The sequence below is a fragment of the Pipra filicauda genome, unplaced genomic scaffold, assembly GCF_003945595.2.
Source record: "Pipra filicauda isolate LSUMZ 115617 unplaced genomic scaffold, ASM394559v2 scaffold514_size685291_pilon, whole genome shotgun sequence".
Classification (NCBI taxonomy): domain Eukaryota; kingdom Metazoa; phylum Chordata; class Aves; order Passeriformes; family Pipridae; genus Pipra; species Pipra filicauda.
In genome coordinates, this window is record NW_024104659.1 from 444,562 (window position 1) to 574,561 (window position 130,000).

The following is a 130,000-nucleotide window of genomic DNA, read 5'->3' on the forward strand; positions in this document are numbered from 1 at the left end:
TAATTACAATTTTGTGAATCTTAAGGTGTTTGGACCTGAATTCCCTCATTTACGTGCTTGCTGCAATTGACTGTTACTTTTTGATTTTTAGTTCATGTAATACAGACATTTCCAAGGCAGATGTGCCAAAACACAATTTCCCACAGTCTGAAAATAACAAGAGAAAAAAAAAGCCATATGAAAACTCTGGGTTTTTAAATTTTTCTTTTAAAAGCTTTAGTACTCTTGCAGATGAAGGAGTTGCTACAGTCACTACATACATAACAACAAAGCTTTTTTTGGTTCTTGAGGTTGCCCAATTACATTCAAATGATAATCCTTTGGAAATGAGAAATTGGAAGTTCACATGCATTCAAAGGCTAAAAAATTGTTTGAAGATGTGACCTTCACTGAGTATGGTCCATCCCTTTGCCCTTTTGCATATCAAGCAAATGGCAACTACTCCATGAGCTATGGAGCAGATCTGTAATTATCTCCCTTAAGTGTTGGGCTGAAAGGACTTTGTCTGCTGATCCCTCTCTCAACTGGCAAAATAGAAAGGCCCTCTGAATTTCCCAGCACTTCTTCCTGTGGCAAAAAACATGAGGAGAGCCAGACTTTTATCCTGGTGGTCCTTCTTGTAATGGAATGGGAGTCCTAGAATCAGAGACAGGAACAGATTCTCAGCATCTCTCTGCAGACAGATGGGAATACCACCAGCAAAACATACGTCTCTTTTTTTGTATCAGCAAGCTCATGTACAAGCAACATGTACAAAGGGATAAAGGACTGTGCCATGGCTCTCAGGCCCCCAGCCAGTCAATGACTCATGCTTTAAGGAGGGCTAAATTTTTTTTAAACCTTTCCCACTAAATTCTAAGGCAATAAGTCTAATTACACTTTATGCTTTAGCGCACTTAGAAGAACAGCATGATTTGGAAATGGCTCTTTGCAGAAAATAGCTTTGTAGAACACATTTGAAAGTGACTGCTTTCCTGAATGCAAATGTCTGAATTGCTCTAATTATCTCACTGGGGAAAAAGAAGCTTTTTTTAAACTGGCAGTATCTGAAGAAAGTATGAAAGGACAGGACAGCTTCTCCCAGTATTCCTTTTTATTATGCTTTCTGTTCTAGTTATAAATACAAATAACCAGTGAGAATGCCAGTACTTTCATTCTGTTATTTAGTAATTAGATGTCTTTTTTTAAAAAAAGTCTCTTTAAAAAAAAAAATCAGAATTTTAATTTTCAGCTTGTAAATCCCAATTTTGCTACATTGTCACACTGAGGTTTGGAGCCCCTAAACACCATCAGAAGGAGTTCGGAGAAGCAGGAGGAATGTCTCCTTTTACCTACCTATTACCAATCTCAATTTGTCTTTAGCCTGACAGGTAAATAACATCCCTGCAGTAAGTACAGCATCTGTTTGGATGAAAAAACAGTAATAGAGCATGTATTTTTAGTTTCTTTTAATGTGATTTCACAGCAGGAAGTTGGAAAAAGAAGCATCATGCCTGCATCTGAACTCCTTTAGAATATGATTTAGAGATTAAACAGCTTCTACCTTTACTGCTTACAGGTGGGAGCATGATCAGGACTGAATCTAGAGACCTCTGCTTGATTTTCTGGAGCAGCTACAGAGCGGGGTGGGGATCCACTGCAACTTTTATTTAAAACTCTGAAGCAAACATTCAGTTGCTGCTGGTCAGCCCCCACCCATCTCACTGAGCTTTCTGTTGACAATATCAGGCAGAGAAAGATGGCCTTCATGTTTTTGCTAACTGCAAGAGAAGACATGGCCTGTATGTATTAAGAACATGGTCTGAATACTTATCATATGGGTACCTGCATAACAGAAAGAGATACCTATTCTTCTCCTGATTTGCATTGGTGAGGAAGCCCTGGTCTCTCAGTCAGTTCCTGAGATGGCTGCAGTGGGAAGCTCAGGTACAGATGGATCTGAACAGCCCTAAAGGAGCTGTCAATCCTGCCCCTGCATCCATACCTTCCAGCTGTCTCTCTTCCTACTATCACGCTATTTGCTGTCACCTGTGCACTTGAACACCCATTTAAACTGCCAGTCATCAAGATTTTCACAGCTGGAGACCAGGTCTCATCAGGTCCCCAGGTTAATCCTCTCTGATACTGCTGTCTTATTGTTTTACAGCCTGTAGGACAGAAGGCAGAATAGTAAGAGGTTTGCCCTGCAGTTCAGTGTAGCTCTGCTTGCATGGTACATGTACTGGAATTTGTTACAAGGGTTTCTCAGCATGTAAGACATCTTCCCATAGAGCAATTGATTGGATAAAGGAAAGCCATGTCTACATCCCTGTATATAGACTCAAATAAATTATTTTTGTACTATACTTGCCTTTCTTCTCCCATCCACTGGTTTGCTCTGGATTGGACGAGGAGGATGAGCTAATTTGCACACAGTAGGAATAAGGTGAAGACCAGATCTCTGGGTGACCCTGTGCAGGTAAACTCACAGCATGGTGTTTCTGGGGCATGGGGAAATCCTGATGAGTCTGGGAAGAGCTGTGGCAGGAGCAGTGCATGGGCAAGGCAGCCACAGCTCCAGGCCTCCATGTCCAACAGCAGTGGGGGTGAGCATTTGTTCCCAATGGGCATCTGCACAGCCCTGCACTGACAAGCACTGGAGTCATAGTCAGGTCCAGAGCAAAGCCAGGGTTAGATCCCACCTGGAGACAATCCTAGCAGCATGGCTGTCAGTTTGGATCTCCATATCTGGCGTGATACCTGCTTTCAAAAAACACTGAGTATGTGCCTTTAAGCATACATTTTATTCAAATAAACCAACTCCCACTCATATGAGCCAATTTATGTCTCATTTTTGACAATAAGCTAAGTTGTTCTCAATTCAGTTACTGGAGTTGTCCCAGGATTTTCCCTCACAGTCATCTGAAGGTTTGGTGAATAATTATAGCACATGGGACACATTTTCAAAAGTCTCAGTCCCTTCTACAGGTGGGGAATATGCCTCATGGCGATCGGTATCTCCCCGGGACCACAGAGCAGATGGATTCCCACCCCCTGTGTCCTTGCTATTGACCTGAATATTAAGTGCAGGTGTAAGGTAGTGTCAGCAGAGGGGCTGCAGGGACATCGTCATGAGATCACCCTCATTCCCTCCTGTGCTGCTCAGGGCAGGCGTAGAGGAGTTGGGAGTGAAGGATCCTATCCTACATTACCTATTCATCTGTAATGCTTCTTTTTATCATCTAAAAGTTAGTGGTGTATTAGACCAGAAAAGTAAGAAGGTACCAGCAAGCCATTTCCTGTGTGGTTACCACAAAATTTGGATTTTCTCTCACTTCTCATCTATCCTGTGAGGGAGGTAAAACTTCCTTCTTTCCTGCACATCAGCTTTTTCTGTTCCCATTACATGATCATTAAATATTGCTGATTAAGATGTATAAAATGCCCATGTGAATATAGATACATGTTTCTTCATCTCACATTAATAATGTTAATGAGTTTACAACTCAAATTTCATCTTTAATATTAAGAAATACCACTACTAGATTCAATTGCCAATTAGCAAGTCTCTCATTTGTCTTCTTATGCTTCAGTATAATTAACTCACTTTTAGTAATATTAAGAGATCCATCTCTTCAAAACAGAGTACAGGCCAGTGGTGTGGTCTGTCAGTATAATAATTTCACAATAAATCAGTGATCAAAATTAGTGATAATCATTAAAAAATATCTTCTGTTTTTCACAAAGCAGAGATTTGGGGCTCAGAAGTGACGCCATAAAAACACCTGAAGGAGTAGTTATCCATGGTTCAGTGAAAAACATCAATATGTTTGTACAAGTGGAGAATGCATTGTCCCTGGTATAAATCACTACATGAGTATGTATTTTTCAATATATCTGCTACTGTCAGTTCCTAAAACATGTCTGAAAACTGAAAACACTTTTTTGTTTCTTCAATAGCACTGTGGAAGAGGTAACTTATTTCTGGAATGGTTTAATGTAGTTGTGACATAACCTTTGGGTCCTCAGCATCTCTAGGGATGTATACTCTCCAAGTATAACATAAAAACTGTCTTCCAGTATGTGATTCAAAAATGAATAAGCTACAAGATCAAGTGATGTTGAAAAGTGGAATTTTTTTAACTTCACATTATATTATGAAAAAAACCTGGAAACAAGAAAACTCTGCTATAACACCTTCCACAAGGGACTTGAGTTTCAAGTTAACACTGACATTTCTTACATTACAGGCTAGAAAAGGAAATGCAAACATATATTAAAGCATACAGGAGAAGAGCATTTTTTCTAACGTGGACTTTTCGAGTGCTTTCTTTTCCATTTCTGCCTAGTGAACTGTAAATTGTTTAACCAAAGAACTTTTTTTTAGGATAGCAAGGGAGACAGTATATTAAATTCACCCACAGACTGCTGTGACTCCATCAACTTCTATTCAGAATAAATAATGAAAAAATACCTAGTTACTTGGTAGGAAGTTTTTTATTTTTCTACACTGGTACCCTTAACAGTTAAGTTTTAATCCCAGTATGCAAATGATACACGTGACAACACTATCAAGAAACCTGCACTGGTGGTGTGGATAGGTGCACCCAAAGTAGAATCATTGTTTTTAGCTTGAGTACAAGTAATACATTGTGACAGAAATCATTGTGGCAGATGAGACTTTACTGCAGTATTTTAAGAGATTATTGCCCTGACTCTGTATCTGACTTTAGCTCGCTTTTTCTACTCGATACCTGTTAGCTGAACAGAATATGCTACATTACAGATATCTAGTATCAGCTTAGGCTGCTCGTGAAGGCCTGCACTAAAGCCTCTGAGCTATAACTGATCATGTCTTCATTACTCTCATTTCCTGCATTAGGTAAGTGAGAAATTGTGTAGATATGCCTCCTCATATTTTCATTTACTCCATAGATCGCCCCTGCATATTGACTTCAGGACTAAAACTCTAATAACTGAACACTGCAGAAAGAGAAGGGCACCATAGATTTATTCACTGTTTTTACATGAAGTAAATTTCTGAAGCACTGGTGAAATACTTAAAAGAAGTATTTTAAACCTTCTCCTCAAACTTCTCTTTTGAATCAGTTAGCAGTTCACTGGAGGAAAAAAATGTCCGTAGCAACACTCCACACATTTTATGATGCAGCACAAATCATGAAGATATGTAAAAGGATTTTGTACATATGTATCGTGTTTAACTAATAACTAAAATGTTCAGTGTTGGCTCACTGTACCCCCTAAAATAAGATTATGATTCTCTATTGCCCTTCTGTCAACTGCAACCACTTTGAGATGACAGATGTGGATGGCCATTGAGCAGGAGTCACCTCCTGGGGAGGAAATAGCCTCCTTTGTTGGGAGAGTGCTAGAACAGCCAGGGCACTTAGAGACACCTCTCACTGTGATGGCTTCTGCTACCTCTGGTGATATCAGTGTGAGTAGTTTGTGGCTGGATAGATGGCATGCTGCTCATAAGCAGTGCAGGGGGAGGTTTGAAACTAAGTGTACAGATTCATATCTGTTTTCAAATCAACAAATAGAATGATAGTTAAGAGAACAGTCATTTTTGCAATAATTAAAATAATTTTACTATTTCATGAACTCACACTGGTTTGCTCACTTGAATTTATCTTGGTGTCTGTAATATCTATTTTTAAATTATACATAGGCTGCCATTTTGCTGTACCAGTGTTTCTTTGGCTGATAACAACTAAGGGAAAAACATTAAAAGCCAATAAAGGGACTATTTTAAAGACCTTGTTCTCACAATGATTGTTCTATTAACAGAAGACTTAAATTAACACTTCTAAGCACAAAATAGAATTAATTCAGTTCACAAATAACTTCACAAACAGATGAACTCCAAATATAGCTACAGAACTGCTGAATATTTCAGAAATAATGACATAAAAACACTTGTCATAAACATTTGTGGCATACAGATCAGTGGAACACCATCAATACAGAGCTGTACACATGAGCTTATGTAAAAACAGCGCTGCTGGAAGTATAGCAGCTACAAAAGTATAACTGTAATGAACTATCCTTTTCCAAGAGGAATGGAGAAGACACTCACAACACATTTCCAAAAGTGAATGGATTTCTTACTAACATTGGGACAATTCCTGTCCTATAATAGTCTGTGACACAGAGCTCCTTTGTATCTTTTTTTTGAGGGACTTATCCTCTTAAAAAGTCAATTTTCTCTAGAACACTCCAAAAATATTGCCTGGGTTTGATGTATCAGCTTTCTCCCTTTCATTTCAGAGATTTGCTGAAGCAAATGCAAGTTTGGGAGAGAAATGTGGGAAAAGAAAATTAACTGGAATTCAGGAGAGAAATGGGGGGGAGGAGGAGGGAGGATTACCTTTCGTTTGTTTTTCCACATTAACAACTTGTGTAAATTCTGAAAGTGTCTTCAGTTTGAGTCTTCTGATGGCAATGTATCAGGTTGAAAAAGAGAGAAAGACCTCTTTTTCCCTATTGGTAGTTATACCCATCCAACAAAATGATTAGGGAGAAGATTATAACAACAGTAACACCTATAAAATGGGCAGAATGTCTTTATATCTGCAGTTTCCCTTATGGGAAGATAATTTTTTTTATAAATTAAAAAGTCTTGTCATTAGTTACATGGACATTCACTGCTCTGATGTTGAAGCAGTTCTGTGCTGGTGCATGTACCACCAATGTTTCTTGCTTGCGGCTTAAGCCCTGTGCATTTATGTCCATACATTTGCGATAAACCTTTGAATACCCTTCCTTTTGAATAATAAAGTGAAAAGTCCTCCTTGTAACCTTCTCTCACGCTGTCTCCTTCATGTGCAGCACTTCCTTACTTGCCTCTGTGTTGAGGTCCCTGTTCTTGAGCATAGTTCAAGACCCTCTTATTACATTATTAAGTCTGGTCACAGGGATCTTCTCTTTATTATCAGGTGGATACTGTCTTCTCCTAGTAGACCCTCACCTTCACCAAGTGAAGTGCCATGATCAGATAAACCAAAGCTTTCTAAAGATATCAGTTAGTTTACCCCTAAAACGAGTACAGGCTGGGCATAACAAAATGAATGTGAAAGTTAAATAAATTTCAGTAAAACACAACAGTGTCACTGTAGTTCTTCTACTAGTGTGACTGTCTTATGAAATCCATGTAAATTGAACACTCATGAAAGGTCATGAAATTATAAACTCTCAGACTGTACCTTTGTATTTGTTCCCAGAATGGACAAAACATGTTGTCAGGAATTAATGCACATTTCCATTCTTCCACTACAGACTTAGAGAAGCCATTCAAGGCAAGAAAGTGAAGTAACATCCCACTTACACATATATTGGGCCTTTTGGCCATGTACTAGACTGTGAAGTGTGGTCACTCAAAAACAGAACTCTAGCAATATTTTCTCGTTTTTGATCTTAACTGAGGTTAATATAGCAGCTGGGAGGTGAAAAAATCTGAATCTCATTTTTCATTTGAACAATCAGATTTCAAAGCCTATTTTCTTCTTCCTGTAGTGACTGGGATTGTGTCAGATGGAAAATGTAAGAAAAAAGAATGAAACACTTTGCTTGGCTAAAAAGCTCTTTCTCAATGTCACAGTAGTGTCACACTAGTCTAAAACCTAGTGTTAGAAATGCTTTCACCTTGCTGATGGCAGAGTTTTTTAATTCTAATCAAAAACAAACATGGTCTAACAAAATAAACATGGTCCAGACATATCTTAGTGACCTAAATTAAAACCACAGTCATTCATGAATTTATTAGTCTGCTAAATTATCACATTTAAAAGAAAGAACAATCTATATTAAAATTAGCAACAACTTTAAATTAAAATTTATAAATCAGAAGTCAAACATTTGCTTGGCTCCATTTCTTTGTGTTTTAATGCTTTAAAACATTTGCTAAGCCAGAAATAGGATTTAAATATTTCATTATCCAAATTGTTAGGATACGAGCTTGGGAGAACAAATGGGATAACATAAGTATGATTATGGCTTATCACATAACACAGCATCAAAAGATCAAAACAGAACATTTCAGTGTAGTACGGTATGCACTCATCTGCAACATCCACTGTGAAGCCTTCAGATTAAGTTTGTCTGTATTGGAATCTGAAAACAAACAAGGTATTGCACTTCCAGTCATGTGTTCAACTTCCCTCCTGAGCACATCATTTAGGGACCACATTCTCTGCTGTGGTTTGTTAGTTGGGAACACTTTTACCTTCCCCCAAAATAAACAACTAATTTTCTGGTGAATCGGTCTAGCTAGCACACTGCTGCATACAGACTCCACTGACCTCTGTGAAGGTAGCTTTTCAGATACAGAAATTAAAATACTCATCCCAAACAACAAAAGGAGAGAAGAAAAGCCCATTTTACTACAGCTGCTTCTTTGTAATTCATCTTCAAGTAATGGGAAGACACTGGTGTCTTCTAGTCATACCCATTATAAACTCTGATGCAAATCTGTAACAGGAAAAGATGATGAGGAACATACAGGTGAGACTTCATCAATGCTGGAGCTGGAGAAGCCTGACCAGCAGCCATTACCCCTCATACTCAATTAATGAAATTTCTCTGTCTATGAGATTTCTTAATGTGTGTAATAATGGGGTGTTGGAAGATATGCCTATGCCACAGCTCCTGTTAGAAGACACTATGCTCCTGGGAAAATGGGAAGCTTTGGGGATATAAATAACCTGACTGGAGTAGCTAAAGGAGTTTGAAACTTCTGTAAAGCAGTAAGAAAGAACTTTAAAATAAACAAGGTGATTGTGGCAGAGGTGAAGGCACAGTGACCACCCTAGTGGATGTGCAACAGTTTTCCAAATATAAGGCTGGTATTAAGTGCATCTTTACAGTGACAGGTATATTGTGCAGGCCACTGCATAATAGCCAGGGACAACCATTTAGAACCATTTTTACCAAGGGCACACCACCTCAGAAGCTACAGACTGACTGGGAAAACCTGTTTTAAGCTGGTCTTCAAAAAAGCTTTTAAAACCGTATAACCTTTAACACTTTGTTACCATTAGTGAAGTAAAAGCCTCCGTCATAAAGCACTTTAACTGAACACTCTAACCAAGATGTGGAGATATTTAATAGCATGCAGCACTTTTTGCTACAATAATATGTATTAGCTTTTCTAAGCACCCATAGGTCCACTGTCTGCCAGCCTGCTGCCTGTGCATTGACATAGTAAGTGTTGAAATAAAGACTGACCAGAACAAACACACCTTATTTTGTTTTAGGAGGTCGATTGTAAGGTATCATCTGCAGCCCTGGAAGTCTCTGATATTTTAATAAATCCTGCTAACATGGTAGAAGCAAATTGTTACGGGCATCCAGCCTTCTCAGTGAACTATACTGTCCAGGCTACCAGTGGTGTACCTGGTTTTCCAATCATTCCTGTTGTGTATGCCACATGAGTAGGTGGTATGCTCTATAGCCTGCCAAATATTCTGTATATGAAGGACGTATATTCCATACACCATGTGGAATTCCATATACTTCAGCTGTAGAAAGGCCAGACAACTTTTGAAAAGGCTTTGGAAATTGTTAAGTAAGAAGTTGAAAGTCTCACTCATGACACTGCTGGAAATATGTTTGGATGAATTTCCAGGGCCGTGGTGGGCAAGTTGGAAACAGCAGAAAATCAAGGAGGGTTTGTGGCTTATTTACATTTAAAAAAAGAAACTTTAAAAGAAAGACTTGTCATGCCTCCTGGCACTGCCCTTTAAATAGATGAGGACAGAAGGCAATTTGGCTGTGAAGAAGAAAAAGAACAACCCAGGCTAAATGGTGCAAAAGAAATTGAAAGCCCTCCCCTCAAAAAAAAGTCTGTTCTATCACTAGAAAAGGAGATATATAGCTTAAAAGGGATGACTTACATTTAAGGTTGCTCAGAATAGTAACATAGCAAATCAAAGCCAGTTTTGTTAGAAGCATTGAGAAGAGTGTGAAGGTACCTCCACTTTCCACCATGGCAGTCTGCACCTCTGGGCTTTTCAATAGCCAGGAATAGGGAAGATTAGGGACATCTGAAAGGATGTAAAAATTAGGCTGATGTACAGCAAAGACAGCATTTTTTTGATCTGCTCCCTGGCAACAGGGATCTGCAAACCATATAACCTATGGCCTGCTGTATGTGAAGAGAGTGTGTGTGGCACACAGAGTGTGTTTGGGACACACTTCACACGTGACCAACACTAAATACCTCATTGACCAGGCGGACATGAAAGGATTCAACATAAAGGGCAGTCAGCCATGTCAGCAAACAGGAAAATTTGTTTCTGGGACAGCTGCTCAAGCTTCTTGTTTTTGTGGTGATAGATAACAAGGCTTTTAGCATTAATTATGCTTAGAACCTTTTCAATGTTAAAAACTAAGATATAAATTTTGTGGTTCTATATGTGGATGATGAACAAACCCCAGTGAAATCACTTGAGGTTTGTTTTAGGTATGGCTGGGATGTGAGAGAATACCTGCAACTCATAGGGAGGATTGACAGCCATAAGAAAGACCACATATGCTGTCAGCCAACAGCGAAGCATTCACCCCTATTCAGCCCTACCCTGGCTATCACCTGTTTGCCTTCAACCTGTCTCCACATCAGCAATGTGCTGATGACTATTCCTTGAATAAAAGAGAAAAAAATGAGAGCAGGAATATATTTTGCAGGGGCTTTGAACACCACTGTTAATATGACGGTGTACAGCAATATTTGGCAATGTGATAGACACAAACCAGAGAAGATATGTGCCTTTTGACTACATGTGAAGACGGACACCAAAGAGCTCTCTTTATTATTTTTTTCAGCAAATCCCTATACCAGAGAATCGTTTCTAGGCACGCACCCAATTCACCGATGATATAGCCCTGAGACCACTAACAGATCAACTGCTCCAGAAGGTACAGGCCACTCGTTAGACAGTGGAACATCATGCTTCTAAGTCTGCCCTGATAGAAAGGCAGGAAGTTGGTCTGGGACCTTTCTATTTAGTGCTGAATGCCAGTAGCTTTTTTCAATATGTAAATAACTAGCTGAACTGACAGAAAAAAATGAGTTCTTATCCTAAAAGCCTCTGTATTTCAATAAGCAACCACTGTCTCTTGTTCATCCATGGTAAAATACCAAGAAGAGTCTGGCAGTCTGGCCCCATTTTCTTTACACTCTCCTAAAAGGTGTTCGTGTACACTAATAAGCACTCCTATACCTAACCCTTTCCTGGCTGAGCAATCCCAACTCTCTCAGTCTCTCTTCATACAGACAACCACTAAGATCTTCAGCGAAGTCCTCCACAAATTTTATTTTAAAAATGTTTGCGGAGCAGTCAGGCAGAGCAAAAAGAAAGCAGTTGGCATTCTCCAAGACTTTTTACAAAGTAATTTTTTCCACAGCTGTTGTGCCTTGTCAGAACAGCAGAAAAAGGGCTATTAGTTCCTAATAGTGACTGAGTGACAAGTGATCCAAAACTATCGGGAAGGTTGTCAAAATTTTTAGTGAGTACCTTCTTGTCACAGAGCATCTCTGCAGCTTCTGAAGGGGCCTTATTCCTATCACATATGTATTGTTCCCGACAACACAGCACTGTGCTATCATGATCTTTGGGGGTGCATCACTGTCTGTATTTATGCCATAGTCCAAGATGGGGTTTCTCAGTGATTCAAAATTGATGTTTTCTGTTTGTTTCATTTAGAGTGATGCCTTTAACTTTCATACACACTGCAGGTAGCCATAAGAGTTGACTGCTTACGCTGCAATCTCTACAGTAAAGTGCTTGTCTAGCAGCAGCTCACTTGTCAGGTCACCTAATCAGTCACCAAGCTGGGGGTGTTATGGTCCCCTAAACAATTCATGAAATTCTCAGTCTGTGTTGTGACAAAGTCAGTAGCATTGGAGGGCACCTAAGAGGTCATAAAACTCTAGGTATATGTATGCAGGGGAAAAAACAAACTATAAAAATATTAGTGCTGTGCTCTAGGGTCACATGTCTTTTGACATGTTTCCATGCACATCCTTATTGATAAAACCACAAGCAAACGCACCATAAGTCAGAAAAAATAGGTAGCTAAACAACTCATCTCGTTCTTCCCCACTAGTAGTGATAGCATTTGCTTTCACCAGCCCAAAATATTCTGTCAAGGTGTCAGAGCTCTTAGAAATAACTTTGGTATGTCCTAGACAGTATGGTTTTGTTGATGAAATGACGATGATGATTAGTAAAATCTTAGTAATATATCTTAGATGGAGGGTCTACTCCATCATACAGAGAAAAGGCACATGTCCCTCTGCCCAGAAGTGCAGCCCTGGAGATCAGCAGCAAAAGCAATTCAGCTCATGTCAAACATCTTCTCCTTGTAGCTGTGTGCCAAGAATTTGTCAGGGACTAACTAGTGAAGGCACTTAAAGTCCCTAATTACTCCAAGTAGCCTCTCCTAGGGCCTCCACTCATCCATAGTCCAGGGACTCCATTTAAGCTCAGTTATGGGCCTGCAGCCCCTTCCTGAGCTATGCATTAGGTGTGCCTGTCCCTAGCCCTGTTTCTGAAGTGTTGTTTGGTTTTCCTGGCTTGATCATGTTAACCTTGCCTATGCCTGTGTTGGTCCCAGCACAGGCTTGTGCCTGCTCAGGTCAACTGCTCTGTGGATCACTGCTTTCTTGACGGAAAACAGCCTTCTGATTAGGTCTGCTACAGTTACCCCAAACTGCATACAGAGCATGAAAGAAATATAAAAACCATTAAGTCCAATTACTAACGAAAACCCAGCTCTGTTTCTTGCGGTATCTACATATAATGGTTGTTGTTTGGAGGTGGAGTTGTTTGGAGACAGCAAGCAAAAAGTGCAGAAGAGTGTACCAGTAACTTTAGCTGCTCTGCAGTGAAAGAGTTCATGGAGTAAATGCAGTTTATGGCTGTTGGAACACTGTGCTAGCAGGGAATTTCCATTAAAATCAAACCGAGATGAAATTTCATGCTGGCCTGCAGCAGTGAGATGGCCGATGTCCTATGAAAAACAACATTAGAGGCAAGTACAGAAGCTGTCATAGTTTTCATTAAATGCATTTGGGATAGTAAGTTAGGAAAAGACTGGAAATATGTGAACCTATTAACTAATAAAATATAATTCATGTTGGATGCAAAAAGAGTCAATATGGTGCTCAAGGACTGTGTGAGACTAAGTGTATTTTTTATACATGGTTTTTGGTAGCAATATACACACAAGTCACTTGAAATGAGAAAAGCCACAGTAACCTCACTGAATGCCTTTCTCCTCAAATTTTATTTTTAAATGTCCCTATATACTTTAGCCTGTTAGCACTACAGTCTTAGGCATGAGTAACACAAACAGGAACACGCAGATGCAGAGGCCAGTGTCACTTTCCATACAGCAGTCTACTCACACTTTTTCACCATCTATCTCATAGTATGGGACATGATCCTCACCATCATCTCACTCCTGTAGCCTCTCTCAAAAGTTTCACTTCTTGCAGCAAACAAGTCAGTTCTTGCAGGCAAAAAAATTTCTCTTTCATTGCGACGTACTGTTCTGAGAACTGCTTTTTCTTGTCAGACAACCATCACTGGGCTGTATCTGATCCCGATTATCCTCACCAAACCTGACCATGACCTGCAGATTGGCTTCCTGTCTTCACCTGGACCTGACTCATTTGACTTGTCCCTTGGGGACCTGATTTACCTTATGACGTGGACTTGCAGTTCAACCTGGCTACCATCTCCAGGGTTGCCCTGTTCATATTGCTTAGATAGTGCAGGGCTGTGATCTGGACAGTGAGGCACCAGCCCTTCTGACTCTGTTATCTTGCTCAGCTCATCCTCCATGAGAAAGAAGTCAGTTATCGCTGTTCCCTGACACACATAATATTATTCATGTTGAGGATTTTATAATTTTGATTTTTAAAAAAAGGATTGAAGGAGGAATGACACTAACAGGCCTAGGATTGCAGTGCTTGGCTGTTTAGTTTCATGAATTAAAAATATATAAAGATTCTAGGAAATGTGTGCTGGGGCTGGGGACTTACATGCACATGAGTTAGTGCACCTTATTCTTGTGCCCATCTTATCCTTACAGGCACATGGCAGTTAGAACTAGCAGTAATAATAACAATCTTAAACACGTTTGTACAATGAATGACAAACCTCACAAAGATTTCTTGACCCAAAATCCTTCCTGACATCCTAACGCTAATGACCACTGTGTAAAAGGAGGAAATGGGCCCTGGGATATTAGACATTGGCATCTGACAATGAGGACAGCCTACTACCATTTTTCCTGTTATACAAGGTGATGACGAACATTAACACATAGCAGATAATCCAACAGTAGAATATCACTTTCTGTGACTTTACAATTCACGGACCACTCCCACCATGTAAAACTTCTGTAGCATTCAGACAGTTCTGGAGCTGTCGGATGTGTCGTTGCTGTGAAACTACCAGCAAAACTGATATTAGTGTCCTTGTTACTTGGATTACATAGTACTGCTTCTTGTCAATAACCTTAGACTTGAAGATAGACTATATACAGCACCCTGAATGCTTTTACAACAGTAGAAGTCAAAGACAAAGTGTATTTTAAAAAAACCCTCTTTGATTATGCAGATTTGTAACCATTTTGAAAAATGTCCCTGTATTCAAATTTCTTAGATTTACTGGGGGGCTTTATAAAAAATCATGCAGGCTGACAACCTCAGGACAGAGCCAATCACAAACTCCATGCTCAAAGAATTGATGCAAGCAGCCAAAGATTGATGTATTCCTTGTCTCCCATCCACTTCACAAGCAGTGAAACACTACCTGACCAGATCTGTATTCTTCTGTTCCCTCACTCTAAATTTATGAATTGGTAATTCCCACTGACACATATATTCCATACCAATGACAAGTTGCACTCTCTTCCTCTTCCCTCTTACATTTTGTCTGAGCAACGAAGTTGGAGTGTGTCTGATGGGTCCTTAAGTAACTACTGGAGTGTGACGGGATCATAAGAAAAATTAGATTAAAAAGAAAAATATGGTGGGATGAGGGGATCCATTAACCACTACCCATTAACCATTCCCTCAGAACCCAAGTGAGGTTCTTTTTCTCTGAGTTGGCTTTTTGGGTTCTTTTTGAAGCTGAGTGCAACTTTCTTCAGTTATATCAGGAATCTTCCCTGATCTCCCTGAGCCTTCAATCTATGGAACATGTTCGCGCAAAGACATTGACCAACTGTCTTGGCATCCTCAGACAGAGCCCATAGGGTCCCTTGGACTAATGGCAGTTGACTTCTCACATGTAATCCCTGACTCAATCCTCACCTACTACTCATAGTTCCTCTCCTCCTTGAACTCTTTCACTAAGCACAAGGGCCTGACAGACATTGATGGTGAAGACTGAGGCTTTGAGTACCTCAGCCTATGTCTACTTCATTAAAACCACTGATGATCTAAGCAATCGGACCATGTTTTATTAATAAAGTAGGAGTAGAAGTCCTTGGTGCCCTTGATGTCCCTCACCAGTTTCAACTGCAGCAGAGCTTTGACTTTTCTAAACCATCCCTGCATTCCTGGGCAATATTTCGAAAACCGTCCTTTGTACACTGCAGATGCTTCTTCTAATGGTTGTCAAATAGAGAGGAAGAATGACTTTCTTCAGGCTACCAACCCCTCTCCAGCAAAGAGATCACAGCCCGATGGTCTTTACCATGACAGCGCACCACTGATCAATGTTGAACTGAGGTCACCACTTTTCAAAGCTGCTGCCCAGCCTGTGGAGCCCCAGACTCCCTTGCTGCATGGGGTGATGTAGTCCCTGTGGTATGGACTGGCCTGTGCAGTTGATGAGGGTCCTGTTGACCCATTCCCTCAGCATCAGGGCAGCCCTCCCTGCAGCGTAGCACCTGGCTCCACCCAGTAGCTTCCTGTGAGTTCCACCTGTCTCCTCACCACAGGATAACCCAGGTCAGAAGAGAAGACGAAGGTTCATGCAGTTGAACCTCCTGCTCAGAGTGGGACAACTATAAGATCAGGCTGCAGTGCTGGGGGTTTAGTCTGATCTCCAACATGATCACACAAACCTGCAAGGATGGAAGCAGCAGAGCCTTTCTGGGCTACCTGTTCCACTGAATTTCTGTCCTCATGGTGAAAAAAATTTTCCTTCTATCCAGTCCTATCCCCTTAGGGGGTATTGTTTTTAATGAAGCTTTCCTGTATTCAGTTCAAGCGTAAGCGTTACTGTGATTGAAACAATATTATAACTGAACTAATAAGAACCAGTATGTGATATTTTTATTAGATTTTTAATTAGAGTAACAGATAAAGGTGAGCTCAGTTTTGCCTCTAACAATACCCTGAATGGAACAACAGCTGGGAAGGAGCCAAGCAACGTGTACTGAGAGGGGGTCACCATGAGAAGGATACTTCTCTGCTTCATCTAAGAGGAGTGAGTCAGATCTGATAAGGGTGTTGAACCTCCCTATTTTGCTCTACTCTGCATGAGGAACTGAGAAGTGTCCATCTTACGCTTCTGATGCAAACCTCACACAGCATGCGATGGTCATACACAGGCACCTTGGAGTCCGGAGAGAGCTGGCTGAAAAGTAGAGCAAGGGTGCTGGAGGGCAGCAAGGATTTGAAGGACAGACATGAGGAAAGAGCAGGCAAAAGCAGCTGAGGATGTTTCCCAAGGCTGCCTTGGGACTGCACCAAAATTTCAAGCTAGCTCCCCTCTGGGTGAGAGAAGTGAGAGAGGGAGGGTACTTGCCATGGTAGTTCCTCCACTGGATGGAAGTACATCTATAGATCAGTCACAAAAGTTGCTTCCAGGAGTGCAGAGGTGAACATTTGTTGTATGGTCAAGATACAAAACACCAGTTTTGGGGTTTTAGCAGTATCCTATATGCTCTAGCAGGGAAGGAGCTGGCTGAAGTTCCTGGGCATGGGCAGCCATGTCAGTCTGATTAGGAAGAAAAGCATCTCAGCATCTTTACAGATGCTGCATTATCATCTCTCAGGAGGCAGTGCTCCAGTCTGTGAAGTAGCTGGCTCCTGCTCATCCATAATCTCCAGCAGCTCTTGCTATGACTGCTGTGGTTGCCATGAGAGGCTGTCATTTGACAAGATGGTAGGTCTCCACCACCTCCAAAAGTATATGCCAAGTTTCTGCATAGGTTGTCCAATGTGACCAAGTATCTGATGTTAGAAAGGCTTCATGTTCCACCCCAAAAGCAAGTGTAGGAAAGCCATTAACGCTCACTGGAGCTCTCTTCTGCCCTGTAGCCCAATGACTGAGTATGCAACAGCAGTGGATCTCTCCAGTTCGTCTTCCTTAAGACTTTAATCATCCGGGATACTGCATCTGAAAGATGTTTCTAATGAGGGGAACTGCTTAAAATGCAGACCTGGGATACCTAAGAGACATATACTAAAGGCAGATCCACCTCATTACGCAATCCAAACATCTTCAGCTCCCTGTCATGCCATTCCAGGGCAGCAGGTGTGGTCCCAGGCCCAATAATGTGTTAGATGTTCAGTTTGCCAAAGGGACAGGGGGCAAATCACTGATAAACTCTATCTCAAACTTCATATCTCCCCTTCACATATACTTGGGAAGATGCACCTGATGCTACACACACCTTCACTCCCCCACACACACACTCTTCCCACACAGGGTCCCCAAAATAGGGGTCTTCTTCAGGATCCCACATAGCTCTATGTTCTTCCTCTTGTCAAAGGCTTTAAAAACCAACAGCCCCTAAGAAGAGTTTTCACAACATGACACAAAGGGTATTTTTTTTCATGACATGTTGATCTATGTTGGAGCACAAGATCTAATGAGAAAGAGATGGATGACTGAACCAGAGAAATTTTTGCCAAGATGGTATGATGTCATTAATCCTGGGAATTAGACACATTCCTGGCACAAACCATGTCTGGGTACATTTTTAGTCACAGTTTAATTCACTAGTATAGTCATAGGCTAAGTGTATATCCTCCCAAAATTGTATTTAAATTTCCAGCAGGAATCAGTAGAAGGACTTATTCTATTCGTTTATTGACAATTTAGAGAAGGAAATGCATATTGAAATTTCTGAGTCTTTGAATAGTACTAAACTCTTCAGAAGCCAGAAACTGATCTAAGTTGCTTGTGATTGTCCCAATATGGCTACATGATCAGCAGTCATATCTCGAAGGGGGACCTTTACATCCAAAAGCCCTGCACTCACTGCTGTTCATCCCAAGCTCACAGTCCTGTCTTGTGCCACTGTAGGGGCTGGCCCACTGGCACCAAGATGGAGTCCATGTCAACAGGGGCAACCACAGACTGATGCTGTTCATGGAACTCCACATCTCCTAGAAAGGCATGGAATTGTCCATGAGCCCCTTTCCTTTCCCCATTTCCTGGTCAAAATGGCATGGATATTCACTTATTTTGTTTTATGAAGTTGCTTTGGAGTTCTTTGCAATTTAAAGAGCCTTTGAATACCAAAATGTATCACTTTCAAACTTGGAAATTACACTGTGCACTACCATTTCCAAGTCAGTGATGAAGATGATGGGTAAATCTTGGATCTCGGTCTAGTAACAACACCTGGGATGTTGCTGCTGATCCTGGAAAATGACCACCAACCCTACTTTCATCTTTCTTAATCTTTAAAGGAGGTTTCAAACCATAAGAGGACCTTTTCATCAAACTTGTAGCAACTTCAACTCTGTCAGTAGGAGTATCTCGTACTCCATTTATCCCCTACAGAGACATAAAGAGACAATCTTGAAAGCAAACTAGGAGTTTCAGGTGAGATTCACCAGTACTGGGTTTTAGGTTAGATTCACAGAGACATTAAGGATAGAGTTTTGTATCCCTTCTTTATCCACCAGAGCCAGAGCAGTCGCTATTAATGACAGAGAACCCTGTTCTAAGCGTTTGCTTTGCCAAAAAGCCAACTAAGGTGGCATGTAACAGAACATCCTGTGGTGGCCAGTGCAGCCCTGCTCTGCCTCTGTCAAGAGGGGAGTTAGAAGGTCTCTGAGATCTCATTGATGCAGTACGTGTATGGAGCAGTGCCCAGTTCCATTCCAAGGTACAATTAAATGTTGCCTCCACTGAGGACCAGAGGACATAGTTCCAAGATACATATGAACTGCCATATGACTACTCTTTTCATGTGTAACCACATTCGAGTTGGCACAGAGGAACATCTTTTAGAGAAAATGCTCAAAACACTGCATCCCAGAGCATCATGTACCGTCCTCCTCTTGACATCACACCATGAGCCTGTGATGCAGGAGCTCATCCTGGAAAACAAGAGGGCTCTATGAAAGTCCATCTCCAAAACAGGAGAAAAAAAATTTGTACTTTGGTTAGCCTGAAGTAGTGCCAGGGAGCAGCATGAGTGGGGCTGCTCAGAGAGAGGGAACAAGCCAGGAGCTGTGGGCAACCATAGCCAAGGCAGTGTCCTCACCAATGGGGTACAGTCCCACAGGGCTAGAGCACAGTCTCACAGGACCTGCACACAGTGTACAGGGCAGTGTGTTGGTGATGGGCTTTACCACCAGCCTCGGGCAAAGCAAAGCCAGGTTTGAGGGTCCACTTAGGACTGGCAGGAGACAGGGCCAGAGACAGGAGCGGAAATAATATTACCTGCTTGTATGCCCAAGGTGGTCTGTCCCAAGGAGGAGCTGGAGACCATTATGCCCATGACATAGTTCAGGCAAGGACTGAGGATCCAAGTGGCCTGGGTCCCCTGCTCAAAGGGGGGAGTGGAGTCCCCAGGTGAGGTTGGTGGGGGGCATTAAAACTTAACTGATGCTCTCAGGTCTTGAATATCCAAGATATCAGATCTTCCTGTAGTAAGGAAAGCACCATTTCCTCTTCAGGTTTAGGTAACATTTTCAGGCAAAACTATTCTAGACACATTTTGGCTATGTTTAGGTCTCTTAAACATGCATATTTTAGCAAGTGAGCTATTTAAAATCATCTTCAAAACTACTCAGTTCTGCCCTAAATACAGACAGAAGCTTTTGATGATGCTAGAGGTACCACAAAATTAGCCTGTTTAAATTCAATGAATTTTGACCACAGCTCTTCAAAAGCTGAGAGCTGTCAGTGAGTGACTCTCCTTCCCTCATACTTCAAGCTTTCTTTTTAGAAGAGGTTTTATGTACTTGTTTGTGGAATCTTTTCAGTGAGGATCCAGACAGGAAGTTGGAAGTGATTTTTTTGCAGCTCAGTCCCAAATAATTGAAAAATGAAGTATTAATTTTCCATTCTCTAGAACTGTACAGACAGCAACTGGATCATGAAAAAACAAGTGTTGCTTCTGACTTAAATTTCCAGGTACACATATCACCCACAAGGAAGCTTGAGGCTAAGTGCAGTAAGGCTAAGTTATTTGTTTTACTTCAGGGACATACAAACAAACCCACTGTGATTTATTACTACTGACAAATTAAATGGAATAGATAGGGAATATCCATTCAAGAGGTACTAACAAGTGCAGGAGCAATACACCAATGTGAGAATAATAAAAATGGTCTATCAAGATAGACTGCATGATATAAAGGCAATTTGTTATTCAGTACAGTTTGAAAAATTCAAATATTTTCTTTCCTTTTTTTTCACAGATACTTGGCAGAGTAACGTATACAAAAATCATCAACGAAATTAGTCTTTGTCCTAATTATTATAATTTACATTTTTATTGGATTCTGTTCTGTTGAGTTAGCAATCTTAGTCAAATTGCAATCTTAGCCAAAAAAAAAAAAATATTTTTTCGAAACAGTAATGTTGAACTGCATTGAATGATTTCTGTCCTAGTTCATCATTGCTAATATACTGTGAATACTTCCTTCAAGTATTTCATGTCTGTTTACATTTTTCATCTCTATTATCCTCATTTCTTTCCTCTATAGATATATGCCTTGAAATCATGTCACAAGCCCTGGATGATGCTTGCAAAAAATATTTTTATAGCTCATCTTTCCTGCCTGTCTATATCCAAAAATCATCACAACATGTGATGAAATATACTTTGAAATAAACTTCAACTATTTGCCCAGTAAATTTGGTGATTTTTATCCTTTTAAACATCTCTTTTTCCTTTTCCAGCACACTATAGCTGACATGTTGATCAAATAGAAGTGGTGACAGCAGCAAAGGCACATGGGAATCTGGAGCTATGAAGTTAATTCTTGCCCCAAAGGCTGAAGTCAAGCCAGCTACGCACAGATCCTTTAGATCGTATCAGAGGCCATAAGTGGCAAGGTTATATGTAATGCTATGTAAACTTTCACTACAGAAACTGGATATGTTTTGCCATGCTGGTGCAAGGAGCCTCCTGGGTTTGGACATGTCACTGATATGTTGGGTTTGATCCCTTTTACTTCTTCCACTTATATTACCTCTGCCCTCTAATATTAGACTTCACCATCCCAAATTCTCCAATCTGTGATGCTTAAGTCTTAGACCTGCTGCACTCTTTTTACGCATGATGAGAGAAGATTTCCAGGTAGTATCACTCAGACATCCAGACTAAGAGTGAGTAACTGCAGGGTAAAGCTTGAAAACCTAGACATTCATGCAGAATCCAGGCACCTAATTACAAAACACGTAATAAATTTTTCATCTCTTTTAAGCTTTTCAGTACCCGATGATGATTTTTTTTTCCATATGAAGCTCTGAATTCTATTAAGGAGACCAGAGACTTTAGATTCAAAATCCTAGATCTCCGAATTCACTACTGTTTGGCTGGATTTAGAGGAACATAACAGCTCCTTTATTTCCCCCAGTTAAAGGAGAAGAGAGTTCTCTCCCCTTTTTGGGTGGGGCAATTATCACTCTCCCTGGCCACCTCCCCAGTCACTGTTTACCATACTAGTGAATCCACTTTTAATGACTACCCATTGTAACCCAGGGCAGATAAAATCCTGATCCAAGCACCGGAGCTGCACAGCATGTGTGAAACTGCACCACGTAACGTGGAAGCCTGCACCATACAAATTCTAGCAAGGGTTAAGACCTATCACAAGAGAGGCTCAACCTATATCCTGTGTTCATCAAAACAGGAGCAGGGCTCAAGACAATTTCACGATTCTTTTTATGTTGAAGGTGGGGGCAATGAGAGCATACGTGCATTTGTGTGCACCTTGTACTCAAATAATTGAATCTTTTTGTTGTTATAAATTATCAGTCTTTGCATCACAGAGCATTTTAGTTGCACCAGTGTGCAACTGCTGTCACTTTAAACTCCTTGTATTGTAATGAAATGTTCAAAAAGGGGTACCAGCTATACTGTGGTGACAAGTATCCACTCAAACTACTGCTTGTAGGTGTATCTGTCAGAGAGATATTCCAGGCTTTTAGACTAGTTATGCTCAAATCAGGAAAAGAAAAAAGGTGTCCAGTCTGCTCTAACAGAACAACATTGCCTTCTTACAAACAGCACGGCTCCATTTCCAGCCTAGAAAACCAAGTCGATGACTGCGACCCACCCTCAGCAGAGTGGACTGGGTGACTATCGGCACAGCACACTACAGCAAACACTGTAAATCCCCACTGTGCTGGTTGGGGATTTACTAGAACAAAATATCCTGTTCCCTCATTACTCCCTGCTTGTAGAACATTATCTCCACTAGCATCTGGTTGTAACTGGAGTCCCAAACAGCAAGGAACTCACCGCAGACACTGTCATTAGCGAGGCAGGGGAACAGCTCAGGGCTTCCTGAAGGCTCTGGGTAAACAGGCTCCTGATGAGTGAGAGAGGGTTTCTAGTCAGCAAGCAGATTGAGTGGGTCAAGCCTTACTTAAATTTAAGCTAAACCAAAGTTCAAGACTTTTATTTGTTGAAATATGAGTTTTGACTTTAAACGTGCTGCTAAACTTTAGGGCAGCAAACAGTTAAGAGAGCTACGTAGAGCAAAGGGACTTATCTAGGTCCACTGGACCTTGAAAAAGTTACTCAAGGTTTTCTGTTCTGCCACAGGAGTTTATCTAGTGGATCCCATATATCTTAGATAACCCTCTGGAGGTAAGAAACAGCAGATGCAGCTAGAGTGTAGAAAGTCAAGGTGGCTTAGCAGCCCTGCTGTGGTAGGTGGCCAAGGCAGACATGGTCAGAGACAAATTCAGAGTTACCTAATGATAGGTCTATTCAGACTGCTGTTGACAGACCTCTGGACTAGCTGAGGGACTTGTCAGGGCTACTTCATTCAATGTTAAGTGGCCAATGGAGACATGCACTGTATTCTGGATCCACAGCAAGCAGAGAGGAGGTCCTGAGTGTGCATGAAGCAAGGCACAAATGCCACAATGATTGCCTAGGTATTCGCCATTCACTCACTGACAGATTCCCCAGATGCATTATCCTCTCTCTGTGAAGATGCATTGCCCTCTTGTTGAAGTTCCTTTGGTTTTGCCAGGGGTGTTAGTCATGATGGGAATGTAGATGATGGAATTCATTGCCCTGGTTCGCAGTTTTTCTCACTATTTATTTTTAGGGAGACCACTTCCTCAATAATTGAACTCAGCTTTTCTTGCTACTTGTACCAACTGGAAGGACCAGTAGAATTTTACCACTTGTTAGCTCATTAGAGTTCCTTTGCAGCTTTCCTTCTTTTTTTTTTTTCCCTGCTAAGGAGAAGGATATGATCACTGTAGTTGTTTCTTGAGGGTGAAGTCTTTCACAGGAAATGACTGCAATGTTAAAAATTTATCACATTTTATTCTGGCAACATGACTTCTTTTGAGTGCAAGAAATCTGTATTTCAGCAATAGGACACTTAAACACACTAAAATGACTCATTACTGAGTTTTGTCTGTTGGAAAAGATATCTTTCAGTATGTATAATTAGTAAATCCCTGTCCATGTCATGACAAGAGACCCCTGCAGTCATGGAAGTGGGTAGTGTGTCTGGCATGTACACTGAAGAGTGACTGAAGTAAGTGGGTAGTTCTTTTTTATGTTGCTCCCAGTCATTTTTCCTCACTGAAGAGTAAAGCCAAAAGCTTATTGTGGTCCTTAATAAGAAGTGGAACATTTTGTTTTAAAATTGAATGGCATAATTTCTCATTTCCCCACTATTTTAAATGTTTATTACTACACAGTTTTTTTATCTCCGTCTGAATTTAAAAGTACAATCTCTCAGCTGTCCATTAAAATCTTACTTTGCTGCCAGCTTATTATAGATAATTTCTTCCATTTATGTCACCTTCATAACTAATAGCATACATTTGGATTCCCTCAGGGAATTTAGGGGGAGTGTAAGAGTAGACACTGTAAAACATTGTCCCCAAAATGAATTGGAGCTTTTTCATCAGACCTAAGGAATAATTTGCCTCTTGTGGATAAATAATAAAGAAAGATTGGCAAAGTCAACCTCTGAGCATTTTCTGTTTGTGACCCGAGCAGCTGGACCACACCAGCTTGACAAAATCATGATTTAATAAAATCGTACCAGCTGTAGCAAATTATTTGAGAAAACCACAAAACAGCAAATTGAATGGTAAATGGAAACATACTCTAAATTCATACTCCTCAGTTGTGATTTCTCCTGAACTGTGAGGTAGGTGCAACAAGTTTATGTTTGTTTTACACTCATATGAAACTTCAAGCTTAGTCTGGGATCCTGTTCCAATTCAGTAGAGATATTTTTACCAGCTTTTTAGTCATTTGACAGACAATACATATTAATGATGTCATAATTTTCTTTCTTATTTTCCTAAATATAACTGCAAATTTTCTATATATATTGAATTTTAGGAGGGAAAAAAAAGTTATTTCTATTTTGCTTCTTGATGGATAGCCTCCATGATGGCAAATATGATTTGTCTCTATTTTAAGATGTCTTTAGTTACTAAAGCTACCCCTTCCTTGCGCTTCCTAAGGTCAGCAATTTAAGTCTTCATTTTGTAACCATCATTTGTCAAACTGGTAATTTCTAAAGAGACAAACAGTCAGGAATAGCTTATCCTAGAAACAGATTGCCAAAACCACTGATGCATGCACAAACAACTGCTGAAACCTCTCTGCTGTTTTTGTCCATCTCTGGGACCCTCTTTTCCTTTTTGCATTCTGCTGTTTGTTACTCACAGACAAACTGTCACCGAGAGGTTCTGTTTGGTACCAGCAGTTGGTTATGCAGGACACATGGGAAGAAAATGTTTCTGCTTCAAACAGAATTGTTTAGGTTGGAAAAGATCTCTGACATCCAACAATTAAAACAGCATTGCCAAGTTCACCACTAAACCATATCCCCATGTCCCACATCTACATATCTTTCAAATACCTCCAGGGATAGTGATTCCACCATTTCCCTGGGCATCCTGTTCCAGTGCATGAGCACCCTTTCAGCAAAGAAAAAGTCCACCCCATGGTGTGCTCTGCCCAGGCAGGGCAGAGAATGGTAGGAATGGTCCTTTCCAACACTCTTTCAGCAGGCTTGTCTCCACCCACACCTCCTCTCTCCCTGCTATATGCAGCATGTACCCTTGCCATCATGCTGTGGAAGCAAACTTGAAGATAGCAGGATTGCTACCCAAAGGAAGTAAATAAGGGTCCTTGTAGCTGTTTGTCTGAAGCTCTCCCAAGGCTCAGAGGAAATAGAGGAAGGAGGCAGATTTGCAATGTTGAATCACCAGCAGCTTTGCACAAGGTGCTGGCCGTATGCACAAAATTGACCAAATGTACAGCACTATTTCAGATAGACATATGCACATATGGAGGTGGCAGAGGTAAATCAGAAATCTGGTGCTGTTTACCTTACCCCTTCTGCTCCCCGCTCCCCACTCCCCACACAGCTCTAGAAAATTCCCAGTTGCTCTCCAGTAATCACCCAGTCTGTGAGTGGGTCACTGTGGGGTCAACAGTAACATCAAGCAGGGGACAGAGGAAGGTGATGAACTTACCTTGGCATGAGATGAACACTGCTCACTTCCTCACATATAGAAACAGGCTGTGAAAACACAGCAGAGAACTGCCACACCACCCACTCTCTCCTGCCATCCACTTGCTACAGGTGATCACTGGGGCACCGCTCCTCTCCCCCAGTCAGAGACCTCTTGCACCAGCTTTTTGTATGCCATCCTGCTTAGAGTTCTCCTCCAAGTAGTACTGTTCTGACATGGCCTGTAAAAGAGCAAAACAAATTTGGAAATAAATAGTTTTGCCTAAGTGCGCCAGGAGAGAGGTCATCCTGGGGCAATGTCTTCCAGTGCAAGAATAGAGAAGTCACAGTCTGACAAAAGGCAGCAGATTGGCTTAGGAATCTCCTGTCAACTATAAAGAAGTCACACTCCGAGAATTGCAAAGGAGTCTGCTATCAGAGACAGCAAGCAGAGGATCAACAAGACTTGCACATAAATCTCTAAATATATTCGTTGCAAAAAAACCCAGCCTTCCTTTTGTTGCTTTTGAACTGGTTTCCTGCTAGATTTAGCAGTTTAGGCCTCTTGATTTTGTATTGTAGAGCACTGAACAGATTTGTAGACACTATTATATCCCCACTACATGTATATAGATATATGGATATATGGATATATGGATATATGGATATATGGATATATGGATATATGGATATGTATATATATAATTTCATGTTAGACAAATAGAATTGAACAATGGAACAATGGCATAATTTTTTTCCTAAAAATTCTCATTTGATCTGTTATTTAGGCCATTACTGGGTGCTGAGCCAATGTCTTCATGTAATCATTTAGCATAACTCCACCATCTTGCCCCTGAGTTATATAGATCAGCTCTGAACCTGTCAGTTTACAATTGAAGCTGTGTATATATCTTCCCCCAAAGTCCATTGCTTTACCACTTACATCTGTCTAATTTCATCTGGGTAGGTGTATTACAATACTGAGTGATTTGGAAATGTCCTTCGACTCTTCATAGCCTGCTCCAAACCTTACTGCCATTAATAACTTCAATTATCTGCAATTTTCTTATCCCATTGTACATCTCCTTTCCTGGTGAGCAGCACAAGTGCTCGTAGGTACATTGGTGATCTCTCTTTAGCCAGAACTAACCATTCACTCTATATTACTTACCTTTCTAACCAGTTATGCACTGATGAATGGATCTTCTGTCCTATGCCATAGCTACTTAGTTTCCTCAAAAGGTTTGGCAAGGGACTTTGTCCAAAGATATCTGTTCTCTACCTGTTTGTACACTGGAAGCTCTGATGGACCAGGTGCCCCAGGACATGAGTCAGGCAGCTGACAAGGCTACCCTCATGTAGCGAAAAGACTATTTGAACACAAGCAACAGACACAGCATTTAAGAAAAACCACAAGCAGCAACAGCTGATGCAACAAACACAGCAATGAACTGCCAGTTGTTGCAAGGTGAGACAAAAAAATGTTGAGCACAACAGCTCTTGCAGACCAGTGTAAAAATAGTGTGCAAAATCTGTAGTGCACACACAGAGGCATGGGTCTCTCAGTGCCACACTTGTATGAACAAGGGCAGTCATTCACAGGGGGAGCACTGGGGACAGATCCAAATAATTTTGACACAAGTCTGCCTCTGACAAAGGGTCACTGCAATGTGATATGACTATAACTATGTTTATAAGTCAGTATGTATGCATACAGTATATAAAATTATAATAGTATACAGATAAACCTCATATGCATTTTAAGAATTTCTTTTAATATTCTAGTATTGAATAATATTAAATTGTTACTTATTAATTGAATCAGCACTTACTGATTAATAAGTAATAACTATTATGTTATTAAATATTTACATATTTCTTTTAATTTATTAATTTTTAATTAATTTTTTTTTATTCTTTGTCAGGAACTTCCATACCCTTTCATATCTAACTTTCACTCCTTACATGCACTGTCAAGAATTCAAGTATCATATGAATTTTACAGGTGCCAATGCAGAAAAGAAATCTGCAACCAGACAGTTGCTTTTCAGATATGACCCTGGAGGTTAATTTCTGTTCCTTCCCTTCAAAATCCCTGTGCTTTGAAGGTCATGGATTTTGGAATTCAGGGTAGCCACAGGTATTACTGAGTCAGAAAAGAGAAATCAGGGGGGAGGTTACCCAGATCCTCACATATTTTATAATAAAATCAAATTTGTTGAAAAAAAACAATGACTTGAAAGAAACTGATTTCACAGTGCAGTTCAAGTCACATGTTTTTTCCCTACATAAGAACTGAGGCAAATTTTCCTCTAATTAGCATTTTGCAAACTATGTTTCAGATCTGCTATCCTACAGTATAGCAATACATAATGGCATAAGTAATTGCATAAGACTGACAAACACTGCACAGAAACTTTTCAAGTAAGATTTAAAATAGAACTCAGACTACGTGAAGAGGGAAATATCATAGTTATAAAGAATCTCCTCAGATGCAGAATCTCCTCTATTGCAACATATCATGGCAAGAGATATCTTTTGCTAGCAAAATGCTTCATGTAAGACTTTTCATTTCTCTTTCACTCTCTTTTATGAAAGACAGAGGATGATTTTGGAAGAACTTTGTTGTCAGTACCAACACTATGAAGAAACAGTAGGTAAAGCTTTGTTTTGAACATGATCAGTGCACACCACAGTACACTAAGTCAGGCACAGCTATTCAGTTTTACAACCAGTGTCATGTTAGCTTTTCTTTCCATAAACAGTGCTGAGACACTTTACCTAAGTATGTCTACATAAATTGCTGGTGTCATCATGGTTAGGCTTCGTGAACAAAGATTTGGGGAGGGCTCTACTCACATTTGTTACAGGCGAACTGGTGGCTAAAAGGGCTGATACGAGATAGACAAGTCTGGTTGCAAAAGGCACAGCAGAAGGACTCCTTAGGTGGAATATTCTGCAAGACACGATTCTTTCTGCATTATTGCTGGTGTAATACAGTACTGAAAAAAACTCAAAACAACCAAGAATAAAATGATAAAATCTGTCAGCAGAGATATTCCCAATAGATGGGAAAATGCTCTTAATAATGGATCCAGGATTGGTGACCTATATTCAACAAAGACAATTCTTAAAAGGCATATGGAGAAGTCCTGCCTGACAGAGGGGCCTGTTTTAAGAGAAACTGGAAAAGTATTTGCTGTTTGGTTCCAAGCAATCCTCCTCTAACATGCAAAAATTATTCTAGCATGTATACCTGTCCACATTATAGCAGATATTTGAGTTACCATCAGGGAAGAAAATGAACTATTATGCATGAGAAAAAAATTACTCTTAATGAGCCATGAATAAATACCCATTTGAAATGAGAGGAAGATATCTAGCCTATTGATGCAATCATGTTCTGAAAAGGGATTCTGAGAAGAGTGGGATCAGAAGCCTCAAACAGTTTAAAAATGAGTCTCATTAAGTTCATGCTTGTAATACATCTGGACTGATTTGGTCACCCACGGGCTGCTCACAAGTTCCATTGAACAGGGTCAATCACAGTTTGGGTAGGATCATGAGCATATTGCATGGCTGTTTCCCTATCTGTAAATAACTGTGAAGTTGAAAATGAAATAATTTAAACCCACGAGAACGGACTTTGTGATGCGGGAAATGAAAGAGCCATGCTAAAGAAAACTCTCAGAAAATTGAGTCTTCCATTTGCATTTTAAAACCTATCTAACTACCTTTATATTTAAAGTTTTATTCTATTTATAGGCATCTGCATCTAAATTCATATCAAAACTGCATCTTAAACAACTGCCAGTGATAATTTTCTATTCCTACCCAGCCTCATCCTTGCTCTTAAGTGACAGATTTCTATTCAGGTCCACAGCAGGCAGTATCAGACCTTCCCAGCAGAGTCTCCTGAAGGCTATGTCTTTAATAAAAATTAATTGACTGACAAGATATTGAAACACTCAAAGCCTATTGGAGAATACACGTGGGAATAGTTCTTCCCTATACAAAATGAAGAGTAAATATACAGTGGCTAAAAAGTACAGATAATCTGTAAATGCAAACACTAGATAGCTCATCTGCATTCATCTTAACCTGGTGTATAACAAGGGCAAAAAGACACAAGAGCGATAACACAGGCAATTTGAACATTGACAGTAAGAGCACTATGAGACCTTGACCTCAAAAGTAGCAATGCAAGAAGCTTCTCTTGATATATAGAAGTGAAATGTTCTTCAGCTCATAGTGAAGAATAGGCTGAATGAAAATCACTTCAGGGTGTTTATACAGTCCAAGTACAGAAAGTACTGCTATAACTCAAAAACTATATAATTTGCATCTTAAAAAGCTCATGGTATATATTAGGCATTTCCTGGAGCCTGATGTCATGGCCATTAAACCACACAGGCTAGTTCATTTTGATAGAAATAGTGCAGCATCCAAAATCTGATGACGTTAGAAGCCAAGTTACGATACTTAGGAACTCATTTCTTATGCATAATTCACATGAGAGGAACAACAGAACTGAAAACACTGAAATCTGAAATCACAACTTATTAACTGATACAAAGCTAGAAAATCTGGAATCAAATTATTAATAGTTTGACTGTGTAACTCTGTAATATAGTTTTGCCACAGCTAGTACCTAACTACAAGCTTTGCAATGAGTTTAAAAGGCACCAGACCTGAAGCATCTCAGACCTGTTCTGTCTCGGCTTTTCCTGACCTGCCTGCAAGTTTGCTTTACTTGGTTGTTCTAAATTAGTTTACTTGGTTACCACGTGTCCATGGTTAATTTGTTTTACTTGCATTTTTCTTTGTATTGTACAACCACAGCTTTATATAGCTAGCAGTAGTAGTAAGTTATTCTATGTAGAATGAGGTAATTCTGCCTCTAACATAATGATAAAGTATAGAGAAATATAGGCCTGGTAAGATAGTAGAACAATAATACATTTATTAACAATTATACATAAGAGACACAAGATGTAGTAAATGTTGATGTAACACTGAACTGTAGATGAAGAAAGAGCAAAGGTGTAAAAGTGTATTAGAAAACATACAGAAATTACCCCAAATAAATCATAGAAGGAAGAAGACAAAATTATCAACATGAACATCATATTCCTCCTGGCAAAGGACACCAGGTCCTGACAAATCAGCATCCAGCACCATCCCCAGGATGAAACCACAAACAGTAGGATCCACAGGAGCAGGGAATGTGTGAGCATAATGTCAGGAAACAGAGTAATTAGTGATCCGGATGAAGGAGCGGAGTGCTCCTTTAGCAAGTTTGCAGATGACCCAAAGCTGGGAGAAGTGGCTGATACGCCAGAGGGTCATGATGTCATCCAAAGGGACATTGACAGGTTGGAAAAAACAGGCTGACAGGAACCTCTCACGAAGTACAAGAAGAGGAGATGTAGGACACATTCAAACGTAACTCAAGCCCTTCTCTGTCTCTAGGTCACTACAGCTGAATAAAAACTACCTGTGTTTCCACAGAGCCGATGCTGAACACCAGAGATGTGTAGTCACTCTTGGTACACTCAAGGTCTCTCCAGCAGTGCTATTGATGCCCACAGGCAAAAGTGGCAGGGGAACTAGCTTGGGTCATTCTGCAACATCCTGAATCCAAGCCCACAGTAAGCAACAAACCTCCCTGGACAGTGATTCAGGTCGCAAACGCAGGTCTTCTGCTTCCTGCAGGAGGCAGTCTCCCACTATCACCATGGATTGCTTCCCCTTGGTGCTGTCACGTAGATCAGACTTGGCCAGTTCTCATACCTGGTGTCCAGCCCCTAGCCTGCTACCAGGACACTGAACCTTTTCTATAGGTGCAGATCTGTAGCTGGAGAAGGAATTGCCCTCCTGCTGCCTGAATTCACAGGTCTGCAGCCTTCAGAGTCATGGAAGCCTCCATTTGCTACCCTGGTGATCATGGAGTCTTGCTGTTCCTGTGTGCAGCCAAGAGTCCAGGCTCTTGTTTCTGCAGTGACTGGGTCCTGCCTGGATCCAGCCAATCTGTTTTTCATCTTCACATCCCTAATGATGTGCTATGCGCCACCATCCTCCTGAAGCTCCTTAAACTGATGACATCTCCTGTAGGTATGGACACCATCTCCCTCTGCCCCAGCCTTAACGAGCAGCACCAGGCACTCCCTGCAGCTCCAGACCTGGAGAGTGGCAGCCTCCTCTGGAGTTGCATCTGAGCAGAGTTCCCTGAGGTTCCTGGAGTAGTCGCTCCAGCCCAGTAGTTGCTCCAGAAGTGACCTGTGTCATCAGGTTGCTGTCACATATGCTGCCTCTTTCTGAGATTAGTGAAAACTATGCCCTTGCAGAGAAAATACATGTCTACTATGCTTTAAATTCTAGGGTAAAGGTATGAATAGTAAAAATTTATCACACACAGTAAACTAAAAACTAACGGGCTAATTGGGAAAAAGAAAAATAAAACCTCCTTGCTGATATTACTTGAAATAATTACAATAGTCTTTTCCCCCTCTCCTTTCCTATTAGTCTTTAAAGCAAATCCTGAATGGTACTGATAATATTTAATTAGCTTCTAGTTTTCAATTACTGTTCCTTTCAGAAAGTGTATTTTTCAACTATTCAATACCTTCTCAAAATATTCTGGCTATTTAAATATATTATGAGCAGTTAAAGCTGGTCTTTCAGCATATTCTCTCACTTAAGTCAAAATTAAAACATTAATTTTCCATTTGTAACAAGAAAACTTTTTGTCTAGCCTTGAAAATATGATGGGCTGATTCTCTACCCCACCTCTTTTTCCCTGAAACTCTTTTGATGCCCTCATAGTGTCCAAACTAATAATCTTTCTTGTCTGGCTCTTTTTTCCTCAGTCTTATCTAATGTTGCAGTCCAGGTTGTTATCAATAGTAGAGAGATAGTTGTTTTCTGAGTCTGTTTAAGCCTTTGACTTCACATCATGGCTCAAGGGAAAATAATTCCATCGATTAATGGTGCAAAAGAAGCATTTCATTCATATCACAAATGTAACAATCTGTCTTCAGAAACAGACTTGAGTTTTAAAAAAAGTCCCATCAACTGCTTTGCATCCAGAATAACCACATCAGGATATCAAACAGGATATACAGCAGTCAGCACACCTTGGAATGCTCAAGAGAGGTGTAGTAGGTTCATATAAAAAAAAGGATAATCTCAAAGAGAAAGCCAAAGTCAGCTTCCGAGGCTTTTACTACATTTAAATGAAGCAAATTGGCAAGAAATATGGGGGGTATTCCTAATTACCTAAGCTGATTCCTTCCTTTCATGATTTGCAAAACACTTGCAGGAGTGGTAGTAGAAGAAAAAAGGCTCTGTAAAACAGTAAATACTCCTTCTAAGATATGGAACTACGTTAAGAGGATTAAACTTTAAAATAAAAGCTATTTTATAAATAGTAGGAGTAAGAAGTTAAAGACAAATTATATGAATAAATATTAAAAGTGTTAAATATGTGGGAACAGAGATTATGTCCATTGAAATTCCTTGCAAGAGAAACAAATATCAGAGCATAAACAGCTTTCTTCAGTTCATCCTGCATAGTCCTGTTTTAACAGGAAGGTTTTCCTCACTTTCCTTGATCTGAAAAGGGTGTAGGACATGGTGAAGGAAAGGCTTCCCCCCCAGATATTATCAGCTTGCTGTGACGAATTAAAACAAAATTTGTACCTATTTTTATCATAACCAAAATGAAGCTTTTTTCATTAAGGGAAAAATAAATAAATCCCTGTATATTCCATGCAGCTGTCTCACAAGGTCAACCAAATTGTACAGAAAAATAGGATCATAGAACAGCTCTAGAAGGTCATATGCAGTACAGTCTTCTGCTCAACACAGGATCAGCAAAACACTAAGGTTCTGTCCAACCTGGTCCTGAGAACTTCTAACGAAGGAGCCTACATGACCTCTCTGGGCACCCTGGTCCACTGTTTGACTGTTGTCATGGTTAAAAAGTTTCTCCTTACATTGTGTCAGAACCTCTCATGTTCCAATTTATACATGTTGGCTCCAGTCATCCCACCAGGCACCACCATGGAAAGCTTGGCTCCAGCTTTTTGGTAACCCCCTTGTGGGTCCTGGGAGTCCATCAGATCCACCTGAATCCTTCTCTCCTCTATGCTGAGTCTGTCCACATTCCTCAGGTGCTCCTTGCAGAGCAAATGCTGCAAAAGCCCTGAGGGGAGCTCACATTCTACAGCTTCCCTAAAAATCCACAGGTAGGTGAAGGGGAAGCACAAATACATGAGTGTCCTGACACCAAACTGCAGTCCTAACTCAGAGGGTGTGCACTCTCCGTATGACCATGGTCAGCAGAAGAGCTACAACTTCAGGTTAGTTACAGGCCTCTGCCCAGTGGAGATATCACAGGAGACACATGAGGCACTGGGATTGAGGGTAGGAGACAGAAACAATACAACCAGCACAGACCGAAATGCATTTGTTCTGCTGCTCATAAAACAATCTGCTTCTATCGTGTTTTGTTTTCTTCAGATACAAAATACAATCAGACCCATTATGTAGGATTTGTATTTGCCATCACTTTTTGAGCACGTTGCTTCTGCACAGACATTATGTCTAATCATTTTTCACCTCTTTGTAGTTAAAAAAATGAAACATGAAGCAAACAGACATCAGGTCGAACAATTTTATTCTGCATTGTTCAACTCAATCCAAATAATCAGTACATGACTTTTTCAGAATTATAATTGTTTTCCATACTTTGAGAACAAAAGTAACTTCTGCAAACTGAAAAGAATTTATTAAAAAATGAAAATAGATTTTATTGTTTCCACTGAATGAATACACAGTAGTTATTCCTGGCAAATTACAATCCTGCATATGGATATTTTACTTTCTGAGGCTGCCTGAGGTGAGCTATACTTTTTAAGACTATCATATCAAATAGAGAACAACTTAATTAGCAGCAGGATTTACATTCTACAGAATGTACTTGCAGCAACAAAGGAGACAAATGTAATCAAAATGTTCTCTGCTTCCAAATCCTGATATCTGTCACACAAGACAAACTGCAGTTCAGTGGGATGCAAGACCAACGAATAGATCTAGAAGACCATATTTATAGGTGGGTTTCCTAAGAAAATGAAGCTTATGCAATTCCATTTTCTAGCTGTCCCATCTACATATCTTCTATTAGAAGATTTGATTCACTTGGTCAACTTCAATCAGGCTCAAAAGGGATGAAAATCAGGAAGGCTTACTCTAATCCACAAGAATTTGAGCAGCTTGATAGAGGACACCAAATCACAGCAGCTTACTTGAGAAGGGAAAGTTGGAGAATTCAGCTTATACACACACTTCATTTATCAACCACCTGAAGATGCTGACATTTGAATCTTATCACCCTTTCAGATTTTTATAAGGACTTATTAATTATTTCAGTATTTTACACTTCTCAAGACGTTTTACAAACATTATATCCTGCACCACATTCAAACTCCTGAGAGCCCTTTCTTAGATGCTCTAAATCAGTTAAATCGGTGGTATTCCTACATGCACCAACAGAGGAAGTATCCTGCCAAAAAATAAATACTGGGTTGCAGCTAAGGAAAAAAGAATTACCCTGATGCATTATATAGTCTGCCTGATCTAATTCTTCTTTCTATACAGGGGCATACTAAATGTTTTTATAATGAAATAATAAGTCATCTAGATTTCACTTTCCAAAGTCCATGTATAAACGGAGTACTTACGGAATAAAAATGGAGGCATTCCCTGCATATGAAATCACTGGATTTCCATAAAGGAAAGTGGTTTAGTGGAAGACATTGTTAAGTACAGGAATTAAGAGTATTCCTGCATACCTCTAGTAAACACTGTGTAATATTAATTAAATACATAGAAAGAGGGGATATATTTAGTTTTAAAATAAAAAAAAACCAAAACACTCTTTAAAGACATGACCAAGGGATTCCCACACACTTTACCGAAGCTCTCAGGGTGCCCTAGCCTGCACCCAACCAGAATTGACAATAATCAAAACCAGAGGGCAAGCCCAATAGACAACATACAGAAATTTGGTACAATTAAAATAATCAGTGGAAAATTGAAATGATAAGGTACATACTCATACAAAAGAGGCTTCCAAACACTAGAGAGAGCTTGTTTTCATATATATAAGTGCATTAGCCTTACTAATGTTCACCATAGACTGCTGGTCTGAAACCCACACATGGTTGGGAACAGAGCTGTACTAGAAGAAGCATCCACCACCCAACAGAGCAGTGTCAGTGACTGGCTGAGACAAACCAGGGAAGTGGTGGATGGCAGAACAGACAACTGTAACTGGAGCCTGTATTACCACATGGCATTATGTTGTAGGTGGGCAAGAGAGGCACAATGGACAAAAAACAAAAAACATTTAACCCCATAAACAGCTGCCAATTTTCTCTCATTTTGTTGTACCACTTTTTCCTCACTTGACACCGAATCCACTGATCTCTCCCTCCACTTTCCCTCTCCAGCACCTCTGTGCAATTAGTTTATTCTTCATTTTCTCCTCGCTCTAAAGCCCTTTACAGTTCTGCACTCTCCTATACAGTTGGAGAAGGCAGTGGCACCAGACTCTTTCAATGCAATTTTCTTTAATTTAATCTTATTAGGCTTTTTCCCAGATCCTTTTCATTGTAGAAACTACTTTTCCCTTCTGCGCCTTTCCTTTTCCACACAAACCATTCTCAGGTTATCTGGAAACAGCTTACCTCAACTCAAAGCCAGACAAAATTCTGGAAACCACTGCCTGTCTCTGAAGGGGGATGAAAAATCATGCCTCCATCTGCACCACACAGCTCCTTTTCCAATCCAACTCCTTTGCAGCTCTAGTTGTTGCATCCAGAGGTGTTATCTCACATTTAATAGCCCTGAATGGGTTTCTTTTCTTGGGATTTGTCCAACTTCTCTTCAAACTCAAGATTTCACATACAAAATCTTTCAGGAAGAAATTCTGTGGCTAAACCAGGAGTTACAAAAATCATTCCCTTTGCTCCCTTTCAACCTCCACCTATGTATTTATTTGATGATGTTCAACTGCTGTCAGAAGCGACTGTCAACTAGTCCCTTGCCTGGTAGTTTAGACCTTTGTCAAATCCATCTTCACTTACCTTTTTTCAAAGGTGAACAAGTCCTGATCTGTGTACTCTATGCAGTCTTATGTAGAAATTATACAGTTTACATAGAAACTAAAGAGGGTATTATTCTTGGCCTCTCCGAATCCAGCCATACTTTGAATAGATGGCTCAGATTTTTAAATTAAACTGAATGGAAGCGTGCATGTACTGACTGAGAACTATATAGAAGTAACTTATATGGAAAAAAAAAAAGACATCTGCACTGCTGAAAGCTTTTTTAAAATGCAATTCAAAGTAAGAAATACAGTAACCAAACCAGAAATTTAAAATATTTTATAAACTTTCAGCATACAAAGGTTAAGCAAAATACAAAATGTTTGATACACCGTACTGACAAACCACAAATTTTTTGAAGGTCTACTTATTATATTATTAAACAGCCTATGAAGTAGCTTGGGAGAGAAAAAGGCTCCATGAAAGATCAAGTCCTTCTGCTATAGTAGACCAAATGCTTACTTCTGTCACTTTCTGACAGTGAAAGCCAAGCTCTGCAAAACCCCCCCATTTCCTACAGCATTAATATAGACACGAGCCAATGAAAGTCTTAGATGCTTATAACGAATGTTAGTCTAAGTGGAGACAATGCCCCACTACAACGTACAAGATGACAAACAGATAGATCTTTATCTCTAGTAACTTCCAGGGAGAAGTGGCAAGGAATCTTTTGGGGTGGGGAACCCCAACCATAAAACCAACACTCAAAACTCGATTGAAATAACTCTAATCCTAATCTGCAAGAAAGGATAACCTTGTGAACAAATACAGTAGTATTTAGAAGTTCTTTAATTAAACATAAGAGCCTAATCTAAATACTAAGTCTACTGATTCGGCTTGTTTCACTTGCAATTCCAATTCTTCTTTCAAAGTACAAGTTTCACTCTTAAATTGCTGGTAACACAGACTCCCTGCATACAGCCTGAACTGCACAGAAGAACTGAATTAAGTTCTGTCTTGCACATATTTTTGTTCTGTGTTAGAAGTCTTATTCATGTTTATTCTTTCTCAAGCACCTTTAGTGAACGCAAACTCATTTGCCATGGTGATTGCTGATATCATGTTACTGAATAAAGATTTGGCTCAACCAGCTCTAACCTTTAGAAATTAGTATTAATGTTAAATTGATCACTAAAGTTGGATAACACAAGGGACTGTGTTATCTGAACACAAGTACCTGTTTGCACAAACCAAAGAGTCCCCAATCTGGATGATGCCTGAAGCTATTTTCAAGAGTGTCTTTTACATCCATGCTGAATATATTCTATTTTCAGCTGACATCTTAAACTTGAAGGGAGTGCAGGGGAAAAAAAAAGACAAAAAAAATGAACAGCCATTTCAGGCTAGCTAGAGAAAACCTGCCAGTGTCCCAGTTCCATTCCCAAGAGCACTTAGGAATAAAAAAAATCTCTTCTGCATGCTAAAACAATTAGGAGCTCATGCACCTGAGCTAGATGTGCGTAGTTAAGGGACTGAGAGATACCTAAGAAGGAAACAACAATTTAACATCTGGAAGGATTAAACATTTTGCTATTGGTATAGCTGCACAGTGCAAATCAAATGTGGGGCTTCCCAGGTAAAATTTTGACAGAAAAACAACTAGCTTGGTCAGTGATCCATTACTTATTACAAATAAAGTGTCTGAGTCTTAGCCGTATGAAACAAAATTAAATTACCTCTAAAGCTACCCTGTGCCTCAGGGAAGGTTTTTCAATCAAGGCAGCACCACCTCCAAACTAGAGGCAGACAAGCTGTTGATTTTGCACGGGGACATAAGAATGATGCAAGAGCGCACCCTTCCTGCAGTCAGAGCAAATTGAATTGAGCAAACTGCATATTTCTTATTAACAGCAGAAAAATCTTGTAAAAAAAATCCTATACTTGAGTCAATTTAAAGTCTTATTGCTAGATGAACAACATTCAGTTCCAAGACTCCACGGGGATCTGCACTTAAAATAATAATAAAAAAAAACCCCAAACCTCTGCAAAATGCACAGGAAAAAGAGCTTTTTTTCTCCATATTCAATGCTTACCTAGAAAGACACAAGGACAAGCTAATTGTGAAGATTGTGAAGTAGCTACCGACAGCAATCTACTTAAACAATGCTGGAAAATTAATTCATGTTCCCACAATTCTTTTCATAAAACATCTTTAGAAAGATCCTGCTGAGTCTCTTTCTACCTCCTGCGTCAAAAGGGTCTCTGAAATTTAAATGCATAATGAATAGTGCATTTTGCCTTGGTAATTACAGTCCTCACAATCAGATGCCTTCCTGCCCCTCCTCCCCCATGGTCCTCTCCCCTCTCAGGAGTTCAACAGAACCAGAAAGCACAGGTTTTTAGTTCCTAAAGAACATAAAGGGCTAAAGGCAAAAGGAGGAGGAAGCTGTGGGATGAATGAACAAGTGGATCATTTTGAGAAGTGTTTAAAAGCATTTTCTGTCTTTGAAGTTTGGTTGCCATGACTGTTTATACCCTCAGATACTCCAGGCAGATCTTTGAAAGACTTGGAAATGCCTGGACAGATCCTATCAGATAACTATCTTAGCACTGTCCTGCAAGATGCTGCCATACACACAGGTGTCTCAGCAGTTCCATAACGTTTGATGAAGATACACGTGGACAACCCACCTGGCTGTTCTGAGCACATCAGAGGTGGAGACAACTCTGAGCAAACCTTCATGTGTGGCTGATGCTGTGGTGGAACATGCTCTGATCACTGAGGTGCATCTCATGATTATTGCGTGATTATGAAGCTCTTAACATGAATTCGTGGGCCCCAACAGGTTGAATGACAACTGCATAGTCAGGGCTGGTCCCAAAACCCTGCCTGCTGTAGGCACAGCACTGGGATTAAGCCTTAGTGCCATGAGCATGTCTTACATGTCAAGAAAACTTTAAAAGTTCTGCTGGTCTGGAAGTCTCTGATCTGAGAAAATAAACCAATAAATTAATTTCCTAATCCAAAATGTACTTTAAAGTAGGCTGCCTCAGACACTTGAAAAGACTGGAAATAGGAAACTAGCAATGATAAAGATTCAAAAAGGTCAGACCTATCATTAAGTCCTGAACTTTGACTCTTTCCAGGAGATGGGTAAGAACCACCAAAAATTCTGTTCTATAAAGCTATAAGACCATGCTATAATCTAAGGGCACATTCATGACAGGGATTTTTTGTAAATATCCGATTTAGATCTGCAGGGAGTGTACAGAGGGAAAAAACTCTCAACTATATCCTGCATAAATCTGAGAACATTGGTATTAAGAATACTGTAGAGCAAGTAATGGGTAAAATCAGCCTAATAGAGTTATTTCTCCCCTTTGGAACAGTATAGACTATATTAGGACTATATATTCCAAGCTAAAGCAGATACACTAAAATAGTGCAGAAGAAAATTCTTTCAGGTTACTAAGACCAGACTGTACAAGTAGATGGAAGAGGGACTTGGGGAACAGAGATATTTATTTTGTTTAGACACAAAAGTCCTGTGGTAGATCTCTTCTTCCCTTCTCGTTGATGAAGAATTAGCCATTTTTCAAGCCATTGCAGACAGCCAGGAGCCATGCAAGGAGAATTTAAATAGCTTTCATGCCTATAGGATTACATTCCTCACAATCTCATATGTCTCCCACTGCTCCTCTCCCCTACTTTTGAGTTTGGACCTATCTGTATCAGTAGGTCAATGAACAGGAATGGGAAGCAAAAGCCCTCAGGGACCAAGCTAGGATGCCAGGCTAGGTCAAAAGCACCACAAAAGCATCTGACAGGAAACCCAGAATAAAATCACATGTGTTTCGCCACTAAAACTGAGAAAGGAGAGCTGGTTACCTCAGTCATCCCACATTCCCTAGACCAATTACATCCAGTCAGATCTTCTACTTGTCATCTACAGATCTGAAATGACAGTCAGCTAGCATGTTTAGCATTCCCATGAGGTAAGTCATTGCTGCATCAAAGCCAAAGATCAAGAGTTTGTCAATACAAGAACAGTGCAAACGGATGCAAAAAGCTGGGTGATGGTAACTGTCATCCTTAGTACTTCACAGCATTTTGACACAATATCATAAAAGCTAACTTGAGCTTTGATGAATCTCCAGCTGAAGTAGATTCTCAGGTGTCCAAAGATTCTTTAAACCTGTGACTGTAGCTCCTGCCATAATTGAATTATTCTTCTTTTTATCTTTTTTTTTTTCCTCCCTGAAATGAGGAAAGCCACAGGTAATTTAACCAGTAAGCCTCTGGACTTGCAACAAAAGAAAATCACTACGACTACTGGAAATACTCTATCTGATATGTGTGTGGTTCGTGTATCTCATCTTTGTGAGACATGCTGGTGAATTCAGTCATACTATAAACAAATATACCCAGGTCTCTCTCCTCTTTAACATCTCTGACTCATCAGCTTTCACTGTTTGAAAGTAGCTATAAATTCTCAATTTCCAGCCTTGTGCTTTGTATTTCATCCCATCTCTATATATTCAGTACTACAAAACTCTAACACTGTGTACAGGCCACATTTCCCATATTTGTCACATCAGGATATTCAGTCAGTGCATGGCAGTTCTTGTGTCATGATCATTAGCAAACACTGCTAAAATAATGTTTCTAAAGTTAATCTTCAACTAAGTGCACCACTTTCGCCCAAAAACTTGTATTCAGCGCCATCTATTGATGCCATTCCCATTCAGAATGCCCTGGCTCAGTCACCATCTGGCACTGAACCATACCATATGCTTCACTCAGCAATTTAAATACATATATGTTATTAGCAGCAATACTGGGATAGGCATTAAAAAACATTTCATAAATTAGTGTTAAATTTTGCCTCTCTTTCTAATTAACCCTATTCTGCTTTCTTACAGAAATACAGATGAAATACTAGTATGAGTTTTCCAGATAACGACTTCTGGCATTTCTTAGCAATGTTAGTATCTTAGAGATCGTGGATCTCTGGTCCACATGTCATACTAGTAGTAGGAGGTGATTTTCTGATTGGGTCTAAGTCCTTATTAGTAGACCTACAGCTTGGCACGTCAAAATTCCCATTCTGGTAGAATGGTTATTTTATATTTCAAGTGAAGATCATTAAGCTCTTGGATTTTCCTTCCTTCTTCTTTGTGGAAATTTCCTTTTCTACATATCCACTCTTGATGAACATTCTTCATTCTCTGATTTCTAAGACGCGAGGTAGGGGACAACTCTGACCTAGTCAGACTGAATTGAGAGTGATTTAGGTAAAACTTACACTAACAGCAGCTTCCAGATCTTACCTTAAGAAAATCCTTTTCATGATGCTTTCAGCTCCATCAGTACTTTTCAGGCAATATTAGTTTAAGTAATCTACTTACTTACGTATTACAGAATAAAGGCAAACAAGCAAATTTTAATTATCAAAAGTCTGAATTTATCAAAAGATGAATCTGTGCAACTCTTACTAGGAGCAAAATACGAAGGACAGCAGTTTGGAGTATTTTGCTGGTATCCTACACAAATCACTACTCCCATACATCTTCATTGCGTTACCACTGCAAATGCAAGTTGACTGAACTCTGGGAACATAGTGTTATCAAAAATAATAACTATAATAGAGAGAAGGTACAAAACATTATTTATTTCTTGATCAGTAATTTACGCTTGGGGACTACTCATTTCAAGGGATTATTAACTTCAGAACTCAGAAGTTAATAATAAATAGGTTCTTATCTGTTTCAACTTCTTGGTCCTAGAATCTGGAGATATATTTTATCAAGTGCAGGACAAAGCAAAGAAAAAAAAAAAGAACAATTCCTGCCTGACTTATATCCCCATTAAAACACTTCATAAACCCAACAAATTAAAATAAAAAAATATTTACTCTTTTTCGTGGTATCATTGAAAAATTTAATGAGGAGAAGCTCTACAGAGGTCTCATGGTCCAGCAGGACTGGTTTTCAAGTTAGAGCGGGTTACCTGGGGCCTTGTCCCGCCAGGTTTTACAATTTCAAAGGATGGAAATGAATCCAGTGCTTAAACCACTCATGATTGGTAACCCTCACAACCACACAGCACATGCAAACCCGATAACCTCACATCCCCTGACCATTCCTTTCTAACAGAGGAGTGGGAAGAAATCGCAAGTTATTTTGCTCAACCACCACATCAGGAACAGATCATAAAACTGTTGTTGCACAGACCTGCTCCTGAGCAGAAGTGGCAGCATTCCCTAATCAGAGGGGCAAACAGACTTGCTGGGCTGACCTGGCTCTCCCTGAGGCCCTTGTAAGGACAGCAGAACAAATCCTGCACTTGCAGCTGGGAACTGCAGCTCTGCTCTGCTCATCCACTGCATACACATGTATGAATGACTAATAGATTAATCTTATTTTCTGTTCCTCAGTCTCCTAAGAAATTTCCCTGAGAGAACAGCGATTATTTGATGATCTCACCCACAATTATACACTAAGTGGTACTCAAGTGATCCCTATCAATCACCTGGACATGCAACCCTTGACAAGGGTGAGAGATCACCTACTCATTTTGGCTCCTCAAATTAGCCAGATGCATCCAATAGCAATCCTGAAGTCATGTATGTAGCCCATCAGAAGATGTAGCTTTTCTTCTCTGGAAAGGAAGAGCAAAAAGCAAGGAAATTTCCTACAAATATTTTCTCAACAGAATATCCCCAAGGGGATTACTGCCAAAGTTTTCACTAATAAAAAGTGGCAATTTTAGCACAGAGGTTACAGCCTTCCACTTTCACAGTTTAACCACAATTTAACCACCGCTTTCATCCTCTCACACAAATTCCTTTTATAGGAACTCCTAAATCCTGTTTGGTTTAAGTTTAAAAATGAGTCACTGAAGCATTTATTTGGGAGCCATGTTTTAGTGAGACTGTAAATCAAGCTACTGTCCAACTCCCCTAAGTTACTGAAGCAGGAAACAGCTTGCTGCAGAGCTAAGAATTCACAGCAGGAAAACACATCACATTTTGGTGCATAAGGGGAAAATAGCTGAGGTTGGACAAGATGTCCTTTGCACCCACCCTAGCAGGAGAGGCAGTGACACAAAAGCCATTAGTAGCAACACCGCAGAAAATTTTCCTGATCACAAACACAGACGTGTATATCAACAGTATCTGCTGCATATGGGCTCTTCCCTCCATTCATAATTTCTTTTTATGCTCAGGTAACAATCCCCCAATAGAAAAGGCTTATGAAAAAAGCCAATGACTGGAGAATCCCTAATTGATTTGAAACTGAAAGGTTGCTGTGCCATAGGCAACTCTAGGTCAAAACTTTTGCAGTAGCATAACACTGAGAAGGATTGTGACCAGAGCTTTAGGCAACAATTTGGCACGTTCTGGGAAGAGAGATGTCCAAAAAGAAGCATCCCTATCATCCTTTCACTGACACACAACTGCAGCCTGTGACCATGACTTTAGGCAATTATAACAGAAATGCATGGCTGATCTGGTAAGAATCCTTGGTTAAAAACATTTTGTCCAATAGAATCTCTTGCACATACAAGTTGTCCATAGGTTTCCTTAGCTGATCTCCTACTGCCAAGAACAAATGAAGGACTTTTGTCATCCAAAATGCATTCCAGGACTAAAACCTATGCGGTGTGCTGAAAAGACATGGCAAAAAGATCAACCCAAATTTAATACAAGTTAATATCCTGGTTGAGAAGAAAACCTAAGGCCACCTAAAGATGATTCTGGGAAAGGTCAGCTGTAAGAACCTTCTGGTTGTGAACCTGAGGTTTAGTCATTCTGACACCATTTTTTGTTACAGGCAAATGAAACAACTACCTATAGTGGGTGGTTGTTTAATACTGGTCCGAATACTGGGGTTTATGTACAAATCAGCTTTTATCCAAACTGATTTATTTCACACACTCATCCACTCACTCCCCTAAAGCACTACATTTGCTGGGGTCTCAGCATCCTTCCAGGCAGAGAGGTTTGCTGCTGGTGTATGAAGGTCAGGCAGAAATCTGTGTCCCTCCATACCATACAGGTATCCAGAGCTACCAGTCCAAGGCACTATCAGTCAAGGTTCTGGGGCATCCTCTGGTATTTTTCTTCACACATCATAGAATCATAGAATCAGATGGGTTGGAAAGGACCTCCGAGATCATCAAGTTCAACCCTTGATCCACTACCACCACAGTTGCTAGACCATGGCACTAAGTGCCATGTTCAGCCTCATCTTAAAAACCTCCAGGGACGGAGAATCCACCACTTCCCTGAGCAGCCCATTCCAATGCCTGATTACCCTCTCTGTAAAGAATTTCTTTCTAATATCCAACCTAAACCTCCCCTGGTGCAGCTTAAGGCCATGCCCTCTTGTCCTACTGCTGGTTGCCTGGGAGAAGAGACCAACCCTCACCTGGCTACAACCTCCTTTCAGGTAGTTGTAGAGAGTGATGAGGTCTCCCCTGAGCCTTCTCTTCTCCAGGCTAAACAACCCCAGCTCCCTCAGCCTCTCCTCATAGAACTTGTGTTCAAGTCCCTTCACCAGCCTCATTGCCCTTTTCTGGACCTGCTCCAGCACCTCAATATCCTTCCTGAACTGAGGGGCCCAGAACTGGACACAGCACTCCAGGTGAGGCCTCACCAGCGCTGAGTACAGGGGAAGAATCACTTCCCTGGTCCTGCTGGCCACACTGTTCCTGATCCAGGCCAGGATGCCATTGGCCTTCTTGGCCACCTGGGCACACTGCTGGCTCACATTCAGCTTCTTGTCAATCCAAACTCCCAGATCCCTTTCTGCCTGGCTGCTCTCCAGCCACTCTGTCCCCAGCCTGTAGCGCTGCAGGGGGTTGTTGTGGCCAAAGTGCAGGACCCAGTACTTGGCCTTGTTGAACCTCATCCCGTTGGAACCAGCCCAACTCTCCAGCCTATCCAGGCCCCTCTGCAGAGCCCTCCTGCCTTCCAACTTGGTGTCGTCTGCGAATTTGCTAATGGTGGACTCAATCCCCTCATCTAAATCATCGATAAAGATATTAAACATTGTCCTGACCTACAAGATGTTTCTTTTCAGGTTTCTGTTCTAAGGTTACTTCTCATCCTTCTTTTTGGCACCACATCTGCTTTCCAAAATACTTCAAACCCCAATCAAAACTGTCTAAGTGCACAAGACCAGCCACCTAATCGATGGCTCTATAATGTCTTTCAATTGGAGAATTCAGGTCATAACTTTGGTTTAGTCCAGGTATTACTAAATTTATAATCGGACTATACTGACAGTAGCCAGCAAGTAGAAGGCTTCTTGTCCTTGAGAGCTCAGAAATTGATACATTCACTTCCCCACTGTATACACTGAGTTACCTCACAATTTAAACTTTTCTTTTTACCTACAAATGATAAAGAGGTCACACTGCTTGAAGGCATGCTGTATTCCAACACTACTCTTTGAGAGACTGTTGCTATGCCCATTCTCTGGAGGCCATTTCCATGGAAATAACCACTGCTGAACCAGCAGCACTGTACCAGCAGTCACCTTTCTGTATTCTTACCCTGCCTCAGCGCAGGTAACTCCATCCCTGTGCAAAGTCCAATGCAACACCAGCACTGACATCTCTTGTAAACAGGGATAGATCACAACTGAGCTCTTTCTATGACAGACTCCCTGGTTCCTCCATTCAGTTTGCAGTCTCTTCCTTCCACATCTAGTGGCTAGTTTTGCCTATGAACAGTGTACAAAATAGTCAGTAAGGCTTGAAAACAGATCAAGTGGGTATCTCGGATTATTATCACAGCATGAGGGTTCAAAGGACCTAATGCATTAAAAGCAAGCTACTAATAAGGATAAATAGTTTGTCAGAATCTGTAGCAAGAAAAAGCAAAATCATTATCTGGACAGAAAAAGGGAAGAGAAGCCCAGGGAAACAGAAATGACAAGACCAATGCTGCTGCACTTAATCTTTGTGTCTGAAGAGATTATATATCCCTCTGTCAGTCATGTCCCACTGGCAAACTGATGTTGACAGAAAAAATTCTTATTATCCCAGCTACTACTGAGTTCTTATTTTCCCTTCCCACCACTTTTCTACTTTTCTCCAGCAGATACTCATTAAGACTTACCAAGTACGTCTCCAATTCGTAATTCCTAACCCTACATCACTGTCTATTAAAAACAGTTCAGTTCCCTTTCTCAGAGTTCACAGATTTATACAAGTTCCTTCCAAAGACTCATTTTCTAAAATTTTCAATTAGAGTCAGTACTGATGTTTCAGAGTCCTCTCAGAGGGTTAACAGAACACAAAAAAAAAAAAACCACCAATCTTTGATGAGGCTGAAAACTAGACAAATATTTTGAAAGTAATATAGAAACTACAGAAAGAGATTAACAGTTATATGGAAAGTTAAGGTATCTCAAAGCATCAGTCAGTTGATCTCCTCTTAAGAATACTGTTGGGAACTACCTCTAGCTCCTTTGCTCGTTTAAGGGTATCCAAGCTCATTCTGAAGGTGCTCAGCATGAACAATTTTAAAGTAGATGATCAAAGTGTACATCAAAGAATGGGATATGGTCAAGTATTACTTCATCACGAAATTTCAAAAAAAAAAAATGTACAGAAGAGTGACTGGTCTCCAAAGTTTATTAAAAATCAAAGAATAGAAAACTTTACATAAAAATATGTCAATTTTAGCTTCCACATAGTTGTCCACACAAAAAATTTAAACATTATTTTTTAAACCTGTAGCACATAACCACAGTGATAGCCAGGCCAATTTATTTGGTTCACCATGACTGAAGTGTTACATGATACCACTTTTCAAATGAGTTTTGCTTTAAAAATGGATGCTAGTATAAGACACCAACTAAAGCCTCTGAAGGCTCTTTAATGTAGTTATGGTCAATATTGCTAGTGCGTGAAGACTAAGCAGTACAGGCTCATGTAACAGCCCTTAGATATTATTTATGAATCAGCTCACAATTTTTAGAACTTTTTTATTTTTTTAATTGTGATGAGTCTGGAGCATTAAGACAAACTTTTTGCAAACAGATATGCACTACTCTACTTTGGAATGTTGCCCTCTCTCCCCTCAAGGACCTGCTTGTGTTCAACAGATTCAGTAATAACATGAACTACTGCTTCAAAGGCATACAGCATATTAAAAAGCTTCATGCTTGACACCTCATTTCAATACTCAGATATCAGTTTTAAAACCTTCTATACTGCGTACAGATATAGATGTCTCGTTAACAGGATTCTTCAGCTTCCTCTGCTAGTGGACTTACATAACTTATCTGTAGTTTTCTGTATAGCTTAAGAACTCTCACTAAAAAAAAGGGAAGTCAGAGGGCATGAGATGTGACCTACTCCCAGGACAACTGTGGTGCTTTAAAAACTCAGGGTTAGGCAGGATGTACATTTTTAAAAAGTTAAAGACAGTGTTCGTCATGGCAATACACACTTGCATAGTATACCTGTATGCATCTGTAAGTTAAGTGCCAGCCACTCATCCTGTGTACAACACTGGGCTGTGCTCTCCTGCAACACATTAAAAGATACTTCTTGTAATGCTTAGAGCAGCTGAAGTACTTTTTATATATTTGCTCTTAACAGAACTAATGCATCTGCATACAGATTCCTTAATGGAATCAACATATTTCCTTTCTCCACATTCCTTAAGCCGGGTATCTCTGTTTAATAATGTTGTTTCAACCCAAACATTAACAGGTTACGTTATGAAAATTCACCAAAGCGTGTAGTTCACAGCTTTTTAATTTCATATCAGGACTTGAACCAACCTTTTTCCCATCCCTCTCACAAGTTTTACTTCTGGTACTACAAATGCTGGATTTGTTGTCTATTTAAAGGAATAAAATTAAAACTCATTGGTTAGAGCAAGACAACTGATAGAGGCCAGACAATGAGCTAAAAAACACGGGGTCAAAATGCTTTGGAGCTTAATACCTTCTTAAAACTGTAAGCCAAATCGCACTTTCACTGTGAATCAAGAAGCCTCAAATATTACCAAATGTCATGTTTGTAACACTGCTCAGACAACCTGCCAAAACTATGAACCCAACTTAGATAATGCAACCTGGGAAAGGATCTGTAACTTAAAAAACCTCTTCCCCTTAAATATAACTTATGTGACAATATGAAATTAAGTTAAAAATTCCAAGTTATTGCACAAATCATACTTCCAATAGTTACAGAGCAAAAAATTCTGAACTTTGAAAGAAAAACAGGAGAGCAGCAAATTTACTTTTATGAATTCCCAGCTTGATTTGCTGCAATAAAAAAAAAAAAATTCCAAGGGGCTGAAGTTTCCTTCACTTCCAAAATAAAAGAAAACAGAACCCACAAAGGAACAGATGTAGCCACAGCAAAAAAGCTACAGCATTTGTAAATGTCCTTGCAGTTCTATTGTCAGAGCTGCTTCGGCACTGAATGAACCACTGTGGGAAGGCAGAAAACAAACTTCCACATTTATAAGGCTTCACAGATAAGCACAACTACTTCTTGAAGATGGATTGAACCACCACACAAAGAAACATGCAAAGAAGTCAGCTGCAGATATTTGGCAACACCAATAAAACGATGTGCTGGACGCTGGTCTCCATCCCCCAAGTCGAGTGGCACTCACTCAGTTTGTCTGAACAGGGAAGGTCATTTTGGCATCTGCCATTATCTGCTCAGACTAATAGGCAAACTGTCTCTGTGTTTTTTTCTTCTCCATATATTACGATTGTACTGGTGGTGTCCTCGGTTACCAACTGGTTGCCTCATGCCTCCACTGCTGACGGTGCTGTAGCTGTTGCCTTGGTTATGATTTCCTTTCATGGAAAACTTCATTCCACTGTGCTGCTAAAAAGAAAAAGAAAAAAAAAAAAAGAAAGGCACTCAGTTTAGGCATACAAACAACAAATGAAGCACACATTACCAGCTGTATTTCCTCAACACACAAGTCACTTCCACTGAATACCACTTGAAGCAACTGGTCTTTTCATACTTGTCTAATTTTAGCTGTGCAAGTCCAGTGGCACTAACAGCTTACTAAGTGTTTTCTGAAGTAAATGTCCTGCAAATGAAACGGTTCAGATTTCAAAGCATCCTTAAAACCCTTGGATTTCAGTATGAAATACGCTCACTGTGCATCAGCCTTATAAAACCAGAGAACTTCCACATTAAATACTAATTGTGGCAGAGGTGTCTGTTTTAGAGGATCTTAGCAAGAGCATGATCATGACCAAGTGAGACACTCAGCAAGACTTTCAGAGATGTCCTGGATGAATGTAAGGGTCTTATCACATGAGCTGATCCATGTAAAGCACAAGTCTGCTCTACCCATAATTCACTCAGCGACACGTAAACTAGGTACAGCATGTAAGGAGCTTGTAAATCCTACTGGTCTGATCACGGGGCTACAAAGACCCTAGATCATACCTCACATGCTGACCAAGGCAAAATAATTAAATGATCAGAAATATAGCACGACACTTTCTTTATGGGATCTCCAACAACCTGGAACAGAAACTGCCTAAAAGATCTAGTAGCAGTCTGAGTAAATCTACCACATATAAGGTACTACACCCATCTCTATTGACTGCTTAATGGCATACAGTAAGTTGGCTTAATATGTACATACTTAAAATAGATACAAGAGTTTCAAAAGACGAAGCAGAAACAGATTTCCTAAATACTGATAACATCAAAGCGAGCTCCTTTCCTGACGTCTGACAGCAATAACTTTGGACAGACAACTGACTACTTGTAACAAAAGCTAACTAACCAGAAGTGGCTAAACAGGAACACAAAGTAAACATTTGAGGCAACTGCTTAGAATACTAAAGTAGCTGCAGATATTTCATTATCTGTCTTTCCAAATAAGTTTAGAGTAGAAAGAACCCCAAGCCATCATTACAACTGTGTGTACAAAACAAACAGTTATTGAAAGCATAATTCCATAAGCAACATTTTACTGTCAAATTATAATTAGAAGAGACACTGAGGATCCAGAAAAACTGCTGAAGATTAGTGTTCAGGAATAACTACAGTTAACTGCAGGGTGGTAAAAATCCCTTAAACTATTATTTAATTTGTACAGTGTATGTTACATCAGTCCAATCAACCTTCAATATGCAACTTCTAGACTCCCAAGACAGACATGCAAGTGCTACCCTCAGACTACCAACAGCAAAATAATTAAAGGACAAATTAGAAGAAGGAAATGCAAGCTGTGAATTTCTCATTCATAGGAGATACAACTTCCCAAACCTTATTTATTGACATATGTTGTGAAATATCTACTAGGAGGTATTCACGAAAATCAACAACATGAAACTAAAAAAAATTTAGAACGTTTTATATTTTTGGCAAGTAGTTCTTCAAGCAAACACACCATCTTGTCCCATTCTTGCACTAAGTATTTTAGTTCAGTAAGTGTATATTTGACTTAATTATATATAAGCATTTACTGTAAATAAGGTCAAAATACAATAAAAATGATCCCTCCTTCAACAGTTAAAACACTAAAAGCAGACAGTCATTACAGTTACTTTCAACTATATGCTGAAAAATAGAGCAAAACTTTAGTTTTGCTACTGTACAACCAGAACAAAACTTGGAACAGGGAGCACACATTCATCAGCAAACCTATCCATCCTCTTCAGCTTGAAATGTAAAAAATCTGGCAACTTCATCTTCAATTTGAGGATTCAGCAAAAAAATTGGAGGCAGAAAGGCAGGTGATCACAAGATGAGACATGGACCACGGCAAGTATGTCAATTAAGGTTATCTACCCATGTCCAAAAGAAGTCATATCCCTCATCTGTTCAAAAGGTAAACAAACTTCCAAAGAACAATTAATAATTTAGCGAGAACATGAACTTTAGCTAGTGATGAAGCATTCTGCATTGTTTTTTAGGCCATCAAGATAAAGACTGTCAAACTATCAGAGCAGAATCTGAATCCATCTATCTTATGACACATCAGCTGAGAGCAAGTGCATAAGGAAGTTAACTCAGGGACTTTTTCAGTCAGAGATGATGCCTTTACATTTACTAGTTCTCAACTGAATATTATTTGCTAGTTCGCTCAGATTTTTGAAACCATAAGAGTTTAGCATCCTGTGTCCTCTGCTATGGCATTTCACAGCTTAAATCAGCATCATATTTAATTTGAATCAGATTAGATGATTTTTCAGTTCTTGGAGTAATTGATTTCTTGTCATTCTGCTCTCTACCTTCTTCTTATACTGCTGATGACTACACCTAGGAGGTACATCATACCTCCTCTTTTTCTTCTTCAGGTTGAAGAATCATTCTTTCTTTACACAGAAGCAATTCCATGTGTTTGACCACTATTAACATCCTTCACTATTTTGCTTCCATTTGTATTTTAACTTTCCTCTGATGTAAGAGGCAAAATTAAACTCACTGTTTGTGATGGATGTATATGGATTTTTACACAATGTTTTAATTTCTATTCTTTGTTCTGAAACATGTCTGAAGTTTGGCTTGACACTCAATTCTCAGTAAGAAATCAAGAGAGCATTATCAAAGCAGTGTTCTGCAAAAGTGTAAAGATCTCATCTTTGTAAGAAACTGTCAGCCCAGCGTCCACCACTCTCTACAAAGTTTACAGTATTTCCTGATGCATCACCTTGAAAGGTCCTTCTGCCTCCCTTCTCAGATAGCCCTTAAGGAGCCAGAAAACTTTGCCACTGCCTTTCAGACATCAGGTAGCAAAAACTCCTTCAGGGATTTCCCAGTGAACTCCATTTACTACAAATACTGAATCCTTGTTTCTCATCTTCCAATTAGTTCATTGTTTAGAAGGGGACACATCATTCACTTAGCTGCTTTCAGGATCTTTGGTAAAAGAAATTTATTTCATGTCTTTTGGAAATCCCAAAAGGCTGTACAAAACACCCTTCTGTTGTGCACACAATTCTAGACATTCCCATGCTCAGGAGTCACACAATCATTGAGAGATGGCATCTCTGTAAGTAGATGAGATCAGATAATCCAAAGACAAAGCCCTTCATCTGAAATACAACAGAGAAATCTGCAGTTTAGAGGTTCTGACTTCTTTGGATCTATTCCTCTTGATAGAATAATCTCCTCTCCCATCACAGGGCTATCGATTCAACAACTGAATGACAGAATTCAATTGTTTTTCAGCTGTGTTGAATAAGTTGCTAGATCTGAAAGGAAAACCAACAAATTTGCATTTAAGCCAAGCCTAGGGATGGGAGTGAGGTGAAATTCTGTATCACATACCAGGTTAAAAAGGTTTCCAATTAAAACAAACAAACAAACAAAAAACCCCACAAAAAACCCCACCAAAACCAAACCAAACCAAACCAACAACATAAAAAAAGATATAAACAAATAGCCCAGAGCTTAACAGAAAACAGAAAAAACTGAACACACACATCCCACTCCCTAAAAAAAAGCCTCAGAAAACCCCTAAGAAAAGGATGTACCCAGCCTTTACTCCAACCAACAGAAATCTGGTTGAAATGGAAATACCAAGTAATTATTTGCTAAGGAAACCAAAATGTTATTCTTAATTACCAGCAAATTTACTATACAAAACCTCTGATATTCAAAGAGTGTCATTATTCAAAACGAAAATTTAGCCAAAAAGAAATCACCTAGTCTTTGAAATAAGTAACATAACAGAGCTGAAGTCTAAACATAAACAGGGCTTCTGAAATGTTTTGGTCTTTAGGGGTTTTTTTGCCTGACGGCACCTCTAACAAAAGCAGAGAAATATTGGTAATAAAGTATCTGTACTCTTAACTTTTAAAGAGATTATATATAGTGTTCAAAAATAAATGGTAAGTACTTACAAAGCTAAAGGAAAAGTTTAGAAAAGGCATGACAGTTTGGAAAGATCACTTATTTACTATTTTGTTGATAAGACTACAGGATTAGTGGTCAGAACTGAAACTAGTCTGCAGTTGATCAGAAGTGTAATCAAACTCATATACCTCAAAATAATTTCATGTGAAATATCATCGTATTCAGAACTACTTTAATGTACCATTAACATTTTAGTATCCCCTTAAATAACTTAACATACATCCTCAAAATATTTCACAGTTATTTTCAGTATTTCCAAATTTTCTATTTTAAGCTTGTAGCAAACAAACAAACAACTCCCCCAAAAAGCCAAACAAAAAAAACCAAACAAACACCAAAATAAAACCAAAACCAAACCAAACCCAAAACAACACAAACAAACAAAAAAAACCCCCAACAAGATAAAGAACCCTTTTTTAAGGATTTATCTTTACTTTCCTACTTTCTGAACAAAACAACATCTGGAAATACACTAAAAAAATTAACTTATTGTTCTTTATGAAATAAATTCATTGTTTTTCAGAGAAACAGTGGACAATGACCTAACCAACATTTTCGTCAATATGCATGAACAATAAGCCAAGTATTAGGCAAGGGCCAACCAAGCCTCATTACTTTAGATTAGTTAACAGGATTCTACAAGACATTTGCATCAGCTACCTGGGCATACTCTTAACTGACAAGCAAAAGCAAACTAAGTTCTTCCAGAAGTTGTTTAGTACTGGCAATCTGGAGAAATAAGGCCCAAAGCACTGCAAATATCAAAGACACTTCCCCTCTTTTGGGTACCTACTGGCTACTTTCAACTACAACTGACAAGATCTTGAGTCCTGAATAGATATATAAAACCCCCAAGCCCCCTTCTGTTCCCCTTAGAAAGGGAAAACAGCATCTTATGGAGCCAGCCATGAGAGAAGCAAAAAAGAAAAATCACAGTGGAGATTAGAAAGAGCTCAAAAGCAAGAAAAGTTTTAGATGTTTCTAATCTTCCAACACAAGAGAACTGGAAAAATTAAAGCTGCAAGGGAGAAGGTTATATCAATCCTTCATCTCTTATTTCACTTTGTTACAGACTACTGGTAGAGCTACCACACAACAGGAAACATTTGGTTCTCTTCACCTTTCACAACAGGTTAGGCAATACTAGTATGAGCAGGTCAAAGATAAACTAGTATTTCAGAGACTAGAGGGCCTAGTCCCAAAATGACTGACAGCAGAGACTACCATTGCCATCTCAGCAAATACTGAACCATATTACAGTAAAGAAAGTAAAATGACATGCAAAATAAATACCCTTTTTGATCTTGTCACCAGTCAAGTTTTAAAAGTGAGGGGTGAGAGTGAAAACAATGCTACCAGAAGACAGAACTCAAACTGCAACTTTGCTGATGTTGTGACATGGGCCACGAAGTGTTACCTACATACTTGTCATTAAGGAGAACAAGAGATAATAGCTTTTTTAGCACACAGCAGACAATTTCAGACCTTAAAGACAAATCTTACCTCACTGAGACTACTCAACTTTTTTGTTCCAAATAAAGAAGTATCACAGTGAGCAAACCACTTTCTAGATGATGAGCTGATATCAATACAGTACATGTGAGAAACTGTGCAGACAAAGTGCATATGTGATTATTCAAATCAATCTCAGTTCAGGAGCAAAAATTTGATTACAATGACATTGGAAGATAAAGGAGTACTACAAAAATAAAAAGAAGGTATAACTTCTACATTTCAGTAAGCCTGTCATTTATGGTGAGTTTATGTTTCTAAGAAACTACTATTTAGACTCTGTCTTTCCTGCAACTCAAAAAGCACTCAGGAAGCAACCACCAAGGTGGCAAGAGATTTCCACACAGTCCTATAAACATCTAGACTGGATATTTATATGGAGACCTCTGGAGATCATTTAATTCAACATTCTGGCTGTAAGCAGAGTCAGATTAGGTTATCCAGGGTCCGGTCAGGCTAAGTCAGTTTCCATACATGTAAAGATAACACCACTTAAAGACCGTCCATATAAATATAGCGCAACCTAAGATGAAAAATATCTTGAGTACTGTTTTCAGCTGAACAACCTCAAACTCAGAGGCAGTTTTTCCTTTTCTCCTTTCTTTAGGAAAGGAAATAAAACATCATCCACTTCTCCTAGTTTTGCATGTATTAAATCAAGAACCAAACAACATTCTGTCACACACAGAAGATAGTAGTCTGATGTTTAGAATCAAAACCATTTCCAAAGTAGACAGCAGTATACTCCCTCTTATGAAAATGCAGGGACACTGAAAAATTATTCCACCCTGAATGAGTGTGCTCTAGATAAAAAAAACAAGAAAAATGTCATCTGATTGACTGACAAAACTTTCAGTACCTAAACAGCTTAAAAATGCCATTGAACAAATCAGGTCTTTTTTGAATTGAAGCTAACATACTGAAAACTCTGAAGTATCACATTATACTAAGGGAATTCAGCATATTTGTACATCTGGCTAGTTGATGATACCTGCCTTCTCAGAAACATCTGGTAGAGTTCAGCATTGACATGAATTAAAACATGCCTTTACAAACCTTTCTTTCATCCAGGTGAACTACACTTAACTGCTTGCACTCATCTAAAAGAAATACATTTTTGACTCAAGTCCCTGACCAATTTTGTTTTCAATGCTGCTAACTTTTCAGTAATCATTTCAGAGATACTAGCAGGACCAGCACTACTAGTGACTACTAGCAACACCATTAACAATTGTTCCAGATAAAGACAAACTCTGAAACAAAAGTATTTTAGCCAGAGAAGTGCCTGTAAAGCAGTATAAACAAGCAGTTTATAAGTTTAAGTGTCTGGCCTTATTTGGCAAAACACAAAAGAATCTGAAAAACAAACTACTCCTGCAAGTCCTTTTTTAAGTTTTGACTGTGGTATTTCAGCACTGACATTAAGGTTTCATTTCCTAGTTGTTTCCGGTGCTTCCCAACTGAGCCAGTGCATGCTGTTATGAAATTTGCAATGAACACATTCCCAGACACTACTCATCTAAATGGTCTTAGACACACTAGAAGCCAGTCAATACAGCAGAGGGGCTGGTGCTTACTGGCTTTAGATACTTTGGAATCAAAAGAGAACCCTTTGGGGAAAAAAAAAGAATCATCTTAAAAATGAAATGAAAGAGTTCTTCAGACCTAAGAAAAAGGAAGTTTCTTCTGCCTTCATTGTTGACCTAGCATCCAGCAATCCAGCATGAATTGAACTTACTTGATCTCAAAGTAACAACAGGGAAAGTAGTCCTTTCCTCTCCATGGGAAGATACCGAGCAATTTCTGTCCCTCCATTCATCTGGACATGCATGTCAGGATCTGTTTTTCTGCATGTTTCCAGTGCACAGCACTGCTTCATAAACTGTTCTGCTCTCCCAAGTGACATTTCAAGCTGCTTTTCAGCAGAGTAGAAGAATGATTACCTTTGAAAAATGATGGATGATGATCCTGAAAAGCTCCTGTGCCAGGAGCTTAATCAGTCCCTGAACTATCTGGAAATTTTCCAATTAATTATGCAGTATGTAAACAGAATTGGTAATCACACCAAGCTTGTTTCAAAAAAGAAAACATTAGGAAGCTTTAACAGCAGCAGACTTGCCTAGAAGGCTGTAATTTGTTCAAAATACATTCACTGCTCCTGACATTGGCACCTCCTGCTTTTGAGGGTTGCATTCAACATCTAGGTACAGTTTTCCAAGCAGAACTGAGGTGGAGGAGGTTACCAGGGAAAAAGTTGAATACACCATGTAGACAAATGAATCCCTTTCAAAACTTTTTGAATATGAAAGAACACTTACTGTTAAGAAAAAAGGCTTGTACATGTTTAAATCCATCAGGAGTCCTCTGAGCAAGTAGAATGTGCCCATTAAAAGTTACAAACTAGCATGGTCTTAGGTTTTATTAACTGCAAAAGGAAAGCCATCAACCTAATCTAGAACAGTCATGGTCCAGAAGGTACAGGTGAAAAAAAGACATTTGCAGTATTCTGGGTAGAAGGGCTTCGTTTCCCACTTCTGACTCAGTCATAATCTTTATCAAAAAAGTACATTTCTACTTCACAAAATACAAGCTTTTGGTGAATTCAAGGTAAGAAATCATATCCCATTTCTGAACTGTAGATAGCAAGAAATTCTTCTGATTTAATGTGATTCTCAAGGGTACATCTTTGTCAAGCAAAAACCACAGAAGAATTTCCACTTTTAAACACGTAAGTACTATATAAACTACTAAAAGAACAGTTAATCATTGGAAAGGACAGCCAAGTAGCAGAAAGCCAGAAAAAGTGCTACAAAGCAGTTGTTTTCCAAGATTCAACAGAGATCCAAAATTCATACAACACGTTGCCTCTTCACAACTGGCAAACACTCTGAATGCCAACTTGTTTTGTACTAACAACCGCATGCCTCCAAATTGGATTTTATTTTTTGTGATTTTGAAGCTTAACGCCAGAGTACCTCTTCAGAAAAGCAGAGCTGTTAAGGAAAACAATCTAGACTAAGTCTGTATTTTAGATGAAGTTTAACTTAAAATAGCTCTCCAGTTTTATTCTAAAAAAAAGTCAAAAGTTTCAGACTGTACACTAACAAGTGAATACTCAGTTGCAGACACTAGAATAGCAGTATATTGTTTTATTAGCTTCTCACTAACAGAACATTTCCTGTGCAGATAAGCTGGTTTTGCCCAAGTAAGACTGAGCAGTAGGGGAAAGCAGGGAAAGGAGGAAGGAGGGGAGGAATCTGTGTAATCACTTCAATTAAAACCAAAGGCAGGTTAAGGGAGGTGATCGTTTGCTCTCTACTCAGCACAGGTGAGGCCACACATGGGAGTGCAGGGCCCAGGTCTGGGCTCCCCAGGAACAGAGACATGGACATACCAGAAAGTGTTCCACTGAAAGTCCATGAAGATAAATAAGCGCTGAATCAAATAAAAAAGGCAAGGTCATTAAGGTGAAAATATCCTGGCCCTAGATTCTCAAGAACTCTGATAGAAGGACTCAGAAAAGAAGGAAAACATTGTAAGAACCTGACCAAAACTAGGTTTCAAAGAAATCAGCTTACTATTTTGTTATCGTAGGCAACCTACAACAACCCACAAGTTGCATTAAATTTCATGTGAGGCATATTAATAGTTTTAATAATCAAGACTGGGGGAATGTTTTCTGGCAGATAATAAGCAGCACCAAGGCTATTTGAAAAAAAAAGAAAAAATAAACTGATGATTTTACTTTCCCTTGTACTATAATGGCTATATTAGCCAAAATACATTCACCTCCCAGCACATTTATGTACACATTTTATTTTTTGGTAAAAATTTTTGTAGACTTGTCCATAATTAATTTTCTGTTCTCTATCTTTAAAACATATTACAGAAAGTTACAAGTGTAACCAGATCTAAAAATTCAAAATCAAGACAACCAAACAAGCCTGGAAAGGTCAGTACTTTTCTTTGGATTCGAAAACAAGCTTACAGCTATACCATCTACGTGAAGGTTCTAATCGAAGAACAGGAACTCAAACAGCCTAAAGATCTGCAAATATCCCGCTAGCTGGGCACCAGGACTCTCAAATACAACTTCAAGAGTCAAGACACCTGACACTCGCTCTTTAACTTACTCCTACGTGTCTGTGTTGTGGAAGGGCTCTTATATGCGGAGATGCAACTCAAACACCGAACCCTTCCCCACCCACTCTTCTCCCCCCGCTTCTGATATGGCAGCTAAGTACTTCTACAGTTACACGAAGCTTAGCACAGGCTATATGAAGGTTATCTTCAGAGGTTTTTAGACTGACAGCACAGCGCAAATGATCTACACTTCCGATTTGATCCCTTTCTCAGGAAAGAGTTGCTCCGTTTAGTTGGCTCATACCTGGTTACTGGCGGCCATTATCAAGGTTCCCGTAGGTGCAGATTGGGGTTTACCACTTGGCATAGGCAATGCGGGGGGTAAACTGGCCATAAGCTGAGTCGGTGCTTGAAGACTGAACTGGTAAACATTAGGAGCTGTGCAAGGTGGTGTATCTGATTCCTTTTGGCAGAGAAAAAGGGGAAAAGAAAAGCAACTTTACAGAAAGTACAGTATATACAGACTATGCATGTGAAAATGCACCCAAATATCAACTCATGTGAATACTGTAAAATATAATTATTTTTTTCAATGGTAAAAAAGTAAAATACAAGCCAGTACAATGTTTATTTTACACATCTAGCAAAAGTTTAATTGAACCTATATTAAGGAGACAATGTCAACAGGTCTATGGCAATCACAGGTTCCAGTCAGCCCAATCTAAAGCCAAAGTTATATCTCTACCAAATTCAAATTAAAAGAGGGGAACTAAGGCTGAGAAAAAAACAGAACAAGAACACCAACACTAAGCTACAGAAGGGCTAGAATTTTAGGTGTCATGGCAGTTCAGTCCTCTGAACAATGTTCTGGATTGTACTTATTTCTAAGTTACTCACTGTAATTGTTACAGTCTTCTCCCATTCTACCCAGCAACAGCAAAGTTAGGGCTCCACCTACCAAGAAACAAGGAGACGGTCTGCCAGTTAAGACTCATTTATGTTCACCAGTCATGCACTCCACTGCTCATGAGGAGTTCTGTTCCCCTCACATCCCACCTGAAATCTGATAATTCTTCAGGGGATGCAAGATGGATGCAGGATTACAGAAAAGATACTGTAATGGAACTGGTATGACTGATTACTATTCCTTCTTCTCCTTCCAGCCTGATCACCAGCCATTTCAGATGCATCATAATCAGACATACAGGTAATGTTAAAACACAGTATGGCTGGAGCACTTAATGGATAACAAGCAAAGACGGGAGCACAGATTTAGGGGTTTATAGGAATTACTGAAGTCTGAAAACCCCCTCAGGTCTCAAGCGACCAATTATTTTGTAGGTCGAGGAAGTTGGAAAGCAAGCTACAGCCTTTTGAAACAACTTTGAACACAGATCTCCCAAAACTTATTTTTCAGCTATAACATAATGGCAAAAGTAGCTTTCCCTACATTTTATTGCTGCTTTTTACCATATTCTTAACTCCAAAGCATTCTGAACTTAAAAACAATGGAAAAACCTACTTTGTATCCCAAATCACGAGTGTTTTTTCCATTCCCAGTCATCTGGCTCAAAGCATAGGAAGAGATGGGGCTTGGCCAATTAGTAGTTTAGGAGTTACCATATTAAAAGACATTACTGGCTCACATCATCACAGATCTTTACTGTTAAAATAAATACTGAAATATTCTATTGCTCTTTCTCTAAAGATTAATTGCCTGGAAGCAAAGACTCTTCACATATTTAAATAGATCTCCAGCACTACTACTTGCCATGTTCACATGGCCTTGTTTTCTAAATTAGATTCTTCAGTTAGAGAATAGGCTGTTCAAGAGCAGAAAAAAGAAAATATTTTAAAGCTTTTCTTGGGGACGAAGAAGATCATTTAAGAGAGACAGACAGTTGTGAATACTGAGTAGCCTAGGAAATTAACTACTACAAAGCAAAATTTGCATCCCGGCAGAAGTGAATACTCCCAGTACAAACAGTCCTCAATAAAACTCAACTGTTAGAACAATCAGTCTTTTATTGGTCCATACAAAGTTGTGCTTACTAAAAAATAAGTTCTAGAAAGAAAGGAGCTGCTCTCCTGCTAGTTCAACTAGTGGTGAACGTTAAAGTAAGCCTTTGTGAAGCAGTTTCAGATAACTGCATCATGAATTCACTGGAGACAGATCATACTGGTAACAAGAATATGTGCAGAAAATTAAGTCTTATTTATGAGATCAGATGTTCACTGTTTAATAAATATGTTCATCATAATGGGAAGCTATATGCTGTATCACTGACCAAAAAATTAAGCTTGGTTATATGCACATGCCTGGATTAGATGGCATTTTTCTCCTTTGCCCAATCCTACAGTATCAGCCACAAGAACAGGCTAAGGTCTCCACAGCAATGAAGTTTCTTTGGACACTGTTGGTCATGGAATTAATAAAAAGCTTATAAAAAGAGAGATAAATAATGTAAGGGTAGTCATGTTTGAACAGAGTTCTAAGCATGCTCACAAGTAACTATGAACTAGCAGATGGGATGGAAAAAGGGATCTTACTGTCTATCCAAATCAATGCATTATCTTCTGCAATCCAACCTTCGCAAACCTGACCAAAGAACAATTTTAGTGTCTCCACTCAAAGAACTCTCACTTCTGCTTGGATACAGCCCTGAAGGCTGACATACCCAACTCAGATGTGACACCTCATTTATGAGATTTCTAAGGGGCTTTTGTGCAACGAAAAGTTAACTCCAGTCAGGAAGGAGCAGCAGATGGAAAAGGGAGTCATATCATTTAATTAAGATTAGACAAATTTCACCACAAGGAACCTTGTGTTGCTTTATGTTAATTTTGTAACAGCTATGTTCTTCTGTCTCAATGTTATTTACTGATACACATCTCATACAAGCAGATTGTATCTCTCTCCTGAGGCGATCTTGGACTGCTAATAGGATTAATGTATGGAGTTGATATCCTAACTTCTCAACAGCATCTAAACTCTTTTGTGAAGAGCAGCATTACTCTTCTTAATTAAACTGAAAAGTTAACCTCAGTGATCAGAAAATTGAGCCCAATGTGAACAAATCTGATTTTCCATAAGCACTGCCTACACTGAGGGATTAAGTCTTTCTTGATCTTCTGGACCAGATCTTAAGTATAACGTGCAAACTTGAAGGATAATGGAATTTCAGAAGACGTACAAGTAAATACATACTCTCGCCACTTTAGGTACATGTTGGAAGAGAAAAGCTCTAACCATTACTAAAGTAAGGGCCACAGAGGTCGCATTATATAAAGACAAATGTAAAATAAAGGGATAAGACCCCTCGATTTTAGCAAATAATCTAGGGATAAAGCTAAAATGACTGCACTAAGAGCCAAGGTAAGTTCCTGATCTCTTGAATGGGGCAAATATCTTCTAAAGAGATGCAGGTACAGGTTTATCCTACTGGGAAATTTTTATTTCGAAATATATTCTTTAAATCAGTTTTGACTTTCTGAGTAAGAACGTAGTACCTGGAAGGAAGATTTCTACTATTCACAGCCTTGATTACTGAGGACTGTAATTTACTTTAATGCTGGAAAGACTGAAGTATGCAAACTCAAGTGTTACTGATCATAGTAATGCATCTGCATAGACAGAAACAGTGAAACACTGCAGTCATATGAAAGATGAAGAACTGAAGCAGTCTTACAATCAAGACTTCCTGACATACAAAGAGAACAGAAAAAAAAAAAAAAAAAATCCTTCTTCTGTTCTGCAAAATGCATCTCCCATTATAAAACATCCCAGGACCTCAACAGTAAGAGAATATTTACTTGTCGAAAGCTCCTTACTAACTAGGTCTGGCCATAAGAGCTTATTTCAATGCTCTTAACTCAAGGCTTAAGATACAAGGTAAAGTGCATTAGTACAATCATCCAACAAGACAATAGTTCAGTTTCCATGAATTTCATGTGCCAATTATCCTCACAAGCTTCCTTTACATCAGCCTAAATGTATGATGAAAAAGTTGTGCCATCTGCTTTGTTTCATGGTGTAGTAAGTTGAAACTTCTTAACAAACAATAGCTATCATTTTAAAGCTTTCAATTTCCAAGGCTTTTTTAAAAGCTGGAGTGGCCTAAGATCAATTAATGATATGTTTAAGTTTTGGCCCAGTGGTAAAAGAGGCTATCCTAGAAGTCAGTATTCAGAAATAAAAACTTAAACAATAGAATGCAAGTTTCTTGCTAATGTGATAGATCTGGGTTTTTACGCTCCTCTTTCCCAGAATGCACTACTGAGGTCTTGGTAAAAAGATTCCTATTGTTTCCATTCTCAAAACTTCTTCCACTAATTAAGTAATGTTTCTTCTCTTTCCCATAACATTCATAAGCTGAAAGCTGTGAGAGAACAATGACCACTTCAAAAATTGTGTTCCATCTTTGCTTTCAAAGAACTGAAAACTGTGAGAAAATTGGTGTTTATAGTTAACACTTTACACTACACAGGGTTTTTCATATGCTCCTCTCCTTTCTTACAATTACAGTGATTTAACAGTAACTGCTGCCAGTCTTACTCCTTTTGCCTCTTTTCTCATTCTAGCCTTCTCCATTATACCTGCATTATCATCTGGCATGATTATGAGCCAAAACACAGAGGTGAACCACAGAAACAGTAATCTCCTTATTAGCTTCATCTTCTGAATCAGCTCACCACAGGATTAGGTGCAGAAAAGTGCAGAAAAGCAGGAGCAGCTAATGAATGGAAACTTTGGTAGCAAGTACATCTAACTACTCGACTGGCTTAGTAAAAGTGTAAAACCACACTCCTTTGAACATAAAGCAACACCAGAGGACTTCAAAATTTCATACTTTGGAGCCACATGCAAAAGAAGAACTTGAATGCATGCTCTCAATTGAATGGTTTTAGCCTCAGGGTTTAGCTGGGTTTTAGCCCCAGCGTACTTAACTCTGCTTGATAAACCACCATGCTTCCAAGGTGTTTTTATGATCGCTCCCCACCCTCATCTCATGTTTTCCACATCCTGTGCTGTTTCTTGGTAGCTGGAGCCACAACTTCAGCTATGGTGTAAATAAAGTAGAATTGAGATGAACAACATTTCTATTTCTACAGGAGGTCACAAGGTAGATAACTTGAATCGTTACAGTTGCACCATTTCCACCGGCCAGCCTATAAACAATACAAATGTCTCGAGTTAAGATGAAATCGGTTGATTTTCCTGCCTTTCATTGCAAAAGGAAAGTATCTTGGTCATCTTGATTACAGAAGGGGAAAGGTGAAAGAAGAGATATAGGATACACAAGCAAACTGAAAAATATGTATCCTCCAAAAGCATTAGTGTTCATTTGACAGAACAACTAAAAATGTAATCTAATTAGTATCTACCAAGATTAAATACAAGCACAGTACCCCTTTAACCTCACCTCATTATATCCTGCCAGGCCTTACTGTGAGCTTATTCCATGTTTTATCAACACTCAGTGTATTTCAGGTAAGTCATCTTAAATAAAAAGATCACAGAAGTGGGTAATTTTAAATATCCTTTGTTATCCCAGTACTTTCATTTCACGGGCTTTCATCTGGTCTGTATTGTTAACAATATAGCAATATTTCAAGTTTGTTTTCAAGTTATGCACTAAATTACAGGACTCATTATGCAAGCTGAACATACATCATTCTAGATTCTAAATACTAAATTTAGGTTTTCTTCCATCCTAAAATGGCTTAGGTACCCTCTGTGGGTTTTTTTCACGGGAGGGAATGTTAAGATATGGCAAGACTGCAACTAGCCTATGGCATCAGAAACTAGTCTGAATTTGACACTTCCAAAATTATGTGCTTCTCTCCTTACTTCACTGACATCACAGCAGTAAAATCCCATTTTACTTTCTGACATAAAAATTCCTTCTGTACCCTCTGCTGCTTAGAATAACTTGTTATTAAATAAAATTACTTTGGAATTTTGTATTCAACGCTGTGCCTCCTGCAGCTTTGCAGAAATTTATTTCAAGTGGATATGGATAAAAGACTGCTCAAGGAACTGATAGGAAGCACGAAACCGATGATGAGCGTGAAACAGTATAAAACAGCACATGGTCAGAGATACAGGTTAAAAAACACAAAAATAAATGTGGGGCTATATGGTGAAAGAGGAAAATAAGCAAAAGAAGCACTGGAAAAGAAATTTGTTCCCCTCTAGTTCACAGAAACCAATCATAATCTGCACAGTAATAGCAGGCAAAAAGAGTGGAGTTTTAAACAATATGGGGCTTAAACTCCTCAATTCCTCAAATCAAATGTCAATCAAATGTTTTTTCTCAGTAACATCAGGTTGTCAGTCCCTGTACACTCAGGGTTGCCCACTGCTTCATGTGGAGACCAGCTGGCTGCAAGTCAGCACTTACACTAACCATCAAGAGGTCTGCCTTTTAAAGAACTTGTCTCTATTTGTTCAGGAAGGGGAGAAGACAAGACAAAAATCTGTATAATAATAAAGATGATCAACTATCAACATACATTTGAATTGCTACTTTGATTAGGACATGAGACTATTCAGGCAAGTAGGAGAAAAGGAGAAAATCTGTGTAGCTCTTGCTCTCAGACTAAGGATTTTACAAGGCCACCCCCTTCTGCTCTCTCTCCTTACACACAAAATTTCAACTGCAATCCTGCAAATTAATCAGTCATTAAGACTGATTTAACAAGACTACGAGAAGAGCTGTTACATATTCTAAAGTGTCTGTCCCTTTACTGTAGATAAGCATATACCTTACACCTGCAAACTTAACTTTAAAAAAAGTGCAACATTTATCTGGACAAGGTAAGTCATATACTCTATCACTTCTCTCTGTGACTATGGAATTACAATGGCTCCAGCTAATAAGCTGAAATTCATGGTCTTCAGCTAATAAGAAAGAAAGTGAGGTGGTGATAACTTCATTAAGCATGTTGAGTTCAAGGCATAATTACTGCAAAGCAAGTAGGAGTTCCAAAATCAGTGTGGATCTTGTACGCATTCAGCAGAACTGGAAGAATAATGAGTCTTAGTCTTATTAGTCATATTTATATATTACTCTCAGAATACACAGTACTTGATATAGTGAAAAGACACATTCCCAGAACAGTGAAGGTACTGCTCAGCACATTCATTAGCTGATGGGGCAGAATGGTGGGGAAATCAAGCACTGACATTCTGACAATAGGTTTTTATGAAGCCTGATCTGCAAGGTTTACAGGTAAAATTTCAAGAACAGTCTGAAAGAAGATACTGTAAATGCTAAAAGTTTAAAAAGAGGCAAGGATTGTGCCATCCCCAAAGCTAGACTACAGGGGTACCTTGTTCACTGAAACTTCAACTACCTTGGCACTATTACGTAATCTTGAGATCTCAGAACTCTTCACAAAATCATTTTGTCATACAAGCCCACACAACATTATCACCAGAAACATTGAGATAAAGTGCATGAAATTTGTTAGATCCAAACTTTTAACAGACAACTTGGAGATTCTGTGCTGCACTGGATATGAGATTACATATCTATTGGGTAAGGGAAAAGAGATTTAAATTTTCCTATTAGCCATGACATCTGTTACTGATTATGCAGGTATCACCGTCACATAAAATGTTAAGCTTTATTTGGCATAACAGCATCAAAACTTCAGAGCATACTTAGCACTAGGAATCAAAACAGACCAAAATAAGACATACCTAGGATTATTTTTCACTTGGCAGAGACTGTTCATCAGGCAGTTTGATGAACAGCATTCTCCAGCATTACTCTACAACTTCCTGACCTAATAGAAAGCATTTTTCTACAATGCTTAAGCAGCAAGAAATCCAGGTCACCAGAGTGCAGGTCCAGAACGAAAAAAAAAAAAAAAAAAAAATCGCATTTTCATGAGGAATTTGGTCACTGATTAGGCTGTGAGACTGACATCTGCAACTAGCCAGAACAAGCAGAGAGCTGGGGGCAAACATCCTTCTTTTCACTTGGTTGCAGATTCTCATAACACTCACCTAATTCAAGGGGAGATTTCCTAATGCCAGAGGCTTGTTTTCTGTTATGGAACAGTTTAACTCTTGCTCCCACAGAGTAAACACTCACACACTTTTCACTGTCCTTGATGGCAAAGTCATTTATAAAGCATCTTCCATTATTCAATTAAACATTTGTTGGATCACGTGGGAATGCATAGTATTTTACAACTTACCTGTTTGCAAGAGTAAATAAAGAACATACATTGCTATTTGTCAGGGCAGTACAGGGTATTTTAAATACCTGCAGAGCAGAAGGCTTCAATGAGAGAAGATTTACTACATAGATCAGTTTGATAATAAACAGAATCCAGAAAAATGTATGAACAGTTTAATAAGTTTTGGTGATCAGAGTCCTTGTTTTTCTCATGTGTTCCTCAGTTTGCTCCTTATCACTAATATTTACATTCTTCATAGAGCTGAGGTAACAAGGCAGGAATTTTAACATTCAGCATTTTGTAAAGAACTACATTAGAAGTACTGGTGAGCGAGACTGAATTGACATGTACAGTAAGACAACCACATAAACGGAACAGCTCTCTCATTAGTAATAACAACGGTATCAGAAGACAGGTTTCTTTTCCATGAGGTTTTTGATCCAAAATTTACTGGTCCTTTGAAAAGCTGTTTTTTGTGACCAAGATTGACTAGGACACATGAAAGACAGCACAATTAGAATTTCATTAGCCAGATAGTGCTAGCATAAGGCACTTTGTAAATAGCTTTGCTGCCTTGGAAAATCCATAAAATTATACTTTTTGTTCAGATTATGATTTGGTCTCATTAGATGTGCACACTGGGCTGTGTAGCAAGCTAGTTCTAGATGTGAAAATTCTTCCTGAATTTCAGGTGGTGGGTTGAGAAAAAGCACATAAATCTAAAATATACAGGGAAAGAGAAGGCTGTCCTTGAAGAAGGCACTTGTCTTGTTCCTAAGTACACAAGTTCTCATCTTCAAAAGGTTGCCATAGTCCCCGAAGAAAGGAAAGTAGTAGCAGAAATGCAAAGAACTCAGGGTAGTAAGTGTAAGCTCTCATATCTCTACACATCCATTTTTCAGAGTGTATACAGATGTTGAAAGGTTGACTTCTAAATGCTAGCTCTGGTTTATGCCAATCCAGTCTCCAGAAAAACCTGCTCCTTGTTCTATTCCAAGACCTGTTCTCCTGCTGCTGGAATAAATCTATAACCATGGCTGTATCTGAAGGGCCCATAAGTCCAAGACACCAGAAGCCTTGTCTATTCAGCTGCTGAATCAATTATAAGATTGTAAGGCAAAACCTGTACTGCTGTCAGAACTTCAAGAAAACAAATCTGTTTAAAAACCACATAGCATGCTATATTACAACCAACTATTACACCAAAGGGCTTAATAAAAATTCTAGGATCCCTATGAGCAATACTGCACTACTTTGATAACTCCTGCACACTCAATACATACAGCCAATATTGCTTCCAGGACATGTTGACAAATAGATGCAAGGTCTCCAGACTTACTGCAGGTGTACAGTGATGTGATGACTTCAGAACACAACTCCTTTTCTGCTAGCATGGATGGCTGGAGAGGGGCAATATGATAACTAATGTCACAAGTTTCCAAGTCTGTTTCCTCAAAAAGGTCCAGATGCAGCTGATCACTATTACCAGTGAGACTTCAGCAGTAAATGGAAAAGCAAATGGAAAAGCAAACACACTATCTAGTCCCTCTAATTTAACAGTTAATATCTTTATAATGACATAGGGATGAATATCTTGCTATTAAAATAAAATTTAATTTTTGGGAACAGACCAGCAAATTGTCACTCTCAGGTCTCCTTGTCTCCTACATTTTCTTTGTAATCTGTACCTTGCTTTCAAGTCTTCCAGTATCAGAGAAGTTTAGGCGATTTAACTTCAAATAAATACAGAATCCTTCCTGAAGAACGACCCTTCCACAAGATCAGAGGAAACACTACATATAACTCTAAAGTGATGAGACGCATCATATTCATATTCCCTTCTCCTGAAGCTGATACCAAAGCTCATACCTATTTGTACTGCACCAGAAGTTTTGGCACAAATACCAAGTTGTCACACATGCTAGAGGTTCCTCTGCTGCAACCTGGGCATAGCATTATGCCAGATCATGGCACAGATCGCCTGACTACAGCAGAATAGACTTCTCTTCCTCAATCAGGTGCAGCTCAGGACTGCTCAACCAGAACTTGCTCCTCCTCAAATGCCCAAGTATGAGTAGGATGAACTCATCAGTTATTTGCCAGAAACATGCCATTCCATTCCAAATTAAGATAACATGCTATCGGTCTATTAAGGACATAATGCCAATATATGACCAGGCCTTAAACTAGAGACTGTCACAAGGACAAGGATATAATGTCTTTTATTTTGTTAAAAAAGGTAGCATTTCCTTTTACTTTGTGGATGCCCAAGCAGATTTCAGGTCTGTCTTGTTGAGTGCTTCCTTTTCACTTTTTGTTCATTTGTCTGGCATCAGGCAATGAAGTTCCATCTTCTATCAGGCAAAACGGGACTAAGGGGAGTTCATAAACACTCACCACCCATTATGTTGGGAGTGCACAACATTAGGCCAATATTTGCATTTTCTTATAAAATTTATTACAGCAAAACCTTGCCTACTGACTTCCTTAAACCAGGAACATGGCTAGCAGTATCAGTGGCAAGCATCATGCTGTTCTTTTTCCAATGGTCAGATGGCGCAGCCAAAGCATTTGCCATATTTACTGAAGTGGTATGAAAAGACAAATCAATATCAAAAAATCAGTAGTATAAAATAACTTTAGAAAGTAACCAGAACCTATAAAGACGGTGCTTGTCTCTTAAAAGTTATTGAAATTTTATTGAATACAATTCCCAATTCTTAATTCCATATTTGATTAGTTTTTGAAACAGTCAAGAAACAGGTATTGGACCTCTCTTGGCATCATCCAGTTATTCACTATTGTAGTTGACTGCATATTACATCCTGTTCCATCAATGCCTCTACCTATGACTGAATGCTTCAGCAGGATTTACAGTGAGAACCTCACGTCTTGCAGTGCTGTGCTTTATAATCTGCACTGCCTAATTCTGCAATGATTTAACTTGATACTGAAAAAAACCCCATCTTACAGAATCTTAAGAGTCTGGGAACATACCTCAAGAGACTGCAGCCTCCTCTTCCAGGAAGTTACAATAAAGCCCGGCAATTACTTTCAAATAAGGAAGCTGACAAGACTTTACCTGAGTGCTCTGTTACCATTAAAACATGAACTGACTGCTTGGCTAAAAATAGTAAGGAATGTTATTCACCTTCACAGCACAATATGAAGTTCATGTTCAATTTTGGGTGTGAGGAAAAAGGATCAGAATTCGATAGTGGAAGATTTTGCTTAATAGGAGGATTTACGAAGACATATTTCTACTCTTCTACTTAATTAGCAACTGTTAAATTGGGTTGTTATATTTCATTACATCTAAATACTACCACAAAGGGTACCAAAGATTTAGGATGGATATAAGACCCGTTAAATTTAATGGAAAAAAATATTTGATTTCAGTAATTTTTCTGAGCAGGGGACATTATTGATTTGCTGTAGCAGCCTAGGGACAGTACCACATTACGTGCTGTTGTATCAATTAAGGCTTTGAAGCATACGATAAACTCTGCTTCTTATTAGTTTAAGCCATTAAAAGAAAAAGCTTACAATGTCACTGCCGGAGAGTGATGATACCGAAGACGCAGATGAGCCCGAGGATAACTGTTGTGTGCTGCCCAATGACAAAGTCAAGTGTTGATTGTAAGGTGGTTCAGAGTCCCTGTTCTGTTGCTGTTCTCCATTGCAGAGAGCTATCTGGTCTCTTATTTTCAACCTATTATCTGTTAAGAGAAAACATAACTATCATTTAAGAGCACAGAATACAAACATAAAGGCCTTGAAGTCTAAGAAGAACTGCAGTTTAACAAGCTAATTGAAAAACAGGCTCAGAGAAAACTAGTCTTGGGTTAGAAAGTTACAAGTTCCTTTTATTTTTTCCTATATATCTGAATGATTAATTTCAAGGCATGAGTATTTTGATTACATCAAATTCAAGAAAAAATTTTAAGTTGGTTTCCTGCTATACCTACCAAGTTCAGGTGATAAATTAATTTTGCTCCCCCACTTCTTTTTAATCCAGGCCCTGTAGTCAATCACTTCTTGGGTCACTTTGATGATTCTACCTAATGTGCTAAAAAAATTTTTCAATTAAGTATTAAACAAAGACTGTTGGTTACATATTTGCAAGCATTGTAACAAGCAACCAAATTATGCTAAAAGTCAGACACCCCTAACCAAAGAATCCTCTTGAACTCTCATATTTTTAGTGCACAATTTAATCCACTGAATCACCACAGTTTTTATATTAGTATATTATTTTTCTTCTACTATTCCAACATGCAAGCACTGATAAGTAAGAATTTTACTCTGTATTTCTAAATGGAGTGCATCTTAATTATCAAGAATGTACATGCTGATACCAGTGTACTTGATAAAAGCTATTTATGGATCTTGCATTTCTCCATACAGAAATCTGTATTACAACACAGAATTATTTCGACAGAATCTGGATTGCAACAGGTATGGGATGCACTGAAGACACCAACATCCCAGCACTGTAATTGACTGTCTGGAGACAGATGCCTTCATTAATCCTTGCTTACAGATTTACAAGACCACTTAGAAGGTGTTAAGGTCCCCACAATTATAAAGGAAGTACCATGGATCATGAGGTAGTGGAAACAAGAGACTGGCTCCAAAACAGGAACGAGTGAGAATTTTAAAAAATTTGTAACAGTAGGAGGCTCAAAGGAAATGCATACCTGGTCCTGCTGAACAGTGACTAATTATCAAAATAGAGTTTTCCCAACATGCTTTCCCAACATTCAGCTATTTGAATTGTACTTCTTGAGCAGGTGTTGTCTTCTTGTCTGAGAGCTAAGTTTTCAAGTTTTCCTTTCATCAGAGACTAGTGGCTGAAACACTAACTATAAGTTCCATGCTCCAGATCCACAAAGAAATTACTATCGTACAGAAATGGACTGTGAAAAGTTATCACTTTGGAGAAGGTAATGTTATCTTAGTTTTGAAAATCTTCGATGGTTACATCGAAGTTTATTTTGTATTTCACATCATAAAGGTACATTTTCTCTGTACTGGAGTTTTTTTTTTTGTTTAGTTCTATAATGGGAAGGCAGGACATACAAAGCCTTAATGTACTCAGACTACCTTTATTAGGTCTTTTCATAGCAATGCTTTAAAAAGTATCACTAATTCTCCTACTGTCATAGGGATTACTATTTCACGCAAGACCAAATACCACATGTTCCATGTTAGTATTCCAACTTTTAAGACATGACACTGTTAGCACTAAAAAAAGTCAGTCCAGCATTTTAAGGAAACATTGAACCAAATAACATCATCTAAGTTACAAGTCCAATAGCTGCAGATGGGCCACCAGGACAGAATGCATGTCATCCACCATTCTACTTATGTAATGTAAGTAAAAAATGATGCACGATGGAAAGCAAAATCTTGAATTTTACATGCAGAATTAAAAGTGTGATTGTCACCACTCAGCCATTAGAGATCTGGGTTATAATAGGTAATTCTTTGGGAACCACAGTTCAATAGCTAAGTAGAACACATTAGGAAAAGGACAAATAAAACAGAGGATTACATTTTGTTAATGTATACTCCCATGATGTAACAGCATTTTAAATACTCAATGCAGTTCTAGTTTCTCAGTCTCAAAAAGGAAGTTGAGCAAGAGGAGACAGAATGAAGACAGGGATGTCCAAAACTGCAGAAAATCAGCTGTGGCCCTAAAGCTGTAGTTCCCAAGACAGCAATGCCAGCATGGGACTCAAACACAGACCTGCTGGGTCTCTTCAGCACCAGAATAGGGAAGGAAATCTTGCAGTTAAAAAATTTCATCTGAGAATGCCTTCAGAAAGAGTTGAGCCTTTACTCCAGGACAACCTATAAATTTCACAACTACCACCAGCTGTGGTCTTAGAACCAGAAAATGAAAAGGGACTGAATAACACAAGCTCTTACAGATAAGGAGTTTGCCAATCTGGGAGCTTCTTAGAGTACTTTCCCAGAAGTAAATCAAAGCCTGAAGCTTCTTGGAGTACTTTCCCAGAAGCAAAATCAAGAGTCATGACTTCATATACAACAAGGAAAATGAACAATATAGGTTGGTATTTTTATCAGACTTGGTGACTGATACACCAAAAACGCCTGCTATCAAATAGATAAAATGGGTAAAACTACTGCTACACCAACAACTGTGTCAGAATTGCACATAGAGAACTAGGGAATATGTTCTCTCACCAGTTCCTTTCCAAGAGCACAGAGATCAAATCCCTAAACTCTAATTTTTTGTAGAAAAAAGGAAATTCACCAAGTTATAAGGTCAGGGGTTCAAAGAGACAGATCCATGCTACATTGCTTGTACAGCAAAATTAAAAACATTCATTATGAGACATCAGAAACTGAAAAGTGACCAGGCTATACTGCCATATACTTAACGTAACAGTGAAGAGGAAGCAAGTGTGATCAAACTAGACATTGATCTCAAAGAATACTATTTCCTATGTATGGGACTTGAGCATATCCACAGGTTCAAAGAACAATTTTTTCAAATAAGCATTTAAAAGTTATGCTTAGATCTGTTTTCACCACTGAAAGTGCTTAGGAACAAAAAACCCTATTAATCTACCCTGCCTTTATTACAAGAAAACTTCACACTTTCGAGGTTTTTTATTTGACTAAGGCCAGAATTTCTACAGATGTACAAGACACACATGATTCTTCAAAGATGCTTGGATGGAAGACATGAAAAAACTGGTTAAAAAACTTAGACAGCTCTCCTGTGAAAGATGCCCCTTTAAGGTTTTTCCCTTAATATTATTATCACAAAAACCAGGAATAAGCTAGTTACATGTCTAGTTTATTTTATAATAAGAACTTCGAAGTTTCTCTTTTTACACACTGCAAGACCTCAGTTCACAGGGACACTTTCTAGCTGTCATTACAGCACAACTACTGTGCAAATCAATCTTAAGATCACTCTTAAAAGGTTCAGACTGATAACATCAGATTCAGTAAAACCAAATATGTAAAGCTCCACATGAATGAGGTCAGTAGCAGAGCATGAAAAAACATCAAGTCTGTGAGAGAACAGTCAAAATAAGTGAAATATCCCTAGGGTATTAAAAGTGTAATATAATCTAAAAGCAAACTAAGGAGCACCTTCGAAGGATCTGGCTTGAGCATGAGGATTAAAAAGAACACCCTCAAACCTTTACCCTGACAAATACTCTGCATAGGAGAAGCTGGTATTGCTGATACCCTTTAAGAGAAAGCAAGCATTCTAGTGACACCACCACCATTCATTCAAGACGTGAAGCAAAGGAAGAGCTGTTTCAGATAGCACATTTCTCCTCTCTGTGTCAGCAGATCTAGCAGGCAAATTTAACATTCCTTTTGACAGCTCCCAGAACTATTTTGGCCAACCAGTGGCAACTCAAATCTAACATATAGACCTGTCAGCAGTTAGATCAGTTGAACTGTAAAAGAGACCAAACAACTTTCCAAGCACAGAGACGGAGAGATCACTTTCTATATGGCTCAGACTACAGTTGTTTTGAAGACTATCACCTGTAAACGACAACTCCTCAACCACCAGCCTGTTGGCATGACTGTCCCTTTCCCTCATCCACCTGCACCATTTCTGGTACCATTACAGAAGACTTCCAAAGTCTTACTTATACTGAAGAACACATGAGAGCATAACCAAGTCTTACATCCTCATTTCATATGACCTCAACTGCTTCCCAAATGTGACTACACAGCTGTTTAGAGATGCAGTCTGAGCATACATTCCTATCTGGACTATGCAACAGACTAGCGTGTCAGCCAACATCCTTATCTGCAGAACATTCATATTAACTAAGGATGCATCTTTGTCACATCCAGATTAGCACAATATATGGCTGTGAAATGGCTCTTGACCCGAATGTGAACTCCTCCTGCTTCTCTTGCTTCTGATCTGTCCATCATCAGTCACATGCTGGATCAACTTCCTGACATGACAGAAATGTTGAGATATTTGTTCTCAGTCAGACCACAGAGTCAATCTGACTCATCTTCTGACTACAGGATTGCTAGAGCTGATCCAAGGCAAGATTCAGACTGAGAAGAAAGGAAAAGCACAGTTGATAGGAGTAGTTAGGCTAGACAAAGTATAATGTGAAATTACACCTTAATATAGAGGTCATGGACAGGATAGTAACACATAGTCCATTATTTCAAAGAAAATGAATTAATAAGGAAGAGCTTGTTGCCAATATCTGCAAGTATCCTGCAGTTTATCAAGAAATAGAATAAAACTGGAAAAATGGTCAGACTCGAAACGGTGTATCCAAAGAAGGGTAAGGAAGCTGATCAAGGGGGTGGACTTTAAGTCTTAAGAGAAACAGCTGAGAGAACTGGGGTTGCTTAGCCCCAAGAAAAGGAGACTCAGGGTGGACCTTACTACTCTCTACAATTACCTGAAAACAGGTTGCAGCCAGGTAGGGGTCGGTCTCTTCTCCCAGGTAACAAGTGACAGAACAAGAGGAAATGGCCTCAAGCTGCACCAGGGAAGGTTTAGATTGCATATTAGGAAAAGTTTCATCAAAAGGATCGTCAAGCACTGGAACAGGCTGTCCAGGGAAGTGATGGACTTACCTTCCTTGGATGTATTTAAAAGTCATGTAAATATGGCACTGAGGGGCATGGTTTAGTGGTGAATGCAGTGGTAGCTGGGCCAATGGCTGAACCCGATGATCTTGGAGGTCTTTTCCAACCTAAATGATTCTATGAAAACATCACTCCTCAGACTAAAGAAGTTAGCTCACTTAAAATGACACACTCTTCTCTAGAGACAGGCTATGGGCAAAGACCATAGTATGTGCTTCAAACAGCTTAGTAACACCAATGCTTACGCATGAGATAATCTGTCCATAACTATATTTTAAAACTAGACTCGTGTCTCTGTGGCCCTAAATACTAAGAAAGTGATCATGATTTTCAGTCATCTTGGCTGAAGTTAGAACACTAAACTTTACCTTGCATACAAGTTGTACAGATTCAAAATGGATCAGTCTCCTCATTTTCCTACTAGGAAACTCCTTTTTCCAAGATGACAGGAAGCTGTTTGCTCTAATAAAAAAATCAACCAAACTGTCTATCAAACTCTCCTGAGCTGTTCTTGAAAGAGGATGGGTGAGACTGACTGGGGACAAAATAGCTTTAAGGTAATTTCTGTAGCTGTAAGAATTACTTCAGGATTACAGCTGATTACTGTTTCCACTTGGAAGAAAGCTTTTCCATGACAGAAGGTACCTTTCAACCCCCACTACACCTCAGATGTATTTGGAAGCTTGAATGAAAATGGTGGCAAGTCATTTGAATCTATTCCCTATTATTCTGTGGGACTTGTTACTACAGAACATGGCAAAGAGAAAGGCCTAGGTCGAAGGACTAAAAGATGACTTTTTTTTCCCCATTGGGAATATCAGAAGCAGCAGCTGGCTAGATAGAGAGCCTCAAATTAACTCAGACATTTGGTCATTTGAATTAGGCTGACCCTGGAAAAGAGCCATAACAGTCATCAAGAAACATTTGAAATCTACTGAGACTGCCATCTACACAATTGAATTCTGTACACAGAAACCTTCCCTGGAAAGAGGTGATATGAATTCAAATCCATCAGACAGTTCAAGAACAAGTCATTCCACTTAGGGAAAAGTTAGCCCCAATTAGGACAAAACTGAATAAACTCAAGTCAGCCTGGGCAGTTCAGCCTCATGCAAGTTCTATTCTTTCAAGTACTCTTCATTTAGTCTCAATCCTTCTAGTAGGATATCACATCATTGGTCTTAAAGGGAGACCATTGTTTATAGTTTTACTATGGTTCAGTCTACCACCAACAAGCCTAGAAAAGGGAAAAAAATCATCAGATTAAAGGACTCCTGGATGGCTAGGTTTTAGCTCAGGCCACCAGAAAAGTCTTGATACAGAGCATAGACCACTCTGTCTCACAGGTGGAAGAGGGATCTGAAACATACCTGGATTACTCAAGTACATCAGGTTTAACTACGAATCTCAGTTCCAAACATGGACTGTTGAGATTCCACAACAAAACATGGTACTAAACAGCTCATCATCCACCTACAGGTCCATTGGCACTGACAAGACTGGTTCTGGGGGAACTATTTGTATACAGGACTTTATTGAATGCAGTTCCTCTCGTGACACCTCTGACAGAAAGGCAAGCCACTGGCATGACAGGTTCTGAAATTCAGACATCACTGGCACAGACAGCCCAGAACACAGGTCAGACACATGACACCTGAACACTGCTGCTTGGGACTGTTTCACGGGTTTGAAGTTGTGCCAAAATCCAAACCTTTTCCCTAATATAGTGAGAAGTGCAAGTACATGTGAAGTGCACGTATTGATGACACCTGAAGCTTCTATTAAATGCACTGGAAATATACTTTTTGATGTCCATAATAAATACAGATACCTCACAAAAGAATGCCATTATCCTTCAGAGAAACACAGAGAAGTTAATGGAGGCCAGGACCTAAGACTGGCAGTTTTCCTGAAGCAAAACTTCAGGAATCCCTAAGTTGTTCTATACTTGGGTAAGAACAAAGTTTCATTCAGTACCAAGAATTGCCAGGCAATACACATTTAACAGACAGACCTTTAATCTACCTTAAAACAGCAGTCTCAAATGTCAGTGCGTAACACTCTGTACCACTCCCTCTGTACCTCCATCACAGTTCACTCTCAACCTTTGTGAATTTAATACCACTGAAAACCTAGAGGATTCACAGGCACTATTAAAGTACTGCCTGTTTTAAACCCACCAGTGAAAGACAGCATTCACTTTGATGTAAACTTACTACAGAGAAACTATTTCAACTTCCAGTGACACTAATGCTGGAAGTTCATATCATGACTAGAGTTGGTAGCCATATCAAGATAGTTTACATGACTTTTTACAGTCACCCCTCCCTGTGATTAGCTGGGGAGCTCAAAGCCATTGGGATTCTATGGAAGTCTCAGGGAAGACATACTTTGATCTAGCCCAAATTTATACTGAGAATTAGAACAACATATACTAGAGCGGACACATGAATGGAAATGCAACATGGCTGCCAGGCCTTCTTTTTCTTTCTCCTCCCCTTTCAAAAAACAGAGAAATTGCAAAGGTGAGAGCTGAGAAAGTACTGGTTGTACAGTGTTTCTATGAAAGACACTGAGAACTGCATTAAAAATGGCATGTCTACAAGTATGCTACTTTTAATGGCAGTCCTGAAATTATGGTCAAACTGAACTGATTCTTTCAATATTTTTAATACTTTTTTAATATAATACTTTTAATTCTTCTTTTAATTCTTAAATACATATCAGGTCTTTTAAAACAGCTTATGGGGTCAGTATTAAAGAACTAGGGAAAATCTTAGCCTTGTTGTCTAATTTTCTGCCTAAACAGGTAATTTGATCACACACATTTCTTTCTGCCATATTACAGACATACATCATACCGAACATTAAAGAAGCAAACCTTCCCTTGAAATACTTTAGGCAGAACGTCTGAGGAAACACCAATTATCTTCTGGCTCCCTTCCACAATAACAGAATCTCACATTGGACTCATCCTGGTTGTTATCATATTTTCTTCATTTCAGGGCTGCACACTGAGGCATTGCACTCACATATCCCTGGGCAGCTTAAATTTTTGTGCAGATTTCAATACAGCCACATTTAAACAATAAATAACATTATTCCTTTTATTGATCTAGACCCAAACATTCCTAATTGATTACACAGACAAATGGATATTTAAAAAGTGAACTCATTACCTCTCAGAATCTCTATTTGGATATGATCTTGCAAGTGGTGATACTGCATGGCTAAGAACAATGTAGGCATAATCAAAAACTTGTTTCACTTGCATGGCACCGTAAGAACTTCTGCCAACGTCGTTTCCTGAAATAATGTGACAGTCATCAGATCATCTTTTTTTAATATCAGTAACCAAAAAATTATTCATACCTAAAGCTCAGAAGCCTTAACAATACAGCCTAATTCTGTTCAAGCTGTTTATCCCATCCTAATCACATCAGGAAGGCACACATCAAGTGTGCCTATCTCAATAGAAGTTAACCTTAGGAATGACACTTAACATTATGCATTCAATTTACCGCTTTTAAAATACTCGTGCACCAGCACCTGAAAGAAACGGAGCGCAGAGATCAGCTTAAAGCTCTTATAGCTGTTTTTCAAGAGTGAACCTACCAAGTTCAAAGCATCATGTCTCACTTACCAGTAGGGCAAATTCAGCTTAAAATGACACTTGTGCAGCCGCATTGTCTTCAATTGGGTCAGATATATGCACATCAACCCCTATTTCACCTTATCAAAACTAGACATTAATAGACCAACTCATACAAACTATTTATCTCCACAGGATAAACCAGTTGGTCAAAATCTACCACAGAGGATTCCAGAAGTTTGTACAGCATTGTTTTTTGATCAAGTTACTGGCACTCTCAACTGCTCTTCTTTAGGCATGAGTAACATTTTAACCAGAATTCCTTCCAAATCCAGTGTCATGTGAGGAACTGCAGAAGCTAAGAACATGGTACAGTTTCTATATCAGTGAAAATGTACAAAAATTGGTCTCTCATTTGATACCTTTGACTTTTGCTATTAATAGCATGAAACATGTGAGGGTTTTTGTAGATATACTTGGTACCAGACACCAAAAGTTCACTGTCAGCATTCAACTTAAGAAACACAAATAAAACTTCCTTCAAATTGCATAAAATACAGACTAGGTCTTGAGTAGGTAGAAAACTTACAGTGAAAGCTTCCCTCCTTCAAAATGATGTGTGAAATGCTGTGAGAACACTGGAGAGGGCTAAACCACTGAGCATGATTCTTTAAAGCTTGAAAATCAGATCAGGGCCCATAATTAAAAGAAATTAATGAAAAATGGCATTTTGAAAATTGATGGGTAAAGGACAGAATCTATCCTTTGGAGGACTGAATCTGACTTCAGAGGAATTCTTCATTCCCCTAAGTGTTTTGTCCAGCAAGTCATTATAGACAAACATGCCGAGATCTGTCATACAAGGGGGAAAAATAAAACAACCTTCACTTGACTGCTTGACAACACATTTTAATCCTTCAAGATTCTACAACCATAATGCCACTCTAACAGAAAAGCATAATCAGTGAAAACAGACTGAGAGCAAGAGCATTTTGGGAAAACAGAACTTTTCCAGTAATTTACATGGTCAAATAAAAACTAAACAAGAAATACTTCCTGAAGTATATAAAATACTTTACTGAAGTAACTGAGTATCTTGTTCTGAACACACTGCTGCAGTATGCAGCAGCTACTAGGCTCAAAATTACAGAAGCCTCTTTAAATGATTTATTTACTATTGGACTCTATTCTGAAGTAGAAGCAGAGATCAATGTGGGCTTAGGGCAGTGAATCTAGGAGAAGACATAGGAGTATTCTTCACAGATGACTTCACAAATGACTTAGTCCAATGGCAGCTGAGAGAAGTGACCGAGGTATTTCAGTGGTAAAGAAATCAGAGCAGAAAAATGTTAATTCTACTAGAAAAGTAATGATTAATTCAGTATAGGTTTTTCAGAAGCAGGACACTTGTGTCCAGCAGCAGTTGCCACTTACAGCAAACTCAGGTAGTTCAGTTTAAATCAACAAAGTTGTGTTTGAGTGACAATTGAAGTAGATTTGAGAACAGAGGCAGAATAGCTCATGCCTAGGTTCCTGGACTGCCTCACTCTGCACCTGTAATTAGTTCATAAAGTGTCTGAATAAACCAGTTTTAATCAATTACACAGTCTGCAGAGCTTCTGATTTACACTGCAGCTGGAACTACTGTGAACTGCACCAGTCAACTCTATAGAGATGGCCCTACCTAATCAAGAAAGCAGCATATTAATGAAGCCAAAAGATTGCATATTTGCATTTGCTGTCCTGAATAGATTTTCCTCTGAGAGATCACTCTCATTAGAGGATCATGCCTTACACAACTGAGCATCCTTCTTTTGTCACAATCTGGACTGATTAGTTAAAACTTGTAACCCAAATGCTCTCACTTTTTAAAAAAAACATACATATTTCAATACTCAGATGTACATTAGCAGATAACAATGGTGTCTGATTTCATGTATAATTCAATCCTTATTCTTTCTAACAAAGCCTTCATCCCTAAAGGAGCATGTCCAAAGTTTCTACCACTTGCTATCAGTATCCTTTATCTGAAGCAGTTTTAAGAATACAGCCCAGAAAAGGTAAAGGTAACTAAAACTAAAGCAGACCCATTTATGTTAAGCTATTATCTAGTAAACACCTTTTTGCAAGTTTCAGAATTAAAGAGGTTCTTTCAGATGCTAAGTTCAATGTATTTGTGTATTTTTATAAACATGTTTTATACACACACATATATATTTGCAGGTTCTAATGACAAATAGCAGATACTGAAAAGCTGCAATGAGTAATTCTGGGCAGCCACTAAGGCTAGAAGAGACAATCCCATCAACAATTGTTGCCAATCTAATTACTTCCTGTACTTGTAACCTATCGAGATGCAGAAGCAAGCAACATGAAGCATAAGTCCTTCAAGTTAAAGAGTCTCTTTCCAAACAAAACACATTGAATTTAAGGTTTAGAGTTTTCATTAGAGCCCACAGCAATTCAGAATGAAGAAAAAGGGATGGGAGGGAAAGGAGCAGTAGAGGTGGAACTCCCAAGTTTTAAACTCTAATGTATTAAAGGGCAGCAATTTAATTACTCTAGCCACTGACAATCTGAAATAAGATCAAAATCATTCCTGTTCTGAACATCAGAAATGACTGAAGAACCTTGATAATCACCTGATCCCTAAAGGCATAAAATAATAAGTCTCCCTAACAGTCTGCTGCATAAGTGTCAAGTTTGCTTTACAACCGCAGATTAAAAGTTTGTCACCTGCAATCAGAGTTACGTCTTCCAAGACAGCATGCTGCTAGAACAACACCACACAAACCTTTTCTAAGATGGTATCATCTACTCTGCTCCAACATATTACTGTGAATAGACTTCCGAGTGCCTGGCTTTGCAATTCTCCTAAATAAATCCTTTTACTTTTTATACATCAAAAAATAGGACAATTGCTTTGAGAAATTGAAATGGTGCAGCTACAGGATGTTTACAGAAACTCCCTCCTTTTGGAGGATGTTAAGGGAATGATTTTCATCTCATTACCCTATCCTAGGACACTACCTCAAGATGAGAGATGTTACATGATTTAAAAAGGTCAACTATACACAACTACTTCAAAATGCATCACCAGTAGATTAGTCTGATAACTCAAATCCATACTACAACACTTCCCACTTTAAGTGTGGATTCCTGAAATCTTTCTTGGAATCTTGGTTCTCAAATCACAGAAGTTATCATTTTCTGGCACACAATAATAAATCTTCGAAAATCCCAGAGGAAACCCTACAGCACCCAGAAGAATCCAAGCAAAACCCATTATGACCAAAACAGCAACACAACAGTTTGATGCCTGTTCCTTCTAAATCCAGGAACTAACAGAAGGTACTGAGCAGGTAGAACTGAAGTATCATAACCTTCTGATAACACCTTACATCTGTTAGCCAAACATCACCATTTCAAACTGAAGAAAACACAGTTCCTCCAACTTAAAGGAACTAATCCCACTAAACGTGTTCCTGTCCCCTACAAGACTACTCAAAGCTATTCTTATGAGTTATACCCTTCAGTATCCCATTGCTGAACTAGTGCATAATCCCACAGGAGGGACTTTCACACGACTCTGAGAAATTACTAGGTCTTCTTTTTATCCCTGTATTTTTTGTCACATTTTTGGATTACAAAGTCATTTTTTGAAGTCTTCTTCCAAAGTTTAACTGGAGATTTAGAGATAGTTGTGATCAGGCTAAAAAAAAGATTGAAAAAAGATTAAAGACTTGCGCATACAGTGCGAACGCAGGTTTGCAGGGGCAAAACTCTGTGACAGCTTATGCTAATTTAAGTCAAGAGACATCTGTGTCCACTCTACCAAAATATTTGTTCCCATCTCCTTCACAGTTCTGCCACCAGCCCTCACAGAGTTAGACACTGAGCGGATCTGAATGCAAACTAATCAGAGATATGACTTGTCAACTGGGCAAGGACCTGAACCCTTGGAAAAGTTTTTTGTACTGGGACAGAAGTAGGAACAGAACTAAACCAATCAACAGAATTCTTGACATTATCTACATACACTTGACAGGTAATTTGAGATACTGTACGAGTATGTGACTAAGTCTAGATCTAAGGAGGCTGTACTCATGTGATCTGATTGAAAGAGCCATCCTATATGTTCTATATAATTTTCCTCCTAGCTCCATCAGGTAAGTTCTGAAGGTCTGTATTAGCTGTCAGAAAATATTCCTATAGGACATAGAGGTCAGATAACTTCAAGCTATTGTCAGCTTTCATTTCCATTGCCAAAACACTATCTCCTGCAAGAATTACATTATCTCAGCCCATATAAACTCCCCTAGAATTTAATTCTTACCAACTCTTTGATAGCATACAACTAGATACCTTTTTTCTAAACTATAGTTCTTCACTGCTGCTAGATTTATGCTAGGAGGAACAGTACAGAGCCCTAAAATTTAATTTTTCTTCTCCAACACACTATTAGCAGTGATTAAAACATTGTGTAGCATATGCAATTTCTTCTCCTTCAGTCCTCAGCAGATAAGAAAGAACAGAACTGGTGGGCAGTGGATGTTTTTGACTCTAAACAATTGTGGCTCATGCTGCTATTCAAATGGATCTTCAGGCAAGTAAGTACAGAGCTCCTGAAGGAAATCTCAATGACATAATGGCAGTTCTGCAAAATCACTCATATGCCTGACCAAGTACAAGAATCATGGTGGACACAAACTCAGAGCTACAAACATATCAGATATGTGGTTAGACAAATGAGTATCAGAGCCTGCAATGTGCTCTAAAGAACTATGAACATTCAGCATATTGAGTATTTCACAAGGTGCCAGACTTCAGCTCCTGATCCATGGTATTTGCTTTAATAGTGCTGTACATAAGCAGTCTATGCACAAGATGTGACACTACGGAGTTTGAGTGCCAATTACATTCTAGAAATACTAATGCTGAAGTCCAAATTAACTGAAAATTGACTTTATTAAAAAGCTGTTTTGGAATTTTAGCTATTTGTGGCAGTCTAAATAGAATAGAAACTGAGTACTTTAAAGCTGGAAATGTTTTTGAGGCTCTCAGCCAAAATTAATCTTGATTATTTTGAAGGTTACTGAATCAAAATCAAATCTTAAAAAAAATTAATTTTATGTTAGTTACTTTCAAAAGTACATGCAACCATACCTGGCATTCTCTAAAGGTCCCTGTGCTGCACAGAAGCCAGTTATGCAAACAGTTCCCCACACCACCACCAGCCAGTCCCCCTTGCTGTATATTTATGGATACACACCCACGTTCCTATGTGGTCTCTACAGCACCGCCCTGCAGGACAGACACCTCATCTGGGGCATTTCTTTCCCATATGGTATAATTTATCCGCACTATGGCACCACAGACCGTCGTGAGAAAAGCTATACCTTCCATTCTCATAATGAACAATTGAGAACTGTTCCTACTAACAAACCCTCTCCCAGGATTTCTTGGACTTCTTCCTTTTACTGTCTCTCAGTGCTGTCAGAGACTCTTATTATATACTCAACACAGTTCTGAATCTCCAATTCATTATGCAACTGCACTGTGCCCGTGCAATTCAATTTATTCAGGCTATGAATCTTGGGAGACTTCAGGTCCAGATCTCTTAGCCCTTCTCCATAACTGCACCTCTACACCAGCAACAGTCTCTTTCAGTGCAGCTTCTTAATTTGTTTGACAGACTAACAGAAGCCATGAATCACAAGTTGAGCCGAGGCCCTGGAATATTGCAAGTGTACAATCTTACCAGGCAGGAGAGGATCTTCAATACATAGCATGGATGGTCTGTATCCATTAGTCATGACTTTCATGATTTCTTCTTTGGCAATATAGGCACCTCCATTTTTTATTCTAATACCAGTTTTTAAGTAGTTAAAGTTCCTTCCATAGAGTTCAAAAAATTCTATTAGAAGCATTCCAAGGTTTTCATCAGCTCTTCTGGCATCAATTCTTGGATGCAGCTGTGACAAAACACAGTTTATGATTATTAAAAATTAATAGTTTTCAGACCATGAACACAGGGCAACAAAAAGCTCTCAGTTAAACAGCTGAGTATTATTTCACAGAAGTCTCAACTCAGTCATTCCTTCTTCATGAATTTAAACTACTCTCACACAACCGAGAGGGGGCAGCACTTCAGCAGTATCTGGAAGCCCAAGAATTCTTTCGACCTTCCTCACGGCTTTTTGAGGCTTAGGGAATTCTTTCCCCTAAGTCAAAAGCAATAAAGAAGTATTGCTTCTACTAAAGTACAGCTTAGTATGTACTAATTGTTATAATTAGTTAGTAACAAAGTAATACCTGATTTTTCCCAGAAAATCTATCCCTCAATGTTTTCAGAAGGAGGGGCAGAATCTATCTGTCCCAATTAAAATACAGTTCTTGTCTCTATCTCCACATATTATATTTGGTATATAAAATCGATAGTAATATTTCAACAAGCAGCAGAGAATATGTAGTTTTTCCATCACCACAGCTGCCAAGAGATGCTAACTCCATACTTGTTCATACCTGTAGGAAGCGTACTGTCACAAAAATTTATTGGAAGGCATTGTGACTCATTTGTAACACTGTAACTCAGTTATTTCATCAGTTATGTACAGCATATGTCAGTCTTACGCATGTCAAAACCTAAACAACACAATTAAAAACCAACCTGACTGTTGGATTTCATAATTTTAATAAACACTGAAATCAACTACTCCACACATTCAGTATCAGTAGCCTAGGAAGCAACACACAAACTGCATCCTGGCAGATTTATGCAACACCATCAGGTACCATTAGGCAACACCATTCAGGTACACACCCTGGTACAGAAAACAATGCACAGCCCCTGTGCCTTTCACAAGGCTCCTGCTGCTGTTTCACTTCACACAGGGAAGAGAAGTTCTTAGATGTTTGAGAGGTAGTCCATAGGAACTGCCAACAGTCAAACGCTTAGAGCCATAACAACAAAGCTGTGCATTGCGAGGGGCGGTCGGAAGAAACAGTACAACAAAAGGGCACAGGTACAAAAATCAAAATATTTTAAAGAACATAGAAACAAATAAGGAACAGACTTACCTGCAGGAAACTAATTGCCATTAAAATTAGGCTGTAAGAGCTAATTCCACCAGTAAAAACTTCATTCAAATCCCTCTGAAGGAGGAACTGTTTTAATACTAAAATCAAATAAGGCAGCAAAGAGTATTTCTGCAAAGCAAAGTAAGTCTTATCAAATACAATGTCAACATTCCAAAACAAATTAAGCACTACGCAATCTCAATACACAAAAATTCATCTAATAGAAAAGTATTTTCAGTGATGTGCTATAAAGTGTTTCCATAAGAAGAACTGAAACATGCATTTTTTTATTCTAGATGCTGATGAATAGACTTCAACTCTGATTGAAGAGCTTACATATAAAATTTATCCCCCCAAACATTGAGATTTTTATATCCTTCTTTGAATGCCAGTGTCACTTACTATAGTCAAAACTTTCAATCTGAATAATACTTTTACTGAAGAGCATAAAAGGATACTTTTAAGTATGGAGCTACAGAAGAATTGGTTTATGGAAGTTTAGCAAGACAATATTCATAATCAAGCATCACCGAAATTCAAGGTAAGCAAACCTTGAAAAGAGACTTCCTTTAGAAGCAAAGTTTAGTACCTATCTGCAGATCTAGACATGATTGTAGAAGTCTCTTCAGTGTACAGGTTTATTCAGGCAAACAACTAGCACTTGAAGGGAACACGGAATAGATACCAATAGAAAATAAATTAAAACATCCACGTTTAATTAATGAAAATAGTCTTCAGCAGTAAATTTTCAAGCCATACCAAAAAAGGTTAGCTAAGCATTTAAGCACATCCTTGGCAAGTAAGTATAACATTCACTATATGGCTGGTACCTTCATGTATTCCTTGATAAATCGAGCTGCCTTCACACCAGTTTCTACATTAAAACTGATATCAACTTTCACTTCTGTCTCCTGGTCAGTAAGTTTTATTATTGGTACCTGAAAAAATTAAAACAATTATGAATCCCCAGAAATACAACACTAGTGCTGTTCTCTAGCTTACTCACTTAAGACACAGAGATACTACCAATGCTGATTAATGCAACTATCAAGTCTGTCTTTTTGAGAAGAGGTAACAATCCTAACTTGACTGACAAGTAAACGTTTTTTTTTTTTTTTAGTTTGGTGATTAAAAACATGCACACGTACAATTACATTAACTTATAATCACTGTTACACCCATAGCTGTTCGACATGTGCCTTCATAGTTGCAATAACAGTGTTTTGTAAGACAACTAAGTTTAGTTAATTTAATAACTCGCTCCTGTTAATAGATGTTCTAACCTAATAACCTGCGGGAACTGAACTCCTCTGACCCAGCACTGTGCCATTCACTTGCTAAACTGATAGAAGACTAACCTAGCAGAACGCAACATCTGTTGGTTTATCAAGCTGAACTGGTTCACTGTAGTGTCAAATGAAAGCCAGATGAGACAAAGTAAAGCAGAAGTAGCAGTACAGCAGCAATAAATTATTACAGATTGACTGAATATGTAGTTCAGCATCACACCATCATCTGGAAAGCAGTATCTTCCAAAACCATCTTAAATCATAACCTCAACTTCAGCTGACAGTATTTATTTTAAATTGAACTTTATGTATTTTTAATCTGAAATGGAAAATGAAGAAGAGTAGATGTATGGCATCATCTTATACCAACAGCAGAAGGAATAAAATAAGAAAGGCTAATAGAATTGTAAGCCTAGCCTACTGCCATTTTCCATCACTAACTGGTAACACAGATTCTGAAAATCCCATTTGTTCTCAAGTAAACCAAAGACTACCAGAACTACTGTTATGTTCTGCTACTCCGACGGAAGCCACAAGAATATTCTGGACCTAAAAGAGTTAGCCTGTTTTGGAGACCACAAAACATAGCAGCTTGTTAACAGAAGTTTCGAATACTCACCCTAGTCACCTGGGAAAACATCACTTGCTCAGTAACATAAAATTCTCATACATTAAGTTTTTAACATATTCAATGTGATTTGTTAGGCTTACAAGATAGATGAAAGAGATAATACTCATCAGTTTCACAAATTAAATAAAGCTCACAAGTAGCATATTTTAGAAGGGAAAATAAATGTTAGGTTTGGAACATTTCACTATGTCATTAGAAACAAGACAGTCTGAAAATTGTTTTCCAAGACAGACAGCTCTAGTTAGTGGTCCCTGGTTAAACAAATTCCCCTCAAAGGTCAATGGAAAAACATTATGCTAAGAGTAAATTTATTTTACTGGATATTTTGCAAATACTGCCTTTCAGATCCCTATTGACGACATAAGTACAAGATATGGCCTTCCAGCAAACACAGTACACAATTACCACTGTCCGCGTAAAAGACTACACGTTATTGCTAAGCACGTACAGATTCTACTGAAATCTTGCTCAGAGAGCTTAAAGCAATGTAATTTGCTTCATGAATTAAAAGCACATATTTACCACCAAAATCTTAAGGGATCTGAAAGTTTTTTAGTTCAGTATTCCAAAGACTATTACTTACCGTAGCTTTATCAAGTACTTTAATGGAATATGGTTCAGCCACATTGTGTTTTCTTAGCGCTTGCTCCAGCAGCTGTAAAGGAGGCCGTTCCCATTTCCCAAAAACAACCAGATCAATATCACTAGACAAAAAGAACACAATATGAAATCCATTAAGTCTAAAGTATAATACACCACCAAAAATAGATCAAATTGGCATTCTACATATCACAAGTCCTACAGGGTGATCACTGTGCAACTTTTAATCTAGGTTCCCAATTAACTCCTTTTAGGATTGTTAAGCAAGAGAGTCTACTGTGCTCTAGGACCCAAAGTAGCATTCTACTTTCCTGCCTCTACTTCTCTGATGAGTTCTTTGAGGTCCTCTCCCTTTTACCTTTCCTGCTCCCTCCCCTCTGACTTGCACAGCCCAATTCTATCCCTAACCCATATACCCATGTTGACAAGCACGTTAATAGTCCAAACCATTTTTATCATTGATTGCTATTCATAGAAATGAAATTTCCAGTGCTTTCCTACTGAAAACTTAATCAATGTAAAGATAACACAGTCTTTTACACAGAGCTACAGAAGTTTTCCACATCCATCAACTGAACCATTAAGTGATATAAAACAACAAATTAAGACATTTTGCTCTCCAAACCAATGAGAATACATCACAGTGATGACTCTTTCAACTTTACAAAGTAACTCTGTGATAAGTGACACACTCTCATTAATTCATCTTATTTAACAAAACAATGTTTACACAGTAAACAATAAACATTCATTTCTACTGTATGTTTAAAAGGGTCAACAGAGCAGTACAATGACACATAAAAAACTTATTGCAAATCTTGAAGTTCAAAAGCTTTTCCCTTTGTCACATTAAGCACTAGACAAAAGTTTGACTGAAAGTTTGACAGGTTTACACATTCCAGTCTAAACTCCTCTTTGAAATTTACCATTTCTCTAAAAGGAAAACTTTATGTAAAAGTAAACTATTACTTACCTAGTTGGAAGATAAAGCCCTGTACTAAAGCTGCCAAATATCTGGACCTAAAAAAAAACCACACCAAGGAAATATCTTGTAACTATCAATGATCACTTAATTTTACTTTCAGAAGACAATACTTTTCTCAACTTGTTAAGGATATAGTCAAGGATATAGTCTATATCCTTAAAGTATTATACACTACACTAAGCATGTACAACTACACTTTTTCTTACACATGCAACTTTAGAGGAAATTGGGTACTTCTTAAACATGAAATAAATACCAATCCTGCTAACAGAGCAGATTTAAACAAATGCTTTTCAGTATTTATTTCCAGTTTGACAACTTTTATCACTTTCCTTCCTTCCTGCTTCCTTTTTTTCCTCACAGAACAGCTTTACTGAAATTGGAAGAGTTTAAGGGAATAAATTTTCCAAATTTTTAGGTTTAAAAAACAGCAAGTGCATCTAAACGTATAATTCAGATAAAGATAAATACTCCAGATTTTACTGTTAAGGATGACTATGAAGTAGTCTATGTCTTTGTGTGGAAAAGCAGGCATGCTGGAGATAAATCCACAGTCCACATCAAATATTTTTAGTATGCTTCCAATCTAAAGAATTGAGACCTTCTTCACCCTCTGATAGAGCAGAGCACAATTTATAAGTTCACTTCTTTCTTCCTATGAAAAGGCTGGGCAACAGTGGGTCATTTTAGTGTTTCTATCTATTTCCACAAGGCAGAAAAGTCTTACTATGAAGGAAAAACACGGGTAAGGATGAAGCAGATGAGCTTTACAGTATCTTTAGCTCAGTGCTGTGGCCAGAGGCCTCACTTTTTGCCACAGGAGGATATGAAATCACAGTGATCTGAAGCATTTTTCGGCTCACAAATGACAGTGTTACTATCTGGTAATCATGAGGGTGATGCTAGAGATACAGTTCTTTTTGGATGAGACATTCTTTTTGTATGAGCAAACTTACTCATTGGGTAACAAAGTGTTTGAAATTACACAAACATTGGTTGCAAAGCATCTCAGGGAGTGCAATTTTCCCATTAAAGTAGGGCTAGACTAACCTCCTGAATGTCAAATTCATGAAGAGTACAAAAAACCCAAGAAAATCTGTGTTTAACTGCTCTTTTGTAAAACATTATTATTTACAAATATCCACAGTCAGGACTCCTTACAGCAATGAACACATAGGTAGTCAGTCTCACTTTAACATCCAAAATTCAGTTATAAGACAATCAATTTACAGAATCACAGAATCAACCAGATTGGAAAAGACCTCTGAGATCGAGTCCAACCCATGACCCAGCACCACTCTATCAACTAGACCATAGCACTAAGTGTCACATCCAGTCTCAAATACCTCCAGGGACTCCACCACCTCCCTGGGCAGCCCATTTCAATGTCTGATCACTCTCTCTGTATAGAATTTCTTTCTAATGTCTAACCTAAACCTCCCCTGGCATAGATTAGGTCTGTGCCCTCTTGTCCTACTGCTTTATTACTTTAAGAAATGCACTACTTAAAGTGGACAGTTCTTCACATTCCCAGTTCTCAAAATGAAAAAATAATCAGTAACATTCATTAACCTGACATCCAGGTTTGAAGTCTCCCCCGCTTTTCAAAATGAACTGCCAAATACTGCAAGAGCTGCGATACGAAGTCAATTGCCTTAAGTTTGAAGTATTATCTGTTAATTTCTAAAACACGGAATATAATAGCAAGGTTAAGTGAATCAAGTTCTACAATTTACTAGAGAAGCAAATCACAACTTAAATTACACTCACATCAGCTGTAGGCCAGAGATCTTTGATGACTGTTTCTATTCTTTTTACCACTTCTCTTCTCATAGCTGCTTCTTCAGGACGAGGGGACATGAAGTCATAGAAGTCAATTATTTCTTCATGTAGTCTAATGGAGAAAGTAGGATCAGTTATAATGACAATTTAACTATTACAATAAATTTTACCAGAAACAGGCCACAGGCTTTATTCAATATCATTCTTTAACCAAAAGACTCAGAACACTAAGTCTAGTAGATATTTACTAAATTTCTTACTGGCTCAACATTGGAAGCCAAATTCAATTCCTGTTTCTCTATGTTTATTTTCTTTAAAAAACAAAGTTGAATCTTAAAAACTACGTAACGACACAAATGTGAAATGGCATCAGAACAACCAAAATCTTCAAACAGGTTTATTCTTCCAGCAGTTCTTATTTCTGTGTATGTGGTAGCTTACACAGACTTGCAAAAAGGCCACTGGCATTGATGCATTTCTGTGAAGGGCAATAAAAAGGACATTTGAGTATTTCTTGATATGAACATGTCCACTTTGACAAATGGGGATTCCCTTGACACTCAAACCCTTTACTAGCAGTTCATTCACACAGGAAGTGACCTTTCCACTGAATGCAGAGTAAGAAGTGTTAAATATGTTCTCAAGTGTAAAGTATTTCAATACCAGTGTTACATGAAGAGTTCTGACACTGGAACCTTATACACCTATTAAGCCCTTTTGTTTCCCATCTCCCAGTACTATAGAACACTTGCTGCCAAATTTGAGTTTTAAGGTGAATGCCATGTTTGCTTTTTTCAGTGGAAAAGCATCAAGCTATGCTAAACAAAAAAAAAAAAGCAAATAACTACAGTTGTGACATTTTACAAAGACATCTTTTGATGTTGACACGTTTTTAAGATTTCTCTCTAACTCAAGAAACATATCTAGTCAACAATGCAGTGAAATCCAAATACTGTCCTAAAACCAAAAATCAATCTATAGTTAATATACTTAGCCTTTCAAAAGTAAAATTTAATACAACTCCAGAAAAACTCATAACTCTTCACCTGAGACTTCTGCAACTCATTTTAATAGGTATTTCCAACTCTAACAGATAAAAATTAGGCATATCTGTTGGAGGTTAAGTGTCAGAATTCAATACACAAAGAGATTTTAGCAGCAAAGCACAAAGACACTTCCAAAAAGCATACATATTTAAAATTACTGTTTGCCCTTTCTCTGATCTTAAACTGAGCCTGGATCCCTAAACGAACATTTAAGTACACTGCAGACTACATTTCAATCTGTTGATGAATCTACTTGATTCCAAAACTTTCGAGCAAGACAGAAAATGCAAACTAACATGACCCTGTTTTGTTTATAGAAAGTATGCTATTTTCCTTTGCAAGACAACAAGACCAAAGAATAAAATATTTGCAACACACCTAATAGCAGTGCGGTCAAACTGAAGACTTCCTATTCTCCTGCCTATAAAAATCTGCAGTAAGTAGATACAGGGTGAAAGCAAGGAAAAGCAGGAAAGACAAAGGGGCAGCCATCCTTCCAAGCCTCCAATAATTTCCTTTGCCATACTATTGGGGTGGATCCCAATCATGATGCATATTAGCTCAAAAGACTTTTCTTCCATTGATTTTTCCAGGTCTTTCAGTCCATTTATGCTTTTGTCACAACGGTATTCTATGAGAATTTAAGTATGCATCAGAGTAAAGAGAACTTTGTTTTAAATTGTTGCCTGGTAATGATTTTATCTGATGCTCTTTTTCTTGGGGTAAAAAAAGTTATTACTGGCAGTTCATCTTAAAACGTAACACTTCACAGGTTCTCAATTCATATCCACTTGTCTCTATCCACCAGCAGTTTTCCAAGCTACCAATCCTCATTGATTTCTCTCTCTTTACACAAAAGCAAGTCCAAAGTTTGATCACTGCTAACCTTCTTCAGCTTGTTTTCAGTTTGCACCACATTTTCTGACAGGTGGCAAACACACACAGAGTCAACACGGAATTCCGCCCTTCAGTCCAACACACACCTGTTTTCATTTTATTGTCTCTACATTCGCCAAGATTGCTGCTGCTACTTGAGTATACAGCTGCTCTTTAAAAGAAATCATTATGAAGGAGCTTTAAGGTGTTTTCTGAACAAAACTACCAACATAAAGCCCATCCACTGGGTATATTCAGCCTGAACTATTTCTCTTCAGTCACGATTCTGTATTTACTGAAATTCAACTTTACCAGTAATTTTATAATCTAACGAACAATGAAATCCCACTGCAACCGTCTGCAGTCAGTTCTAGCTTTCTATTACCTCTTCTATCCTTCTCTCATTCATTTCTTCCCTCCAAGTATTTATAAATATATGGAGTAACAGCATCTTGAGTCATTCTACTGGTAATCTTCCCTTATTATAAAGTAAATAATTTATTCTTTCCTTTGGTTATTTCTAAGCAGCTAACCCATAAGCCCAGCAAATCTGTAACTGTTCAGTTTTTACATAGTCTTCCAAAAAGAATCTCAGAAACATACTTCTGAAAAAAAAAAAAAAATCCAGCAGTTCTGTGTTATCAGACTGAACACAGGAATACAGATTTACAATTAATCCTTCCAGAAAACGAGACCTGTGAGACACAACCACCTTTATCAAAACATGCACTAGACCCTTTCTTTATGTTTGCACATGCAAGCAAGTTCTGTTTTGTTACAGTATCAGCACCATCCAACCACTACAGGAGACATTTCTGGAAAAAAAATGCATTTATAGTAGCCATCCTGTATTAGAGGAGGAGAATAAAAGAGGTCTGAGTTCCCCTATGCACTGCAACCTCTACCATACGCAGCACAGCCTTTCAAAAGCAGCCCCTAGCATGTCAGTGAGCTCAGAAAAATAGCCAACACATAAGCACTCTCACTTCAATGCCCCACAGAGCTTCTGTTCAGATGATTAACACTGTCATAATTCTTAATCGTATCATGAAAGAAGAATATCACTTATCACTAGTCTACATTTCCTTCCCTGATCTACCTTGTACTATGAAGTCAGCTTCATATTTTCTACTTTGCACTGGCAAGACAGTACTTTGCTGTTGTCCCACGCAAACTGAATCATTAAACAAAGGACTAGATAATCAAAAATCATTTAGAGTTCAAACTATACTCATGGTTAATTCCTCTGAAATTATTTGGCATATACCACAAGACACGGCTGTACAACAGGTATCATTCTTCTGATTGGATTCAAACATTCTTAATGAAATTTAAAATGACAGTTGCCCAGAGTCAAAGAAAGTTCTCATGAGAAGTCAATCTTAAGACCTTCTCTGACAGAAGGTAATGCAATTAGTTCACTTTAATTCTTACTATATGATCTGACTTTCCTTGGGTGCTCTTTCATGTCTCTCTACGAGCCCTAATGACTCTGGTAAAGTTTCTTGTTTTCGATGTGCAAGGTTTTCAGGTTTTAACGCACTTAGTAAACCAGCTCTCAAACCCTCTGTCTTAACAGACTTCTATTTTCTTTGCTCTTTCCAGTCAGTTTTCCTTAATTCAACAGTTTCTGCTTCTTAGAGAACATTTTGCTGGTCTATGTCCTTCTGGATAAGAATCAGTGCTATCCTCACAGTCAGCACATGACAGCACAACCACTTTAGCATTTTAGCCTTTTGGCTTCCACCTGAAGAAGCTTCTCAAAATTGAGATGCTTTTTGAAAATTTAATGTTACAATAGTTTACATTTTTCTAAACATCTTTGCTCAAACAAGGTTATTGGAACACAGTCATAAAAAAAGCAGCTCTGATACACATAAAACAAGATCTTGTATGCTGCTCCTGTATGCTAATCCTGGAGTAACTTCTCTACTAGCTGAAGGAATAACATGCTGTCTGAAAAAAACAGGTAACAATGGGACATTCAGCCAGCCAACACAGGGATAGCTTTTACTTAAGTATTTTGTCCACAGAGCCTCTACGATTTTCATAAGCTCCTCTTAAGTCAGGACTGTGAGACAGTATTTTAATCATTAGGAACACAATTTCCATTTGCAGCACATGATGTACAGGCAGATACAAGTAACAGCCTAACTCTTTCTTTTTTAATAACACTTCCTTCAACATATAGCTAGTCAATTTGCTCAATTTTCTTCTGGCTTCTTAAAGAATTTGGACTCCCAACAGCATCCCCGCACCTAACTATCTTCTATAACATTTTAAGATGCCTATTGGATTACTTTTCTAGCAAATGTAGGCCTTTTAATCAACTATCTCACGAGGCAGTTTTATTATATTTATAGAAACACTGGGAAAGAAACTTGTTGATGAGCTGTAACTGTACTCTTAATGCAAGACGGAAAAGATTAGAACACAGGGATGAAGAAGAGAGGATACTTGTACTTGCTACACTATTCAGCTTGCTAATTTTAACAGCCTATTCACCGATGCTATTACTGGCCAAGCACAACAAGCATCTGCTGCTTCCAGGCTGAGCTACGCAACAGAATTAACGTCTTCTGTTTATCAAAAAATTATCCCTTTTACTGGTTTAGGAAAGGCAGACGCACTTCTACTCTCCAGGTTAAAATAAAACTCAGGTGACATTCTCAGACTTTTGCAATGTTTTTCCTTAAAGGCAGGTATCTAACAAAGGAGAGCATGTACTTTATTCATGTACTGTATCTAGAACTATTATTATACATAAGACTGATTTATTACTTCAAGGGCTAACTTCATTGCACTGAAATTGAAATACTCAAACAGCATCAACAAACCAGAAGGCGAATGAAAAGCTACAGAGACTGTTCCCTCAAGCCTCTTTCTTTTCAGCATGTCTATGCTATTAAGCACATGAATTTATTCTAAAGGAACAGACAGAAACATGACTGCACCCATTATATGGAACAACTAATTATTTTTAATAACATATCCTCTACTTACTAGAATGAGTATTTTTCTAACTAGAGTCTAACACATAATCAAAGAATCGTTATAAAAGGAAAGAAAAGATGACACAGTGTAACACTACAGGTGTGTAGGAAAGGGAAGTAAAGAAATGGGGACGTATAAGCAGTATTTCAACAGAATCTTTGTTGAAATAAAGGTTACAAGACATAGAATACGTTCTTCCAATGAAGCACAAACTCCAAAACACATGTGAGGACTTTGCTGTCTTGAGATTAAACACTGAAAGGCACAGCAGTCACTGCACATATTTTGGAAATCTGTTGAACTACACCACCTACAACTAGAGAAAAGCACAATTGCATTACCATGGAAATGCAGGTGAAATCTCACACTACAACAATCAAAATGCATTCAGTAGTTGAAATCAGTCTTACAGTCGAAGGAACACAGTTCAGTGAAATAAAGGAGAAAATATATATATATATATGAGTGAAAGAAATGGTATATTCTGAGACACAGACTTTTCCAGTATGATCTGAAATTAGGATATCTGCAAAAGTTGCAAAATTAAAACAATGACCATGAAGAGGAGATGAACTTAAAATTCTTCTCTTCCCGCTAAACTCACAACATCCATCAGATGCCTTTAGCTTTGTATACTAGTCCTCAATACCAGTAAGGCTCAGGCAGGAGTACTCTATACCATTTGCAATGTTCTAAGACTACAGATAAGAGAAACTATGAAAACAGTGTTACATTCAGACTATACTGCTGCAGCAAATCAGTCTCCTACTACTAGGTAATTCAGGCAGCAATTATCTTTGACACTGTAATTGTATGGAAGGTAGAAAACTACAAAGACTGGCAGAATAAAAAAAAAGAAATCTCAACTATATAGAACTTACAAATCAGAGCTGTGAAATGTTTTACAGACAAGTACCCTAAACACCACACTCAAATAAGAATCAAGCTTACTTTGCAAGTTAACTACTACGGAGAGAATGGAAGAAAAAAGCACTTTTGTTTTCATCCACAGAACAAAGAGTAGTTTATAAAATATACTGTACCTTTTCCACAAGAGATCATATTGTTCTTATTTCCCCTCTAAGCTTTCCCTTTGCCCCACAGTCTTTCAAGTCAAAGCCTGTCCTAATTTTAGACCAAATTTCTTGCCAATTAGATTTTACCTCTTAGGAACACTTTAATAGTTGGTGTGCTCAAGAAACTAAGCTTGTTGGACTGATTTACACTGCAAATTTCCAGACTTAAGTAACAGAATTTGTTTGCATTTTGAAAAAAAATCAAAAACTAATGTATTTTTGCAAACTACATCAAACCAGTATAACTGAAGCAATTACATTATTAATGGCTAGATGTCCTCTGAAAAAGCTGCATTACAAAAAAATATAAAAAATAAGCAGATGTACATCTCCAGTTTAATACATGGCAAAACAGACCCACTATGTAAGCTTCTGAAGTACATTACTCCTGACTTGGACTGCTGGACTTCACCACACCACCAAGAAAATACCACAATTATTTTGTTGTACCAGTGAAGAACACCATATGTTAAACTTTGGAACTGAATCAGCAAGCTTGCTATGCCAATAAATAGAACAACTAAACCCCAAAATTCCTGTTGTAATACCATTCTTTTCCAAATGCCCAAGGAAAGCAAGTGATTAACATCCCAGACAAGTCAGAGGAAACACAAGAAAAGAAACACATTAGTGATGAGAGACTAATTATGCCCACGCAGATCAAGTATGCATTACACTAGGTTAGCCACTGAAATGTTTAAGAGAAGCAACTCTTGACATAATCCCAAGGAGCAGAATCTAATTCAAAATGTATCCATCAAAGCACCACTAGCAGCAAACCCTGCACATTCCAAGTCAGCATCTGTGCAAGGCAACAAAAGCTAGAAAAGCCTTTTCTGGATTTCAGTACTGCTGAGTTCACCACATAAAAGAGGAAGCTCCTTAAGTTAAGAATCATAACCAAAAGAATAAGGTGTTTCAGTGACTATGAAAGAGATCACACTGGTTGTAGCAGAAACATGCATCACTAATCAGGTTTTAGGGGAAAAAAGAGCTTCTACCACCTTGTCACAGGATTCCATCAGAAGATGTCTTCAGAAACCCTGAAGTCATGTACAAAGAGGAAAAGAGGATTGGAAGATTAAGGATATCAAAAACGATTATGAGGAACAACTTAATGAGATGCAAAGCTATGCTTGAGAAAGGCTAAACTAGTTCAAGAGCCCCAAAACCTGCTTCTGTTAAGTGAATTAAGTGATCAGTACAGAGAAAGTCAAGTGATCCCAACGTGTGACATGCAGAGAAGCTAGTACTTTTTTCTTCTTTTTTTAATCCTTCAGAAGTTTCCCTGATCCATAACTACATAGGGAGAACTTATCACAAGCCAACTTTTCAGTAAAAAATACTCCATAAAAAATCTGTTCCTGATAATTTGGTATTCACCAAGTTACACTCACTCGATACTGCATTTGTATCAGAATAACACTTAAGTAGTTATCTTTTTTTTAGTTTAAAAGCATTAGTTTTGACATTCAAAATAGTCAAAGTAGCCAAAAGTAGAATCAATGCAACACAAATAGTTATGACTGTATCAAGATGCTAACATAGCTATCATAAATGGTAGTAGTGCCACAAAAAAAACCCAACAAACCTAACAAAACATTAAGAGCTACTTGAAGAATCAGTGATCCACAAAGGCAAATCTGTTATCTACCTGGATTCCCAAATAGCGTTTGACAATGGCCCCACATGCACTTATGCAGGCTTATGAAGAAACTAAGTTGATATGAGGGTGAAGACTTGATAAAGAATTGTTTTAAACAAAACAAACGGTTGTATCTCTCAGTTTCTGTATTAAAGGAAGATCACCAGCGAAGCCTCAAAGCACAAAAACAACATGCAAGTCTTACATTAGTAATCAGGAAACAAAGTACAAGATAGAACAAGATAGCCCAACATGCAGGAATACCATGACACTATCACACACAGGTCTGGTTCATGCAAGTCCCAAAGATACACCAGAATTGCAAAGCATACAGAAGGGACCAACAACCAGAAGCAGAAAATGGTTTCAACAGAAGAAATGATTAAACAGAGTAGAAAACAAGACAACTGTCAGGTGATTCAACTTTTCCCACTCCTTTTTCAAGTCAGCTGCAAAGAACACTCATGGACTGCCTCAGTGATGCACAGAGCTGTGACTGGCAGCAACTACAACCCTAGTGACAGCCTCAAGGAAAAAAAAAAAAGATCCTTACATAATGCATAGCTTAACTAAGGAACATCTACTCACAGGTCACTTCTGATCCCAGATCATACAAGATCAAGACATTCACACACAAAATCCACAGTAAGTAACAATGCACTGCCTGTAGCCTAGGTAGTCCAAGAACCATACATCATTTAAAGCTAAGAGATGCTTCCAGGAAATATCACCACAGGCTCATGTTGATTTATTTCTCTACCAATATTTGGCACTGTCCTCTAATGGTCTCACCCCGTACAGCTGTTGATGTTCTTAATGCCAATTATCTCTACTGCCAAAGCCTAACAACTGGCAAAAACATCATGAAGCTGATGCCAGGATGAAACTGGTCCAAACATGTCCCATTCTCCTTTATACACAGATGTGAGCACCTGTCATGCAAAGCCTTCTCATGTTTTACCACTGTAGCTTAGCCCTTCTGACCTCTAGTACCTCTACTGACTCTCAAGTCTACTGCTGCCAAAACAGTCCTTTCACTCCACTGCCAAAAGCATCAGTTTCTAACTCTAGGCTAGGTACCCACTTTACAAGGAAACTTTGAGCTTTACCTGCTCTAGTCAACTTACTTGACCACAGAAAAAACCAGATGTTCTGTTCTTTTGATATTCATCCAGCAACTACCCTTGAACTTTGCTGTGTACCAGCCTCCAGGCATGAAAACAATCCATTCAACTACATCCCGCTGCTCTCTCCAGAAATTTACTGTGACTAACAACCAACTACTCCCACGCAGGGATTGCATACTACGGTATATACTGCCTAGTTCTGCCCTGATCTTGTAGTCAAACAAAACAAGAATTGAGTGTACAGCACCAGTGCTACCTGCCTCCTACATTAACGCCTCCACTACAGGTACCCACCTAACACTGGAGACAGCAAACACCATGGATTTAACAGTAGTGTGGATGAAGCATAGCCTACTGTGTTGATTCTTTATCAGAAGGTGTTGGAGCAAGACAGCACTGTTAACTATGGGGATAAGTTAAGAATAACCACCCTTGAGAAACCCTTAAAGCCCTTACAAAAGCTGGACACTCCAGTGCAGACACTAAAGGCATCATAGAGGTTCCAAAGTCTACATTCTTCCAGCTCAAAGTACGAGAAAACAAAATTTGCAAAAGGGGCTAACAATGTGGCATCCCTACACATTAGTTTACATCTGACAGCTCTGACAGCAGCATAATAAGACGCAAGGGTTGACAAACACGCAACTGAAGCTATGCAAGGTCGTGAAGCAATGCATTTCTAACAGTTCAGCAATATACCAAAAAAGCAAAAAACCCTGTAAGATGGGAATTAGAAACACTTCATATAGGTGAAGAAATAAAGAAAACCTAATACAGACTTAGCATACAGTAGCACCACCACACCTCTAGAGATCACTTTTTTTACACAGGATCATTCAGCTGCAAACTGGCGAACACTAAGCAAGTCTTCTGGGGAAGCATTGTCATAAGCTTACCTTGCTTATGAGAATTCTCCCCAGGTACCTGCTGTGGTCATCAGGGAATGCTGGCCTGAATCCTCCTTCAGCCTAAGGAAATGCAGAGGTCTTTGCACTCTTGTGCTCTACAGCAGAATTTCTGTGTCATTATCAAGAGATGATTAAAGGCAACCAGCTATGTAGGGGGAAAAACGAATGCAGTAAGTCATCAGACACTATGCAACACTAATTAGTCCAGGCAGAGCACCATTCCAACATATCATAACAGTTCTGGTACCCAAACTAATCCTCAACAAGCCAGTTCTGTTGTTTCTGCACAGCACTGTAATGTGCCAAGCAGATATGCCAGGTATTTCACTGCTAATCTCATTCAACATCTACAATTAGTCTGAACATTTAGTTGAAAGCATTAAGCAGAACAGTCTCATATTGTTAAAAATGCTTTAATTCTTTACTTAATTAATTAAATTCATACTAAGGAACAAAATAATTAAATCTGATATGATTTTATACGATTCATAAGCTATTCACTACATCTTATGAGAAAGCACTCTTATTAGCTCTGTGTCCAAATGTGGGACCTGTGAGTCCTTAGTAAAAAGTTTAGAATAGCTTGATGCCATATTATGAAATAAAATTTGAGCACCTTTAAACTCTCTGGAAGCTTATATTTAAGATACTGTCTTTACAGAAACAGGAGGTATTTGCTTAACAAAGAATTCAGACCCTAAGATGTTAAACATAGTTTTAAACCACACAAGAGAATATTTCACAGTACCAAGAAACAACATGTAGCTCTGAACATCAGTCACAACAGTATGAACTAACCTCATAATATTAAAGAAAACTTCTCTGCCTTGCATCTGAAAACAACCATTTTGTCATCTGTAGTCCTATACTAAACCCAGGCATATAGGAATTTGCACTTTTGCCGTATTAATCACTCTGCTGAAGCCATACTATTCCAGTGCTTCAATCTCCTCACACCTTACCTTCCAAAATTCTGTAAAAGCATGACACAGAACAATCTAGGGCATCTAAAAGTATAGCTTTAGGATGAAGTCTAATCAAGCACAGCTACTCACACTTGTGTTTTATAAGAAAATTTCCTTTTCAAAGATTGCCATGCTGCTGTCAAAAAGTGCTGAAAGCACGAGTCCACTCGAAGAAAAGGAATGTTGTATAAAAACAGAGCAAAACACTGACTTTATAGCATACAAAGTTCCTAAACATCACCACACTTACCATCACAAAGCCACTATGAGCAACTTGAGAAAAAACTACGATGACTTGCACTGCTAGAGACCATCTCCAGCTCTGAATGCAAAAGCAGAGAGAGCACAGTACTGTTTCAAAGCACGCAAACGATTCATCAAAACTACTGTTGCAGCCTGGGAGAGGGCAAACAGAGATTACCCTTCCTAGCCTGTTACCAAAAGACAACACAGTAACACCGTGAGCTACTGTATATTACTTGGAAATTTCAGCACGTTGCAGAAAAACATTCTTTTGATAGCAATATTCACAGCAGAATAAGCTCTACCATTCGTGCACAGTGTAAGCATAATAGCATCTATGATCAAGTCTTTCTTCCTATAATTGATGCCCAAACCAGATTGCAACTGAAGATTTTAAGGATTACATTTGTCAACAGTTGAATACACCAGTTTGGCACCACCGAAGATGCTCTATCAATAGGTCATGAGATATTGAAGTGATGCTTCAGGACCAGGCTGACAGTTCCAAGGAACAGCAGGCAGCTAAACAGGAATATAAAGGACCCACAAGAAAGTCCTGCAGGGATCTGTTCCCACTCCAGCCTTTTCACTGTAATTTTTACTTGCATCGCCTACACCAGTCAGGCTTTAGGAAAATTATGTTAAACTCACCAGTAGTCATGACTTACTACAGAAGATAGATACCTAAATTCACCCTATCAGTGACAGAATTCTTATTTAAATCATATAAGTAATTCATAAAAAATTAGTAGCACCAAACAGAAAATTGTTCTAGAATACACACTTGTCCAAGATTCACCTTGGGTAAGAGAACTCTAAGGCAGAAACTGCTTCTCATATTAGGTCTGTGGTTTCAACACTGATGCTCTCTTTCAGCACTACCTCCCTGCTACTTTAAGGAAAGCTCTGGAACTACAGGATCACATATGCTGTAGGTTACTGATACCCCACTCCTAGAATCAGGTCCCACTGTAGTAACACAGATCCTTGACAGAAGATCAGGAAACACACTTTCCACTTTCAAAGCTTTTTAGCAAGACTTTACACTAACATATCAACAAAAGAACTACCCATGTTTACAGAACTGAACAGTGCAATTGGATCTCGGCTAAACAATTTTCTCACATATGGATTCTTATTCTATAAAGTTATACTTGAAGAGTGGCATAACCAATATTAAAGGAAAGCTAACAGAAAACAAAAGGGCAAAAGATTAAACGTAAATCCATATGATTGGCATAGGTGGTGCTGCCTAACAACTACAGGACAGAACCTGCAATGCCTGGATTTGATTCCCAGGTTTGCCATAGATCTGCTGGGTGACCTTAGGCAGCTCCCTTCTCTGCCTGCCTGGAGATCTGCCTCACTGACATTGACTTGTCTTACACAGATAAATTAAAAAGTTAACTCAGAGCTCTACTGCATCTCTTTGAAAATAAAACAAAAAATTCACACTATTTTTAAGATACTGCTGGAATTTTAGACGTACATCTGAATATATAGTACAGGGCCCAGTGCTCCTAGCATAAGAACCCTCTTAAAGATTCCAAGTCTAGCTTCCTGTAAGTAATTTGAATTTGCAGTGTCAGTCTGGAATTAAAAAGCAGCAGTCACAAGTCTTGTCCTTCCTAGGAGAAGCCTTGGTTTGCAAAACCAGAACTTTAAAAATATCTTTTAATACTTCAGAATAACTTTAGTGTACTCAACACCTGACAGTAGCACACAAAAGAGAAAAGGAAGACGCTGTTCTTAAGTTAAATCTCTCACTTAAAAATTCCCAGTTCTCAAAGGGCATCCTGTTATCTTTAGCTATTTCCCCTATACAAATATGCAGTGCCTTTACTCCACAGGTATCCAAGGGTCTTGGATTTTAGGAGTTGCAAGAAACTATTTTTGAAGTGTCATCAGATACCTGCATGGTCAGTCAAGGCAGCTAGCACTTTTTCCAAGAATAAAATAACCTTAATGTTAGAAAGCAACATTTTGCCTTGACTGAATGAAATTTGACAGGTGAAATATAGCAAGCACACTGAGTGTCCCAGAGGGGCTTTGTTCAAGTTTAGTCCCTTCTCCATGCCAATAAGATCAAGCTGAATACTCGGCCTTACTGCCCACCTATTTATATGAGAAAGGTATGGCCACAGGATAGGGTAAACTTCATAAAAGCGTTCTCTTTCGAAAGACAAGATTTCAGTTCAGATACTGGCTGGCTCAACCCATGCTAGCACTAGAACACACTTGAGAGACATGTTTTAAGACCACAACGACTTTCACGCTTATTTCAGACAGAACTCAGCACCTCCCTTTCAAGTGATGTTCCTAACACTCCTTGAGCTAACCAACCTGCTACAGCCTAAGCAGAGGCATTTAAAAATGAGTACAAAGGTGTTCTTTGATTTCCACTGAACTGAAGCCTTCCACTTTTCCCTTACAATATGGATTGGCCCCTGGGAGCTTTGACAAGCATCCCTCACCCATCCTTGCTTTATTTATTGTAGGTGACCTCTGATATTGGCCTGGCAATTTCACCTCTCAACCTACTACAAAGCAAGGCCTAACCCCCCGTATCCATGGCTTCCCTGGTCCTGTCCGAATCGCTACTTCGTCCAGGAGCCACCCGGCCGGCATAGAGCAAGGTGATTTATAAAAGAGCACGGTGATTTATGAAAGAGCATGGGTTTGTGCCCCGCCGCCTCCTACCCTTGGCCTCGCTGCGGCGGCCGGCTCCGGAGGAGTTCATGTGACCCCAACCCAACGCCCCCGAGCTCGGAGGCGCCCCAGCAGAGGCGGCCGAGGCCCCCCTTCCCTCTGGGGCTGCAGCAGCCCCAGGGGCCACGGCTGCTCACCCCTGCACGCCGGGACTGTATTTCCTGGTCTTCCAAGGAGTGCCGGGGCTTTGAAGCGCCGGCTGAGGCGGCTGCCGCTGCTGGTGCGGGGAGTTGTTGACGGCGACGCCGCGGCTGCCCGAGAGCAGGTAATTCATCCCATAGGTGCTGGCTTTATTCTCCCGTTTCCTGCGGCCCGGGTGGTACTGGTGCTGCTGGGGAGACGCCGGCTGCGGGTGGGGGCTGCGCGCCAGGTGCGGCGGCTGGTGGTGCCCGTTCACAGCGTTCACTTTGTTCTCGTGGAAGTTAAAAAACTCCCCGGGTCCGGCCCCGCTGCCCAGCAGCCCGGGAGGAGCCACCGCCACCGCCCGGGGGCCGCAGGAGGAAGAGGAGGAGCCGCCGCCTCCGCCGCCGCTGCACGATCCCGAGGAGGAGAAGCCGGGGCTCTCGGTGCCGGACTCCACCGACGAGCAGGAGGACGAGGAAGACACGGACGGCGACTTCTGCAGCCGCCGCCCTCCCTCGCCGCCGCCACCGTTCACCGCCGCGGGGCCGGCGGGGGCAGCGGGCACCAGTCCGGTCAGCAGGGCCGGCGGGGAAGGCGAGGGCGAAGGCGGCGACGACGAGGAGCAGCAGTCGCCGGGCGCTCCGAGCCGCACGCAGCCGTGCCCGCGGGGCGGAGAGGCGGCGGAGTCCAGCGCCGGGGAGTTGAGGCAGAGGTAGTGCGGGAAGCTGGCGCCGCCCCGGCCCCCCACGCCCTGCGAGGTCTCCCAGATCTGCATCCACAGCGCATTCGCGGGTCCTTTCTGCTCGGGCTGGATCCAGGCCACGCGGGGATCCATCCACGCCCGCCCGCCGCCGCCGCCCCTCACCGCCCGGCCAGAGCGCTGCGCCGCCGCCCGCTCGCCGCCCGCTCCCCCGCTCGCTCGCTCGCTCGCTCGGCCCGGCAGCGGCGCTAGGCGCGGGCCGGCAGCGGCCTCATGTGTCGCGGGGAGGGAGGAGGGAGAGCGGCTGGACGCAGAGCCGGGCGAGGCGAGCGCGGCTCGAGAGGAAGCGGAGGCGGCGCGAACTGTACCCGGCGCTGCCCGGAGCGCTCCTCTCGCCGTTCCAATGTGGCGTGTCCCCCTCGCCCGGGCCAGAACGGGCACTGCGCATGTCCCGCAGATTTTAAACCTTCACCGGAGACGGCCGCCCTGGCAACCGCACATGCGCGGGGAGCGGGAGGGAAAGGGGATTGGGAATGCTTCCCCCGCCCCGGCCGCCCGCCCGCCTGCGCCGGCGCGTCCGGAGCGGCCGTCCTTGTGCGTGGCCCCGGGCCGGGAGAGCAGCTGGATATCCTGCTGGAAGCGGGAGCGTGTTCGGCATCTCCTCCGTATCTCACAGAATGGGTCGTCTTATCCAACCTCCCTGGTCAAGCAGGGCCGTCCTAGAGCACATTGCACAGGGTTGCGTCCAGACGGTTCTTGAATATCTCCAGTGGGGGAGACTTCACAGCTTCTCCGGGCAATCTGTTCCAGTGCAGAGTCACTCGCACAGTAAAGAAGTTCTTCCTCACGTTCAGGTGGAACTTCGTGTGCGTCAGTTGCTACCCGTTGCCTCTTATTTTATTGGTTTGGCCGGATATCAGGTACCCACTAAAGCCACTCTGTCACTCTCCCTATGCAACTGGACAGAGGAGAGGAAAAAAAACAGCTAAGGGTTCATGAGTTGAGATAACAGCTGGGAGAGGTCACTTACTGATTAACTTCACAGGCAAAACAGACTCGAAGTGGGGATATTACTTAAATTTATCACTAACAGGATAAGATCCAAAGAGTGAGAAATAAAACAATCTTAAAAACACCTTCCCCCCACCCCTCCTTCCTTCCATGTTCTCCCTCCTTCCCCCCAGCGGTGCAGGGGGATGGGGAATGGGAGTTACGGTCAGTTGTTGTTTCTGCCGCTGCTCAGAGAGAGGAGTTCTTTCCCTGCTCCCCCACGGGAGATTATCCTTGATGGACCTCTCCGGCGTGAATCCATCCCTTGGGCAGCAGTTCTTCCCAAACTGCTGTCCCGTGGGTCACTCCTCCATGGGGTGCAGTCCTTCACAAATGAACTGTACCGGTGTGGGTCCCCAACAGGGGCCCCAAGTCCTACCCGGGAAAAACCTGCTCCAGCGTGGGCTTCCCTCTCTATGGGCTGCAGGTCTCCGGCAGGACCTTGCTCCGTCTTGAGCCTCCCACAGGGTCACAGCCTCCTTCATGCATCCACCTGCTCCAGCATGGGCTTTTCAATGGGGTGCAGATGGATCTCTGCACCCTGATGGTCCTCCATGGGCTGCAGGGGCACAGCTGCTCCACCATGGTCTGCATCACAGGCTGCAGGAGCCTCAGCTCCGGCGCCTGGAGTACCTCCTCCCCCTCCTTCTGCACTGACCTTGTTGTCTACCTTGTTGTTCCCATGTTCTCACTCCGCTCTTCCCTGGCTGGAATTCTTTCTGTGCCACAAACTTTTGTTCTTAAATATGTTATCACAGAGGTGTTAATATTACTCCTAATTGCCTTGGCCAGCGGCAGGGAGTCCGTCCTGGAGCCGGCTCCAGGCATTGGCTCCACCGGACAGAGGAAGCTTCTAGCAGCTTCTAATGGAAGTCACCCCTGTAGCCCTCCTTCCCCCTCAAAACCCAGCCACAGAAACCCACTACAGCTGGCATCACCGAGAAGAGCCTGGCTCCATGCTCTTGACACCCTCCCTTCAGATACTGAGACACATTGATGAGGTGCCCTCTCTGTTTGCTCTTCATCTCCGTGCCGCAGCGGTTTCTCACTAACACCGTATCGTCTGTCCTGCTCTATGCCCCAGCTCATCTGTTTGGAGAAGTGCAGCCCAGTTCCCACAGAAATAAAAGAGTGGATTTTGAGGAGTAATTGAGAGAAAAAGGAAGTGTGGGCAGACCTCCTTCTGGAGAGCAGAGTGGCTGGGAGTGTGGGACTGAGCAGGGCTGATCATGCCATGGGGGCAGGGGAGGCACGCCTGATGCGTACAGACAGACAGCAGCAGGCAGTTCGTAACCAAGGGGAGGCTCTCCTTCCTGGCTTGGGAGCACCAAGACAGCACCACGAAGTACTACCTTGACACTGGGTACTTAGTTTTTTATTGGGCTTGAGACTCAGGGAGACAGTGCCTGTTCCAAGGCGCGTCTCTGATGGATGGGTTTCACATGCAGTGATCACTGAGTAAAATGCATATGGCTGTTGGAACACAATCAGATGCAGATACACGGTGTGTCTTCTGTGATCTAAAGATCGTCTTTAACAGCCAGCCTCCCAGAATGACGTTTATAACTGTTCTCTTTCTAATCCAGTGATCTGGCCTTTTCCCTGAGCAGCTTCAGCACCATGTATGGATAAGGTGTCCTCTCCAGGGAGGGAGGCCTGCAGAGTCTCTAGCAGGCCGACTCCCCAGTCAGTTGAATACAGCCCTTAACCTGACTGCAGAACAGCAGAGAGAAGGGTTGTATGTGCATAAAGACAAATACCGTCAGGGAATCCTAGTTAGAACAGCCCTCCAATGCAGTTGTGTGGTACATCTTGAGTGATCTTGCTGTCACAGAAGGGGAGAAAAGGAGAGGTCCCACTCTGCATAATCCTGCTAATTGCTAATTGCTTTCCCTGCTCCCTTGCACAAGCACTGATATTAATCAGTGAGCCACTTTAACTTGTTAATTCAGAGAAGACAGCACTCGGAAGAGAACTAGTAGTTTTCAGCAGTTCATTTTGAATTAGCTTATTTTGTGATCAGAGTTGGCACTAAGGATGTTTGGAGAGAAGATGAGAGAACAAAACTCATCTGTAAGCAGAAGGCAGTTGTATTTATATTATATAGTTATATATTCATATTCTAACTATACCGTTAGATGTCAGAGCAAGAGAAACTGATGTGAAGGTGACAGCCTAATGTTTATTATTGAAAGTCATTTAGAAAGAGCAGGTCACTAATTTGTTTTTGTTAAGGAACAGGCCTCTCTTCAGGACTAACAGCCAAAGTACACATAAAAGTACACAGTAAACTAACCAAAATCAAACCATGGGAAAGAGCTGTTAAACTTATCTCATATAAAAGCATGTTCACCAGAATTTCCATCTGATGAAACCAAAGCACCCTTCTAGCTAGCATGGTCAATGAAGTATTCAGATCTTCAGCACAGATCTCAGCCTCTTGAGTTACTGATAGCAGTCCTTGGTTTTACGGTTCATCTTCCAAAGGATTTTGGATATTTTTGTTTTGGTTTTAACTGAACTTGTCTGGAGACAAATAAACAGCCCCTCAACTCTATTCTTTTTAAATAAATGCCATATATTTTTATATAAATAAACCATACAATGACACTGTCTCTTTTCTTTTAGCCCTGAATACTTTGCATTCTTGTCTCTCTGACAGTCCAGGTTCAGCAAGGAGAGATGAGGATTGACAGTATTTCCACAACTTTAGCTGGTGTGGTATGCTAGCAGTTGGAAGAGTTACTTTGTAGATTGTGAGATCCTGGATCCGAATCTCGCTGAATTATTGGTATGGGTCGGAACCAACTCGCTGTGAGTGTGTGTGTGGGGAAGGGCTGGGCCTGGACCTGCAGGAACACAGTGAGATCTGCACACAAGGCCTGTGCTGAGGGCACAGGGCAGAGCTGAAGGCAAGGCCTGCTGCCCACACAGAGCACACGGCAGAGCTGAAGGCCCTGCAGCCGGGCTGTCAGTCAAGGCAGAGCTGCAGCCTGCGACTGCTACAGCACAACTCACTCTGGCCTGGAAGGCACTGACTGGATATCCTGCCTGGAAGAGAAGACTGAACCCTATTAAATACACGAGACTCCATGCGGTCTCCCTCTTCTCTCTTCTCCCTCTCCAGCCCGCACCATGTTAAACATCGGATCTTGTCAGTAACTATTCTCCTTTTTCTCTCTCCTTCTCTCTTTCTTCTCTCTTTCTTTACCCCTTTTAATCTGTTTTCTTTTTGCCTTCTCTTGTGGGTAACTTAAAACCAATGAACTGTCTTTTACTAAAGCTGGTATATGGATTGTTTTAGTGGGTGTTTCCTGTGGAATGGGTCTTTGTGCTGAATGTTTTAGTGAAATGCTTTTTTCTTGGTTGTATTTTACTCCTGTATAAACCTTTTGCCAAAATATCTTATTTTTCTCACTAAATTAAAAAGAATTTCTCTTAGAGAAGAGTGTGTAACTCTTTCTCCAGACACTAATTAGAGGTTATAACAAACCAAAAGGTTTTTAAAAAGCCTTAAATAAAAAATGTAACCACTCTGGGCAGTTTATAGCTTAATCCGGAGTGCAACATGGATGCACTGTGAAATACTGAGAAGGATGAGGAAGCTATAGAGCCCAGATCTCAACCTTTTTAGTTCTGTGTTCTGACTTTCATACATCTGGTGAAGATCACATCTTCAAGCTGCTGAGTTAAAAATCTTAAAATTAAGAAATACTATTCCGTGTTTTCATAGAATCATAGAATCACAGAATGGATAGTGTTGGAAGGGACCTTAAAGATCACCGCGTTCCAACCCCCCTGCCATGGGCAGGGACACCTTCCACTAGACCAAGTTGTTCCAAGCAGAGGTATGGGCAGGAAACCAGAAAGACACAATGACCAATCTTATGGAGGCCTTTCCAAGCTCAGGAGTTTTTCATGACCTGTTTTCTTTATTTCCTTCCCTGTCCTGCTGCCATCTTTTAAAGTCAGCACTTTCAAGAGGGCCCGATTTCCCACTTCTCTAAAATTACTTCCAACTTCATTTTGAGATTTAACTGGCAGAGACCACTGCCTCGTAAGAGGCACTAACTCAAAAGGAGATTTTGATTGATGAGAGATAATATTCCTGAGACTGTCACCAGTCCCAACGCTGTCCTGGAAGAGGCCAGGCTGTTTCCTGACGTAGTTATGGAAGGAGTTGCCTCTCACTGGCTTAAGCTGTGCTCCTGTAGACAGAATTTCTAAAGCTACAATAATGCTTTGTCAGTTCTTTTTATGGGCTCAAGGCAGCAAATACCACGTGAATGTTATAGAGAACATGGGATGGATGGGATGGGCACAACCTGCTCAGAGGTCCACATTTTAAGAACTTGGAGAGGAAGGAAGTCTCTAAGAAATCTGTAAGCAATGGTTTGATAATACAGCAATTCATTCATCTATTTCATGATGGTTTGTTGAAGCTCGTGGCACATCACTAATATATCTCTGCAGAAAAGGAGACATTACATGTTTACTGCATAAGTGTGTATAATATGAAGAAATAATACCCAATGGTTTGTTGTGGCACAAGAACAAAAAAAATTATCATCTTCTAACATCAGCTTTTACTCTTCTCTCTTTCTAGACTCTCCATTGAGAAATCTAAATAGAGCATGTTTCTAGTCTTCTCTCCTTAAAGTGAGATTTTCCCTCTAAAAGCAGCAACTGAGAATTTCCTTTGTAAGGATTAATTTTTTTTTAAAGTCTAGTTCATTTTAACTCAGTTGTACTTTACTGAATGAAACTACACACTGAAGGTAGAAACTCTCAGAACATTTGAAAGTCAAATATAGTTTGAATCCTCAGAAAAATTTACTTTCTTTTCAAAAGGTCTTCCTTCCCATTGGTGAACTTGTGAGGATGCAGGTAATGAAAAGTCTCCCCCTGTCCTCAGCACTGTTGAGGTCACACCTCAAGTGCTGTGTCCAGTTCTGGGACACTCAATTCAGGAAGGACGTTATGGTGCTAGAGTGAGTCCAGAAAGTGGCAACAAAGCTGGTGAAGGGTCTAGAGAGTAAGTCCTATGAGGAGCAGCTGAGGGAGCTGTGGTTGTTTAGCCCGGAGAAGAGGAGGCTCAGGGGTAAGCTCATCACCCTCTACAACTACCAGAAGGGAGTTCTAGCCAGGTGGGGCTCAATCTCTTCTCCCAGGCAACAAGTGACAGGACAAGAGGACATAGTCTTAAGCTGCACGAGAGGAGGTTTAGGTTCGACATTAGGAGGAATTTCTTCACAGAAGGGATGATTAAACATTGGAATAGGCTGCCAAAGGAAGTGTTGGAGTCACTGTCCCTGGAGGTTTTTAAGAAAAGACTGGACGTGGCACTTAGTGCCATGGTCTTGTTGACATGATGGTGTTTGGTTGTAGGACCCGATCTCGGAGGTCTTTTCCAGCCCAGGTAATTATGTGAGCCTTACCTCAGGAGATGTAACACCTTGTTTGCCATAGGGAAGTTCAAATATTTGATTCAAATTATTAATGTCATATTAAGAGGTGTCATTACTAGCATTGCCTATCTAATGCAAGTAACACAATATCCTTTTCCTGACTTCAGTTTCTTTAAGGTAGTATTTAATGTTGAAGTCATAGAACCAATGACTAAAAAATGTAGTCTCATTACTCCTGAAGTCATTTAATTAATCTGTTATGAAGTGTTTTAGTCTGTCTGCTTGTCACAGAGAACACAACCACAGCTCCCTCTTGAATGAATATTATATTTCAGTTTTAGCTTCAGCACGTACATCTTTGATTTGGCAACACTGACAGTGCTGGAGTCTTTGGCAACTTTGTAGTCAATAACTCATATCTGATGGCTGCAATGCCAATTCTGTGAATAGTTCATATGTATTGGTAAATAATGGCAATTAAGTTGAATACATAAGTGGGATCTATACATGCCAGTGTTGCCCACACTCAGAACTCAGTAACACAGATAAAGGCAGATAGTGTCTCATACCTTTTTTATGGTTCAGTTCACACCCCTCGAAATGATGAGATGCAAATACAGCATACCTGAGCGATGCAACCTCAGTTCTTTTCTCTGAAGATGGGAATTGCCACAGGTGTAATTCCACTGGGACAACACAGCAAATGAGAGGTGACCAACAGGTTCTTCAACAGTTCTCTCCAGGACATCTCCAGGATTTTGGCCCATATGGCCTTCATTCTGGCCACCCACAATCAGGCTAAAAGCCTCTGATGCATCACCTCCTTCATGCTAAGCAGATCTGATCTCCTTCACAGCCTTTGTGGCCCATAGCCATTCACTTAAGAGCTGGACTTGATGATTCTTGTGGGTCCCTTCCAACTCAGAATATTCTGAGATTCTGTGATAGGATGGAGAAGGCACAGAGAGTAAAATTCAGCAGTATATCTGACCAGACTTGTATCTGATGAAGGCAGGAAGAGTGAAAAACTGAACAAACTACGGTCTCAAGCTGGATGAGAGTGTGAGAGAACAGCTGTCCAGCTGAACAAGGTGCATCTCTAACAGGTGACCTTCAGAGTGTGCTAGTCACCAGGAGACAGTGTTGGGGAGAAGATAAAGAGCAGACAGTTTCCTTAGCTGCACTGTTGTCACCCTTTTTGTCAGTAAATACATTCCTGAACAGGAGAGTGGAGATACAGTTTGCACTTCTCAAATGTAGCTGATAGGGAGACAAGTAGAAATTCAGAACAGGAGTTTCTGGTTCTTACAAAGTGGGATTTGGGGCATTCTTGTAATCTGTCCTCTGGAAATATGGGCTTTTATGTTCTTCAAAATGGTCTGTGTTTCCCATTAAAGAAGGCCTGTCATGAGTAACCCTGAACAGGCTTAAATCACATTGTATTTTCTCCCTTAAATCTTCTACTTGGCTTAGTCCTTCCTCTCTTCAAGGCTCTGTGTCCTCTTCTGATGTACACTAAGTGTCAGCCAAATTTAGGGTGTGAAGACATATTCAGAGCCAATTAAAGTGCAGAGGCTGAAACAGCTGTCAACCACCAGCCACCTCCTCTTCCCACCCCCGTCTTCCCTACTCTTACAAGGATTGCCAGCCCTATGTCAGAGAAGCTGAACACATGATAAATCAACAGCCGAACAGCTGCAGCTTCCAGCCAGGCATGTTCATGTGCATGAAAATACTCTTCTAGCTGCCTACATAAAATAGCTGTGTAGTAAATGGAGAAAGCGTGGGTGGCGGTTCACAAGCTGTTTAATTATATTTGCATTCAGAGTGGCAGCGTAGGGACAGAGGGTGCATGGACAGCCGGGTGTGATTCTTGCCTCACACTGCTGGATGTGTGTCAACACTTCTGGTGGGAACTCTGCCTTGCAGACCTTGCATCACTGTGTGCATTGTGTAGATGTGCAGCACAACAACAGGAGCAAAGTTAATGTGTCACCTTGACATTCCCACATTCTATTTCCAGTGATATATTTGGGACTCTGATAGGGATTAATTTCAAAAGGCTGCTTTATTATGAATATTTATCTTAGCTTATTACACAGCAGTTAAATACTGAACACAGCATATTTTTAAAGTATTCTGTGACATTAATTATCTAATTGTTCTATGTCATCAAGGATAGTCTATGAAAATTTTAGTTATTCTTGTGTTCTATTTTGTTTCTCTTCCTCATCTAGAGAAGGTTTGGAAGCATACAGATTTTGGAAGGTTTGTTTTTTAACTCAATGATAAGGAATGCTGCCTTTGAGACTTGTCACTTTTCTTAAGAGAGAGAATGTTTTGCCAGCAGTAACACCTAATTGAAGACAATTAAATCTTACAGACTTTCTTTCTTCAAAGGCTTATTTAGACATGGAAATTAAATTGTGATAACAAGCACAGAGAGGGTTTTAAGAATAATTTTAGCTGTAGAAAGTACTCTGTAAGAAGGATAATAAACAAATGAAGTTTATGCTGAATATCTATAAAGCTTTTAAAAGTATTTTTTAAGTGGGATCTGAAGAGTTATATGAAATCAGATGCTCTGTCTTCCTCTCCTGGGTAATGCAGACCACTGCAGAGAGTTGCTTTTGTCAGAAGGGTCACTTGCTTTTAAATGACAGGTTGAGAGAATATATTAAGGAGACTCTCATGAAAGTTCCTGGGAATGAACTGGTCAGGATTCCTCCCTGACTTGCGTTTGCAATCTAGGTGGTCCCGGCATCACCTTTAAGTTGTCATTTTCCAGGCTGCTGTGTAGAGGATAGCTGGGGGAATGCGGAACCTGTTGTGTGAATCCTGGCAAGGAGAAGGGATCCGAACTCATAGTGTGATTGCATGTGCTCTAAATAAGAAAGAAAAAGTATATCTGACTAGACTGTTTGCTAGGAGAAGAATCTATAAATAATGCATCATTCCTCCTAGGAACAGTATTAGAATAAAAATGCTTTCCTTCAGATCTGTTGAATGTAAGCTTTCTGCCAGGGAGAGCAAGATACTATAAAAAAAACCAGTGCTAAGACATATGGGACAAGCTGTGAGAAAGCTGATGTAAAATTTGCTTAGTAAGGATGTGCCCTGGAACCCTCATCTACCATGTTAACATGGCATCAGATAGGGAACGAGTTGCTTCTATACTAAACCTGGAAGAATCATTTATGCATAGCAGAACAACTGTGGGTAGAATTAAAGTTGCACCAGGTGTCATCATGAAAGATGTAGCTCACTTTTATTAGCTTTCATGCTAGATCAAAGCCATATTTGATCTTGTACAGATTTCTAGGAGCTAATATATCTTGTGTGGTCATCTGGTCATCTGCCTAAGTATTTTTTATTGTTTTTTCCTGCCCACTGGTCCTCATCCATAGGCAGCACAGGCACATACCTACATGCATTTGCTCTTCAAATAGAAACTGCTCTGTTGCAGTGCACCTCCCTCTCCTTAAATATATCTATGTCCTGCACCTCCACCTTCAGAGCTATTATTTTTAACTGTTCTTGGACCACAGCTAAATTACTTGGACATCTCAGGAAGGAGATTTCCAGAAAAGAAACAGCTTGATGCCAGTATAAAACTCCTAACCTGAGCCATATTCACATTGGGCCACTGATAAGTGAGCAGAGGAGTACTGAAGATCAAAGGAGAGCAAGATTTTTTGGCAGGGTTTCTAGCTAACAGCGATGTGCAGCAGCTGTAGGATAGATTAGATAGGGACTGATAAGAAAGAATAATATGGTTTAGCAGGTCCTTTGGAGTGATAATAGGAAGAAGGATAGGAAAAGCACACATCAGTAAGAGAGCATGGCTGAAAATTTAATTTGCTGTAAAAAGAGACTTGAACTAGGAATAAGGAGAGCAAAGGAGGTAGAGTGGACAGATGCAGGTGTTGGCCAGGGGTCCAGGAAAACTGTCAGAGTGATGACTCATCCATCAGCACACATATCTCCATTTGCTCTTTGAAGGACCTAATATCAAGGCCAGGAATCAGAAGAGTATGCAGGCACTTCTCCCCAGACTTTCTACCAGCATTCCAACTTTCTTGCACCAAAGCCTCCTAGCTCAATATTGGAACCATAAAGCACTTTGCAACTTTCTCTACCGTCCTCGATAAATGAAAAATAGCCTCACCATCAGCTCTTTCCAGTGCATGCACAAACTGTGGACAGAGATCAGCTGAGACTTCTCCAGGACTTCTTGAGATTGTCAGTACCATTTCACCTTGAGATCCTACATATACACACTGGAACAGACATGCGTTTGGGATCCTGGAGACTGTAGATGTATGGAACATACCTGGACATTACAAAGCCCCCTTGTCATGGCAGTGCCTGTATCTCCTGTCTGTGGGTATCAGTAGTGAATCATACAATTGCTTAGGTTGGAAAAGACCTCTAAGATCAAGTCCAACCTTTAACACAGCACTTCCAAGTCCACAACTAAACTATGTCCCTTCATGCCACATCTACACGTCTTTTGAATACCTCCAGAACCCCTGAAGGAGTGGTGACAACCGCTTTCCTGAGCAGCCCATGCCAATGCTTGACAACCCTTTCAGTGAAGAATTTTTTCCTAATAGCCAGTCTAAACCTCCCCTGATACAGCTTGAGGCCATTTCCTCTTGTCCTGTCTCTAATTGCCTAGGAGAGGAGACCAACTCCCACCTTGCTACAACTTCCTTTCAGGTAGTTGTAGAGAGCAATAAGATCTCCCCTGAGCCTCCTTTTCTCCAGGCTAAACAACTACAGCTCCCTCAGCCACTTCTCATCAGATTTCTGCTCTAGCCCCTTGTCCTAGTTAGGACAACTGAGACCAGTTCATCAGGGTATGGGTGTAACCCAAAACTGTGTATTCTATAGCCTTCCATGCCATTTCCCAGAAACTGTTATCAATGAACCATTTACGCCATCTGCCCATAGAGCCTGACTCCTCAGGCTATAAACTAGGTGTTAAGAGGCCTGTGAGATAGGAGGATGCTCCTGTCCTCACACCCTTTGTGGAACTCCCCGCCCTGAGGGAAGTGCTGAGCATTCCTGCCTGAACTGCAGGATATATAATCTTGGAGTCTTGGAACATTTGGAACCACTCTGTGGGATCCAGAGAAGGACTGCGGCTCATCGCTCTCAAACAGACTTGGACCACCACCCTATACTGGACTCCAATCACCACTTTTGACCAGACTGCAACAGCTCTCCCACCAGCAGGTTCTTCCCCTCTCCCTTTACTTTGGACTCAAGCGGGGCCCAAGGAACACCACGTTGTTCATGCCCCAGGGTACTGGGTTATACATTTGGGTTTTGTGGGTTAAGACCAATTGTTTGTTTGTATGATTGTACTTACTGTATTATTTTAGTAAATTGTTATTCTGACTTATAATCTCTCCTTTGAGTTGAGTTCATTTCCTCTGCTGGTTAACTCTTAAACCAGCACATTCCTTCACCAGATTTACTGTCCTTCTCTGGACTCACTCCAGCACCTCAATGTCCTTCTTGTAGTGAGGGGCCCAGAACTAGACACAGTACTTGAAGTGTAACCTCACCAGTGCCAAGTACAGGGGGACAATCACTACCTTAATCCTGGTGGCCACATTATTTCTGATACAAGCCTGGGTGCCACCTGCCTTCTTGGCCACCTGGCACATTGCTGGCTCATGTACAGCTGCTGTTGACCCAGCACCCAGGGCCTTTTCCGCTGGGCAGTTTTACCACCATTCTTCCCCCAACTGCATGGAGTTGTTGTGACTGAAGGGCAGAACCCAGCACAGCAAACATGATAGTTACCTGGAATGGCAGTCTCCACTCTACAGCCATGCAAACTATGTTAAGAAGGCTGTTCATAATACCAGTGTCCAATTGCAGCAAGCATTGGCTTCACAGTAGGTCTATGCCTCTGAGCTCTGGGCTAAAGAGTGCTCTATGGACATGTAGGCGTCCATGAAGAAACACATTTACTGTGGTGAGAGCAAAAAAGGCATGAGGAAAGAGGATTGAAATGTCAGCATTGAAACAGATTGGGATTTCTGCTTGCCTGTGGTTACTGTGTTTAGGTTGAGCTAGCAGAATAGCTGCCACTCCTCCAGGCAGGTCATGCACCAGAGCAAGGAGAGGCTGCCATTCCTGCTGCCATGTGACAAGCTGAAGCACTCATGTAGCTTTGTGATGGGGCAGCTTTACTTTTTGCCAGGCCTCAAATCTACCACTGGCTCAAAGGATTCAGAAGCCTGGAAACAACTCTAGGTTCCTGTGAGGCCACAAGTGAGGCCTTACAGGCTGGTGATCCTCTCCACTGAGTCCTGGTGTCCAGACAGTTTGCTGATGATTCTTGTACTTCCCAGATGAGTGAGAAGCCTGACAGCCCTGCAGCCAGGAGCCTGCCTTGGAACAGGCCTCCAGTACTACAGCTCTTAACTGGAAGATCTTTGTCATAGTTGCTTGACAGATGAAGCTTGCAAGGGGATACTCTTTTCTTGCAAAGTCTCCGACAGAACTCATGGTGTGGTATTGACTGATGCCATTGAGCAGGCAGACAGAGTATTCATTCTGCTTAGAGAAACACAAAACTTCAGCTGTCTTTTTCTTCTGATATGGTAGGAAGGATGCATGAACTCATTGGAGACAAGTTAATTTGGACCCAAGACGTGCTTGTGGCTCTACGCCTGCCTGCTGGGACCTGGAGAGGCTCTTTTCATCACCAAGCTGTAGCTGTTTTCTCATTCAGAGTTGCCTGGTGATAGCTATGAAGTTTATCCCAGGTGGTTCCTCATGAGGTGGTGTCAGACATGGTCCACAATACCTGTTTTTGTTGGATGGAAATGATCTCTTGAGCATGTACTCCAAAAGTGACAGACATTAATACAATGTAAACGTCAAGCTTTTTAGGATTGTGGAAAATTCTCAGAAGCCAGTTAAGCCATGTGGCTACCAGTGCAGGAAGTTAAGATTGGTACTGCCAATGAGTCTTGCATGGTGGGAGAAACAAAATGTATTGAATTAATAACTCTTGTGGAGTCTCTGCATCTTATTCGCTCAGTTCATCTACCCTGAGTTAATCAGACTGGCCACACAGACAACTCTACAGAAGTGAATCTTAGCATAAAGCCATGCTACTGCCCTTTCCGATTGTAAACATATATCATTTAGTGGTTGAAAAGTGCTTCTCTGACAACTTTGCTGCCATTCTCTTTCAAATGCTTCTGTTATTTTTTCCCTTGTTGATGGTGTAGGTCATACCAGAGGTCCAGAGGTAATCCTTTCTGATAGTAGTGTTCTCACAGGATGCTGTATCAGGGACTTAGCCAATTCTTACATGATACAGTCATCCTCCTCCAGCTCCTTGTTTGTACAGATTGACCAGTCCCTCTGCGCTTCTAGTGGGGACCCCCTCTTGATCATTCTCTTTCTTAACTTACCTATGAGAACCCTACATAGTATCAATCTATACCCTACACTATCCAGTGTTCTAGTCATTCCATAAATCTATGGCTGACTCTTGGCTGTGAGGTGCAGACCCCTTGAGTCTTCCCTTGAACTGGATGTGTTACAAGTGGACAGAAAAACCTACAAAGATCTGTTCTGAGGATGTGGAAGCTGCCTTTCTCACCATTTCCCCTGTGTTTCTTCCTGCTGTTTTCTACTTTCAGTATCCTTGTGACAAGTAAAATCCTTTCCTTGCTCTGTGTAATACGTTTCTTATTGAAGAGAGGTTACTGTGCACAATGCGCTACTTGGCCTTGCCATAAGGATCCTACTGCCTGGTGCTGGCCTGGAAACCATCTGTTATGACAAGCAATGGCTCTGGCATAGGGCTAGGAGACAGGGTGGAAGTAGTTTGACCTTGACTGTGCCATTTATAGGATAGACAGCTCTGCCTCAGCTTTCTCCACAGCTGCTAAGAACAATTTCTCGACATTTTTACTGCATGACATAATTCTTTGCTGGGCCTGATTCAAACTCATTCAGTTTGAACTCTCTCCTTTGGGCCACATGGAAGCCAGCAAGAGTTATGGACAAAATGTTTTGATCCCACAGAAATTACATCTGCAGTTACCCACAAGGAAGAAGAAACAGTCTGTGATGTCTCAGGGCAGATCTCATCAATCACCCAGTAAAGTTTCAAATCAGATCTGCTAGAACAAAATATTTACAGTATACATTAGGAAAGATAAAACCTTTTCTAGATCAAGTAGAGCTCTGGCTGAATGCCCAGCCTTGCTGCCAAACAGCTGGCCTTGATGTTGGAGCAGAGTAGGCAAAGGCAGTACATTTCTCTGGAGGATCTGTACAGCAGTTAACAAAGATATGGGACCTTGTTCCTGCAGACCGAAATTACCTGTAGACTTCACTAGTATCCATTCCAAATCCTTGCAGGAGAGGGTCTAAGAAAAGTGATTTACTTAAAATGAAAGCCCATTCAAAGACTGCTGTTGAAAATGCTTATACTCACCTAGGCTGAAAAATAGTGTTATGGAGAACGATTGGTATAAACAGTATTTTGTGTTTTTCCCTACATCTTATTCTACAATCATCTACTTTAAAACATATTTAAGTTGCAAATCACTAATAAACGTAGAACCCAACTTTTCCTCTTGTCAATATCAGCATTTCCCTTTCTGCTCCTCCTTCAAACAGTGCTTTGCCTAAAATTCACCAGCACAAACAATTCTGTGTTAAAGAGACCTAATATTATTTAAAAAAAAAAAAAAACCAACAAAAAACACCCCCCAAAACCCCAAAACAAAACAAAAGCTAAAATCAATCAACCAAGAAAAATGAACAAACAAAAAAACCACCAAAACCAAACATACAAAAAAACCTCCAACAAAGTAAAAGTCTGCTTTGGTAAGCAATCCTTTCTCCATAGTTTTTTTCCAAGTAGGGACTAATGCTGTCATACTAATGAGACTAGCAATGACATACTAATATGAAGTCATGTGAGTGACTTAAAGAAGCTTGCTTTTCCTAGCTGGCCACAGTCTCACTTACTTTGCTTTCTGCTGAGGCTTGGAAGGCCCCTTTGCTCAGCCTGCACATGTATGGGCCAGCCTGCATCATAGCTATTTTTACATGCGAGTACTTCACTTGTGGGAAGTAGATAGAGAAGTTAAATTCCTTCTGTGAACATCAGACAGGAATTCTGGTTTTGCAAGTGGCTGTAGAGTAGATTTTGTATTTATGTATTCAGATTGCTAAGGGAAATATATTTTGCTAAGAGAAAATTAGTTCAGGGAAAAATATGTTATAAAAGTTAGATCTTGTTAGGCAAGAAACAAGGAACATTAGAGATGACTGAGCACAACAAATGGCTTTCAAGTATCTGGTATCCAGTACCCCCTCTTGTGATCAGTTCATGAGATAGTCCATAAATTCACTATGTGTAAAAATATGTTACACGAATAAATCATTGAATAGTTTTTTTTTTTTTTCCCTTGGGTGTTGGGTTCTTTTTGTTTGTTTGTTTTAACTGAAGGTGTTTAGAGAAAATCTGAGCAGAGAACCAACCAGATATACCAGCAGCTGGGATGGAGCTGCAGGCCTCTCAGAGTTGTGCATGTCCAAGTGCTGTCAGCTGTGGAGAGTGAGGATTCAGGGCCTCCTGCTGGATGCCCTCCATGTCTAAGCACAGTTAAGGGTGGATTCATACCATGTCTCCACATGTGTGTGTATGGCTGTGAGGAAGTGAGGGGCTGTTAACAGCAATGGCAGTGGGGCTGCAGACTCAGAGGCTTGTACATCCAGGTGCCAGTGACTTGGGAGACTGGGATCCAGGGGCAGGTACTGGGCAGATGGGGTGCCTGAGCCCAGCTGCTGGAGGGATCCACCTTGTACATTCGTATTGCCATATTTCCCAGTAACAGACAAAAAATTTCCAAACCAAAACAAAACTTGTAAGCCTTTGAAAGGCTGAATTTCAAAATTCTCCATATGGGTTTCCGTCTTTCCTGGCCTACTTGGCTGAGCATTGTGATACCAGGTGGGGGGTCTATGCCCTAGGTGCTGGCAAGGAACTGGTCTAGTTATCAGTAAGTTTATGGAGGGCTACCACATTGGGGGTGGAGGATAAAGAGGATCAAGAGCAGGAAGGTTAGCATCTCTTCTTGTTCTACACGTTGTGCAACACAGACACAGATGGCTGGTGCAGACCTCTGCTGGTAACATACGCGTGTGTGTTTGGGGGTGTGTTCTTGTCTACTTCCAGCATCCCTGAACTAGAGGAGGGGACTGTCCTTTAAATTGATAGTATGACTAGCAATTTCTGCGCTAGGCAGTGCTTAGGGGGAACCGGAAACTATGATGCAATAGGTACCCAGTAAGCCCACATCTGTGCAGTGCCACAATAAGACAATGGGGAACAGTGTTTGACTGGATTTTATATGTAAGAAAATGTTAGATAATCAGTTCATGTTTCTAATTAGCCTAGTGATAATGCAGACACCAAGTGGTAGAGGATGACATTATTACTCAATGAAAAATAAGGCATGGTTTATTATCTGCAGTGTTACTTGTAATTTAGCCTTTTTTTATCTGATTCAGAAATGTGAATATTCAAGAAAATCTCTGAGGCTTAGTCACAGTAGCAGATGGGGTTGCATCTGTAAAGGAGTCGCCTGTTTTGTCTACTTTGAATTGCAATTAAAAGCTGTTGCAATGACAATTCATCTGGTATGAAGAATTAGGTAACAAAGTACTCTTACTTTGTTTTTATGGACTTTTAGTAGTAATCCTTTTAAAAGTAGCAATTATAGCATATTATTCATTGAAGTCTGAAATGTCTACCTTCCAAGACATTGCATAAGTTTCAGTTTAGGAAAACTGCTTAAAGCAATTGACAAAAGACTTTTCCTACAAGTGCCATGTAATTGTTTTATTTTTAAATTTTATAAACTCAAACTTTGCATTGGGTTTACGTGGCAAGGTAATGGGGGGGGCTACAGGGGTAGCTTCTGTGGGAAGCTGCCAGAAGGTTCCCCCTTGTCCAACAAAGCCAATGCCTGCGAGCCCATGGAGAGAAGAGCCCATGTGGGAGCAAATTTGCTGACAGGGCTTGTGACCCCACAGGTGACCCACACTGGAGCAGCCTGTTCCTGAAGGACTGCAATTCGTGGGTGGGACCCACACTGAAGCAATTCATGAAGAACTGCAGCCGATGGGAGGGACCCACACCAGAGAAGTTCATGGAGGACTTTCCCATGGGAGGGACCCCATGCTAGAGTTGGGGAGGAGCATGAGGAGTCCCCCCTCGAGGAGGAAGAAGCAGCAGAGACACTGTCATGAACTGACCACAGCTCCCATTCTCCATCTCTCTACGCTGCTGAAAGGGAAGAGGGAGGGAAAACTGGGAGAGAATTTAAGCCCGGGAAGAAGGGAGAGGGGTAAGGGGAAGATGTTTTTAAGTTTTGGGGTTTATTCTTACAATCCTACTCTGATTTGATTGGTGATAAATTAACTAATTTGCCAAGTTGAGTCTGTTTGGCCTATGACATTAACAGGTAATTGATCTCTCCCTGCTCCTATCTCGACCCATGAGCCTGTGGTTACTGATCTCTTCACTCTTGTGAGCAGTGACAGGACCTGAGAGAATGGCATGAAGCTGTGTCAGGGGAGGTTTAGGGTGGATATCAGGGAAAGGTTCTTCACCCACAGGGTAGTCAGGCACTGGAACAGGCTCCTCAGGGAAGTGGTCACAGCACCAAGCCTGACAGAGTTCAAGAAGTGTTTGGATGATACTCTCAGGCACATGGTGCGACTCTTGGGGATGGTCCTGTGCAGGGCCAGGAGTTGGACTTGAAGATCCCAATGGGTCTCTTTCAACTTAAAATTCTATGTTTTCTCTCTCCTGCCCAGCTGAGGAGGGGAGTGATAGAGTTACTTTGGTGGCCACCTGGCATCAAGACAAAAGTAGATACTTTAACCAAGATTTTAAAGGACAACAAATCAACAAAGCAGTGAGTTGTAAAGACTAACTTACAAAAGGAAGAAACTCTTCTACCAGCAAAAGCCACATGGTATCTAGTGAGGACACCAGACCTCAGTGAGCAGAGGAAGTAACAAATTGAGAACTGAGAGAATCACATATCATAGGTATGGCAATTTTGAATGGAACCTGACTTTTTTAGATCTAGTTTTATTAGAAAGTGGATGGATTATTTAAAACAAAATATATAAAAGTTATGTCAAGGAATAATGCTACAGAAAAACTTCTCTAGAAACACTTAGTGTGAATTAAACTATTATGGCAAAAACCCAAAACCACCCCTTAACTAATTTATCCGCTCCTAGAGATTGTATTTCAAGGAGGGGTTTGAGTGTCTTCAGATGGGAATCTGGGTAAAAGCAGGTTCAATGTGTAGCACCAGATTTCTCTTCTACTGTTTAAATGACAAGTATGAAATTATCACTAAGCTGTCAAATCTATCACCTTATCTCAATTTAATATTAATAAAAATTATATTGTTCATCAACAAACTAGTTTTCTTTTTGCTCATGAAAACAGCTCATTTTTTCTTGGTCATTTAGCTTTCTATTCGTAAGACTACACTGCTGTATGCTGTCTACATAGCTCTTCATATTTTCTAAACTAATTTTCCTAGTATTACTTTATTCTATCAGTAATGATCATATACTGCACTGTTTTAGGCTAAATATTACACTTAATCTATTGCTCTTTAGTTCTGAGTACTAGTAAAATCTGCAAGGATTATCTGAATCATAATAAGCACTATTTCCATCTTTGGTTACTGATGTTAGTATATACTGATCACTCTCCTTTAATGCTTGAACACTTCCACAATACTATTTGGGACTTTCAAGTCAGTTCTCCTGTTCCAATACCACCACCATTTTCAAAAGAGACAGGCAGGGAATGAAAGAGGAAACATATTTGCCCTCACAAAACATAAAAATTCTGAATCTGCGCTATTGCACTGGGCTGCTTTGTCACAGGGTTTCCTTGCACATTGGCAGAACCCTGGCTTTGCACGGCATCTGGTTGGTCTCCTCCAGCAAACACAACACATGAAGCAAGGGGCATAGCTAGAAGCCTCTTGGACTGTTCACCAATACACTGACATAGATTAAAAAGATTTAATCCCTAACCAATGCAGCAAACAGCAGGACACAATAATAGCAGGTACCTGGGGTAGGTTTTCCTAGCTAACGTTTGACTGGCCTTTAGTCTTGACAGTGCTGATCAATGTTTGAACCCTGGTTCACAGATCACACGGCTCTTTCTTTTCTGGCAGAAGTTTATAACTAAGTTTGCAGTAGTTTCCTCTTTCAATAGCTCAAGAGAAATGGAGTGCACCCACCCAGAGCAGCTGGAACATGTGGCTTCGCTAGTGCTCTCTCTTCAGATCCAGCCACTTGTATTCTCTCAGAAACTGGACAGGTATTTCCAAAACAAGAGGCTGCAAATATTAGGGAGTAGGGACAAACAACACCACTGAGAAGCTAGCACGTTGGTAATGCATCGTCTTCAGAGAAACATTACACCAAATGTATCAATTGTTACATAGGTTTTCCTTCATCCCTGCAAACAAATAACCTACTGCTTCCACTATCCACTTGTACACAACAAAGCATCATGTATCAGCTTTGAGTTTTAAGCAAACATGGTAAACAAAGCAAGGGATGTACAAAATGTTATTTTAAGCATACGAGTATACGAGCAACCTTCAGTTGCGCAACTCTCTCAGATGCAAACCTTGTTTTAGGCTTTACCCCTTAGTTGTCTTGCAACACTAATTTCCACAATTTTTTGCAGGGGCACAGGGATGATGATAAATGTTGCATCACTGCAAAAAGTGGTGCAATTTTACCCAGCAGTCTGCTGTCTTCATAAGACTGATGTACATCTGAAAGGCTTCCCCAACAACTGCAACTATTATTGGTAAAACTTAATAGCATAGAACAGGCTGGGACAGTCTTATACCAAAATTACTAATATATTTCAATCGCAAACAGGTGCCTATTAGAGCTGTTTCACAAACAGGCTATAAAAACTCTGTGGTAGGCACTCGGGATTTTGTGACCAGTGGTAGAATACAAGTTTATATGGACAAGTCATTCGTGCATTATCTTCACTCCACAGAAAGATAATATTGTGCTGAACCACAATTAAATAGTTAAAACAGCAGGTGCTACAGCTCTTTTAAGAATGACCTAGAAGCAGGAGAAGAACCCAAACAAGTATCCTCTGCTTCTCTTAATCTTTGCTCTAACTTCAAGTGTAGAACATCTCAGCTACCTACTCTCCTTTAGGTAATAATGAATGTATGACTAGACAAATTTATTTTGTAACGTTTATTAATTGCTTTGGGTGCGTCTTGTATAGTTCACATACGCATCTAGGGAATTCTAATCCAACCTTATTATTACAGTCCCCAAGATCTCAACTGGGATAATGAAACTGCTGGTACAAAAGCCTTGATCAACCTCCACAAGTTAAAGCAAGGATTACTAACAAGAAAAAAAAAAGTATTCAAGCAAGACACCACAAATCATATTTTATTAGTAGGGAATTTTAGGGAAAGATGTAGGCAATCTGACTAGAAGTATCTCTACAAAAAAAAAAAGTCACTACAGATATTATAACCCAATAGCAAGCATGTGTGTTTTCTCCCTCTGGAATGGGCTGAACAGAGTTTATTTTCACACTACATATTCTTAAGAAAAATTTTTCAGTATTAGATATTTTCCAACAGAAAAATTCTGTCAAAGCTGCTAAAAAGGGATCACAAGTGAAGTATGACAAATAAGTGGGATATTGTTTAAACAAAAGGCAGTTCCAGCATTTGACCAAGTTGATCATTTGCCAATGTACCTGGGTCTTGAAATGCAAGAATCACAGAGTCATTTCAGTTGGAAAAGAACCCTAAGATCACTCAGTCCAGCCTCTAACCCAGCACTGCCAAGTCCACTACTAAATCATATCCCTAAATTGCCACAACTGCATATATTTTAAGTATCTCCAGAGATGGTGACTCCACCACTTCCCTGAATAGCCTGTTCCAACGCTTCCATTTGAGTGAGGAAATTTTTCCTAATATCCAATCTAAACTTCCCCAGCACAATATGAGGTCATTTCATCTCATTCTGTTACTTGTTATCTGGGAGAAGATCCCAACATCCCCACCTTGCTACAACCTCTATTCACATAGTTGCAGAGAGCGTTAAGATTCCCCCTAACCTCCTTTTCTCCAGGCTAAACAACACCAGCTTCCTCAGCTGCTCCTTGTAAGATTGTGCTCTAATAAACTGCCTCAAATAAAATCTGCACTTTACTTATGGAAGGTTCTAGAAGTATGGTGATAATAATAAATATAATCACACAAAGAATGAAACATTCTGGTTTGATTTTGTTGTTGTTAATCCAATTGGCTAGAATTTCTAAACACACTGACATTCACATCCCATAGACCTTAGCTTTTCCTTTTCTGTAAGAAGAGAGGGAAAAAGGATAAGCTGTCTGACCATCACATTTCAGAACCCCGTCCCACTAAAGGCAAATCATAAATTAATATTATGTGAGCAAAGGAGCTGAACTTTTAGCCCAGAGAAGTATTTAGCAGCATAGCAGCAGAACAAAACTGAGGCATCAGTACAAATTTTCTGTGAACTATGATAAAAGACTACTGACCATAGAGAGCTAGAGAGTTTGATTAGGAGGAGACATACTGAACACAGAGACCTTTCTCTTGCTGTTTACTACTAAAAGAAGCTTTGCCTTTTCATAAAAGGAAAAAAAAAAATATATTAGAGACTAAAGTGCTGCAGCCAGATTGTTTGAGGTTGGTTGGTTGTCCATTAGTGATGGTTGGTTGTCCCGTTAGTGGTTTTTTAACAAATATCCCTGAAGGTACAAGATACTAATTCACTATAAACTATGGAAGTAATTAAACACTTTGAGTAGATAGTGCTCTTTGTCTTTTTTTCAACTAAAACAGACTTTGATAGCTAGATGATTTACACAGCAAAATTTAAAAAAACTGCTACAGCGATGTGACAGTGTTTAGAAATATGCTGATATATAAGACTAGGTTTCTAAAATTCTCTTAAGAATATGCTTTAAGTGATCCTATTGAATTTTTATTGTCCCCTAACTCCATTTTAGCATTGAGGAGTAAATCATCCTCCTCACTATCCTTTCTCTGTCCAGGGAACATCATGACTGAGTGTTCATCAAAACAGCTATGATCAAAGTGTTAAATTATAGTGTGATAACAAAAACAACAGGGAAAGCCTCAAACTTCCTGTAAAACACTGAAGAAACATGTAAACACTAAAGGAATTATTAAACAATTTGAGAATCAAGCAATGACACTGACACCAAGGTATTCCTGTGTTCTCCCAAAGATGGACTTTTTGCATACTGGCTGAGAGCAGGACAATCATCCTCCCAGTCAACATTACAAGGAGCAACTGGCAGTCCAAGGGCTCAGCTCTAGGTAAGTTAGAAAACTGATCTCTAAAATTTTAAAGGTAAATTTCATCCGATACATTACCTTGATTACTACAGCAGTGTAATTCAACAGCAAAGAAAGAATTTTGAGCTTTAGACAAATCTTACTGAGTTTTCCAGTATGGTATTGCAGTATCTGGCAAAATTCTAATACCAACTTGCTTTGAAGAACATAATCCAACATAAAGAGCAAAGAGATCAGAAGACACATGTCAAAAGTCTGATTTCATTTATTTCCACATTACATTAGCAGCAGAATTTTTTGATTTTGTGGAAGTTTTTTTTCTGTGTTGTTCATCTGTTTGTTTTGTTAGGGTTTTTTTGGGTGTTTTTTTTTTTAATTGCTATAATTTGGTTGTTATTTTGTTTTCTTTTTTGTTGGATTTTTTTT

The 130,000-nt window shown here is 39.8% G+C and overlaps 1 protein-coding gene across 4 annotated transcripts; it reads right to left on the reverse strand.

Annotated features, from left to right (window-relative positions):
* Positions 1 to 47,626: 47,626 nt before the first annotated feature.
* On the reverse strand, positions 47,627 to 107,125 carry TENT4A (terminal nucleotidyltransferase 4A). Of its 4 annotated transcripts, none has more exons than XM_027743249.2 (12): positions 105,974 to 107,125; positions 92,236 to 92,359; positions 90,454 to 90,500; positions 89,464 to 89,584; positions 87,791 to 87,898; positions 86,961 to 87,089; positions 85,642 to 85,855; positions 79,468 to 79,594; positions 71,629 to 71,729; positions 71,207 to 71,379; positions 59,772 to 59,930; positions 47,627 to 49,864 (listed from the first exon to the last, which is right to left on the reverse strand). In XM_027743249.2, the coding sequence occupies exons 1-12, from the start codon at positions 106,792 to 106,794 to the stop codon at positions 49,688 to 49,690; spliced, it is 2,301 nt and encodes a 766-aa protein (XP_027599050.1). In that variant the 5' UTR covers positions 106,795 to 107,125; the 3' UTR covers positions 47,627 to 49,687. The 4 variants fall into 4 exon arrangements, with proteins under 4 accessions (XP_027599050.1, XP_027599049.1, XP_039242858.1 ...); XM_027743248.2 differs by having other exon boundaries at positions 47,627 to 49,867; positions 105,974 to 107,124; XM_039386924.1 differs by lacking the exon at positions 59,772 to 59,930 and having other exon boundaries at positions 105,974 to 107,124.
* Positions 107,126 to 130,000: the final 22,875 nt, after the last annotated feature.

Coding starts and splice junctions, on each gene's coding strand:
- TENT4A (XM_027743248.2), bottom strand. CDS start 106,794: ATGGATCCCCGCGTGGCCTGGATCCAGCCCGAGCAGAAAGGACCCGCG. Junction 92,360..105,973: donor TACAGTCCCGGCGTGCAGGG/GTGAGCAGCCGT, acceptor TTTCTCCATTAG/ACTACATGAAGAAATAATTG. Junction 79,595..85,641: donor TGAAGATCCTCTCCTGCCTG/GTAAGATTGTAC, acceptor ACATTATTTCAG/GAAACGACGTTGGCAGAAGT.